The 103,023-nt window shown below is 39.0% G+C and overlaps 3 protein-coding genes across 4 annotated transcripts; 1 reads left to right on the forward strand and 2 right to left on the reverse strand.

The window, feature by feature from the left end:
• Nucleotides 1-3,402: 3,402 nt before the first annotated feature.
• On the reverse strand, nucleotides 3,403-22,996 carry EDARADD (EDAR associated via death domain). 2 transcript variants are annotated; one of them, XM_062573658.1, is made up of 6 exons: nucleotides 22,942-22,996; nucleotides 17,657-17,715; nucleotides 15,799-15,838; nucleotides 12,655-12,743; nucleotides 9,107-9,152; nucleotides 3,403-6,539 (listed from the first exon to the last, which is right to left on the reverse strand). In XM_062573658.1, the coding sequence occupies exons 1-6, from the start codon at nucleotides 22,970-22,972 to the stop codon at nucleotides 6,163-6,165; spliced, it is 642 nt and encodes a 213-aa protein (XP_062429642.1). In that variant the 5' UTR covers nucleotides 22,973-22,996; the 3' UTR covers nucleotides 3,403-6,162. The 2 variants fall into 2 exon arrangements, with proteins under 2 accessions (XP_062429642.1, XP_062429641.1); XM_062573657.1 differs by having other exon boundaries at nucleotides 17,657-17,718; nucleotides 22,942-22,972.
• Nucleotides 22,997-30,514: 7,518 nt separating this feature from the next.
• ERO1B (endoplasmic reticulum oxidoreductase 1 beta) lies at nucleotides 30,515-70,702 on the forward strand. The gene is made up of 16 exons (XM_062572171.1): nucleotides 30,515-30,868; nucleotides 35,247-35,366; nucleotides 44,116-44,199; nucleotides 46,132-46,173; nucleotides 52,914-52,996; nucleotides 54,893-54,966; nucleotides 57,582-57,702; nucleotides 57,794-57,840; nucleotides 59,021-59,032; nucleotides 61,424-61,450; nucleotides 62,701-62,793; nucleotides 62,996-63,242; nucleotides 64,165-64,234; nucleotides 65,317-65,403; nucleotides 66,952-67,085; nucleotides 68,004-70,702. The coding sequence occupies exons 1-16, from the start codon at nucleotides 30,767-30,769 to the stop codon at nucleotides 68,062-68,064; spliced, it is 1,404 nt and encodes a 467-aa protein (XP_062428155.1). The 5' UTR covers nucleotides 30,515-30,766; the 3' UTR covers nucleotides 68,065-70,702.
• Nucleotides 70,703-75,036: 4,334 nt separating this feature from the next.
• On the reverse strand, nucleotides 75,037-100,735 carry GPR137B (G protein-coupled receptor 137B). The gene is made up of 7 exons (XM_062573660.1): nucleotides 100,246-100,735; nucleotides 91,518-91,567; nucleotides 86,324-86,546; nucleotides 82,503-82,656; nucleotides 80,239-80,363; nucleotides 77,212-77,336; nucleotides 75,037-75,652 (listed from the first exon to the last, which is right to left on the reverse strand). The coding sequence occupies exons 1-7, from the start codon at nucleotides 100,612-100,614 to the stop codon at nucleotides 75,541-75,543; spliced, it is 1,158 nt and encodes a 385-aa protein (XP_062429644.1). The 5' UTR covers nucleotides 100,615-100,735; the 3' UTR covers nucleotides 75,037-75,540.
• Nucleotides 100,736-103,023: the final 2,288 nt, after the last annotated feature.

A 103,023-nucleotide genomic window follows, 5' to 3' on the forward strand; every position in this document is an offset into this window, starting at 1 on the left:
GTCCTTGGTGAGTTTGGTAACAGATCGAGAATATTGGTTATGACAAATTTATCTGTGTTCACCCAAAGTTGGTGGACATCCACGTTATCTAGTTTCTTAATTAGGTCTTCAAGATCACTAGTCCTTAACACGAAACATGCCCAGTAGACTTTACTCTCACCTGATCTTCTTTATATGTTGAGTGTTGAGTGGTACCTGAGTAACTGTAACTTCTTCTCTAGTGAATACTGTACAACAGGCCAGAGGGATGAAGCCTCTGTGCTCTCAAAAGCCTAGTACTGCTGTGTATTCAATTGCTTTTTTGGAACTGTCTGTGCATCACAGCAGTTTCAGATGGAAGTTATTCTCCCAGCTTATTTGAAAGGCTTTAACTAGATACTAAGTGCACACGAGCCATCAGTTTTTGGTACAGCAACATTAAAATATGTCAGTTGATAGCCCAGCTGGTTCAGGTGTTATTTAGTTGCAAATTGATCAGTGGCCTTTCATAATTCTTCTTTGGTATGTTAATGCTTAGCTTCAGTGATCATTCAGGTCTTCCAATTTTTAGTTTAAAACCTAGAAGAACAAATCTTAAAAAAATACAGTGAACAAAATTAAGTTTATTTTTAAATAGATTTGCACTTCAGCCCATTGCTGAAGCAGCCAGTGCTCCTCTCACTTCAGAGATTAGCAAGTAATCTACTTTTTGTTGCAGTGCCTGCCTTTTAAAGCAAAAGGTTTAAGACAAGTACATGAGCAAACAAGATACAAGTCAGCAACAAGGGCCAAAGAACATGCAAGAGTTACAGGGAAGTCACTACTCCTTTTGAAAACCGATCTCCAGATTATGGGCCACATAGAGCATACTCACCCCCTCTTTTTGAAACCGGTGACATAACGCTTTAGCCTTTTTTAAGCAGTCAAGATCACATCATCTTCATTTGCACTGCAACAGGTACTAGAGCAAACCTGTGTCTGTCCCATTCCCCCTCACCAAAAGATGGTTGTGCCAAGAGGTACACAAACACAGCACCTCAGTCCCCACCTACAGAGGCAGATTAAAATCATGAAACATCCTGCATCTGTGCAAAACAAAAAACTGTGTGATGGGATCAAAGCAAGAGACCCAGCCCATGAATGCAGTTGAGACCCCCAGGATGGCACCATCATGCCTTAGCTACATGGTCTTGCTGCAGGCTCCTGGATCTCCCTGTTGGGTCTCTACAGTTACAGATGTGCTCACCCTTCTGAAAAGTGTTGCTGCATTTTCAAGGGGGAAACAAGAAGGCTGTAATATCACCTGTCACCACAAGATGGTAGGTGTTTTCTGATGGTTAGAGGGGAACAGGCTTTCAGTAGGCTAAATTTCTCCACTTGTACAGAAATTAAATTAGAGACAAAAATCAATTAGGACAAAAAAATCTAATAAGCTATTCATGGGCTCATAAATGAGTTGAATTTTGAGATAAGTGGTTGAAGCTCACATATACCAGGCATAAACGTGAAAAAAGCCTCAGGCATCATTGCTAGTGTAAGGACTTGGGTATCCCTTTCTCACTATAATCCTGCCTCTTCTGGTTATGAATCTTTTTAGCTGTGTTAGTGTGCTTCATGTTGTCAGCAACACAGAACTTTGCTCATTTTTGGAGACAAAAAGTATTCTCAAACTACATACTGGGTAATTTTGAAGCAAACGCCAATGGGGAGGAGAGGTGGGGGAGAGGAAAGGTGTGGGGGGGGAGAAAAAGTGGGAGAAGGAAAGGCGAGGGGAAAGAAAAATGAAGGAGAGGAAAGGTAAATGGGAGGAAACATGAGGGGGAGGAAACCTGAGGGGGAGGAAAGGACCAAAGAATCTTTCTGTTTAATTACCCCCAAACAAAGCGTGCAGACAAGCCTGGCAACTCCTCTTTACCACCAATTTCTTCCAAGATCAAGTCAGTCCCAATCAATGCCAAGGTGAGCACCTGCTTATACTTACAGAGTCCACATAAATTAACATAAATTCTTCCGAGTACTCCTTATGTTCAGCCACCTTACCCAGCTAAGGCTGATAGCAGACCTTAGCCTGGCAGCCAGGACTATCTGAGGAGGCAGGAGGAGCACTTTGCCCCTAAGTCTGAGGGCACTCTGATCCACTGTCTAAAACTGAGAACTTACAAGACATATTGAAATCAATTATGAGTAACTAATCACCTTTCCTTCATGGATGGAAGAACGTGATATGCTGTAAAAATCACAGGAGCAGGACAATCTTTAAATTATTATAAATGCCATGCACTTTCTTTGAGTTCATTTAAATGACTGTATTGTGTCTGATGAATAATTTGCAATTATGTCTGGCCACAAGTTAACAATGCTACTCTAACTTACACCACTAGACGTCAGAACAAAATTTTTTAACTTGCTAACAACTTGACTTGGAATTGTAGAGGACAGTCAGTTTGAGACAGTAGAAAAAAAATGCAGATTCTTGCACAGACAGTTGTAACCCTCTATTACTGAGTAGTGCTTCAGGAACTAGTGTGTTTTAAAGCTTCTGTACAACTGCCTTTCAGGTAAGCACTTGGAGCCACGCCGACTACCCTATCCTTGTTGGCATCCAAAAGACAGCCCAAAAATCCTCTTCTGCCCTTCTCCACAGACCAGAGTAACATGCATGCAGTGAATAAGGCAACTGGGCACTGTCACCCTGGCTTTTTGGGATTATCTCATAGCTAGCTTCATAGCTAAACTGGAGGCTCCTGGAACACAGGGCAGTACCTTTGGTATTAAAGAACAATTATTAGGCTCATTGCCTCTTGAATAATGCTGCAGGAATGAAGGGATGTAATGGTTTGGCTTCCCCCCACGAAGACAAAGTGGGTGGGAAGGGCTGCTGATTATCCCACAGACACAGACATGGCAGAATGGGTTACTAGCTATTGCCAGCTTCCCAGCGGAAGAGCTGAAAGGGCAGCTGGGTCTGGTGTGAGACCAGGAGAAACATAATGGAACGAAACTGATGGTCTAGTAGAGTCTCTTCAGTGTCCACTTGATTCTCTAACCTTTGTTATCAGATTAGTTATTAATTCAGGAAGAGTTCACCCAGTGGACTCTTACTAAAGAGAGGCTCTGTTTGCACCTCTCTAGTTAGTAGCTTTGCAAACATCTTTGTTCATCATCTTGTAATTAACTCATCTTTCATATGGGAAAGAAAAAGGTGCACCTACCATGATGCTGTAGTGATGTAGTTGCAAACTGTTGCAAACATGGGTGCTTTAAGAAGCGATGCATCTTATAATCTGATATGCAAGAGGCTTTTGCACAGCACTTCTGGTTGATAGTTTGGTGCTAAAAAAAAAAAAAAAAAAAAAAAAAAAGACTGCAGGGAAAAAACACAGCTGTTTTTTTGTGCCATAAGAAATGAAAACAAACACAATAAAAAACAAACATTGACCATCTATATTTCTTCTAAATACAGTATACATAATGACAAGAGATATAAGAACACTTAAACTGGACACTTAGACCCGGTACCTTGTAAAAAGATATAAAACGAAGAAGTGTACATCTCAATTCATGCCATACAAAGGGGAAAAAAAAAAGCTCATTTCAAGTATACTAATGAGCAATCCAGTGTGTAATGAAGTTTAAAGCTAACATTTTCAACATTCAGTGCTGATTTTACACAGAATCCACATATGAACTCTCAGAAGGAGCTTTATTTCCAGCAGAGATGAATCCTTGCAGCTTATATTGATTTTAAGAGCTACAGGGAATTAGAACTCATTTTCACTAGATGATGGGTTTTCTTCAAAATATTACAGGTTTTAGCCAGAAAGAGGGGCATATTTCAGTTAAACAGCTTCTTGATTCAGAAGTGTCCCTGCATCATTTCATGTTCCTGTTGTGAGTCCTCATATGAGGGCTCCAGCCAGACTCCCTGCTGGACAGGATCTACCACAGCAGAGCAAACTGTATAGCACATGCATATAGCTGTGGGAGAGAAAAGCTGTTGGCACATCTGCAAACACTCATCCCTAAACAGAGCAACTTAGCACGGACACATTGCCCTAAATCATGCGTATGGTAGGCCCAAAGTATGGGCATCCAGCTGGACTAGCTGTGTATGAGCTATTTGCACACATGCATTTGGATGCCTCCGTAGGTACTGGAAATATAGCAGGCAGCCCAGCCAAAGCAGTTATCCTCAAAGCTGATTCCAGAGCTCACAACCAAAATGAGATTATTTGCAAAAGTGAGAGTTGATAGGCTTCTATCAGGAGACCCCTGCTGCCAAGAGAGGAACATAAACATCTGAACTGCAGCCTCTGTGAGATACAGCAGTGCAATTTAAATTTAAAAATATGGCTAAAAAAAATCATTCTGTTCTAAAGTGTGGCAGCATTTTTCAGTAATGATTAAAAAAAAGTTAACGAAAATTACAGTCTTCCACAAGCTTTTAAATTGAAAAAAAAAATCAAATCTCAAATTTAGGGCTTTCTTCACCTTGAAGCAAGGTCTTCAACTTCTTGAAGTAATTGCAGTAAAGCTAATTTATGTCAACCCCCAGAACTAGTGCCTGACATTGAAAAATGTTAATCTTTACTTCTAGCTACTCTGTAACTATTCCCCACAATATCTATACTACAGTATTACTAGAGGTCACTTCTTTTTTGCTTACAGTAAGGAACTCAGTATATAACCCTACTTTGACTTCCATTAGCTTTGCTACTAATTCTTAATTAGTCATTTCTACTTCAGGAAACTAAACAGCGCATCAACCTATATCCCATTCTAGTTTGCCCCACATCTTGGCATACGGTCCATTGTTTTGGTATATGCACTTAAGTACATATTAGCTTTGTCCAGCATGCTTTAGTAAGGGTAACGACTAAAAGTATTTTTAGTTCATAACATTTCTTATTCTTATGGCATTACAGCAAAGTACTTTATACAGCCCACTAGATCACTGATTTTTCAAGAGGTCTTTTAAACATTAGAACTCAGTAGAATGGTACAAAAAGACCGATTTCTAAAAATATTTTAAATGTAAACATTATAATTCAGAGTACCAAAGTGACGTAATCCTTGTCAGTCTAAATTACCATTAAATGCTTTAAGAACAGTCTGCCACGACTGTAAGTGAATTCCCATTACAGTAGCTTTAATCAATACATAAACTTATGTTAGTTCTATGCATGTGTGCAACTACTCTGGTGTGAGACAGAAAGTACATCAGCCTGCAGGACTGTGTTGTGCTCTCTTGAAGAAAACCATAGCTTGTAAACAGGAAAGTTGTAGTCAGTAATAAGCATATACTTTGGGCGAGGCATTAGCTATCTACTCCCACTGCAAAGTGAGAGGCATTTGAGATAGAAAAGAATACCCAGGGGAGCATTTTCTTCAACATTTTGGAAGCTAATTTTAAGTCTAAAGAATTTTTGCTTTAGCATTGCTTTTTTATCCCTAATGGTTATGGGCTGGAAAGCTTCTCTGAACTGCATGATTTCTTCTGTAGCAAATCTATGTCCTAATGATGTAAAACTATGCAATTACTTTGCTCGATGTCTCTTCTTGTTTATAAAAGAGAATCAGAACTTAATTTTCTGGAACATGATGTTCAAACTTTAAATTAATTGGAACATGCAAATCCAAACTGCTGCTTGGAACACACAGGTGTTCATATGCCAAAACCGGTGTCATAAAGCTTCCTTAAAAGTAAGAAAGGAAAAAAGAAAGAAAAAAAAAAAGAAAACACTCATCATGTACTAGGTTGAACATGTCAAAAACTGAGGAAGGGCTGCCAGCAAGGGCAAGAGACTCCCCTTCTTATCATAGCTTTCCATTATGAAAAGCACAGCAGTAGCACATAACTGACTTTGTTCGTAACTGCTGCAGTAAAATTAGTAGTCTGGCTTTTTCATTCCTCTTCTGCTTAGGAAGCCTACAAACTGCAGCAAAGAAACTGAAGGTGTTTGTAGACTCCAGAATACAACCTGCCTTATTCAGCTTACTTTGGGGAGGTTAAGTTTGCAACCCTGACGGTGGAGAGCATATATATGTGTATACAGTACATAAAGTTCACACAGTATACAAACGGTCAATACAGGCTCTTTCTCTGGCAGTGGGAAGCTTCCCATTTACTAGCGGCAGCTAGTCCCAGCTTTTAACCAATACAGACTAACAATTTTCTTTGACCTAGAAGTCATTCTGGTAAGTTCTGTTCCCTCTCTTGGGCCATTCTTCCTCCACCCACTTCAGTAGCACTTTCACAACATCAATCCTCTTATAAAATTTACAGAGCTCAATCAACTGCTCCACAGTCCTGTCACTATTGCGTAGCAAGAACTCCAAGGTGGGACTTTGCGGCTTCTGTTCAAGGAAACACAATTCATCGTAAGTCATCCCCCATTTGCTTGCTAAGTTTCTCCAGTTTTTCACTGTTGGGTGACAGGGATCCAGCTTTAGCCTCACAGTGTACAACAAGTCCTCATCATTGAGCATGTCACTGATGGTTGGAGCACGAAATAAGCACAAGGAGCAGGTGCCATTTTCCTTGCAGGCTTTCTTGAGATCTGTAGTTAGAACCATTATATGGGGAGAAGTTAGGATTTATTACTGTGGTTTCACCATGAACAAAAAGGCAAAAATTCAAATGGTTGAAGAATATTACATTTCTGAGAACCATTTCTGAAACAATCAGAATATTGATATTTTAAAAGTCATGTTCCAGTGTGAATTACTCATGAAATTAACTTTTCAAGACTTCTCTTTACTGTATCCAAGGTCTGTAATCAAATGGAAAATAATTTTAAAAATATATTATCTATTCATTTATTAAAAAGGCATGTGACTTGCACCACTGTCTGAGCTAGGATATCCCCCCTCCTTTTTTTTGGGGGGGGAGGGGGGGGAAGGGGACAACACTACCTTTCTTCCTTGGAAACTGCCATAATCACCGCTTCACTGCTTATGCCACTATCAACATTATGTGAAGGGATTTGTATAAAAATCTTGTATAGATATGTGATAGGATAAAGAGGATAAAGGCAAAGGCTTCACATTCCCAAGCTGCTGCCTTTACAAAAAAAAAAAAAAAAAAAAAAAAGTATTTGCACCAGGTGTATCTCTGCTAACAACTGCATCTCTGCTAACAACTGCAAACACAGCTAACAACTAGTACTTTAAATGCTGATGAAGTGAAACTGTTCCTGTGTTTTTAAAGGTTCTTATAATAGAAGTTGTCTCTGTTCTGTCTAAGCAGCCTACTTTAAATGCATGCTATGGAAAGAAACAAAACACTCCTCCATGTCAAAGAAAAATAAGAATACCATGTTGCTGGAAGTAGGTGGTGATATGTTCTAAAATCTGCATCAGATATCAGAACTTGCCGTTTAGAGGTCTCCCACACACAACAATCAATATCTTCCCAGTGCTCCTAACAGTGCAGTGCTATCAGACTGCATTATATATTAATAACCTGTACAAGTATGTAGAAACCAGTTCTAGTTGCGTTTCGCATTAGAAACAAAGGCCTTTAACATTACAATAGCCTAGGGCACCGTTTCAACATTTTGGCTGCAGACATGACCTTAACTAGCCCCTTTATGAAGGGAGGGAGCAAGTGACATGTCCAGTCATCCACTGTCTAGAACAGTAGGTAGTGGAAAGTGCTCCTAGGCTCTGTCTGTAACTTCTGCCCTGCAGCCTCGTTGTACTGCCAAGTAACTGCTCCTGCTTGGGATGAAACTCTTTAAAAAAGGGATATTGCAAGAAGAGAATTGTATTAATCGCAATATTGATTAAAAAAAAGAACAGGATACAATGACACGATTTATGAGTGCTGCATCAGCACTGGTGTAAGAGACTTTTGAACTATAGCTTTGGGAAAGGCCAGATCAGTCAATGCCACCCTTTTCTACAGATAACAGCATCTGTTAAGGTTACTGTGAGACTATGTGAAAATTCCAAAAAGACCTTCAGATACTAACTTTTGTACTGGGAATATTATTCCTTATGAAAGTAACTCAGCTGGATGTAGCTTTTGTGTGCATTTCAGGTTTAATTTCCAAGGGAAGAACAGGCTATTGTTATTTTTGTAATGTTGCTCATCAGGTTGCTTTTTCAGCAAGCTAAAGACAACTCCTGAACTTTCCAACATGTTAGGACATGCAGCTACAACACTGCTGTAGACACGTAACTTTATATGAATGTTTAGATTTCCAGTTAAAGGAGAAACATGTTCTGGTGATATCTTTGCTCTCAGGTATTCCACTGGCCTTGCAGCTGTTCTCTAAAAAAAAAAGGTATATATTAGCTATTCTGCTCTTCTTGTGCAGCCTGAGCTCTTGCTGAAGTGAGGAAAAAAAAAAAAAACTTGCTTGCTTTAGTTATGCTGGTTATGGATTTAGTTATATGAACAAGGTAAAATGAGTCTAATCCAATCAAAGTTCTGGAAGAGCTTAAAGGATGGAAGAGCACCCTGTCTGAATTTCATCTTATTTTGCTTTGCAAAGGTGCCAGAGTAAGTTTTATCCTCCAATAAATGCAGGGAAGAAGGGGTAAAGAAAACACAGGGCACAATTATAGGTACACAAAGCTAAATCAACTTGCTTCTTGTGCTGTACCGTGTGCAGACTATCAAAAGCATTATAAAAGAACCTGCTTTTCTAAGGTGCCCTGAGATACTGATGAGCAAAATGATGACCTACCCGCCTAATTGCATGGTCCTAATGTTACATGATAGGACAACCTTCTTCGTTAAAAGGAAATTCTCAGTTGTTCACTGTTGGATTAACTGGACTGTATATCAGCCACCGCCCTGCTGCATTTGTACCATATGGGATAAGCCCACACTGCCTACTGCCAACCTCTGCTTTCAACCTGTTTACAGATTTTTTTCAACAATGGACGTACTAGATGTATTCTGACAGCCTACACGTGTTTTATACGATCTGCATTATCAATACCACCCCTTTTAGAACAAAGGCCCTGGTGAGCGTATAATAGACCATGTCTTGGTAATGAAATGAGCTTCACAGGCATTGATTATCCAGGCATTTCTAGGTAATGGCAAACAGTAGTTTTTAAATAAAGAAAATCTAGGAATAGAATATGTAGATCAGTAAAGCTGACGTATTACCTGAAAGTGATTCACCAGTATGGTTTTGTGAGTCTTTCTCTTCTGGCTAAAAAGTAGCAAATAAATACAAATCAAAACAAAATATTCAATCATCAGAGTAACTATTTGTCTAATTTACAAGTGACAGAAGACTGCTTAGAAGAACCTTGAGCTATCTGTAAAGTCAGACAGGGGGCGTACCTGCCATGAAAAATTACTAGCAATCCGCAGTCTTTTTAGGCAGCGTTTTTATGTTTTGATACTCCTATGACAGAATAGCATCAGCGCTTCAAGTGGTTAGGACTAACCTATCATTTACACACTCACTAGTTACCATTATATATAAACCTATTTGGAAACAGAAAATAAGAAATCAACAGAAAAAAGTACACATACTCATGCTTCTCCAGTGAATATAGTAGAAGTCTCAGGTCCTTCAACCTTGGGCCTCCTTCCATGACAGCAAAGCATCTAGTGAAAATACCTCTAGACTTTGAGACCTTTCTTGCTCTAAGATAACCCTTGTTTAAGTTACAACAAAACTGTACTTTTGGTTATATCTGCTGAACAATGTTATCCCTGTTAGTGACATGCTATAGAATTACATCTTTGGAGTAATTTGCTCTTACTCCCTCCTTCTGCTTCCCCACATTTTTCATGTTTGTTTAATTTTCCGTATTTGATTGGTGTTAATTCAACACTGACTGCAGTACTCACTGTTTGAAAAATGATAGCCTGGGCATTTATCAATTATTACAAGGTGACCTCCCAGTACACAGTCATGAAAAGTTGCTGCTGAACCACAACCAGGAGTCAACAACTCATACTGTGAGCATGAAAAATAGTTTAAGTTTTTTTTTAAAAAAAATAAAGTATATACAAAGCTTTCAACAACTCACATGATTTGATTTAAAAGATTTTGAAGTGTTTTATAATGAGACCCCGAAGAACTTTGCCTGTAACATGAAAAAGTAAGCGACTGTTTAACTGATCTAGTAAAAGCAGAGGAGCTTTTCACAGACTTCTTTACATACAGGAAACATTTCTAGAGAATGGCTGGACTTTAACATTTCTTTGGCTCATATCTAACACTCCCGTTTGAAGTAACCATTCCCTCAGTGGCTTTTTGCCTGCTAATTAAACCATAATGAAATTACTTAGCAGCTTGAGACTACAGCACACATTGTAACATTTCAATTCTTCTGCTCTTTACAGAGGAACACCTAAAAACCTGAAGGACAGCGCCTTGATCCTAGAACTGCAGGAAACTGCAGCTATCCTTACTTTAACTATGCAGGTGTGGAGCCAGGTGAAATAGCTTTCTTTTATTGAGGATTTAAAGATGAAAGTAGAAGGGGATTTTCCGCTTAGATAACTGCAATAAAACATTGTTGATTTTTGTATTGCATCATTCTGCAAAAACTGTCATAGTAGGCCTCTTAGCATCTTGGAGGCTGTGCACGCAAGCACAAGCCAACGGTGCAACAATACAATGTAAGAAGATACTCTGTTCCTATCTACACTGTCTGTACTAAGAAATCCACTACAAGCAATTTATAGGCAGTTTCAGATAATGTGGTGAACTATCTCCAAAGTTAAAAACTTTGTCAGGAAAGCTAAAATTTGCACACTGTTTCTCTCTTCCCTGAAAACTGCAGGATCAGGGGTGCAACGTCAGCTCTTCTTGCAACGACTGGTCTCTGCTCAACAGAGGCATTCATGCCACCTTTCAACAGGATAACCCTTGGCTTTATCTTCTAGGAGTTTGCTTTTCCACTGGCACCAGATAAAAAGCTCTGTCGAGAGAAAGCTTAACTTAAGAACTTGACAGTCTTGCCATATGAGCATCCTAAGTTTAAGAAAAAGGTAAATCTGGAAATCCTAATTATAGTCATTGTCTCCATTTCCATTAAATTCCTAAAAAGGAGGAGAACAATATTAAGTCCCAAGGAGCAAATCCCCAGAGGGGTAACATATTGGAAGAGCAGCTGCCCATCACAGCTCAACATGTTCTTAGTTAACACTAGGTAATCACTAAGTAGTTAACACTTAGTAATCATTAGGGATAGTGGTTAAAATATGCTACAAACAAACAAACAAATTGGTTCTTTCCCTTGGTCCACAACTACATGGAGCTAAAATACAATAGTTGCACTATTGCTGACCCAGACACTGAAAAAAATGCCATGACATTTTAAATCATCTCTCCAGAGATCTATTTAAAGAGAAACAAAACTAATCAATGGATCAACCAAACTAAAATGGGAGAAAACTGGGTATTTTTCATTTGGTTTGCAATAGTTAAGTAGCTGTACTGCGCTTCAGTAACATCTTTCAGACTTACTAAAGTCATGGAACTTAGAACCTCATTATGAAAGCTAATATGTAAATGCCCTTAAGAGATGTCATCATAAAAAGAGATGCCATATCTTGTGATAAAAATAACAGGAGTGGCTAGTACTGCAAGAAGTAGTACACAGGAAAAAAAAGAGAAAAAAAAAGCATCCTTTATCTGTTGCATACATCTTCTTCCAAAACTAGTATTTTTACCAATCAGTTATAATCCACTTTTATCAACTCAGATGCACTTGAGGGTATTCAAGATCATTTTCTTGCAATAAAATTGCAATAATGCAATGCACTGTTAACTGCCCATAAAATGCAGCTATTAAACAAGAGTATTTTTTTACCTGCAAATAAAATCAGGCCAAGTTCTACAAAATTAATCAAAGCTATAAACCTATGCACAGACTGATGATAAGCAGAATATTTTCCAGGTCCTTAGAGCCATTAACATCTTAATACTCTGAAATATCTGTACAGCAGCTCCTTCATCATAGCAATTTCAGCAAGAGAGGCATAATCTGGCAACAAATGCTTTCTTCTTGATGATGGACTTGATGAGAAGGTTAGCTCCATCACCTACAAAATGCATATTACACAAAATGCACATGATCATTTCTGGTAAAATGCAGATGGGATTCTGCCATGAAGAACTCAATTTCATTCTTTCCACAGGAGAATGCTCATTTTTTCCAAGTTTTCTGCTCAATCAAAAGAGAATAAATTTGGCAAGTTACACTTGCCCGAAAGAGGGCAACCGTGATGCATGGGGATCACTCAGCATTGCCCACCCTACTGCAAAGTGAGACCTAACAACTGGTGGAGAGTGTTTCCACTACAGTAAGAACAGGGTCCCCAAGTCAAAGCAGAACAAAGAGCTCCCTAAAGCAAAACACAAGGAGTCCAAGACCCAGGATTCTTCACTCCATTACTTATTCTCTGTCCCAGCTCTATTTTTAGCCAGAAAGATGGAGAACATGCGTGCCAAAGCCTCACCCCAATGGCAGCTCTTCTTCAGAACGTCTATGCATCAATCAAAGGTTATAAAATCCTAAACATTTGCTTTGTAGTTTAAATAGGTTTTGTTTTGCTTTTTTCCACAGGAGCTTACTTCACGGAACCTTGAAAAACAAGTCTATTTTTGGTCTATTTTACTGAATAATTACTTGCTCTCTTGAATCATTTTGAAGATAGGCTAGTTTAAATTCAGATATAATTTTCCTTACCTGTTGAACTAGGCCTGAATCTGATGTAAGAGTCCTGATGTTCACAGAGGCAATTTCCAAAGTAACTTGATCTGTTAGGTATTCCTCATCTAAGACAAAAATTATGAGACATTGGTCTCCCGTCCAAATACAAATTTAAATAGCAAGGCTCTCAAACAAACCTCACCCATGTCTAACACACAGCATTTAACTCCATATCAGTCACTAGGAAATACTGGATTAAAAAAACCCAAAGCATTAAATTGACAGTGATTATAAAAATCATGCAGAATATGACTATGCAAAGAAAAATAATTCTTGTAGGGATCAAATATTAGTGTAGCCATTGTTTAAAAAAGAACTGCTATACATTTTTTGATGGAAGAGTCATGTTCTTCTTTCATAAAGCTGACCAGGAGTAGAACCAAGAGAATATTAACCAAACCAATACAGTCAAAATTGGCCGGAAAAGAATGTCACAAGTCAACATAACCCTCTTTTTGCTTTGCTTCTTTTTAAATCAGGCTTATAAAAATCATTATTGAAATATGTACTATATGAGTGTATATTTTTACTTCTGCCCCTTTGTGAATTAGGCTCACCATCTTATTTCTCTCTGTTGTGCAGAGGGCTTTCTTAAGCACTGAAATAACCCATTTCAAACAGTGTGTTTACCACCTGCCTTGGGAGTCCCACTGAAAAGGGCAGCACAAACTCTGTTCACCCTTCAAGCCTCACTTTAGCTCTCAGAATGGCATATAAACAATGCGCAAGCCTCCTGTGAACCCTGTGCAAACAAACTTCCATCTGCATGATTAAAAGGTCCCCCTTGGCAAACCCTTTGCTTAAATCCCAAGGGTCAAGGGCTGCTGAAACACGAAGGGGAGCTTAAAAGAGGCGACGCTCCACACATACCAGAATGCTCCCTGATGGCGAGTGCCTTTGTGGTATTAGTTCATTACTACCTCCTGTTCATTTTGCAATAAAATCTCATTAAACAACAGCTATCATCTTTGTGAATCACCAGATAACAGAAAGGAGACATCTTTCCTTATCTCACCCAAGGAATTGATCTGAATCAAATAAGTCATCTTTACACTTGCAGGGAAGAAAAAAAAAACAATGACTTTCCTCTTTTCCTTTTTTTAAATAAGAGTGTTGAAATAAAGTGAAATAGTGTTCCACCATCAGCAGTTATAAATGCTTATTGAAAGTGCGTGGGGGTGGGGGTTTTTTTTGTTTTGTTTTGTTTGGAGGGGGTTTCTGTTTTTGGTTTTTTTTTTCTCTCTCTCTCCACCAGAGACCAAAAGAAATCTGGCTGAAAAGGCAGAATACAGTTATCAAAACTCCACTTAATTCATATGGAAATACCGTGTGTCAACTTTGTTCTATATTTGACTGGAAGTAGAACTATAATCAAAACATGAAGTGAATGTTTAGCCTAATCCTGAAAGATGAAAAGTTCCCTCAACTCAGCTTGAATTCAAAATCAGTAGAGGGTGCTAAGAACTTTATTAAGATAGGTCCTAAAATGATCCATTAGCTAACTGACTTTAGGCCTATGTACTTCTTATTCAAACATTAAATCTGAAGCAAAAAGAAATTGTATTACGTAGAATCAGGTCTGCATATCTTTAACATTTTTTTTTTTTTAACTCCCAGATTCATATTTTGAAGTCTGTATAAGCACACTGGAAGGGCATCCTCTAAGGAACTCTCTAGGACTGATTCAAAGTTTCAAAACCCACAACAAGGAAAGAAATACTTCTAAAAATCACATCCAGAAAGAAAAAGAAAAGAAAAGAAAAAGAAAAAGAAATTCCAGAAATGAACATAACATTAAGAGCTGTTTACATCACTTCCTACTCTAAAGAGGAAATGCCAAGCTATATTAGTACTTGCATCTTTTTACACTTAGCAAGAGGAAACAGAAACTAAAATTAAAAACAAATAAATCTGCTTCCTTTCTGCAGAAAGTGCTGAAATTTTCACTTCCTCTCAGCTTTGCTTTTTCAATTAAATATACTTAACACATGTAATGTCAGATTTCAAGACTCTGAACATGTTAGCTGATTAGGAATTATCTCATCCAATTTAAGGAACTAGTGTCATAGGTGAAAGAAAAAAATAGGGCATAGGAAAAAAAATGTTACAGAGAAATTTCTTTAGCATTAGTAAATAGTTTTGAAGAAACAAATCATCTGCCTGCAAATAAACAGAAGTTAGCTTATGATTTCAAATTAATCTTCAGCCCCTTTCTACTTCCCCACTGAGTGGTGTTTCTGAGAAGATGCTTATTTGCCATGGCTGGCTCCCTCAAGCCCCATAAATTACCTTTCAACCTTTCTTAAGCCCCCAGTGGTATATTGCCCGCTATCCTCAATACAAGTCTCCCTCCTGACTAGCTGCTGCCTGGTTGCCCTCGTCTCTTCCCAGGTGCAGAACATCCTCCCTGCACTGCGTGCCCCACCTGAGACCCTGCCAGCGCATCCCCTGGGCAAAAGCCATCAGTGAAGTCTGCAATGCCACAAAGCTCCTCCTACAGTCAAGGAAATCTTAGAGCGGCTATTTGCACTATCCGACCCAACTTCAGTGCAATGCAGGGCCTGCACTCGCTCCATTGCCAGTGAGGAGAGGCAGGAACTTGTGCAGAAAGTACCTACCTTAAGTGCTTAAGTAAATGGAATAAATGCCTGCCCAAAGTAAAGAGATGGCACGAAGAGTTAACTCGTTACAGGGCTGGGAATGCGATCAGAGGCAAGAGACCTGGAAGGTATTTCTGGATTATATTTCTGATAACCTGAAGGCACTGGTAACCTCTTCAAAGCCACCTTTTAATATTATCATGTCTCTATCGTCTGTTCTCTGAACTCTGTTTTTTGATGGCACCACCATATTTTCCTTCCAAGCTGAGAAGCAAGATCTTCTGATGATAGCTAGTCACGATTTTTGCACTAAAACTAAACTTTGTCAGGAGATTTCAAAAGTTATGTATATCAAACTGACCATAAAATACAGACACACACTACATTTAAAACAAACATCTGGGGGCGAGAGGGATGGGGGAGCAGAGTACTTCAGTCTGCTGGATAACACGGACAGCTTTGCATGTAACAACCCAGATCTACAACACCTGAACTAATGCACAGAATTCACACTACTTACCTTTAGGTACTCCTGTATCTTGGACAGGATATTTTTCACTCTGTCATAAAAAAGCAAGAAACACAAGTGTTTGTTATTTTCAGTGCAATTGTGCTGGAGGAAGAGTGTTCAAAAACTGCAGAATTATAGTTGTATCTTTTAAATTGCTACTAGCAGATCCATCTACAATCATATATATATATAGCAATGAGCTTCTTTCACGGGAAATGAGACACTAACTAACAATGCGGATCAGCAGATCACTTAAAATCCAAAAGTAATATGGGTTGTAGCTTTGCTACAGTATAGCAGTTTGGTGGGGAAGCAGAGAGACTGGGAAAGAAGTTTGCATTTAACAAGCAAGATACCAATCTAGAAAAGGTAATGGATATCAAGAGGAACAAAGATGATTTCAAAAGCTCTTTTAACAAAGATAAACCTTTATTAAAATGTTACTGCACTGAAGAAAAAAACATTCTCCTTTCTGCTTTGAAATTAAAAAGCTGATTAAGATGCATAAGAACATTATTGTGCTTAAGGAGATAGCTGCTAATTTCCAGGCATCTGTGTTATAACTTGCTATTAGACCTAAACATCCACCTTCTTCCCTATTACCTCTACCCCTACATAAAGGTAAGGGAGTCTTTTATGGAAGCTCTTAAACAAACAAACAGATTAAAGATCTCTTAATTTTGGCGGGGGGAGGGTGTGCTGGTGGTGGTGAATGGTGAAATTTCATTTGTCTTAAAGGGGTGCAGAAAATTTTCATCACCTTTTCAAAGCTTCCCTTGGCAAGGGCACAATTTTAAATTTAGTCAAGCCGCAAAAATCATTACAAAATTCTCTTCCTTTTATGACAGCCTGCTAACACAAATGCATATGCATAGGCTGAAATCCTGGATCCTGTGGAAGATCAGTGTTTAAAGGACTTACCATATTTTCTGAGTTTTTTTTTTTTTTTTTGCTGATTCCCTTTTGCAAAACTGGAGAATTGAAAGAAAACATCAAGGGAAAGCAATGGCTTGCTCACTTGCCATCCATAAAATAAACCAATGTATTTTAATCTGTTTACATAACTACATAAGCAACAGTCTTCTCTGGGCTAGGCAGCATTGTTATTTTTCCCCAGAGTAAACAATCTTTAGCAATATTAAAAATAAAAACTCTTAAAAGACTTCACAGAATTTTATATTCCATTTACCTGATATACATCTTGTCTCAGCATAAGACTGGCAGGCTTAGTATCCTAAGACATAAAAACTTGTTGTAAAGAGTGTGCTAGCAGGCCCAGGACTCACTAGGTTCACACTATGCCTTTTTTAAGGCACTTGTTTTTGGACACATCTTCCTATCAGCTTATGTCATCAGAGAAAATAGGTACAGGAAAGAATAATAATTGAATACAATTGACATTTTAAGTTCTGGTTTGGTTTTCTTTTCTCTCCAACCCATTCAGATAGAAGAATCTCAGCACCAATCTTTCCTCCTATTGTTTAAAAGGGTAGTGTACTGTACTGGAGTAAATAAGTAGCTAGATGGGCCTATTCCTATAGTACAAAACAATCTGGCAAGGAAACATTGCGGGTATATAAATCAGAGGCACCGTAAAAAAAATACTGTAACAATGTAAGAACACTTCCTTCCTGTCTAACCCAGGGATAGCTTAGTTGATAACGTCCAATTCCGCTGATGTACTTATCAAGAATTTTATTTCCAAGTTAATTATGGAAGGTTAGTAAATTAAGTTTTAGTTGCACAATGATATATATCTATATGCATGGTTTGGATTAATAACATTATTGAATGTTTTAGCTCAATTCTGCATTACATAACTCTAGAGTTACAAAGATTATAAGTGTGTTAGAACAGATACACATACCATCGTTAAGGAAAGAGTGCTCGGATCTGTATCCTCTACTGGCTCTTTTGCTGCATAATCTGCTGGAAATGAATAAGTTTAATTACTGCATAATCCTCAAAATATTTTCATCCAGTAACTCATATTCTGCTTCTGTACCTGATCAAGATAAAGCACAACTATACAGCCTTTAAGTGCATTAGGTCACATTTCATTTACACAAGGAAACAGGATAAACTAGAAATGTCAGAGATGCTAGCCAATACATGAAAAACTGATGCGCCAAGGAAACCCTACTCTGAACTGATAAAAGGTAGACTTAAATGAAAATTCTAAGTAACTTTAGTAAAAATAATAATAAAAACTCCAAAACAATTCAACAATAAAGAATGAAATCAGCTAAAAATAAGTCTTTTCTCCAGATAGAAGCACTCCATTTTTCCAAAGCAATAATTCAAACAGTAACTATATCCACTGCAACAAAATATAATATTAAAATAAATAGCACATTGCAGTATAAAATCTAATAAAAGCATATCTGAGGTAAACATTATTTACACAATAGAACCATAAACTTATATTAACATCCAAAGGATACGAGAACAAATCTTCCAAGCTCTTTCAGACGAATCATTGAATGTCATCCCCTCTGCACTGATGGCTAAGGAGCAGCTGAATACTGACCAAAATTACAGAGAGTCTGAAACAAAACTCATACAGAAGCCAGGATTCAAAGCACCTCTCCTTCAATTTAATGTCTTCATGCCATTTCCGCAGGGAGGATCTCTTCTGCTGGTAAGTATCATTTTCTTGAAAATTATGAAAAGCGTTTTAAATAATGTAATGGCATTAGCATTTTTGTCACACGCATTCTAAAAGTCCTCAAACTTACTACAGGAATGCATTAAATGCTCTTTTTGCCTCAACCAGAAAGGGGTGGCAGAAACAAATGAGGTGATTATCTTCCAAATACAGAAATCAGTGCATTTTAGAACACACATAGTCCCAAAAATGAATTACAAAACTCGCAGTATAAACACTGATCCCTCAAATAGCAATGAAGTTGCACAGACACTATTATAACCAGCTGAAACTCAGCATGTTTTTTATTTTTGGGCCTACTCCTATCCAATCAACTCAAAACAACAGTGACAAACTAAAGCATCACTGTACTAGAAAACAGGCTAAAAATAAAAAATAATAAATAAACATGGCCATGGAGGGACAGAAAAAGCTCCAGGATTGCCCAATGCAGCCGCAGCAGCAGCGGTTCTTCGCCATCGAGTCTGGTGCCAGGGCTCCTCTTTGCCTGGGGCAGAAGGTTTAGGAAGCACCATTCTGCGCACTAGAGCCCTCAAGAAGACCAGGGCATTGTCCAGGCAGGTGGTGCCTCCCCGGACGGGTCAGTCCTTCAAGGCTCGAGCACATCCCAAGCACACAGACACCACAGAGGTTTTAAGTGGGAGAGGTCTAAGAAATTTCCGATGAGCACGTTCACACTGCAGTAGCGAGTTTAGAAACACATATACAGATGAGCACCTCAAAGCAAAACAGAACTCTGTCTTTTTAACAGATGACCTTTCTGATGAGTTTTAACTCCTTGCTTCAGAAACATAGTATTAACAGCATGTCCCAAAGAAAGCCTGCCTTGACAGTAAGGGGCAGCAAAAACCACCATAAACTCCTCCACTCAAATGCAGAGTGGGCTACAAGAAAAGACTCTAAGCTAGAGTACGTCATTTCCAAAGAGTAGGACCAAAAATGGAGAATACACGTGGGAACTATAACCGGGAGCTGCGAAGGACCCGGAGGGGGAATCGAGGCAGAGCAAGTCACTAGCTAATTGCAGAGCCCACCCTGTGAGGGGTACAAAAGAAGCACATACTGGGAGCCAGGGAAAAGGGGACTGGAAAGATAGCTGAGACCAGGAGCTGAGGATGAAGAAAGGGGAGCTGGCCTGTTTGACAGGAAAAGAAACTTGAAACTAGAACTAGAATTTGATAAAATAGAAACAGCAGTACTGAACAAGGGCTCGAGTGATGCAAAATGGGGCCAGTTGGACCAGTAGTGAGTGAGCAGGAAGGCCAGTGGCAGAGAGCATGAGAGCTGGGAGTCAGAGTGAAATGCCGGAGGAGGAAGCTTGGGATTGTGGTGAGATAGCCCAGGCAAGAAAAGCCAGTGGAGGAGAAATTATGGCTACTGAAAAGGACACTAAGGAGCTCTGGGGTGGAGGGGGATGATAAGAGAAAAGGAAAGGAGGAGGAAGGATGGCCCAGGAGCTGGATCCTCTAAATGCACAGGCTCATTTCCTCATGCTGTCAAAAACTTCCTATGCAGCTGACAGACTAGTCTAATGCTCTGAGCCTCACATGATGGTTTGGAGAAAAAAAAGTAATACTTTCTCTATGAGCATATTAAGAAGATGAGTGTCAGAAATGATGAGCAAAAATATGGACATACCCAGGTTAAAGAATAGGCTGCAAAGAGAAGCCACTGGCAGAGAAGAAACAGGACTGGGACTAGGGGAGGAACAGGCTGGAGGTGACACGCCAAAGGGGAAAACCTTGACAAGAAGAGGCAGAAGGCTGTCTACTCTCAAAGCCACACTTCTCTCCAAGGCTAGCCCGCAGTTTCACCATTTCTCCACTGTCAGCAAAAACCCAACAAACCCAGTGGCAAAACATACAACTCAACTCCCTTCAGTGCTGCTCTCCACTGAGGACTGCAACCTATCACTGCCGTTAGTTACCACTTTTGGAGAAGTTTCAAACCTTATTTTGAACCCCAGAAGTATCAGTATGCAACAACTTGCTGGATTTTCTAGGTAATGTCATTGACTAACTCCACAGCCAGTTAAATGGAAATAGCACAATACCTAACCTTACAAAAATAACTCTAAAGAGCTTGTTTCAATATTTAGTTAGAAATAACTTTTGATTGTTCTTCTGATTAGTTCTTTAGAACTGTTTGACCACCTCCCATGTATTCTTAATTCATCTCTCATCAAGTATTTATAGCAACACATCAACACTGAGCAACATACAGAAATAATAAATAATTGACATCTTATTATCAGTTTATTCCAGAAGCCCTATGACTGGGGAAAAAATAAAAACAAGAAAAAAAAAGAAAAATCTTTCTTTGGCCCTTAAAAGGGGAGCCTGAATGCAGATAAAAGCAGGCCCCTCAAAAGGTCCATGCCCTGGTGATTCTTGATGGCTACTATACCATATGGCAAAGGCTCCATCCTCTATCTACTATTACACCTCCAAGATTCAGCCAAGATACATTGCAATATTGGTACTTCCCACAGTCCGGAGGGAAGCATGGAACAAGTGAGAGCAGCTCAGAGTACACAGCTGTTGGAATGAGGGCCTGGCAGACCCCAGAGTGATCCCACGAGCAGAGATGGGGCACAGGGTGGCAGCTTTAACTGACTCCTACTTTCCAGATCTCCCACAAACAGTAATTGTGAATCAGTGACTTTGCAGTGATTTTTCTTGCTTAGCATTCATCTCAAAATATTACTTAAAGGCTATCTTTCTTTCCCTATACCTCAGTTTCTTTCCTCTTGTTATTCTAGTTCTTTATGAAGAGCAGCAATTTCCTTGTTTTTTTAAACTGCAGAGCGCTACCAGCTCCCAATATTTTCTGCAGGTGGCATGTATGCATATGAACATTTGTACCTGAACATAAAGGTTTCACGTACCGGCTGTGAATGATTCGCCGTGGTCTTGTTGAACACAGATAGTTGGCATAATATTTAACTCTGAATAAGGCAATTAAAATGCCACGTCCCCATCTCTCTTTCCCACACACATTTCCCAAAACATTCTGCAACTCATTTCATATAGCTGGATTCAAGTGCTTTTTCAAACAGCAGGATGGGAAAATTCTCTATGTATCTCAAACTAAAACCATACAGTTTTGCATGTTTAAAGGCTGAAAAAAGAAAAGATAACACCTGACTAACTATTCAGTGCAGACCATATGATTTCACAGTTACTGTGACACGCAGTTTGATAACATCATTTTCTAGGATCCTCCCCTCAAAAACACTCCCACCATCACTCCCCACTGATAGCATGCCACCACTGGCCTGTATTTACTTCCTCACGTTCCTGCCAGGAATCACATGCAAAGTAGCTCAGCTTCAGTAGCTGTTCCCAAGGCTCCTTTTAGCAGCCCAGCTCTTGCACACTGGCTGTCCAGGAGTCCTTGCAGCTCTTCTGTCTGAGCCTGGCCAGTCCAACCAGTCTGTGACTGGAGCATCAGGCTTGCGCTCACCAGCACAGTTTCTCCGCATTGAAGTCTGCTACTCTAACTGGGAAGCAGGGCCGTGCATTTACTAGTGTAAACATGGCTTGAACACTGCCCGTTTATATATGTACACACATGCACATTCAAATTCCCAGTCCCACAACTGTCCTTCACCCTCACAGGGGAAGAAAGTTGGAAGGTGCGTTTCAGGGAACTTGGAATATTTGGCCTTCAAGCAGGAGGAGGTTCACAACACGCTCTGCAGCAGGGTCAATACTCCCTCTCTTGCAGCGTCTTCCCCGAAGCACAGCCCCGAGGCCTCGCGGGAAGCGCCTACGGCCTACCTTCCTTTGGTAATTCCACGATAGGCGTTTAGGACCCGTTCCAAGCCAAGGCAGGGCGCTCACACCAGCGGCACAACTTGGTGCAACTCAAAGGGCTCGCGCCAATACAGATGTTAACACAGACGGCCCCTCTGACTGAAACCAAAACCAATGGTACTTTGACCAAAAGCACGTGAGCTTCGTGTTTGAATACGAGGAGGAAATAGAGTTCAGTTGTATTACAGTTTTTTGATAAGTCAAATTTTCTGATAAATCTAAAGCTAAGTCTTTCAGCACTCAAGTATTTTTCTGTTTACTGTTAAAATATTCAAACCATCCAGTTTTGCAATAGTTTTGCACTGCCTGGACAGTCTGGCAGGGAAAACACAGCCGGGCACACCTGATACTAGGCACTCAAATTTCTGCGTGCCATTAGCTGTGAAAGTTGGGGAGCACTGGCTTCCTAACCACTTAAAGTCTGGGAGTAGGGGGGAAAAGGAGAAGGAGAAAACCTTTTCAAAACGCTGTTAGCAAATACAACCTAACTAATACGCCCAACACCGGCGCGGGCTTGACAAGGCAAGGCAAGCTAAATCACGCCAGCGGAGCGCATGATAAGTTACAGCACTGATTAACGGGGGGTCGGGGGGAGAGGGGAGCAGCTAACACCCCCCTGGGCCGCGGCCCCTCGCCCGCTCCCCGCGCCGGCAGCGGCTTCCTCACCTGGGGGCGGCGGGTCCCGCGGAGCGGCCATGGGGCGGCGGCGGCGGCGCGGATCGCTGGGCGCGGGGCGGCGGCGGCGCCCGCCGACGTGCCCGGAACCGCCGCCGCCGCCGCCCGCCGCGCCGCGCCGCGCCGCGCCGCGCCGCCCCCTTCGTGCAGCAGCCGGCGCGGAAGCTGCGCCTCCGCGCGGCTCGCAGCGCACGGACGGGGCGTGAGCGCGAGTGCTGCGGGGTGGCGGTCAGCAGCTGGGCGCTTTTTAAATTAATTTATTTTTATTTTTATTTTATTTATTTTTATTTTTATTTTTTTATTTTATTTTTATTTTTTTTATTTTATTTTTATTTTATTTTATTTTATTTTATTTTATTTTATTTTTTGAGCTACTCGAAGTTCATCCTCTTACGCTGGGGGCATTCCCGATGCCGTGGTGATGACGAATACTTTCACCAAACTGCTGGCGCTCCCCAGCGCTCCCGCCAGGCCCAGGCCCCACCGGATTCTCTCGCTTAAGGGTTCAATACGCTTAAAGCGACGCAGATTTCGGGTTTTGTTTTGTTGTGTTTTCCAGCAGGGCTCACACAAAGGAATCAATTTCTAAATATGAACTCTCATGTATCATTATTTAGTATTTAGGGTATATTAACCTTTCATTAACCTGGTTATTCTATAGCTGAATTCTGCCCTGTTGCACGGGCACAGTTCTAGTTTAGCAGACTGATTTGCACTAGCGTATCTGAAAGCAGCCTTTGGCCCATGAGGTGTTAAAAACTGCGTGCTTTTGCATAGCTTATTTTCCATATCTCATGCATTTTACATATCTAAAAATCAATGATAAAGATTAAATTGCTCTTATCTTCAAAATTAGATCAAATACAGTGGCTCATTCTGTAATCTGACTTTTTCACTCACATCTAGAAATTTAGTGTTTAGTGTTTTTAGACAGCCTGATTTCTCCTGAGATAAATGGAGGATTTGCCAGAGTTACACACACACACACACACACACGCACACACACACACAGCTTAATCTCCACAGTACAGCTACCAGGTCACTAATATTTCTGTCACTCATAATGGATAAAAAAAAAACAAAGGAGAAGCATTTTTGTCAGGCACATAAATTTGATGCAGGATGTTCACGGTACAGGTCAACTCTAATAGCTTACACATTACCGTTGAAACTCATTCCCAGCAAATGGAGCCATTTCTTAGCTTAAAAGGGTAACCTTGAGTCTAATTAGAAATAAACTCACTAATTCCGTATGCTTCCCTGGAAGCACAGAGGCACTATGTTTTTGATGACGGATAATCAGGCTGAGATTCAGAGGGGGAAAAAAAATGTATTCCTACGAACACAGATCTGCACAAACGCTGGAGTAACAGCTGGAGCCTCTGCTATAAATGGTATGAACCATAAAGCCATGGTAGAGGTAAGAATTGTCTGGATTTCAAACTTGTCAGATTTATGCCTCCATAAAACAAATGCCATGTCTGGCCTGAGGACCTGCATGTAAACCTTGCCTCTGTGTAAACTAAGGTTTTAACCTCAGAGACGGATACAGTTAGTGACTACAAACACGTTGGATAACTATATGTATGATCTCTATAAAATGTATCCATTAAGATCCTTCAAAATATCCCTAGGGTATCGGTGCTGGTGGCTAAGGCAGGTTCGACCATCAATGTGGTGGCATTTACTCTTCCCATAATTTACATCCTAAAAATCTTCCTACATAAGGATTCAAAAATAATTTTGGTAAATAACAACAAAATGATTTTAGTAGAACAACGCTTGTGCCAGCAGCTGAAACTGGTTACTTCTGTTAAAAATCATTATTTTTAAATATGTATCTGTAAATCTCATCATTTTTTAAATTTTAAATAGATTTTAATTTTTTTAACACATTATTCATACAGTATCCTTTAAAATAATGGAATTTAATAACAAAGAGGTCTGTATTTTAGATAACATTACTGGCTCAAAACTTAGATTAGTCATCAAAATTTAACAGTTTATTGCTAGCACTTAATTGGAGGTTTCAGCAATTACATGTGAATCTCTCTAGTGTACTGTCAACAGTACAGATTAATTTGGCTTTTACATGCCTGTTCTTGTATCATACTTTAATGAGAAATACAGAAATCACTATTTGTTTCTTACTTAACTGACCAGTCAAGAAAAACAGCAATTATTCTGGCAAAACTAATTATAATTTTATCATAAAACTTAAACACCAGAATTAGATAAGTTTAAACAACGGAATTCTCTAAAACAGCCTGTTAACTCTCTAATCAAGTTTCTACACTTAAGTGCAATTTATATCTTATATTGCCACAACTCTGCAAGCAGCTAATTCAGTGTTAACTGATGATAACTTGAAGAGTTCAGGATTTTGTAGATTTACGCTTGAATCCAGACCGCATGCTTTCAAATAACGCTTTTAAAAATCAAGGAGGCACTTGCCTCTTCTTGCTCCTTCCCTGGCCCCATCCCGAAAAAACTACCCTTCAGCACAGAGACAGTTCCCAGAGAGTTACAAATTATCCGGTTAATCCATAGCCAGTTACTTCATTGTTTGAACTAGCAGTCGCCCCGCAGTCAGGAAGGGGCTTCCCGGAGTCTGAACAAAAGGCTGCAAATCAGAGCTTTTTTTTCGCCCACGGACAACAAAGTCCTTCCAGCAAAATATTGCTGCTAACTCTCTGCAGAGTGACATTAAATAATATTCTAACTGATCATCTAAGTCTTTTTCCCAGGGAAATAAAGGAGAAAAAACTGTTCCTGATCACAAATGCCACTTTGATTAAAACAACAGTCTTCCCCTTGCAGGCAGGGGTTGCTGATAATCATGGCAAATGAGAGCCTACCAGTGCCGCTAAAAACCTTGTTTTTGCTTCCTCATTCTTTTGGTATACAAATTTTAAACATCTTTATTTAAGCAAGTTCTTTCTTATTTGGGAAAATACTTCTCTGTTTCAACATCAGCTCTTGGTCACTCGTGTATTTCAGCAGAGTTAGAAGATATGTCCCTGTATTTTCTTTCTCAGGTATCCCTCTATAGCTTTCAACTCTTGGCAGCTTCAGTATGTTGCTAGACCAGTTCTTTAATATTCTGAGAATGTTTTGGGGTAGGAATAATTAACTAGCAGTTTAAAAAATAAATTACTTTCTTTGCTGATAATTATATTGGTTTGTTCTTTTACACCTTTACAGGAGTGTCACAGTTTCGACATTCATTTGACAGAAACAAAATTAAAAAAATCGGCAAATATAAGAAATGATACTAGACCATCCCATGGGAGCCTGTGGACAGTCTGTTTGTCTGAGGGGAAGGACTGCACGATCAGGGAACGCTCCCACCATCCCGGTGGCTGTGCTATAAGTGTCTAAATCAAACAAGAAGCTCCATGAGCCACAGAAACAATAACATTTTGCTTCATCCGGACTGGCATATTGAAACTGAGCCTAATACGGTTGGCTTCAGGCTGCAGTTCCTCCTTCTGCAGGAGCATTGGTGGGGTGTCCCTGGCTGGCTGCTTGTTTCCATGAAGTCTGCAAGAGTTTGGTTGAGACCTCTGCCTCACCGCGGAACTTGTTGGCAGATAAGCACAGGCACACAGAGTGCAATGAATAAATCCCGGATCTTCTGGAAACCAAACTATGTTGATCTGTACCTACCATATTCCAAAGTTTAACCGTAGAGTCATTTATTTGTTAATATCTCTTCTTCAAAAATCATAGGTGCTAAAGGGACAACAGTAAGACATCGGAGACTATTCTTCTTCTGTACTCTGGCATCAGAGTAGGAGCCGCAGTCATACACTGCACAGGCCAGTTTGTTAATATTCAACAGTAATTCATATATAAAATGTAGGAATCAGGAATTTAGATGTGTAACTAAAACTTGTAATTTTTCACCACCTACAATTTTTTTTAATGTATTCCCTCTTTGTACTTTGCTATTCTTTATTTTTACTGCATTCTATCTTTTTCTTCCTTGTTTTTATTTGTTGTGAAGATCTTACTGTATGCAATTTTCATATTATTTTTTTCCTTTTTTCATTGTAATGAATTAGACCTGTTGTCTTTCCATTTGCAGGCCACAGTTCTTTTTCACATGTCTGGTTGGCCAGACATCCAAAGTCTCTTTCAAAAGTATTTGTAACAGTTGCCTCAGTTTTGAAAGTATATTGTGGTTTTAAGTAGGTGTCAGTAGGTGAGAACACCACATTATGTGCAGCATGACTTGCAAGGAAACATAGTAACTTTTAATATGACTAATTGCATAGTGGAAAAAATAGACACATTTCTGGGTTTGCAAGCTTTTCAGTTTTAAGAGGCCTGGCAAACCACAGCACTCAGGTGCCCCAGAATTTGTCTAGTGTTTTTTTTTTTCCTTACATCAGGTGGTTTAGTAGAAGTTGTTACCTCAGCCTACAGCTCTGCCTTGCTACATCCTCAGATGCTACCGCAAGTTGTTCCACTGCTCAACAGACACTGCACTCCCACAGCTGCTGTTTGCCAGACTTGCAGAGGAATTTGTGATGTATTGATTCCTATGGTTTACTCTGCTAACTTTAGGAACAAGTCAGTCAAATGTTAATTTGGATAAATAAATAAAGGCAAAAGTTTCAAGGGCAAAAATTTTCCAGAAATCTACGTTCGAGATTACTGAAATCTAGTTCATGAACTTGGCAAAGCAGTTGTGATTTACCAAGCTTCCCCCAAAGTGAAATGTGAAGCCACTCATTTATGTTTTGCTTGACTGGTTGCTTAAATTCATCTGTAGTATTTTCTAAGATATATTTTTACACGTCTGCTGACCACTGATCTTGAATTCTACGTACCGCCAGAGTGCATGAGCTGGATTTTGGCAAATAAAAGCTGACTACGAGGCACTAATGGAGCTACTACAAGTAAAACAGCAAGACTTAGTAGTTTCAATTCCTGCTGTCCCCTCCCTGCAGATCAAGGGCAAGTTTGGCCAGGGGAATCCAAGTAATTGCAAGTCGATTTTCTATGTGGCTATCTGTCACTGTCTGTGCGCCCAGATTTCTGTCCGCTTTAGAGAATAGTGTTAGGATGGAGAAGAGGTGACTTTGACGTGGATTATTTAATGCTTGGTTTATTTACTAGTACAGAAGAATAGTTCCAGTTGCCCTGTCTTCAGGGCTTTCTTTACTTGCAAATGGAAAGAAAATGTCAGAGCCTGCAAATAAAACTGTCAAGATTTTTAATGACAATATATATTATGAAATCATACAAGAAAAGATATTTGTTCTTATGTTAGGCTACATGCATGTACATTGAAAAATTAAATATATAAGCCAGACTGCTTTCATGAATGTAGCATGCTGTAAAGTATTTGGACAGAAGATATGATTATTCCTTTACCGAGTAAAGACTTGTCCTCAGTCCCAGCTAGAATATTATAATATCATGGGAAATTTCCCTTAAAAAATGAGTTTAGTACTCCTAGCTTTCCAAATCTGTTGTTAGCATTTGTTTGCAATTGCAAGACTATTTCTTCTGCAAGGATTTCCTGAAACTGATTTCACAAAAACATTAAGATTTTTTTTTCCATTTTATACCATTGGCAAAATAGCATTCATAGATTAAAATCAACACTAAAATATAAAATAAGATGAAAGATATTGCAGAGTTTAAACACTGCTATGAGCAAAATTCAGGTCTGGTATAATGGATAATGCATATGTATACAGAGAATTAATTTCATTTTTTCCCTTTTAATTCATTATACATTTCTATAGCTACATCCTCACTCTGCTGCCACTATAGTCAAAAACTAAACTGTCATTGATTTTCAGCTCAAGCAGGCTTAGACTCTGTCTGAGGTAAAAAGTAATCTCTATAATTAACACAAAATGTTCTGAATTGACAGCTGTGATAACTTTATGACTTGGGAAATATGATGGTTTACATCTAATTTGCATGAACTAAACGTGGTCTTCTATACAGTACAAATGTGTGGCAGTGCTTGTTATAGTTAAGTTTATATATAAATACGTATGTATGAATGTATGTGTGTATATAATCATTACTGTAATTGTTCCAGAATCAAAGCTATACAATTATATTAAATACAGTGAACTCATCTGACTCTGCCAACAGAAATGGTAATTTTGTGACAAGTACAAGCCACTCACAATAAAGTATGGAGTGATGACAGTGAAAGCCAGCCATGGCAATGTAAATGTTAGTATGGTGTGCCATTTCTTATTTCTTCTCAGTTCTGTAGTGAAGGTATTGGTCTCCTGAAGCTGCAAGTATGAACAGATTCTGATTTAATCCTTGTTTCCAAATTATATGTCTGCTGCTTGTACTCTGGAGAGGAAAGGAAGAAGCATTATATGTTTTTTCTCTCTCTCTATAAAGCTACTTCCTACTCAATTTCATGGACTCTATAACTCACAGCTTTCAAATCTTCATCTTTTCAAGCCAGTTTCAGTAATGCAAAAACTTGTGACATACTGACACATAGGGATGAAGAAAATGTAAAACTAATTTTAATTAGTTTGGAAGAAAACAAAAAGACCAATCTAAAATATTTTAAGCTATCAGAAATAGCTGCCCTGAGTGTAAAGCTTGGATGGGGATGGGGAACCTGCAGAAGGAGGTGGAGGAATGGGACTACCTCTTTCTTTTCTACAGTAACTCAGTATTTCATTAGCCTAGCTAACGTGCAAACACTTTCTTCTTGTCTGTAGGCTTCAATTTGCCTGTATCTATACTGAAAAAAATAAAGGGTTTACAACTGAAAAAGATTAAAAGCCAGTGGATGGAGAGAGTCTATAGTTTTCAGCCTCGATCTCAAAGGGAGCAGATAAAAAGAAAATCAGACAAGGCTGAAACATATTCCCTATCTTCATGTTTGTCCTGCAGTTAAAAAAAATGAGTTGCCATCCCTATAAATGACTTAAAATAAGAACTTTTTATGTTGAAAGAAATGGGCTTTTTAACCAGAAAAAAAAAGAAATAAAGAAAGAAGTAAAGAAAGAAAAAGCCACTTTCAAACACTGGACGCGATCAGTGCCTCTGAGGCGCTTTGCAGATGCGGGACACGACGTCCCCACCTCGGCTCCTCACGCCCGCGCATTTGAACTTCCCGGCGCGGCGGCGGCTCCCTCCCGCCCAGCGGCACCGCCCCTGGGTCGCGCAATCACGTAGCACACGGCTCGGGCGGCGCGGCGCGGCCCTTCACCGACCACACGGGTGACACCCGCTGGCGGTCTGCGCCTCCCGCCGCCGCCGCCGCCGCCGCCGCCGCCGCCGCCGCCGCCGCCGCCCCCCCCGCCTCGCTCGCAGCTCCCCTCAGGGCACGGCGCGCGCGCGCGCGCGCGCGGGCAATGCCCCGGCCCGCCCCGTCGCCGCGCGCGCGGCAGCCGTTCACTCGCTGCTTGTTTTGGAGGCGCGCGTGGTCCTCTCTGATTGGGCGCCGTGCCCGCCCCTCCCCCGCCCCGCCCCGCCCTCCCTGCCGCGGCGGCGGGTTGGGCGCGCGCGGACTACAGTTCCCAGGATGCCGCGCGGCGGGCGGGCCGTTGGGCGGCCGTTGGGGGCGGTGGCGGTTGCTGGGCGAGGGGACGGCGCTGGCTCGTCGGTGCCGCGGCGGCCGCGCGCGCGGGGAGGTTGAGGTGAGCGCGGCGCCCCCGCCCGACGGCTCCCGTCGTGGGCAGGAGCCGCTGCCACCGTCGCCAGCCCTGGCCTCGCCTCGCCTCGCCTCGCCTGTGTGCTTCCTGCGGCGGCGGCTGCGCAGCGGGGCGAGGGCCTCCCCCCCGCGTCCGCCGCCTGCTGCGGCGGGAGCAGTATGAGCGGCAGCGGCGGCGCCGCCCGGAGCGCAGCGGCGAGGGCACGGCTGGCAGCGCGGCTGCTGGCCGCGCTGAGCTGCGTCCTGACGGCGGAGGCCCAGGTGGGAGCCGAGGGCGGGCAGGAGGAGGATGTGCGGGGTCCCCTCGTGGGGGCGCGGGGGGCAGTGTGGCCGTGCAGCAGTGCCCTGCCTCAGCGGCGCGGAGGGTTGCGGGCCCCTGCCTGCGGGGAAGGAGGGCTGAGGTGTGTCGTGCCCCCCCCCCCCCCCCCAGCTCTTGGGCTGGAGAAGGCGGCGAGGGCGCTTGGGAAGCGCATCTCCAGGCGGTGTCTTGTGCCTCCAGCCGGGAGCAGGCGGCCCCGGCTCCTGCCCGCTGCCGCGCGGTTGCTGCTCGCCGAGGCCGGGGCTGAGCTTGCCCTGCGCTGCAGGGTGTCCGAGTGCCTCCGGTCTGCGGGGTGCGAGGCGCCGCGGTGTGGGGAGAGGGAGCGCTGGAGAAGCTGCTCCGTGTGGGAGCGGCTGATGGCACGTTATATAACGGTTCCGTTGGGCGGAGGAGCTGCTAGATGCAGGTAACCGTGCTTGCTGCCTGGGGGGTGCTGTGTTCAGGAGCTCCGGGGCGGATCACGTCGTTGGCCTTTACGCAGAAACTTCGGTGCACGTAGAAAGTAGGTGGCCGTATGTTGTCGTGCTAATACCTGTGCCCGGGCTTGGCCGCTGAGTGCTGTCTATGTTTGGGTCGCGTTTGTGTACCTGTGGGACAGCGAAGGACAGGAAAGGTCTTTCTTTCTATAAGTTGTCCGTATGGCTTCAGAAGGACAAGCCTCTGTAGGAGAGAGCCTGGTATGCATGAGCAGTGCATCCGTGTAATAATAAGAGCTGGTGTCAAGTAGGGAAGGATTTTAGCTGGCCCAAAGACATTAGAGTGAGTCCATATGAAAATATGGAGTAATGCCCACGTGGTGCAAAGGGTGTCTTGTTTCCGATTATTTTTCTATCTTTTTAATATTTCTGTTTTGTATAATAACCTGCCATATTGTAAGTGACCATCCAATGCAATGTGTAGCTTAGCATAGATGGCTCTTATTACAGTATTGTTGGTTTTTTGCCATAACTTGATATTTTCTTTCTTTTCTATTTTTTTTTAAAAAAAAAGCTTGAAAGCCTTTTTTTTTTTAGTAGCTATATTATTATAACACGCAGTTCTTCCTTTGGCTTTCTTTATGGAGTCATCAGCAACCTGTCGGGGTTTTCTTAGGAGTACTGAGAGACAGAGATATGTTGTTGCTCTTTCATAAAACTAATACTGTATTTAGTGTTTAAACCGCAGTTTGGTTTGTACAGAGAGAAAATAAGCTAGCCATTAGTTCTCAGTGTAGCACAGAGAAGTAGTACCTATTTCTTTTCTCTTATTCTGCAGCTATTGCAATTTAAAACATGGAAGAACAAAGCAAGGTGTCCCAGGTGCTCTTCTAATGAGGATGTGTTGAAGCAAAGTGCTTCAACAACCTGACAACACTAATAAGGTTGTTGATATAAATATTTTGCTTGTTAGTGTATACATTTATGTAGGCTTTTGTTAAAGTACTGTGTGCATTTCTCTTTCTAGATTTTGTAAGGAGAAATTGATGCAGGTTGGATATTGATCTTTTATTATAAAAGGTTGATTTAACTTGGAGAAGATAAGTTCTTATTTTGATGTCTATACTTTTCATGGAGGATCGTATAGCTGGTAAAAAGGAAACCGTTTGCTATATCTGTATCTTGCTGTCATTCAGCAAGTCAGAGCGCTGAAGATTACAAAAACAGTAAAATAGCTCTAACTGGGGCACTTGACCCCTGTGCTCCTGTATATAGTGAACTGACTCCTCTGTTGTTTAGAATTGGCGTATTCATGTGTGTTGTCAAAACATTTTATGTATTGTGCTTTGGTACAGAAATGATTTTGTTTTTCTATACCACACTTTCAAAGGAAATATTGTTTCTCCTATTGTGTGTACACAAGGAGCTAACTCCTCCAATTTTGAAATGTTGTGAGAAACTAAGAACTTATTACTCTAAAATAAATTTTCTCATTAGAATTTCTTACACCTTCTCGTTTTGGCAGAGGTTTTATCTCTGGCTCTTTATAATCTTCTGTATAAGCTGTAGTGCATTTTGAAAGATTTTCATAGAATCAAAATTTTATGAGAAACATCTAGATTACTGACACTGTTTATAAACAGTGTCAAATCTTGTAGTAGTTATAACTACTACATGTTTATTTGGAAGGTTTTCCCCTGAAAATCCCATTTCAGTTTCACATGGATAGTGTAAAAATGTTTTTGAAAGCAGTGAATAGCTTCATGAGATGATCATAAAAATAATTTCCTACTTTTTGTATTCTGAGTCCAAATTTTTGCTACTCTCCTTTGAGCGTAATGAATTCTTATCTTCACATACAGTTTATGCAGTTTAATATTTGAGCAATTTGTTCATAGTTATCTTTTTTGTAATTTTTATTAGAATGAAAAGGATTTTTTTGTGTGGTGTTACATGTAAAGATGACAAAATGAATTTTGCCTAATTGTAAAGAAAACTTATTTGATAAGAAAATTTGAGCTTTTTAAATGAAGCCTTCCTAGATTAAAATGCCTGGGGATTTTATTTCTGGAAGTATCAAAAATTTGAATTTTTGTCTTCTGACTTTGAAGTTGGCATTTCTGTAGATTGTGAGCTTTCTTGGCTTTTGTGAAAAGCCTTTAAATGAGCAGTCACCTTCCTAGATGTTTGTCCAGCTTTGAAGTTGAACAGCATTAATGATGGTAAATGTAACAGCATGGAACAGTTTGGGTAAAGTTACTTTTCTTAAATGAGTTTCGCTTCATTGCCATGCCTGATACTTAATCTACAGATCTGTGACATCCTGTTTAGTCTCCAAGGAAAGGCAAGATTTTTATAAAAGCTGATTTATTTATTTATTTATTTATTTATTTATTTTTTACTAAAAATGTTTTATCGCCAAACCCTCACATCTCAATTCTCTCAGGGGAAAACTATTAAAAATAAACAAACAACCCCCCCAAAAAGAAAGAAACAAACAAAAACACTTTTCAGGTTTCGTTTATGCTTCATAACAGAGCAGAAGCCTACAATTCAGTTTCTAGTGATGTTTTTATATCAAGCTCGACAGTTTTGGTTATATAAGGGTATCTGTGCTATAAAGTAATTGAGTGTTTTATCATGCATAAAACAGATGATTTCATAATCTCATCTAGCTTTAAAATCTATGGAAAAACAAACATGAAATATATTATCCTTTCACACAACTTTTTAATAGTTAGAAATCTTCTAACCCATTCAAGATATAAAATTTACAGACCTCTCTTTTTAAATGCTTTCTAGGTCACCATGTATGTTGATGAATTGTTTGTCTTGCTAAAGAATAGCCATAGTTAGCAGCAGCATTGGATTCCATTTCTCTTGGATATGGGCTAAAGTATTAACATGTATTTAAAGTTATAATTTAAAGGGATTTAAAACTTATTTATATTTGTTTAGGAAGCTGTTCTTATGAGATTTAATGAAATTTATCATATGAATGTTTATAGTGTCACACTGTGTTTCAGTTTTTCCAATGGATACTATTAAATTACTGTTCAAGCCGATGTAAGTTGGGCCTGCCCTCTGTACTTACTTGTACAGTCCTCTTTCTTCTCTTGTGCTGGCAGCAGCTCTCCTGCACGTGGTTTGGTAGCCATGGTGTTTTGGTAGCCATGGTCTTACGCTGGTGTAGTGCTTTGAACTAGCATGCTTTGCTGGTACAAGAAAAGGGATGGAGCCTTGGAAGCTTAGATGTAGTTTAGCAGCACTTTAAATAGACCTACAGCCTTACAATATAGGTGCCTGCACCTGATTTTCTAATATTTGTTGATAGAGTTTAACTGTGAAGTTATTAATTTGTTGGGTAGAAAAATATGGATTCCTTTTTTCCCATGCCTCTAAAGAAACTAGTTGGACTTCTCTTAAACTTTGAGAAGGAATAGGAGACTAGGATAACAATACATGATTGTGCTTCTTCAGGGAACTTGGCTATTAAGCCAATGAACATTTGGTAGGAGTGTACTTGGTACACAGCTCTCTGATGTGCTAATTTAATGTATTGATAGTTTGGGGAATCTTGCATTCTGCATTTTTCAGATTCTCTATATTGGATCTGCCAAAGAACAAATTTTAGGGCAGAAATTGTTGATCTGAGTGACACTGATTCAGTATTGCACTGGGAGGTGGGCTTAAGCTCAAGAAGGTGCAAAAATCTTTTATTTTTAAATTCTGAATGTATAAAGTATCGTGTTAGAGTATTTTAATGAGAAATAACTTATTTGCTATGGGATTGCATTTCATTAGTATTTCTTTTGACTATTTTTTTCTTCTTTAGAGGATTTTTGAGGTTAACATTGAATTTCTCAATTAAAAAAAGAATAAATCTGATGTATTTTTCTAATAGCTCACAGGAGTCCTAGATGACTGCTTATGTGACATAGAGAGTATCGATGACTTCAATACTTTCAAGATCTTCCCGAAAATACAGAAACTGCAAGAGCGTGATTACTTCAGATATTACAAGGTACAATTAGAATGGTATTGTCCTGTATAATTTAAATAAAATCCAGAAAATGTAGGGAGGATTACAGATCAAATCAACTTGACTTGCATTAAGTTCTCTTTTAGAAGCTCACAGCTGTCTAGAATCATAGAATCAGTAAGGTTGGAAGGGACCTCTGGAGATCAGCTAGTCCAACCTCCCTGCTCAAGCAGGGTCACCTAGAGTGTGTTAGAAAGTGTTGCATCCAGGCGGGCCTTGAATCTCTGCAGAGAAGGAGACTCCACAACCTCCCTAGGCAACCTGGTCCAGTGCTCCATCACTCTCACAGTGAAGAAATTCCCCCTCACGTTCAGGTGGAACTTCCTGTGCTTCAATTTCTGCCCATTGCCTCTTGTCCTGTCACACAGGGCTACTGAAAAATTTGTCCCCATCCCCTTGACACCCTCCCTTCAGGTACTTGTACACATTGATAAGATCCCTCCTCAGTCTTCTCTTCCCCAGGCTGAAGAGGCCCAGCTCTCGCAACCATTCCTCTTGGGGCAGATGCTCCAGCCCTCTGATCATGTTTATAGCCCTGCGCTGAACTCTCTCCAGTAGCTCCATGTCTCTCTTGTAGTGGGGAGCCCAGAACTGGACACAGTACTTGAGATGAGGCCACCCCAGGGCTGAGGAGAGGGACAGGATCACCTCCCTCAACCTGCTGGGAACACTCTTCCTAATGCACCCCAGGAGACCGTTGGCCTTCCTGGCCACAAGGGCACATAGCTGGCTCATGGTCAACTTGTCATCCACCAGCACTCCCAGGTCCTTCTCTGCAGAGCCTCTCCAGCAGGTCAGCCCCCAGCTTGTACTGGTGCCTAGGGTTATTTCTCCCTGGGTGCAGGACCCTGCACTTGCCCTTGTTGAACCTCATGAGGGTCCTCTCCGCCCAACTCTCCAGCCTGTCCAGGTCTCTCTGAATGGCAGCACAGCCCTCAGCTGTATCAGCCACTCCTCCCAGCTTAATACCATCAGCAAACTTGCTGCGGAGGCACTCCGTCCTCTCATCCAGGTCATTGATGAAGAAGTTGAACAAGATGGGACCCAGTCCTGAGCCCTGGGGGACGCCACTAGTCACAGGCCTCCAACTAGACTCCACACCACTGACAACGACCCTCTGAGCTCTGCCTTTCAGCCAGTTCTCAATCCACCTCACTGTCCACTCGTCTAACCCACACTTGCTGAGCTTCTCTAGGAGGATGTTATGGGAGACAGTGTCCAAAGCCTTGCTGAAGTCAAGGTACACAACGCCACTGCTCTCCCCTCATCTACCCAGCCAGTCATTCCATCCTAGAAGGCCATCAGGTTGGTTAAGCGGGATTTCCCCTTGGTGAATCCATGCTGGCTACTCCTGGTCACCTTCTTTTCCTCCACATGTCTGGAGATGACATCCAGAATGAGCTGTTCCATCACCTTTTTAGGAAAGGTTCTAATTTGGTCATAATTGATTTTTCAGTCCCTGACAGTTATGCTGGTCATAAATCCTGTATTTGTTAATCCTGTGGCCAGTGACAGTAAATCATGACTATTCTAATTCACCTGAGAAGTGGTAATTTTAAAGGTAGTGTCTTTGTACTGTTGCATCTGGGAAAAGGCTGTATTAGACACTTTCATACTATGCAGCATTTGTCTTCTAACTATGTGCATAATTTGATATTTGAAACATTACAATTATTTTCTTACCAGTTGCTGTCTTTGTTCTGGTTTTAGTCTTTGGTCTATAGAGAATCTTTATTCCTTTGGAAAAAATAAGTATAAATATTAATGTTCAAATAGTATATACTATTATTCTCTAATGATTTGAAACATTGTTTCTTCTCTGTATTAGAATTTGATGAGCAAAATAGGACATTGGAGCTTGGCACTTCTATTCTTTTTTTGGATATGCTTGACAGGAAATAGAGGTTGCGTTTTTGACCGAGCTACTATGGGAAAGAGGATGTTCCATTCTTGGGCGGACCATCCTGCCACTTCGCTACTTTTACTTCTTGGACTTGTCTATCTGTGCAGTAGGCCAGTGCTACTTATTAACCTGGTAGAAAACTATTTTTTTTGCAGGATGTAACAAATTATCTTGCTGAATTGGAATTGGGCAAGTATTGGAATTTATGGAAGATGGGGTTACGTATGAGAGGAACGAGAGAAGATGACTGCTAGAATCTTCACTTTCTAATATGAACAAGCAGTAACATGTAACTTCACCCTGCATCTCCTCCTGCTACATGATACAGATCTAACTTCAGTGTTCAGGAGGAACAAGATACATGTAACTTCAGTGAAAACATATGGTAGTGATATGTGATAATTAGTGTTAATTAGATTCTCCAGAGGCACCAAGATGATGCAAAACAAAGTATTTGAGGAAGGGGAGTAACAAGTTTACAAGATTTATACAAAGTATATAACAGAAATTTTATCTTCAAATTTAGGGGAAGATAAAATTTTCTTTTCAAAAGCTTGTATTCCTGCAGTTCTGCAGATCCTACTTTAATAGTGTCTGTAGTATAATTCTACCTCATCTTTCGTAGCTTTTGTCTCACCAACAGTACTATTTGTACACTCAAGTATGTAGGCATTCATACTTTGAATTTGCCTGCATTGCAGAGAGCATAGGTTAACACCTGAGCAATATTTTTATTCAGGTTGGAGTCCGTCCATATTACTGATAGTCCCTCGGTGGGTAGGTGTGTTTTTCCAGTTGGCATAGAACTGAGAAAACAATGTAGTGTTTCAACATACAGAGCTGGGAGGAGAGCCAGGCATTAAGCTTTTTTTTTTTTTGCATTACTGACCTTTATAATTGATGTGCAACTACAAGTGCTGTTGTACAGTCCTCCGTATCCCCACGCAGTAATTGTGTATTTTCAAATGTGGCAGGGAAGAATGTGTTGAACAAGCAAACTGAGAGTTTGATATCTCTGCACAAAATCATGGAAGCACACATAGCTGTGTAAAGATAGGGGAAGTATATTAATTTTGAGGGTGAAAACACTCATACTCTGAAGTAAGTTAACTTGCAGCCTGAATTTGGATCATCAACTCAAGTTGCATCAGTTGCACCACGCCCATTGGTTTACTAGTTCAACAACTATAGAAGAACTCAAACTTTTATCTGTAGAACTTAATGGACTGGCTAGTTTTTGTTTAAAGTGGTGCTTAATTTGTGCTAGATGATTTCTAAATAGGTAGTGGTACAGGTTTCTCAGTGAAATAATGTTTTTGTCTAAGTGTAGTTGTATACTGTGTTTATGCAAAATACAAAATACGGAAGCCTAATGATAAGGGGTCTAACGCTTGTTCTTTGACAATCATGAATAATACTGAGAACAATAAAGTCTGATACTTCGTTCTATGAAGAAAATAAAGGATGTTTTGTGTAATCAGTGCATAGTTGGTATTGATTAAAGCACCTGTACTGTACAGCCTCATTTTGTCTTGCAAACTCATGTGCTGGATTTTAGTGCTGTTGACTAGTTATGGGAATAATAGATTTTCAGATGTTTTCCTGGATTAATTTATAGTTTAAACAGCAATATTCTTTCATATGAAAGTATTCCTCTGTATAAGAAGGAAGATTCCCTGGTTACTTGACCCTTATATTCTAAATTATGTCAGTATATTCTAAAGTGTGTCAGTATTTATATCATTAGGACTTGATTTTTAAAGACGATAATAGTCTTAACTATGGTAGCTGGTCATCTTTTTTGTCTAGAAATTGATGTGGGAGGGCATGTCTTTGTATAGTTCTGAGCTCTTATTGTGGTAGTGGTAGTAATGCATAATGTAGCAGTTTTCTGAGCCTTATTAAAAAAAAAAAAAAAAAAAAGAAAGAAAGAAAGAAAAGAAAAATTCTGAAGCTTTGCATGTTTTTTCCATGGATGGTGTTTCTAGAATTAATAGTGGAAATGAAGGGTAGGGAGGAAAGTAGCGTAAAATCTTGTCTTTTAAAGGATCTGTGCTAGCATGGCTTGTACTGTAACTAGAAGATAGTTGTCATTTCTAAGAAGTTAGTTTCTTTTTTGGTTGGCTTTTTGGTTTTTTTTTTTTCACTGAAGAGTGACTTTAACACTGAAAAGCTGGATTTATGTTTCCTGATCATACTAAGTGCATCAAAATGGAAACCTGTAAGGGGATCTGTTTTTCAAAATGTTAGCTATGGACAGTAGTTCAACTCCATTGCTTTCCTGCTAATGTAACAGTTAACTGTATGTGTGTTTTGAAAGTACAGAATGAAGAATACTTGCTGAAAGGTTTGAGGAATTAATTCAGTGTAATGAGTAGTCAAGCAAGTCAAATTTTAGTTTTAATCCTCTCTCCTGCTTCTTTTGAGTAATCTTGATCCATAAAATTTCACAAAATTAATTTCTAACATCAGGGCAGGAGAATCCTATGTATTTTTTTAACTCTACTGCCTACTGGTATGCTAAATACCTCCTACTCGTTAAAAAAAAACCTAGGACCTCGTTCTGTATTGTAAAGTCATAAGTAGAACGGAGAAATTTAGTTGCCTTAAAACATGGGGTAGGTGATGGCAGCTCTTTAGAGGTATTCATAGAATATCTGAAGAAGTTTGTTTTTTTTTTTTTTTTTTTTTTTTTTAATGTTTGTTTGTTTCGGGTTGGTAAGTAGTGCCACAAAAAAAAAAAAAAAAAAAAGTCCTTCAAGCTGGAAAGATTGTTTCTTTTTCTGGCACATAGTTTTGATTTTCTTTTGCTGCCAAAACAGAAAATGAACTGGAGGGAGAATAAAATGTGACTGTAATGCTTCTCGGGTTCTTCATATTGTGTCTGCTTTGTATGAGATGCATTTTGGTACATTACACAGCATGAACTAAGCATAAGGAGAAATGTTGGAAAAATTCTTTTGATTCTTTTTTTAACTGCTGAGGCTGTGCTTTGAGAATTCAGTGAATTTAGCCATTGGGCTTCTAATAGAGAATGGAAAAAGGGGGGAGGGAGGAAGAGGCCACTTAAAGCAAAACACTGATCCAATATAAATGTACTCTGCCAGTAAAACATGTTCAAAGCACACTGATGGATTAAAGTCTGTTAGATCAGTGTTTGTCTTTCCATTTCTCACAGTCATACAAGCCTAATATTATGTTCTGCAGATTAGACACACAGATGCAGATGTACACCTGCATCTGCTCTAGATCATATGTGGGTAATGTTTGCTTGGCAATCTGTGTCCGAACAAAATGAATAACTACAAAGCACATCTTGAAGTTCTGATGTAGAGGACCTGGCTGCTGTAACTCTACAGGTTTAGCAGGTACTATAACTGCTTCTTGAACTGAAACAGTTCTGACCTGTATTGGTTTATGACTTTTTTTTTTCTTTTTTTTTTTAAGCAGGTGATCTGACTTCATTTTTTTTTCTATTTCATTTTAGGGGGAAAATCAAGTTATACAAAAGGAATATTACAGAAAACTGGAGTTCAAGCTTTGATTCTTAAGCCCTTTCTGTTACTGACAATCTGTATATGAAAGATTGGTACTATGAAGTATAGCCTTTCTATTTTAAGGCCTTTCAAAAGATAATTTGAAGTGCTTTGAGAGTTTTTTGTTTGAATAAAGGAGAATTACTGAATAATAAAGATCATAGAGTCACAGGATAATTGGTGTGTTGGAAGGGACATCTTGAGATCAACTAGTCCAATCCCTCTGCTCGAAACAGAGTCAGCTAGAGCAGGTTGTCCAGGATGTTATCAAGTTGGGTTTTGAATATCTCCAATATCTCCAAGGATGGAGACTGAACAAGATGTTGGACAGTTTCTGTGAATGAAAGGTAGGAAAAACTAACATCTAGAGCCATGCCTCTTTGAAAGAAGAAAAGAGGAAAATTCTTTCTAGTAAGATTTATCTTTTTTTTTTTTTTTTTTTGTAGCTTGGATAGCTTGGAGCAAGAACAAAATAAATGTTGCACTTGATACTTCTGAAATATTTTCTGTTTTAGTGATTTTTCAAAGCAAGTCTAGGATTTCTGTAATATGTTCTGACTCTGAATGAAGCAGTTATGAATTCTTGTTCTACTTACTCGATTATGAGTATAATACTTGGTGGTCTTGCTGCACTCATAAGTTGTCTAGCAGTTGGGTAGTGAGAGAGGGATCTTGGTAATAAACTTTTAAAAGTGAGGTTTCTCAAACTTCCATGTTTTCAGGGTCCATATCTTCTATAGAGGAAAAGTATGTCTGAAAGTATACAGTAAGACTTGCATTGTATTCTTAGGATTGTAATTTTCTGATGAGTACAGTAAAATAGAATTAGGAGTGTATTTGAGAGAGTTGTCACCTGTAAACGATTAGCTCTAAGCTCAGTTTGTCAACAGTTGTCTTTATGTATGACAGAAAGAGCTGTAGCATGTTGATTAGACTTTTTATTTTCAGTAATACTGAAGTATAAAGTATGCCTGTTGAAATAAGTTAGGATTTAACTTCAGTGCAGTATTCTTGAGTCTCAAATGTTCTCTTGCATGGTCACTATTATCTGAGATGGCTTTCCTATATTGATATTTTAAAGAATTTTTTTTCTTCACGCAGTTGCTGGTGAAGCTGCTCTAAGTAATTCCCCTATGGATTGATTCATTGTCAGTACAATCTACTAACTTACAGTAATTGTGAAATTTTAGATTATCTAGTAGAGAAGAGTTAGCTCTAAAAAGTAATTTCCTTGGGTGTAAACTTCAAGTACTGCTTTTCTTTCAAGTTTCTGTGATATAGTATAGTCTTATGTAATTACAGGAACTCAACTGAACTAGTCTCAATTTTGTTTATTCATTTTTTTCAGCAGTAAAGATTTAAAAAAATAAAATGATTCCATTTGAAAATTATTTGAGGCCTAGCAAACCTTTAATTCCGTTGCCTATTACAAAGCATTTTTATAAATTGCTGCTAAAATGTTAGCTTGTGTTGTAAAAGATTTGTGATTAAAAAAAAAAAAAACTTTTTTTCTTTAATGGAACAGTTATTCAAGCATTCTCAGTGGTTTCAGTTTTTCTCCAAATTAAAAGGCTGAGTAGTATGTTTCTTTTATCATAGCAGGAATCCTGCAGGCACTCCATGCAGAGGATCCAAGCTGATCAGGGCATGGGATTTGGAGTTCAGCTGTCAGTTCTGTGCACAAGGTGCTGCTCTGGCACTAGTGCGCTCAATGTTTAAGCTTTGTTTCCTGTTTGTTTTTTCTCCATATGTAAAACAGATAGTATAGAATCATATGTAAAAGGCACATACTAGAAAAATGTTCCTACGTATGAGAAGAGAAAACACATTTTTCTGAAGACTAAATTGATGGGGGAGTCACTCAGATGCTTTCAACAAATTAGCTTTAGCAAGAATACCATTTGTGTAGTGTGGGGCTCTATGAATATGCTGTACAACTTAAGTGGTTTTTTTTCTCCTAAATTAGTGTACGGATTAGTTTTATGATTTAAGATTTATAGACTTAAATTATTTTTTATGATTGCATTTGTGATTTAAATTCTTGTATTGAAATGACTCTAGAGCCAAGTGCCATCTTTGGTAATAGGCTTAATTTTACAGTGCATTTTGTAGAAATTGTTGACTTTGACTGCAGGATCAAATCCTGTATCTGCAACAGTTTCAAATATGAAGAGATACTTAATCAAAACATTCAGGATGTAAGTTGTTAGATATAAATAGTAACTTCAGTTGAATGTCTTCATGAATAGTATTTATCAACTGAAGGAAACACCTACGAGATGTGCTAAAGGAAAACAAAATCAAAGAGTAGCAATAACTTTACCATTACTCTGGAAGTTGCCAAACTGATGTATGTATAGTTCTAAACCAGAAAATGGTGATAACTACTAGGGATAAATGCTTTGTTTCATTTATAATTTTAAGTTTCAAAGATGGTGTACTTCCAAAGTGTTTCTGTAAGGTTTTGCAGGAAAACCTTTAGTCTTTGTTTTAAGAGTGAAAAGGTCACGGTAATTTTTCATCACTAATCATTGTTAGTATGTATAAGACTAATGCAATGGAAAAGTGTATTTTTATTCTTCACTCACTTAAAAAAAATCAAATGAAATGTAGTGAAACAGTGTTCAACTCTCTTGCCAAGTAGTAGATGCTAATACATGTAGTACTCTCTGCCTGTATTGTGCCATTTGCTGACAAATAGGAGCGTTGACCAGAAAGTATCTGGTTTGCTGTAATATTTCTGAAGTGGTTTCCTCTTCATTATTTGTATTTGTACTATGTCAGCTCTCTAATTTAAGACAGTTTATTTTGATATTCGTTCTTCCTTGAACCACTATAAAGTGTACTAATGATCAGCCTGTTTTTATTGCTTGAAATCTGAAGTTATCCATGCACTTATTTAAATCAGTGAACTTCTGCACTAGTGTCTTCCGTCTAATGTATTTCCTTGACAAATGCAACTGATTTTAAGTAAGACCATTTTATAGCTGCATATATCTGATTCAGTGTTCGTCCTTACAGTTTAGTTACTGCTTTGAACAGTTATATTAATGGTGAGAGATTTAATTTGTGCCTTAAGAGACCATGTATTTGTTTCCTATAGAGACCATTATCACAATTACACTGCGATAAGCATCAGCTGACACGATCTATGGGAGAATGCTTTAAAAAAACTTTAAAAGTATTAGATTTAACTTTTTCATCATATTTTCTCCTTTAATTTGAAAGGATTTCTTGGTATTGAGAATTCTGTTTTAAAGTTAGTATTAATTGTAAGTTTTTGTATCTCTAGGTCAATCTAAAGAGACCGTGCCCATTCTGGGCTGATGATGGCCACTGCTCTATCAAAGATTGTCATGTAGAGCCTTGTCCAGAGGTATGGATCAAATAATATAAACTATAAAAAAGTTGTTAGGCCAAACAGTTTGCTAATTTACAGTGCATGATACTATATACTATACTACTCCATAGTAGTAAACTTCAAAAGCTTTGGAATATGAGACTTCATGAATGTGGTTCCATTATTTCCTCTCCTTTAGAAGAAGTCTGCTCCTTTGCAGTCATGCTGTGTAATTTCCTTAAGGAAATGGTTATGCTGAGCGCAAGTCAAATGCTGTAACAGTTGTTAGTGCATCAGCAAATGTATTGCCATCTATGGTTAGCTTTAATCAGCTCTTTCATAATCGAGAACACTCTACACAAAATGTCTGCTGCTGCTATTTTCGTTCTTTCCAAATAAACATAGCTATAAAATACATAACTTTCTTCTGGAAAAGAACAAGTGACTTCTAGAAGTAGTCATTCTCATCTCAGTTTCTAAGATCTAGAGACTGAGATAGGTCCTTGCCTGTCCAAAGTCAGAGCAAGGTATTTGTAGCCAAGCGCTTCTTGATTTCTGGGATAGTCTTCTATCCAGTGACCTATAGCATGTACTTAACAGGCATTAATGCAAAGTGATAGATGGTGGAATTGTCTGATTTTATGAGCTGCAAAGCACTGTTGAGTCTATAAGAGAAATTTTAATCGCTTAACAGCAGAATGTTTTAACTACAGATTTGACCAGAAAGGAGGGTAAATAATTCAGTACATAACTGATGGGAAAAAGTTGTATGGTACTTGGGAAGTACTAACTTCCATTCACTTAAAGTTTTTCTGTATTTGTAAAGAATCAATTTTATCAGTGGGAAAAAGTTCCTACTCTTTGTTATGTAGAGCTAAGCACGTTTCACCAGAAATAGTGTGTATAAATTTTGGGGTTTGGGACATGATTATGTTAACAGTGCAGTTACACTGTATTAACAGGTAGCAGTACACTAGTTCACACAGCTGTATGATTTAACAATGAGAGAGAAAAATTTCAAGGTAAAGTTTAGAATTTTTTTATTCGAAAAGTTGAATAGTGGAAAGTAAACCTAACTGTTTACAACTTTCGTGTCTAGTATTAAAAAGATGTCCTGTCCATTGCCAGGCTTAGCAAAAGTCAATCTAAGAGTAAACCCAAGGGTTTTAAAGAAATTTCAGAGGGAGTGGGAGGTGGGAAGGAAGGCAACTTAGCTGTCCGTTTGGAAAATCTGGTAGATTCTTAATTATACAATGAGCTATCCTGATAATACTAATGATCCATCTATATAGGTCTCTTCCTTTATGGATGACAAAGCATTTGGAAATGTGATTTAATGAAACCTCATGATTGAGACTAGAACTTACAGTAATTGATACCTTGCTGTCACCCAAGTGACTGGTCAGGACATGTATACAATGTACAGCTTGACTTTCAGAAGATATACTGAAGACAATCATTTCTTAGCCTATTTGGAAATTATATGTCTTCAATTAAAAAAAGGTTATCTTCCCTTGACATGTGGTAAATGTCACATTTAAATTTTTGAGGTATTATCTACATCAGTTTTTAAACATTTTCTGCAGACTGATTTAACAGTGTTTAAATTATGACTCATCTGTATTTTTACTCAATCATCAGGTAACAGAGTTCAGAGTAATTATAGCAATATTTACTAATAAAATCTTAAATTTAAATTTAAGGATAGTAATAGCTATTTTTCCCTTCAAAAACAGAAATATATTTGAAATACCCTAAGGTCTTAATTATTTTTACCAATAGAATAATTAACTTTAAATTTATTATAAGCTGTAGTACTGTTTTGGATATAATATGTTCCGAAAATAAAGGTGCAAGCTAATTACATACTACAAGTTGGCTTCCATAGAAATGATATCTAATTCCTGGACTTTAATCCAGACATAACCATTTCTGTGAACAGTGTAAGAATGATTTTTTTTGTTTCAGAGCAAAGTACCTGTTGGGATTAAAGCTGGGAGCTCTAATAAAGTAAGTAGTCATTTATTTTTGGACTTTCTTCTGATTCACTGTAATCTTAATACTTTAGTAGTGTTTAGTTTTCTATCACAAGCTTTCCATCTTGGCATAGTGATGAAATTTTTAACATAACTGATCAGTTTCTGTACATGGCTTATATTTTTACTTTTATTAAAAGTTACATTATATTAACTAATATCACACATCAGTTATATGTGTGTGTGTAATGTAACATAGTGTTTCTGACCTATTTAGTGCTGTCATGTTGTTCTGAGTCTTTCCTAGCTTGAGAATTGATACTCACTGAACCAATGAATGAACAAAGATAGCGGTGCATGGTCACTGAATGCCTGATGTGAAATTCTCATTAATTTCTGAGCTAGTCTGTAATGTTGTAGACAGATGCACAGTTGCAGTAGCAGTGCAATCTTCTAAGAATCATGTATAAATATGACCTGTAGTATTGGGGAAAAAAAGAATGATTCTATGTAGTTATGCCACATTGAGTCTTGAGGAGGTAGTTAGCCTAAAGATAATTTAGGCTCAGCCATTTTAAAGTGATTTAGCTGAAAGCTTAAGCTGTCAGTGTGTGTTGTTGGCTTTTGCTTGCTTTTGAGCCATCCTGTTTAGATCATCAAGTGATCTTAGTAAAGCCACAGGAGTAAAGAAGGCATGAAGACCTATAAAAGAGATCAGAAAGAGAGAGAGAGAGAAACAAACAAACAAAATAAACAGAATACTCCCAAAATACTAGCCAAAGTGCCCAAGATAAGGGTCGTGGCAATTGAAGGAAGGTTTTTCTATTGAGTGCCTTCACTCTGTTGTAGACTCATGCTTACTGTTGCTTAACTCTGCATCTTCATCCTACACAGCTGTCTGTCATAGACAGTGCAGTACTTCAGGTGGACTTTACACCTCACTGGGCAGCTATAGTCACTGCTTATCTAACCTGAATATAGTCTACTGTCTCAAATAACCTTGGCATTAGATTTAAACCATATGCCAAGAAAGATCACCAAAGACAGCTGAGGGAAATACTTTAAGTGGATGACTTCTGTATATTCTACTAACGTGTACAGTGCAGACAAGTCTGTCTAAGCTCCGGCTGAAGAGCAAGTCTTGTCTTCTATTTGCACACATATTGGTAAGTTCGATCTGAAATCAAGTGTGGCTAAATGTGTTTTGGCATAAGCAGTGGTTGCTCTGGGAAAACTTTGGTGCTATCTCTGGACAGAAGATCTTGAGTTTTAGCTCGAAGATCAGTTGCTACTTCTCTTTTTCATTGACTGTGTTCTCTTCTAAGCTTTATTGGAGAGAACTGACTCCTGAAATATCATAATGCCTTTTTGAAGATAAGCTTTTAGAAGTGATAACAATTCTTCACAAATTCTTCACACAAATTGCGGCATTTGAGCCTCCTGATTTTTCCTGTGAGCCCTAATGAAAGTGTTAATTAGTACCAGAGAAGTATGCTGGTTTTTAGATAGTTTGCAAGAGCAGATTGAATTGTACTTCCAAGGTGAGACATTGACCACCTTTTTATTTCCCAACATTTTAGGGAGGAGGATTTGGGAAGCTCTAATTTGCAAGTATATTTGTTACAGTTTCCTTCTTTGAATTGCCTTGCAGGCTGTTGCAGTCAGCTGTAGTGCTGGAAGTTGAACAATTCCAACACCTTAATTTTAGTGGAACTAAGACTCTTCTTATCTGCTTTTCTCTCAGAATTATTAATCCTTCTGTAAGAAAATTATCATCAGGACTGACATCAATCTTACCTGCACCATTCTGATACTTACTGAGTTAAAGATCTTCCCTGGAACCGATTAAAAATTGGCAATCTCTTTGAATATCGCTTTTAAGGAAACTTCAGATTTACCTTAATATGGACGTTTTGATTCAAGGAGTGCGTAGACCTTTAAGTACTGTTACTAGACTGTTCTTGGACTGTTTGGTAATATCTTGCATCTTGTGGGTTTTCCTTAAAGTACTGGTGTAAGAGGGGGAAATGGGAGCAGTAGGGGAACATACTAGTTTTATGCTTGTCTGGTTCGTCTCTTTCCTCCTGATAGGGTCTGTCTTGCAAAGGGGAGAAGCAGCCAAGACATCTTTCAGTAATCACAGAATCGCAGAATAATTGAGTTTGGAAAGGGGCCTCTGAAGATCATCTGGTCCAACACCCACCTTGCTCAAGCAGGATCAGCTAGAGCTGGTTGCCCAGGATCATGTCCAGCTGGGTTTTGGATATCTCCAAGGATGGAGACTGTACAGCCTTTCTGAGCAACCTATTCCAGTGCTCAGTCACCCTCATAGTGAAGAACTATTTTTATCATGTTCAGATGGAATTTTCTGTTTCATTTTGTGCACATTGCCTCTTACACTGTCACTGGGCACAACTGGGAAGAGTCTGACCCTGTCATCTTTACACCTTCTCGTCAGACTTTTAGAACCATTGATAAGATTTCCCCCTTTTCATTGATAAGAACCTTCCCTCCCTTGACCTTCCCTTCTGCAGGCTGAACAGTCTTAGCTCTCTCAGCCACTCCTCATATGAGAGTTGTTCCAATCCCTTAATCATCTTTGTGGCCTTGTGCTAGGACATGCTCCAGTAAATCTACCTGTTTTGTACTGGGAGGCCAGAACTGGAAAGATGTGACCTCACCAGTGTTGAGTAGAGAAATGGATCACTTCCCTCAGCCTGCTGGCAATGTTCTTCCTAATGCAGCCCAGGATGCTGTTGGTCATCTTTGCCACAAAGTTGCATTGCTGACCCATGTTCGCCCTGTTGTCTGCCAGGACTCCCAGGTGCTTCTCTGAAAATCTGCTCTGTAGCTGCTTGGCCCCGAGCCTGTACTGGTGTGTGGGGTTATTCTTCCCCAAGTGCAAGACTTAGCACTTCTCATTGTTGAGTGTCATGAGGTTTCTCTCTGCTCATTTCTGCAGCCTCTTAAGGTCCCCCTGAAAGGCAGTGCAACCCTCTCTATTGATTACTCATCCTAGTTTTATACTGTCTGCAATATATTTTGTATTATGTGAGGTATGCTCTCTGAAGTAGATGCCCTCAAGGTAGAATCCCGTGGAGAAGTCTTCTGTGGTCCAAGTCCTTGGCTTCTGTGCAGTTTCCTATTATCCTTCTCTCCTAAAGTAGAAGGACTTGTAAACTTAAAGCTTTTTTCAGATTTTCATGTTTTTGTTTGCTATAGAACTTAGCAGAGACAACTGTTCAGCTTTTGGAAGATCAGCTAGCCACAAGGATCAGAATTACATTTCTACAGCTTCTTCACAGATGTGTGGTTAGGAATAGAGAATCTCCTTTTAACTCATTGCACCAAGATAGTCTGGAGAGGCCTGAAGTAGTTTCCCTTTCTATGGTCTTGTTTTATATGAGTGGTGAAAGCATTTTTTGGGAAGACTCTCAAGAACTGTCATAATTGGTATATTAACTTTCGAAGCAAGGTACAGGATGCAGTAACTCGAGGTTACAAGATTTAACTTCATGTATTACTTCCTACTCAATTCTCTTTATTTTTTTTTTTTTTTTAGAGGCTACTCTTGGGAGGCCTTTCTTTGGCAAGAACAGATACTTTGTCCTGATCTACATCACAGAGCAATAGAGGTCCCATAGCTGTTTCTGTTAAACGCTGGAAAATAGTGGAGTCTGGAAACATGCTTGAGACTTGAATGTTCATTCTGCTTGGAAACTTAGATTTAGGATGGTATTGTTGGCAATAATTTTTTCATTTCAAAGTAGAGATTGATACGCAAATCTAGACATGCGGAATGTTTACTTCAGCATCTTAGAATGTTATTTCTTCAGCAGAATCTGTTTCATTTTAGGTCAAATCCATTTTTCATTTTTTTTCCATTTAACAGCCACATGATGCTAAAGAATGAGCCCCCCACCTAGGAAATCCAAGAAAATTGAATGGAAAGTTCTTTCTAGAGTAATTATTTATTAGAGGCAAGTCTTAAATGATTTCTATAATCTCTTTCACTTTTTTGGTCTTTGGTAGGATCTACTCTTTCTCTTCTAACAATTACATATTATTCCATTCTAGTATTTCAAAGTGTGCATTAGGCTTATCTTTCACAGTACCATTTCCAGGTGAGAGGAAAGCCTGTTAATTATTCATCTGTCTTACAGCAAAAGTGCAGGTTTGTTTTGCTGTGGTGAACCATGTAATTACTTCTATTTGCGTGGTGCATGAAATGATATGAACCCTTCAAAAATGCTCTTTAGAAATGAATGGTATTGTCCATAGCCTGCCATCATCCTCCCCAATGTAAGTCTTCTGTCCTTGGTGAATAATATAGGGCATCATGTGCAAAGGTTTGTTGTGTAACCCTCCTTTTCTGGGTCATTTTAGGCAACTTTGACTGTGCAAAGAGACTCTAAGCTGGGTAGACAACAAGAAAGTACAGAGCAGTTGACTAATGTGTATTGTGGCTGGCTAGGAATAACAAACTCTTAGCCTAAACATTAATCTTAGTTATGATAAAGTACTTAAGTCTTTGCTTGCTGGACTATTATCAGTCAAATGGGAAAGGGTTAGTCTCCCTTGCTTCTTGGTATAGGGTGGTCCTCAGTGTTGCTGAACTGCCATTGCCTGACACCTTCCAAACTGATTTTACACGTTTTTGAGTGTTTCTTTGCTCTCAAATCCTTGAACTGCTGCATATCAACATCTCAACAATCTTACCTCTGTCTGTAGTTTTACCTATATCTTTCTTAGACCCAGTCTACATATTTCTATATTTTCCTTAAAGCTTTCTCACAAACTTAGCATTTTTCTCAGAAGCTTGAATTGTACAGTTGTGCACAAGTTAAGCAGTTGTGCCATGTCAAAACTAGACTAGTTGTGCCATGTCAAAACTGGAATCACAGCTCAACCTTTAGGTTTACTCACAATATGGTCAGTGTATTTTTAAGGAGTAGTAAAAGTACAAATGCAAATGTGTATTTGAAACAAATAAATGTTCATGCTTGCATATATGAACAATTTTAAGTAAATCCTTGCTTTTTCTAAAAGGCATTATGATATGTACATTGTGAATAAAAAACCCTGCGGCTTTTCTAAATACACGTAAGAAATAAGAACCAAAGTTTGATGACAGTTTGGTCCTCAGAAATGAATTATTTTTAAAAAATGAATTTTTAAAATTTATCTAATTATTCTTTGCTTCTGAAGTGTTGATCAAAACCTTTAGTTTCCATTTTTATTTTGAGCTGTCTCTGGATAGTAATGCTTCATGTCAATAATAGTACAATGTTGTGAATGCAATAACAGGCTTTGATACTATCAAATGTAATAGACACTAAAATAAATCATACAATTTGAAAACATGAATTTCACAGTTACAATCTGAGTAATGGTTCAGTTTGGGCTTGCGAATTGATGCAAGTATGTGCTCTGGAATGCAGGGAGGCCAGTGGTTTAGCTTTGTGGTAAGATATTGGTTGCTAACATTAAGTCATTTTCCGTATTTCTTAGAGGCTGATAAGATTTTAAAAAAACAACTCTGTAATCCTTAAGCTCAGTCTGAAAAAAAAAACTTCTCCTTTTTTGTTTTTAAGTGAGTGCTGATACTATCTATTATATTCCCAGATTGTTAGAACATCTTTTTGAGCTTTTAGCTGACAGACTAGCAACTTCTGATGACATACACATAGTATAGTGAAACGGGAGGATTTTATCTTTAGTCCTTTAAATGTTTTACTTAACCTCTTAGTAGTAGAATAATTCTGTTTTGCTGGATTACTACATAAAAATATTGTAGAATCAGAGTTCAGCTTAAATTCTTCCATTTGAGTTTTACTGTAGAACAATTAAAAATCTGAATTCAGATTAAGAATCCTCTCTTCCAGGTCTGTACATACTTAAATTGTGTTTATGGACAGGCTTAATCATAGCTACATAGAATCAGTAAGGTTGGAAGGGACCTCTGGAGATCAGCTAGTCCAACCTCCCTGCTCAAGCAGGGTCACCTAGAGCATGTTAGACAGGGTTGAATCCAGGCGGGCCTTGAAGATCTCCAGAGAAGGAGACTCCACAACCTCCCTGGACAACCTGGTCCAGTGCTCCGTCACTCTCACAGGGCAGAAATTCCCCCTCACGGTCAGGCGGAACTTCCTGTGCTTCAATTTCTGCCCATTGCCCTTTGTCCTGTCACACGGGGCAACTGAAAAGAGTTTGGCCCCATCCCCTTGACACCCTCCCTTCAGGTACTTGTACACATTGATGAGATTCCCCCACAGTCTTCTCTTCCCCAGGCTAAACAGGCTCAGCTCTTGCAGCCGTTCCTCATGTGAAACATAAGGGGGGAATGACCAAAGCCAATGAGCTTTCTTACAAAACTGACCAAAAAACCTTGCAGTGTGATGAGGCTTGCAAAATGCAAGATATGTGTATGGGTATAACGATGATTATTTTTCAAGGTCAGTTTTTAAGAATGTAAAAAAAAAGGATCTAAGCCACTTCAGAACTCTATTGAATAAAAAACCCTTTTTTGACATATTTAGCTGAATTGTGTGTGGTATTTAAATCAACAGGATGAGACTGGCCTGATGAAAGTTAGTGAAGAAAGACAGAAATAATAAATATTTCAAAATTACTTACTACTTCCAAAATTGATTCCTTTTCCGCAGCACTGGCAGATTTACTTCTAAATTTAGAAATACCTTTCACATCACCCTTTTTTCCCCTCAGAGAATTTTAGGTAATTTATTTGTATACTAAATATAAACTTTCTTACAGTATTCAAAAGCAGCAAATAATTCCAAAGAATTGGAAGACTGTGAGCAAGCTAACAAACTAGGAGCAGTTAACAGTACCTTAAGGTATGCTGTGATTTATACCAATAATACAAAAATAGTAACAAAGCAGCATTTCATTTTTGTCTGTCCTGTTTTTGCAATGTGCTGGTTTTTGTTCTTCATTGTTTCCATAGTCCATTAAAAAGTAAATGTGAAATGGTGCAAGAACATCTGACAGTAAAGGTTAAAGTGATAAATACCTTTTCCAAAAAAAAAAAAAAAAAAATCAGTATTAGTAGAAGAAGATACAGCATTGGGAGGGAGGAACCTTTCAAATAAAACCAGATTTTTTTTCCTACTTTTTACTGGTATTAACATTTTTTGTTCTTGATGACTGTGCTGAATTAGGGGATTATGTCCTGCTCTGTCCTCTGTTACAGTGATGTGCCTGTTTGCGATCATTCAGTGAACCGGATCAGGGAGCCCATTTTATTGTTGGCAAAGCTACTTTTTACCTTGGATCAATTCCCTGATCTTGCTTATTGCATGGCACAGTCAGGGTTGGGTGGGAGGAATTCTACAGGATGGTATTGCAATGGAGGAAGCAAGTATGTTAACAGCATTCACAAAAACTTGCATTCTTTTAGATTCTGCACCTTTAAAAAAGAGAAAAGTCAGTTCTAGTGAAAGAGAGATCTGCTGCTTTTGGCCACAGAAACACCTTTACCTGATACTGATGTTGGGATGTTCCTCTAACAAAATGAGACTGCCATGAAAAAGCAACTGCTTCCACCTGGTGTGCAGTATTTTAAACCTGAGTGGAGCCTCTGTCTAGTTTTTTAGGGATAGTAATTCCTACTCCTGTAGGACCAAGAATACAAAATCGAGCATATGTTCAGAGAACTAAAGAGAAGATTGCCTTTTGTGAGATTGGGGTAGTCAAAGTTGGGATAGGGCAGCATGTAATGGATCTTGAAAGAGCAAGACAAGTTTGTGATTTGTAGGCCAACCTCTACATGCTCTACTGAGCAGTGCATAATCCTCATGGGTTTGGATTATTCTCCTTTATCAACTATTTCTTATGAATAGCAAGTGTTCTCTGGTAGTAATTACTGGAGAAGTTCATCAGGGAAGCTTTTAAGGCTACTCAGCTAATAGCAAGTATAAAGTCTCCTGTTGTGATTTGGCAGAAGATAAGAACAGTATCTTGTTTCAGAACTGTCTCTGTACAAGTGAGCTCGTTCTAATTTGATTTAATTGAATGGATTGTTCATATTATTTCAAGGGTCTTCACTCTATCCTAGAGCAGGAGTTCCCAAACTTAACTTTGCTTACATTTTGGTGTTAGCATCATCAGTAGTTTTGTACTGCGTATACATGTAGAAGGAAGCATTCAATTTTTGGTGCTGTTTGTATTTCATAGTATGGGAACTTCTAGGTGCCTGTCTCTCTGCCTTGAAAATGCCAAGATGAGTGGAATACTGTTGTTGTTTAAAAGGCTTAAGGCAAACCATACTACTAGAATACTTCAGATTGGAAGGGGGCTTTAGAGGTCCAACCTCCCATTCAAAGCAAGGCTAACTATTGTAGGTCCCTTTGAAAGTAAGGGTTAAAAAAATATTATGATCAATTAAAAATTATAGATGCTAAAGAAATACTTTGAAAAGTGTTTAAAAACTTGTGCTATGGAAATATTTTACCAAGCTTTTACTGAAGGGAATGAAGTCATTGCCAGTTTGTTCAGATAAGGACAGTGAAATCTTTCCTGCTGTCTTATGTTAAACTTACTTTTAGAAGTATTGCAGTTGATGCCTGCTTGACTTTGTGTAGCTAATGAGCAGTAACTCCATATATTCAGTGTCAGATACAGTAATTCAGAATTTAGTTTCAGGTTACTTTGTGGTTCGTGTTTCTTTCAGTAGTTCTTAATGAAATTGTTTATTTAAAAGTTTAAAACCGAATGTATTTTCTTCCCCTCAGTAACCAAAGTAAGGAGGCTTTCATTGACTGGGCAAGATACGATGATTCACAGGATCATTTTTGTGAACTTGATGGTAAAATGTTTAAGCTTTTTCAGAGTGTTTGTTTTATTTGCTGTCTCTTTAGAAACATAACACATGTGCACACATATACACACACAGAAAAGATTGTAGTTGCTCTGCAAATAACTATTTTAAAGTTTTAATTTTGTACTAAATGGACATGTGGTAGTTAATATAATCTTACATGCAGAGAATGCAGTTTTTACATGGAATAGTTGGTAGTCTGTGTAGTGTATTACCTCCTGTTGCTGTAGTGAGTGGAAGACATCAGTGTAAATAAAAAAGAAGAAAATAAGTGGGAGGATTTTAGCGTGTTCTTAAAAAATCTACCTCTGACAAGAGTTGCATACGGTACAAATATAAGACAACTTACTTGTACCTGATTTAGTTTCTTACTGCCATATTATTTTTGCTGCTATTCTGTTGTCTATGCTTGGGCTGATTCTATTCCTTTCCAGCCTTCTTATGTTTCAAATGATCTCTGTACTAAACTCACCCTTATTTGTAAAAACTTTCTCATTGTTAAAACAGTAGGATACTGGGTTGTGTCTTCCCTCTGCTCCACATGTGTAAGTCCTTTTATTTGCTTCTAACATTCAAAGCATAGAGGAATGTTTTTCAGATAAACATGGAAATTGTCATATTCAGGAATCTAGCAATGGCTGTCCAAATCCTTTTTATTAAATACTTTAGCCTCCCATGCTAGAAAGAATCAGAATGTAATGCAAGATATTGTAATCTGTCTTTAGGCTGATGTTTGGTGTCACCTGAGAAAGTAGCAGCTGTAATAGACTTAACAACTGTAGTTCTTTCAGCACTTCTACTGTGTATTATCCGTGAAAATTTTCTGTATAAACTCCTCAGTAATGTTCACTGAGTGTTTACTACTGCAGATCTGAAATTGTATATGCAATAAGCTGCTGTTGTCTCTGCTATCTTCAAGTTGCACATGTAGCTTTTTAAGAGGAGTCCTTTGGGAAAGGTGTTTAGTTTAAGGAGCATTTCTTTTAGAAACAGTATTAACTTAGTAGTTCCTGATTCCACTGCACCTCTTCTCATCATATCCCGCTGAATGGGGAAGCGCTACCCCCCACTGTGTTCTTCCAGTGCCTTTTTGCACTGCCACTGGCATGTATCTCACTGCATGGTGGGAAGCTGGTTCAGCTGATTAGAATAGCAGAGAAGTAGGTTGGTATCTTCTTTTCCCAGCCCCAGGTTATTGGGATGAACTGGCTTAGCGCAGTGCGAGAGGTGAGGGGGAAGAAAGTGTTGCTCTCTTCCTCTCCTCTCTTCCCATTGGTGACAGAGCTCATAATTGACTCAGCTGTAGTGCAAAAACCGTTCCCTCAGTATTGCTCTTACAGCTTTTTGTCAGGCTTATGATAAAGCAGATCAGGGAATTGATCTAGCTGGAAAAAGCTTTCCTAACTTGGATCCGATTTCCAAGTGTTCTGCTGCACTGCCCCACAAATTCCAGGTGTGGGTGGACAATAAACGAACAAGTAGGGACCTGAAGTTACCGATAAGGCTAGGAACTGCTTAGGTTAGCCATGCTGACAAATAAACAAGCTATAGTTTGACTTTGTTCCATCTGCACTCAATGTGTGTTCTTGTGTATCTTGTGTCTGTCCTTTTCTTTTTTTCTAATACTGCTGAAGCGATGCTTAAATGCTCATGCAGGATCATCTCTTCCTTCTAGAGCAGTTCTCACTGTCTGTTCCTGTGGATTTTTTTTTTTTCCCCCAACATCTGAGGAAATACTCAGTAGTACTGCTTGGCCTATTCTGTTTGATTATGGTTAAGTCTGTGAACTACTGGCTTTTTTTTTAAGCATGAATTGCTCTTAACATAGAGAAGGGGAGGGAATTCTTCCTGCTTTTTACTAGTTGTAACTCAAAACTTAAAGTTTTTATTCCTACAGAGTTTTCAAGCAGAGAGAGCAGTTTAACTGTTTTCTTTGGGTATGTTGCCCGAAATCTGAAGTGAACCTTAGAGGCACAAGTTTAATTTGTTGAAATTCTACTTAAATTGTGTGTTTTGTGCTGTAACCAACAAATGATCTGGTATATGCTGAAAGTTCATTCAATTAAGTGGTGTGAGCCTAGCTTTCTGCCAGTATATATGAGTATCTGGTAGGGGAAGAAAAGTTTTAGCTAATAAATGCACAGTATGTTCCAACTACAAGATGCACTTTGACCTTGTTTTTCCTAAGAAAACCATTTAGTAGTATTTCCATTTAGCCCTCCCCCAACACTTCCAGACAAATCAACCCTTAATTCAAAGCCCACCTAAAACAAAACACTATTTGTATCTTATTATAAGGTGAGAGAACATCTACATTGTGGCAAGTGTTGATAGTGTTGTTGAATGACTCCATAGAAAGTGTTCAGACAAAGCAGAAATTATGGCAGCACAAAAGACTGGAAGAAATCATATCCTTTAGGGGTTTCTATTTGGTATGTATATTGCTGTATTGTTATGCACAAGGCATTTATAATCCAAGAAGAAAGCAGAATAGTATTATATTGGAACTCATATATAATTCTGTACAACTTCCTTTGTAAGTTTAAGTCTTTTTTTTTAATAAATGATCAGCTAGAATATGTAACAAAAAATTTCCTATTTAGATGAGAGATCCCCAGATGCACAGTATGTGGATTTGCTATTGAATCCGGAACGTTATACTGGATACAAAGGGCCCTCTGCATGGAGAGTGTGGAACAGCATCTATGAAGAAAACTGCTTCAAGTAATCGGGATGGAGAGGGAGTCTGTTTTTATATCTGCACTTCAGTTTTACCTTAGAACTGATTTTTGTATTTTGTATCTTCCTTTTCTAGGCCTCGATCTGTCTATCGTCCTTTAAATCCACTGGCGCCTAGTAGGGGTGGGTCTTGCCTATTTTATTTTTAATGAAGTTTTTTTAACAGAATGACTGTTGCAGTGCAAGTGATGCAAATAACGTTCTTCAGTTAGTAGGTGTGCTTTTTTTTCCCCTCTCTCTCTTATGTAGAAATAGCTATCTATTTTCAAAATACAGATCTAGATTCATGATCATGCTTAGTTACATATTTGCTTAATTTAGTTCATGTGAATAGGCTCAGCAATGTCAGTGGCGCTGACGTGAGAATTAAAGTATATCTAGAATGGTTTAGTGGCTCAGAGTTACAGTAATTTTCTGGAGTGGATGAGAAGTTGAAGGATTAAAGTTTAACAAGACTCTTCAGCCTCTTATATTCTTCCATTGTCTTTTTTCCCTTAAAGCATTTAAATTAGTCACTTCAGCTGACAGATAATGTAATATAGTTATAAGTTTTCCATAATTAATGTTTAGTATATTACAGATGTAGAAATAATTGCACTATTGTAAGAAAGTATGGATACATAGGAAATGCTCATATGTCCAGAAATGTATTAAAATTAATATTGTAATGTATGCCAATGGATTGGGTTTAAAATTTTTCATTTTAAATTGAAAATTATAAGTTTGTTTCTAATTGTTCTGTATATGGCTTCCCCCAATAGTGTTTCTCACTTTTCAAAAAAAATGAACTAATAACCAATGATAGTTAGACATACCATCAGAGATTACAAACACAAGATAACTTTTAGCAATAAAAAGAGACACAAGATTATAATTATTGTGTCATTCTTAATGTATTGCCAGTGTATACTCACAAAAAGAACTGTAAAAGTAGTTTAATTCACAGATCAGAATTTCGGAAAGGAGCACTGATCAGATTGTTGAATTATGTGAGGTGAAGAACATGACTCCTACTTGGCTTTCTGAAGTTAGAACATATCTTTCATAAAAATATATAAATCAGATGCCATTAACATTTCAAATTCCAAGTGACTTTATTATGGTAATGTATTTAGTCTCAGCTTGTCTTGAGAAGGAAGAAGGTGGAAAGCTGCCTACATTTTCTGATAGATTCAGTAATGTTTCGTGGGCTTTTTTCAGTGTTTATAGTAAGGCTTGTTTCATTACTGCCTTGCTGTGAAAATGGTCTGTTTAATGCTCATGGATTCCTGTTTTTTGTTTTCTTTTTTCCCTCTCTTCCTAGGAGGCGATGATGGTAAGTCATCTTATTATGCTTAACCTCTAGAAGTGCAGTAAGCATTACAGTCTTGGGCTTCTGATACAGTTGCTTTACTGCTATTGCATTAGAGGGTAGGAAAGTTAGGGTTTTTTTTGTAAGTAATTTATTATGACAGTTCTTTCAATTGGAGTAAGGGAACAGAATGAGAACGGGCACAATACAATTCTGTTGTTGATTCTTATCCTTGTTACAGAGTTTGTGCTTTTTGTGAAAAACCTTACTAGCAAGAAGAATGGAATACAAAAAGGATTTTTGAATCTGGAGTCTCCTCCAGCTATGTGTGTGTCTGATCCCTTAAAAGAATATGGACAGTTTTTTTATGTACTTCCTTGAATGTTCTTTTGATTTGGGGAGAGCAAAGGCAGGATGGGGAGGAAAAAGCATTATTGAGTCTGTCCACAATAGGATAGACTTAAGATTTTTCTGTTAACTAAAACCTCTCAGGCAAAAGATCTACGTGTCAGTGTGGAGAGCCTACAGGAAGCTTTCTGCACAGTAACAGATGAAGTAAAAGCACTCACTTAGGATGCAGATGAAATAAGTGCTAGTTTGTATCATTAAATAGATAGTTACGTGCTTGGTAGGATTATCATGGCATCTTGTCATCATTCCATATCCAAAATGAGATTGCAGAAGCAGGAAGAAATGGAGAAAATCAGTCAAAGTTGCTTGAGGGCTCGGGAAAAACTGTTAGGGCTAAAATGATTAATCTACAATTCTTTTGGTCAGAGAGATTGAGTTCTTGTCCATTTGTAGATGACTGTGACTTGCCCAGAGTGGCAGCTGTGCTCCTTTTTTGAAGTCTCTTTAACAATTCAAAGATCACTATAATTTTTATCAAAATTGCAAATTTGTTCTGAAAATTGATTTTGGGTAAGCACACAGCTTTCCCCTTTTCAGTGAAAGGGGATGAGAGAATGAATGGTGGAAGCCTATTTAAGATAGAAAAATAGAGAAGTTATTTAGTTCAGTCAGCAAAAGGGTGTTTTCAAAACTATATACAGCTTTACCAGTTCTGTGAAGAATCAGTGCTATGCATCTTATTCTCAGAAAAGAATGGGTTGAAAAGTAATCAGTGTAGGTAATGCTATTAAAGCATTTTTTTAATGTGTTAAAGTGTTTTTAATACTTACTAATGATCTTCTGTGACCTGCTGAGCCAAAGAAAGCTATCTTTTGAATCCAAATACATAATATTTATAGAAAAAATATTTTACTGGATAGGATTAAAAGAAAATAAGTAGGATTTTTTTCCCACCTAATGTTTCAAAGGCAGCAATTAATTGTGTATTGCATGTAACAGAAGGAACTTAGAGAGATCACCGTGAAACCTCTAAACGTAGAGTTTTCCTCTTTGCTTTTAATTTAGTTAATGTTGACTATTGTAGAATCCTTGTTTAAAGGTAGTAATGAAATAATGCTTGCTCTTTTTTCTGGTGGAATGAATAATGTTTCCTTTTTTGATACTAGCTACAATAGAAAGCTAATATTGCTTTAAAGCACTGCCTTGATGCTAAGACTGATTTAGTGTACACTAGTTTTGTGTGCTGAATGCTTATTCAGCTTTTTTCTCAGCAGACTTCCTAAAATTATGACAGGGATTTTTTTAGTTAATGTAAAACTTAAGGACATGTTGCTATTTGTACATAGCTGGCAAGAGATTAGCTAGATGTCTTCTGATATAATAACAATCTGTTCCTTTATCTTTTATGCTTTTTATGTTTGAATTGGAGCACAGAGATGCAATTTTTCATTATTGTTAACAATGTCCAGCAGGATGCAGTACAGAAAGGGTGCTGCTACCTATGTGTAGCTGAATCTATTGAAACTTAGTATACATACGATTTTGTGGGCTTAGAGCCTAAGAACAGATCCAGTAAAGAACTAATATATCTCCAAGTTTGGGTAATGCAATATTTAACTGAGGATTCTGGCGCATGGTGTCAAACTTGGAGAATCTAAATTGATGTCCATTGAAAACCCAAGTTTTAGTAGCTCTTCTACTCATGGAAATAATTGTTCTTTAAATGACTGTTGTGATAATATATAATCAGAGATGGATGCAGGGATGTAAATGAGATATCTTTTCCATACACATTTCCATTTGCACATTTACGCTTCAGTTATGTCCTTCACCACTAGTACATAGAATCAGGCTTCTGCTTTCTGAATGCCCTCACCAGTACCTCAGTCATACTCGTTTTTGTATTTTTTTCCTTGACTTTAATATTTAATCTAACCTCTAAATTTGATCATCTCAGTGACTGAATAGCTAAATTATTCAGCCTTGTGACCAGCTGGCAGCTAATAGGCATACTGTAATATTGAAACTGAATACTTTTCATTTAACTGTGTTTTATATTTACAGGAGAATCTTTCTACACATGGCTAGAAGGTAAAGCCTGTTGGATGATTAACATAGTGAATTCATTAGAAGAAATACATAGCAGTACTTTTTTTTCCCTCTCCCCAAATATTTTTCGTAGTGTAGGCTTTTGGTAAATTGTGTTGAACTTCTGAATGTCACTCAAAGAATATTTTTGCTTGAGGGCCTTTAGAAAACTTTACTCATTTAGGTGGTACACTGCTTAAATATTTCAATGTTTAATCTTCTAAAAGGAGTAACTTCAATACCAGTTACTTTGAATTTTCTGCCCATTTTAAATGTATAAGCTAAGACATGATAATTAGTATCATTGCTTAGGGGAGTTTAATTGAAAACAGCTTTAAAAAGTATTAAAGCTTTTGATGATTCTGTCCCCAGTATACAAACTAACTAATAAAGAACAATTTGTGTTCAAAGGCAAAACAGATTGCTTCTTGTTCATATCTAAATGCAAATTATTGTTACAATGGTAGCAATGGTGTACTGGAGATGTGAAAAAAATTAAATTGAGGAAGAAAAGGTATTTTGGTTTTAAACTTAATTGTGCATTTCCTTTAATTCTCTGTTGAAAAAATTTAATCAGTTCTGTTGTAGGAAAGCATGCAAATTCACATGCTCTTTAATATAGTGATGTCTCTAAATGAGGCCATATCTCAGCATTACTTACAGATAAAGCTTCACCATCAGCTTTACCTTCTTTTGTTTGTGGAGACTGGAGTGGCAGGGGAGTTGCACAAATCTATCTTCAAAAACTTTAACTCCTGTGTAGTCTCTGTCTCTTGTTGTAAGCTTTATCTTCACTAACTTTTACATTAAATTATATTTTGGCCATCCTATGCCATTACACTACTGTTTCGATGTAAAATTCCTCCAGTCAAAGTCATGTTTTCAAAGTTTTGTTGAGTGCATTTATGTCTTCAGTGAACTTACAGTAGAATTGTGAAGAAGTACTTTGGCTGTTTTGCAATGCTGTAAGTTTTTTTTCTGTATAAAATAGCTACTGTAGTCCAGTAGTAGCTTACATGAGAATGAGGATGATCATAGTATAATTCTGGTTTCCAGACTGTAAAAATTCAAAACTGTTTTAAACTCATGAGATTTTTATGTTTGAGCAATTTTTGCATGGCAGTTTATTAGTACTAATTGACTGTAACTCTTGAAAGTTAAATGATGAAGACTTTATGTGAAAGGCTATCGTGTTAATTTTAATACTTTTTTTTTTTTTTTTTTTTTTTTTTTTGTCATCTTTCCCTGGATAGGTCTTTGCCTTGAGAAAAGAGTGTTCTATAAACTCATTTCTGGACTTCATGCTAGCATCAACTTGCATCTATGTGCAAATTATCTTCTTGAAGGTAATCTAAATCTAGATAAAACTGCTAAATGGACTTTTATATTGTCCTTAATGTGCATTTGTTTTCTCTGAATATTTCTGGTGTGTACCAAAAGCTCTTATCTTAGTTCTTATCCAAATATTTGTGTCTCTCTCTCTCTCTCTCTCTTTCTCTCTTTTCTTTTTCTTTTTTTTTTTTTTTCCCCTCCTCCTCCCTGGCTTAGAAACCTGGGGGAAACCTCGCTGGGGACCAAATGTGAAAGAGTTCACTCGCCGCTTTGACCCTATTGAAACAAAAGGAGAAGGACCAAGGAGGCTCAAAAACTTATATTTTCTATATTTGATAGAGCTGCGTGCTTTGTCAAAGGTTGCACCATACTTTGAGCGTTCAGTTGTTGACCTTTACACTGGAAATGGCCATGAGGATGCTGAATCTAAAGCTCTCTTGCTAGATATCTTCAGAGATACAAAGTAAGGCATACACTTTCTTCTGTCAGTAGTTTGAAGTTATCAGTTATGTTCTCAAGTGAAAATAGGTGACTTCCTGACTGTATGGGATGGGAGGGAGAATAGGATGAGGAGGTAAAATTAAGTCATGGGGGGAACAAGAGGAATTTATACTTTTGACAGGAAGAAGTAAATATTTTTCATACATTCTAATGCGCCAATCAAAAAAAAAAAAAAAAAAGCCACTCCTATTTGTTTTTTGACTCTTTAGTATAAGAGGCACCTAATTTATTTTGAAAAGGAAAATGTTACATGTAGTCTTCTAATGATCCAGTGACTGATCCAGTTTTTAGCATAGATTTTAGCTCTGGGGTTTTAGCCATCTCTTTTTTCTTCTTAATGATCTGTAAGGTTCTTTAGTGAAGTTTTCTTGCTCACCTTTGCATTAATTTTGTGATAGGTAACATGCTCTGTGGCTTCATTGTCTTCTCTAGCTGTAATCTTGCTAGATATTTGAGATTTGGGCAGACACTGATCAAGCCAAGAAGCAAATGTTAAAATGATTGTATTGTGTATTAGAAGGAAGTATTGATCAGTGGAAATGGAGAGAAAAAAATTTTCAACAAAACTGTAAAAAACATGTTTCAAATTCTGAAGATTAAATAGTGAAACTGCTACTATTCAGTAAAATTTTGAAGAGCTATTTTGTGAAGACTACGAACTGAAAAAGTATCTCTTTCCTGAGATCTAACATCCTGAGATGTTTCCTGAGTTTCCTGAGATCCTAACTTCCTGAATGTTAGTATATTGGATTTTTTGCTGTATATTTTGCTGTCTTTGTATATGGAATTGTATGTGTCAGCTTACACTGATCAGAAACACTGCTCAGTGATCTTGATGGTATGTTGTAGTTTATGCCATTTTTTTTGTTGTTTGTCCTTATTAGATCCTTTCACATGCACTTCGATGAAAAGTCCATGTTTGCTGGAGATAAAAAGGGAGCCAAGTCATTAAAGGTAAAGCATTATTAATTGTTGGTTTCTGACTGACACACAAAATACTATTTTTATTTTAGAAAATCTCTCTCAGCAGCATGTGTCTGGTAGATGGGGAAAATAAAACAAAAGACAGATTAAGAACTTGAAGAATTATATCTGAGGCTTCTTAATCTACTTTATAGTAAATGAATGAAAGGTGTTTTCCATACCCAAACAGAGAAAAATCTGTTGTAGTACATTGGGCCTACTATTAGGCCTATGGGGAGGCAAATAAGTCCATTAGAAGCAATATTGTATTTAAATGGAATAGATTTCCCAAAGGAAAAATCTAGTGTTCTCTTTTTACTTAAACAGATGTCCAGTGTGTGTGTGTATGTATAAATATATATGTATATGTCTGTACATGTGAGTGAACGAGAATAAACTTAACATTAGAAGGGCATAGTTCCCAGAGGCAAGAACCTAATGGAAATGCTGTTACCTAGTGACTTTCAGTGTTAACAGGCTCTTGTTCAAACTGGTATGCATTACAATTCCACAGCTGCAGTGTGGCTCATAGTAATAAAGGTGCAAGTCTGTTTTTATTAGTTATTTTTGTAGTAGCTGGAATTTATCATCATAAAAGGATGATAATAGTTTATAGTCCAGCTGGGTTTTTTCTGACCTTAAATATTTATTTATATCATCTTAATTGGTTCTGTGCTGCTTTTGTTTCCTTGACAGTTCCCATAGCTTTCACTCTAACTGAAGCTGCAAAGCAACAATCTGCCCGTGGCTTTGAACAGAAAATGTTTCTTGTGAATTGTAACTTTGTTCACCTGTGCGTCAAAAATGTGTGTAGATTCAAAAAGGAATTGGACAATTTAATGGAGGAAAGATCTGGGAGGGACAGAAAGATACAGTACTTACAGCTCAGGAAATGCTGAGCTTTGAAAGAAGATACTAGGCTTACACAGACCCTTGTTTTGACCTGACCTCTGTGGTAGACGTTTTGTTCGGTCTTAGCAGTAGAGGACTGATACTCTAGTAGGACTAAATTAGCTCACCTGTTTTATAAAACTGTAAGTACTTTAAGCTAACTTTTTTGTTTTGACAACTAGGAAGAGTTTAGACTGCATTTCAAGAACATATCCCGCATAATGGATTGTGTTGGATGTGATAAATGCAGATTGTGGGGCAAACTGCAGGTATGGCTTATGTGTGTATTGGGTTTATTGGGAGATTAGCATCTGTTCTAATTTGGCACAATGACTCTTACCTAAATATCTAGACTTTTTGCATGTTTGGTTGTTTGATATCCTTACATATATTCAAAATAAAAGATATTTTTAGCTTACCTTTAAATAAAATGTATTTAATTTCTTAGAAACATGAAGTTATGAAACTTTCCACAGCTGTTCTATTGACTAAAAGGTAGAGCTTGTATTCTCTGAAATTTGATTTAGAGCAGATGCTTCAAGGCAAAGTTTTTCTGGTAATTAACATCTGTATTCAGTGATTAGATAAGCCTCGCAGTGTCAGCTCTGGGAAGCCTTCCTAGAAATACTGCACTTTCTTGGTCAATTGTTAAAGTTGAACATGAGATTTAATTCCACAAATTGAAGCAGTAAAAAAAGTCATTCAGATTTTCATTATTTATGCAGAAGCCAGCAAACAAAAAAGATGTTTTCCCTAGATTTAGAAACTTCTCTAGAACCTGAAGGATTTAGTAAAAAAATGAAAGTAGAGAGAGCTTGCCACTTGAAGGGTGGTCTTAAGACAACTATAGAATACTGCAAGATGCACAGTAAAGATGAGTTTTTAAAGTGTGTTTCTGGAGACTTCATATTTTTATTTTACTGAGAACAAGATTTTAACTCTCAAGGCTAATGTTAAGTCCAGACTGAGGATAGCTGGTACCTTGGGGTGCCTGTTGTGGCATAACATTGTTTGTCAGAGTACAGTTCTCAAATTTGTAACAAAAGAAGAATCAGTGGCCTCTGCAGAATTCCCAGGGTTCTGCTTTACCATGTCTTAGTTGAAGTTTCTGATCTACTAATCATTTTTTTTTCTCTCATGCAAAATGAAGAAGAGTCAGATGAATATCTTGATCTCTAGAATTCTCTTGCAGGCAGCCTCAAACACTTTGTGTCAAACGCCAGTGGTCCTTTCCCACCCTGATTAAAAGGGGAAGTAAGAATAGCTTCTTCTGTTCTACTCCTGTGCAGAAAACAGAGGTTAAAACTGAAGCTGCAATGCCCACCTTTGAGACTGGAGATGGAAAAAGCAGGAGATGTGTTTTGACACATCATAATATTAAAAACCTAGTTCAACTTGAAAAAAAGTGAGGGAGGAAAGAAAAGGGAGATTTGGTCCAACCACAGCAGTGAGGCATCTCTACTATTAGAGGGGAAGGGAGCTGGAAGTGTTGTTAACAGATCTGCTTTCAGGTGCATCTGGTATGGCTGGCAAGAAACCAGATAGCAAAGGAAGAGATTAAAAACAAGAGGAAGAGCAAGTATATTTGAAGGAAAAAATGTTCTTAGTAAATGAATGAACCTAGTGCACAACTGTTGGCATGCATTTGCAGTAGTGTTTTGCCTTGTGTGCAAAGTATTCTTAGGTTGAGGGAGCATCAATATATAAGAACTGGTAATATATGTTTGATGGATTAGTAATTTTGTAATTTCCTTACAATTTTCCGAGAGTAAGAGGGAAGTACTCTTTGTAATATTAAAACATAAATTTTCTTGTAGACTCAAGGCTTAGGAACTGCTCTGAAGATTTTATTTTCTGAAAAAGAAATACAGAGCCTTCCTGAGAATAGTCCATCAAAAGGTTTTCAACTCACACGTCAAGAAATAGTTGCTCTTGTAAATGCCTTTGGAAGGTAGGTTTATTTTGTCATTTATTTTGTCATTTGTATAGTTAAAAAAAAAAAGAAAGAAAGAGAAAGAAACACCTTCAGTGTTGATGCACAGTATCTGTGGAAAGATGGTACTGATCATGTAGCTGTAATTCTTAAAGGCTGAGTAATTACTAGTGACTAGTAAACTTAATGCTATCAAACTGAGTATGTAAAGTATTGAATATTAGTCCTTGTTTTATGTTGGGATCTAATTCTTTTTTTTATCTAAGATCTCAAATTCAGTCTTATGAAAGCTGAATTTGTCTCTTGAACAGTTTTATTTATTGAAGTTTGGGTATATTTCCTCCTTTTGGAACCTGGAACACTGACCACAGCTGTTCTACAAATACATTTTGAACTTCTGTTTTAAATGGGTGTACATAAAAAGTAGTGAAAAGGAACAAAATTACTTTGAGTTTTTTATAATGCCCCCCAGGCATTCAGATTTTTCTATGTGATGTGATTATTTTTCTTAGATCTTTAGTTTTGACTAACTTTTCTGAAACAGCAATAACTTTGTCTGTTCAAAAGATGAAATAACTTTCCAAAAGGTTTAAAAGACATGTAGAATTTGCTTTGTTCGTCATGCTAGTTCTTCAGATCTTGAGCATAAAGATTTCTAGTCCTTTTTCTGTTTAAGAGAGTGTGGATATTAAAAATTGTCACCTCTGAGAAGTTTTAGATGCATTGAATGAGGAAAATTTTTAGATATATCTGAACTTTAATCCATGTAATATTTTATTTAAATATAATGGAATGCCAGATAGTAGATCATCTGAGGAAAAATGGTATCTGAGTGTGTTAATTTTATGGATAGAATTGTCCCACCCACCACCCCTAAAATTTTGCATTTTTCTACAACTGATTTACTAATGCTTAGGGGTGTTGTTTCTTTTACAGACTTTCCACAAGTATAAAAGAACTGCAGAATTTTAAAGTTTTATTACAACAAACTAGGTAATGAAGGCCTTTGCACAACCCATTAATGAAGATCTTTTACATGATTGCGTTGAGCAGAAGGAACTGATCCTTACAGGACTCTTATGAACTGATCAAAAGTAAAATCAAATACCAACTTGAATATTTATGTTTAAACTAGGAGTGGCTGTTAGAAGATATTTATGAATGAAGTATATAGTTTTTAAGCACATAAATTATGTTGATCTGTTTGTTTTTAAAGTTCTCTGCTCACAAATCTGTTGTATTATTGATGCTTTCTAAATTTTCTTTATTTTCCTGTCTTTCTTTCAAAGATAGTTGTTTTATATGAAATTACTGTACCTCCATCCGGACTTGGCCTTTCCTGTGAGAGATGGTTCTTTCCTGCCTCCCCGTTGTGCCCAGTACTGAGCTTCAGTATATTGAGGCCTGGGTACTCTGATTCTGGCTGTGTAAAAGAAAAACTGAAAGAGGAAATAAGGGTCTTGTTGAGTTCTGACTACTTGTAATTATGAAGTTTACTTAAAAATAGGAAATTTATTGAGCAGAAAATATTATTTCACACTGAGTTCCTTTGCATTGTGCTGATACCAAGATTTTTTTCCTTATCTGGTGTTTTTAAAAGGTTCCTTTTCACTTTAAAACAACCACCTTATCTCTGATGCAGTGTAGTTGGGGGTAGCTTTTCTGCAGCCCCTTAACTTGGCTTGTGGAGGGGAGGGGGATGGTTAGTAGCATGCTGCTAGCAGAAAAGCTTTGCTCAATCAAGTTTGCATCTAGTCCCTTTTATCTTCTTCCAATTTGTAATTACAAGTTCAGTTTCCAGAAATTGTCCTTTTAATTTTTAACATGTTAAAATAGCACATTTTTTTCTCTTTGAGCAATGGAAAGAGATTTTTTTCTTAATGGTTATGTTTTATTGCTATGTTGAATGGTTAGTGCAAAAATGTAAGAACTTGTTTTTATAGTCACTTTAAAAGATGCTTTTAAATATTCATAATCATACTGACATTTAATACTGCATATTCTATCTATGCAATCCCTAATTGTATCTTCTTTAAAAGCATATTCAGCATAATAAAGCGGGTATATTAATGATATAACTTGCATAAAATAAGAAATTACTTATTTATCATTGTCCACGAATGTCAGTGATATTTTATCATTGTCCAAAATTCAGAAACAGTACTACTGATTAGAAGCAACTATATATTGGTTTAAATTTAAAGTGAAGTAATATTTTTTTTGAAACATGTTTAAAAGTGAAGGTAGGAGTTATGAATGTAGGAAATGCTGGTACAGTATAGATATATTTATCTTTTGTTTATAAAAGTAATAGTCTTCACAGAATAAAGTGCTCTTAAACTCTTAAATGTTTTTCACCCAGGCAGATTTTTATGACTGTTTATATAACTTACTGTAACTGTATTGGCTTCCATATTGTGGTCCTTTACAGTTGAGATTTTCTGAAAGCTGGAGTGTACTCTGCGTCCTCTGTTCCCAGACTATCTAGAAACTGCTCGCATTTCTACCTGACTGGAAGAGACAGACTCTCCTGCTGACACGATATGGTATTGCAGAAGTATTGTTTCTTGAGAAAGTAAGACCTTGAGCTGAACTGGGGAAAACTAAATGGGGGAGAAAAAAAATAATTAACAAAGTTTTGGTGGTAGTTGCATAAATTGGCAGTGAACTGGTATCCAGTCTTTTGCTCCTGTTTAAACCAGTAGATATTTTAACACAGTGTTAGAGAAAGCTAATGCCAGTGTGGGGATGATGTCATGTTCTTGTGCAGCAGCCTCACTTACCTTTGGGCACCCACATTTGAGCAGGTCAGCACAGGCCCCCTTCCAAGTTAATAGAAGAGAGCAGGTGATTTTTAGGCGGATTTGTCTGACCTATTTTGAGGTCTGTGCAAGATTAGACTTTGAGGTAATGCTTTTCACCCTGGAGTTTTTCTTCTCAATTTAAATTGAAAAGGGAACCTAGATAACTAGTTCAAATGTGAGCCACTGGTTTTGGTCAAATGAACATCTAACTATTCTGGGTTAGTGTATATATTGGAAAAGTGTTTTTTATATTACTGTAGTGGCTAAAACTTTGGGCAGGATTTTCTAGTGGGGAGAAAAAAAATGATATATATATTGTCTATACTGCTCCAGGAAGGACTTGAGTTTTAGAATTGTTTCTTCCCTTTTTCCTCCATGCTTTGTGGGGAAAGTGAATTGCTTCCAACCTTCTTCTGGTGGTGCAGCTTGTTATTTTTCTTCCACCAGTGCCTGGCTAAAATTTATGGACACTGAAGCAGCATCATATACTAGTGTCATGCACTTGCTCATGGGACAGGTGAGAAATTCAGGCATGCAGATCCTGGACACCTGCTCCTGTAACCCTTATTGGCACAAACCTGGCAAGGTTAATACAGTTGGATAAGAGCATAAAGGGATGAGAAGTTCTTCTTTTCTGTTGTGTTGTGAAAACACAAGAATGCAATTCAACAGAAAATTCTGTGTACAGAGAAGTTCTGTTGCATTTGAATGTACATTTCACTTAGTATGGAAAGCACTTCATTGTTATTGTAAAAATATAAAGTAAGATTTTTTTTATTGTAAAAATAAAAAGATTTTTTCATGTTAGAAATACAGTTTAAGCAATTTTCCTGTCACCTTTTTTTACTGTATTTGATTCACATTATTTGACTGTGCGGCCTATGAAGTTTTGTCATGTGAATCAGATGACTTAGTTCTTTATGTTAAAATAACTTTTAGCAAGCTACAGATGTTTTTATGTTAAAGAATCAGATTAGTTATGCTGTTCATAAGCTGTAAACTATTTTAAATTCCAGCTTCCTGTTGATGGAGATCAGCTTGTCAGCATTGTCTGCCATTCATTTCAGAGCACAATTACATTTCCTTGTACAAATGACACAATGATTGTAATCACAGAAGTAGTGAGAAGACAAAGCTTCCTCCCCCTTCCCCCACCAAGTCATGAAGACTTAACCAAAATGGTAAAAAGATTTGGTGCAAACTGCTTATGTAAAATGGAAGGCACCGTTGAAAAGCTTGATCTTCAGTGTCTGAAGGGGAAGACAAAAATATAAATTGAGAAAAGCAAGATGCAGACCTCTGTAAGGTGGAATAATAAAAGTACTTTCCTACTTCAGCTGGTGATTTATGCTATATGTCACTGTATATGCATGAAATACTGTGCCACACTTTCCTGAGTTGTGTTTTTGAATATTGGGTCACCTTTATCTGACCTTGCTCTGCTTTTCTGGGAAATGACCTATAATGTTGTAAATAAGCTAGATGCTTATGTTTATAAACTAGCAATCAGCAACTCATCACTTTACAATTCCTCGTATCTAGCCTATTCAAATGATATTTATTAAAATTAATGTTTGGACTACTTACCGAGATCTAAATGCAGTTCTGAATCTTTGCTATCTGTTTAAATCTACAAAATGTAAATTAAAGTATTTTCTGCTACATCTTTTTGTGAATGTAATGTATAGCTCTTTCAGTTGAAATCTTTTTACCTTTAATTTCATCTACCTTTCAACTACACTTTGTAGGAATTATGCAACTTAAATTATTTGCATATCACTGTCATTTAAGCTTAAGATAATGAGCAGGCTCTCATTCTCTCTTTAATTCAGTTCTAAAGATGACTAAAATAGATAAAAAAAAAAAAAAAAAAAAAAAAAGCCACTGTATATCTGTTGCTATTTATAGTGTGTTGTAGTATAACAATGCATCAGAAATGAATGTGGCAAATTTAAAGTATGTTTCTGTATGAATATAGCCAAATTTAGTCACTGGTTCAATTATATTCAGAGCCAGAAAGTTCATTTTTGAAATTTAGTTTGGTTGTTCTGTCCCTGACTTTCTCAAAAGCAGCTTAAGAAATTTCGAAATTGTTTTACATCTGTTTTGTTCATCCAGGTGGGTTCCTTAATGGGGCTTCAGCTTTGTTTCATTCCATGTACATATTTAACAAATTGTTAGTAAGATAATCTGGGTATCAGTGTACCATGTTCTGCCCTCAGTGTAAGTGGGTAAGTATCTACTATACAGATGATAATTATAATGATGTGTTTCTTAAGTTAGTTATCTTACCTTTAATGTTGTCCTTTAAGTCTCTTGGATTTGAGAATATTTATTATTGTGATTGATTATAATCACTTTAAGTCCACTTTTTGTAAACATACTGTGGCAAAGGGATTAAGCTTTTTTTTTTTTTTTTTAAGTGTAGAATTCTTTTAATTAAATGTTTGCTGCGCAACTATATCTAGTGTGAAGAAAAATGCAATTCCTGCCAATCTTTTTTGCCCTAGGTATTCACAGGGTGTTTTGTACAAACACCACAGTAGATCTCCAGGGGGCTCTCATTCCAACCTGGAGGAGCAACCAGCTTCAGGGAGATTTAGCTTTTTAACATGTTCTAAGTAACTAGGAGAGATTATGATTCACAGAGGAAAGCATTAAGAACCTGCCCACACTAAATCAGGAGAGATAGTGCTCTGGTAAACAGTACTGTCATGTCAATTTACTGTTTGCCTCAGAAGCTTGTCAACTTTCTGTAGGCAAAATACGCCCTGAAGAACACTTATTTTGTTTTTAATATAGCAAAGCATTACATAAATCATTGTTAATGGCAGTTGAGGGATAGTGGTTGTTTTGCGGGTTCAAGACCCTACTTCACAGAGGTACAACACGACCTTACAAGATCCGGAGTATGGGGGAGGCAGAGAGATGGGGCAGAATCCGTTCACAGGAGATACGGAAGGGGCTTTCAGGGCTGTGGGTTGGTGTTGAAGTGGGAGGGTGTAGATTAGAAACTTCCTCAGTTCTTAGTCATTTACGGAAAAAATGAAGATTACTTTTGACTCAAACTTCAAATGAAGCCTAGATTTTTTTTTTTTTTTTTTTTTTTTTTTTTTTTTTGAGGAGTATTACACACTTCCTCCCCCCCATAATAATTCTTTTAGGGTAGAATTTGGCCCTCTTATGCTTTTTATGTGAAACTTTGTTCAGAGCGTCAATATAGAATGTCTTCATAGATTAAATACTAGTAAGTAACATTCCAGTGTCCTAAAAAGTGTTAGAAGTAACTAGGAAAACTATTATATAGAATATTATATAAATAATCTATACAATTTATATATGTTTTAACTTATGAAATAGCTACACAACTTTGGTACTACAGTTGGTTGTATTATGTCTTCTTGATCCCCCATAAATTCAGTTATCTCCCCTTTGCTGGTAGTAAGATTTGTGCTGTAGACTTGCTATGTTTCAGGTATGTTTAGTTTCATACTAATTCTTCCTTACTCTAGCTGCTGCTGCTGCTGCTTTGTTTTGATTTTTCAGGCTGTCTCAGGCTGCTCTCTAGCAGAGAATAAGAGCTTCAGGAATCAATGTGTTTTGTAGTGCTTCTTTCTCCGAAGGTGTAAGAATCTTGTCCAACCACTTCTTCTATGGAGTCAGATTGATATCTTATTAATAGGATTTCTGTTGTTCTCCCAACCCTGTGGCGTATTTTTTCATCTCTGACTGATAGTTTAATTGGATGATTTTTTCCTCTTCAAAGAGTATTTGGGGAAGAAGCAAAGGAACTCATGGAAGCCTTGGAGAAGGGGAGGCAGGGACACAAAGGTATACTGTGCTTCTGCCAGGGACAGGGCTCATGTTCTGATCCTTCTACAAATGCCCCCAAAATCAAAGCCCCTGTGGAAGCCTTGGCACTCTAGTGTTGCCACTGGATTGCTGGGGTGCTGTCAGCTCCCTGGTGGACCTTGGCTGCTTGCTTGCCACCCTGCTCTGACTGGAATTGTGAGCAACGCAGTCTGTAAACAGCATCTGACTGGAGTGTGTCCTGGTGCACCACAGGATGAATCTTAATGACTACCTGCCTGAAGCTCTTTAGATTAAGTATATAGTTTGGGGTGGTTTTTCTGATACAAAGGAAAACACCACTTAAGTGGATAGATGGTCTCCACTAATATTTCTCATATCAGAGCTTTTCTTTCTTTACATTATCTATGGAAATGTGTGCAAGAATTCTCTACTGTTTTTTAAAGACTTACTGAAATCGTATGTGAAAGGAAGATGTCAAGTCTGTCTAGCATTTGGAGATGCTGTAATATGCATAAAAATGAACTTCTTCAATAGAAGCAGATATTATGAGGAATAAGGATTTTTTTCCTATAGAGTGAATTATAGTATTTGTTTGAAGTAGGGAAGGACAATGAATGTTCTGGCTGTGCAGGGTGGTTCTCTTCACAGTAGAGTGCACCAGTCAGTATCAGGCACAATAAAAAGAACCTAAAGCATAGTTAGGGATCCTGCTTGACTTAGATCAGGCCTTTTTTTGATGCTTGCTGTGTGCTAGTGTTTCATGTATTAGAATAGCATTTAAATCACATTCATTCCTGAAGTGCACAAGGCTGAAGCAGGGCTTTCCTGACCTTCTGCCAGTTACACTGATTTTACTGGTCCACTTGAGGTTTTTCTGCCTAACGTATTTCTCGTTCCTCTGTGTTCCTTTTTCTACTTACAGTTATAGACTAGATTTCCTAGTCTTATTAAAAAATATATACAATATCACAAAGTATTATACATGTATATATCCATCTCACTGGTCGTGTGTACTTATAAATATGCAAGTATGTGAATTATTCTGAGATAAAATACTAAAAAATGTATTCAGTAATTGTTTGACAGACATGATCATAGAACTTTAATCTTTCAAACTTACAAGTTTTTAGCCTGTTTTATATTTCAAAATGCTTAAGTTGAAGGAGTTGACTATTTTTTCCTTTCTGAGATAGTCCCTACAGCTGCTAAGAAGACACAATTCTTATTTTCTTAGAGGAATGCAGTGTTTCTTCAGATCTTCTATAGTGTATAGATGGTGGTAAGCCTCCAAACATTTTGCATCAGACAGCATGAAGATCCAAAGAGTAAACCGTGCTCCAAGAACGCAGCAGTAACTTAAAAAGATTATATTTAATAGAGCTGGCATTTTTCCCTTACAGGCTTCTAAGAGCATGTAAGAATCCCAACTGTCATGCATTTGAGCAACCCCTTCATATGTTGTTTACAGTATACTTTATACAATCATGTATTTCTAACCAAATACAGTGTAAAAAATAAAAATCCTTAGAAAATAATTATGCCATTTAGTTCCATGAAATTTGCTCTTTTAAAATGAGCATAAAATGATTAAATTATACCCTCTAACAACTCTATTCAAAGCCAAAAAATACCATGGCTTAGAACAGGGAATTAAGTAGAATGGGCTTCAAAGTTTAAATCATTAGCTTATACTTCTCCTTGAACTACAAAAAGCTCGTGGCAAAGACAAGTTCTTCATTTACTTGTGCATAGGAACACTTCTAAAAACCAAAAGGTGAACAAAAATTGCTAAGCTTTGTTTTTCAGAATAATTGTTTTAATATTGGACTGTCCCAGAATGCTGTAGTTGACTGAAGTTATATAGGGCTTGGCCGGTCTGTGTCCAGTGTTGGATCTTGTTGGAGTGATCCTATATAAGCCATGAAGCTGTTGTTTTGATGTCCCCAATCGTAGTAGTCTGGAGAGAAACTTAAAAAGAAAATGGAAGAATTGGTGACTGGCACATTGGTTCTCGAGATACTTGGTTTCTTCTGGAGGTACTTGATTGGTGAATGGGGACAAATGTAATTCCATAGATGCAGTTCTCACACTGAAGTGCAGAAACAACCCTTTCTCTTCTCTTCTTCCTGCTTTGCCCCCCCCCCCCCCCAAGCCCATCTTTGGGCTGTTGGTTACATTTATGATCTGTCAATTATTTCAGTTAAAGCATTTCCAGCTTACTGTCTGTTTCTTGGTTCTGCTAGTTCATTAAAGAGTGCCTGTTTTCTGCTTCACTAAACCAGAAGGTGGTTGAAAGTCCCAGTGCTGGACTGTAATGCTTCTAAGCTACATAAACTTCTGTCACTACAACAGAGTATCAGTGACAGACCTAAACCTGTGTTCATGTACAAGAGACTCGTACTAGATCAGCAACTCTGGCAAAGCGCCTCTTCTCGCACAGGCAGAGTGAGACAGCTCCTGTGGCTGGTTTGGTCGCCACTGCAGCTGTGCCCCTGTTGCCTGGGTGGCTCATTCCTTCACGTCTTTGTGTGGAAGGCTGTCCTTAGCTGTACGCTGGATACTAGCCTGGAGTGCACCACCTCCAGCATCCTTCACAGGACTAGTCACTAGCTGGAAAACTAGTGCACAGGTAGGATGAGATCTGTAAATAGTGAATACCTAACTTTACTCAAGCATGGTTTGGACTCAGAGTAAGTGACTGCATAACCTTAGGTAAATGAGTGATAGGAACTGGATTGATTACACTGATCTACTACAACCATATTGCAGATACAGGAAGAGTGCTTGAATTACAGCTGCTGGAGTCTCCTTTTAGGACAGGACGGGGTTCTTACAGTTCCTTCCCTTTTCTGAATTACATGCTATCATTCTTGCTGTGAATTGCTGTTCTCTGGAAGTGCGGGCTAATCATTTTTTACAGGTCTGCAGGGAAAACAGGCTTTCTGTGCCATCCCCAAGTTGTGTTGTAGCAGTTAAGAGGGTTTGCTAAGCTTTTGTCAACTGGGAAAGCAAATGTCCCTTTCACTTCAGGTAAACCCCAAGTCATTTAGCCATGCTACACAGCAACCAAAGTCTGAGCAGCTTCTTCTTACTGCCATTGTCACAAACTGCTGCCTGTGCTTTCGAGCTTTTCTTTCCCCGAAGCTGGTTAGCTGTTTTTCTAGGCCACCTTGCTCTCACACATATACCAGTAAATGGCACTTCGGCTACTATTGAAAGAAATAGAGGGCCAAACTTGCACCCCAAAGGTCTGACCTTACTTTTTCTTTCTCTCTTTTTAAGGGAAGCACACTGTTGTAGTTCTTAAATTACGTAACTGTTCTCATGAGCTCTCTGAGTGGCCCTTGGATCCTTACAGTCACTCACTGCTGCTTTTTCACTTCAGCTCCCCCATCTGCTTGCCTGCCTCTGGCCAACTCACATGAAAATTTGAGCAGAACAAATTGCAGTAGTATTCTGCAGTGTGACATCTCCCTCCTCTAGCCATTCCTGTCATGAGAAGCAAGCTGTTCCCTCTTGTATCTCACCTGCCTTGTGCCCCCTGTGGTGCAATATTCCATGCTAGATCATCATCGCTGTCGTATCTGCGAGGGTTGTCAAAGAAATAAGATCTGGGACTGAAGCCATGGCTTGGGACCATTCCTGCATTGGCCTGAGGGAAGGAAAATGTCAGTCATCAACTGTAACAGATAAACTACTTGGTGCCTCACTTCTAAAATAAGTCACTGCAGACTTGCCTCCTGGCTTCTGACATAAAATAGACCGTCTTAAATTCGCTGTATACAATACGAATCCCTTTGCATTCTCTTTCTCCACCAGTATAGTGATAGCCTACTGACCTTAAGAGCTTTTCCCTTCCTTGCAGCTAGCAGGTATGACCCACTTCCTAAATCACTCTCCAGTAAAACTCTAGTTTGCTGAATTCTTGTCTGTCCTGGACATTTGCTGCTTCTAGCCAGTTGTCCTGAACTAAGCAGCAGATGAGCTGTATGTAAAGAGATTTGATTTTACCTCCCATGTTTTGGAGCACTTCTGGCTGGCATGTTACCTTCCTCATCTTGGGAACAATCATGTAGAAACTTGGCACCCAGTTAAGAAATTATGACTAAAAAGCTGCCAGGACCTTGCTCAGCATTTTCAATGTCTACCCAGTGATTCAAGGGTCAAACCCAAGGAAACATCCCTTGGTAAAACAGAGAAAGGGGTATATGTGTAACTCCTTCATTTACAAAGCAGTTTGCTTTTTATTTCCCTGTGAGTGAGAGTGGAAAACATACAGGATTCAAAGGGTCATTTTGATTCTTGAAACAGTGCATAGAGACTATGCACTAGCACTCAGCTGAGCCTTTTCCACTGATCCACTGTTAGTACCCCCAGGAAAAAGTGTTCCCTGTGCCTGGGAAGCTTGAATGACATTGTCTCCTGGGCCTTAAGCCCAGGAGAAGCCTTAAGAGTTTAACCTCTTATTATTTTTTATATGTAATTATCTTTGATACAGATGAACTAAAAACATGTCCCTCTCTGTCTCTTCCCCATTTCCCATGTTTGTCTGTCTGAAGGTCTGGCAAGGCAAAGGACCAAGCTGACCAGTTACCCTGTGTCAGCACCAAAGCACAGAGATAGCAAGTCCCCAGACTATAATCTTATTTGAAGAGTAGAGATTTACATCTAAACAGTGCTAAATGTTACCTCTACTCATACTTTTCATTCCTGAAGTCCTGAGTCAAATATATAAGCAAATCACAACTATTTCTTGGGGCTTTTCCCTTTCTACAAATAAAGAACACTCTAGATTTTTACTAAATTAGAGGGGGGGGTTGTTTCTTAACTGAAAGAGGGTTTGTTTTAATTCTATCCTCGTGCTTTTTGGGCAAATGTTTTCTATCGCTGGACCATTTGGTACTTAACAGCTGTAACAGTTTACTGAACACATTGGACTATAGTGCTGTGGCCCTTCGTCTCCCTCTTGTGGTAAATTTTCATTGAAGTTCAGTTTTGCCTTGCTACAGAATCTTTTGTTTTTTTTGTTTCTTTTCAACATTGTTCTTTTCAGTTTTCTTCTTACGATGATGTTTTCTAGCAAAATTTTTTTCTGCGTAGAAAAATTTCATCGCTGACTGATCTGCTACGACAGATAATGTTCACCCTAAAAGGTACCCGTAAAAGAAGTGGTATCTCTGATTGACACTCCTGAACTGTATCTTTAAGTTTGAGAATTAATGCTGTCTGAAAATCAAAATACAAAATATAATACTGTCTGTGCTAACTGCAGTTCTTTTTGACTTGTGAGAGAAAACTGCTTGTTTGACTTCATTGGAACTCTCATCTGAGTAGGATTATGTCCTTATGTGGTCTTTTTTTTTTTTTTTTTTTTGGAAAGTAAGATCAGACATAGCCCTTATTTTTATTCTCTTGTGAATCTCTTTCACAGTGTCCTAAATTGACCACCACATCTAGCCTTGCCAAACTGATAAATAAATGAGATCTCTTTGTGCTCACATTTTAGAAGAACAGCGTCACTGGCCTGTCTTTTTTAAAAATATTGATTCTTTTCTTTACTATTGTCCAGGGCTAATGTGTTGGCAGGAGCAGCCCTGAGGTTTTTGGAAGGATGCTGGAGTAAAGGGCAGCTTCCTTAGTGTGAGGTCATGGATCGCAGGAGAACAGTAAGAAGGGCTCACTGATGCTGTCAACTTACTGTTACCCTTTCAGGTGCGGAATTTTTATTTCCTTGTTAGGTTTGCCTTTATTATTGTGTCTGAAATTTGCATGTGAGAATAAAGACATGGCCTTATCTAACAAGTTATTCTATGAATTGCTTCACTTGCTGCTGAATTTTCCATTTGCATCCTTCTTGGGGAATATTAGCTTTGGTTTGGTTTGTCCTACAGAAACAGACACACTAGGTAATCCTAGAACAGTGCTGATACTCTTCATGTGCCTGCCAACATATCCCAGGCTAATCTGGAGAGGTTGCCTGCCGCTGTAACAAGATGCTTGTCCATCTATTGATTGTTAGGTATAGTGAGCACATTTAAAGGTATCCTTACAACTTTCACCTTAATTTCTGTTTTACTGAAACAGCAACAAAAATTGCTATCAGTCTTTGACATAGAAATAATTCAATATGTGCACAATGCTGAAAGAATCCAATCTCTACAATCCATATGCCATTAAACAGTTAGCAAGCAATTGTTTTCACTGCTTTCTATCTATGTGATAAAAGATTCTAAGTTTGGATAGCACACTTATTTTCCATGAACTCAAGTAAGGACTATATTAACCCAAAAGGAAAATGACCCTCAGTTTAAACCAATTCCTGACTTTTAAGATAAACTACTTGTCTGTCTTCTGGGTAAATATTTCTTGAGTTCCTCCCATGAGGACTTAGTACAAAGAAGCGGGAAGTGTGGTTTGTTTTTATTCTGCGAAAGACATTTTGAAAAAGAGAAGTTAAAATGTATAAAATGTAAAGCAAAAACTCCCTCAGAAGCTGCACTTCCCAGACCTGCCTGGACATTACACTACCAAAATACATAAGAAGTTCCACTCACTAGATCTTTTGCAGGGTTTCGGACACGGAAGAAATACACAACCAAGGAAGTTGGCAACAGCTCCCAGATGAAGAGGATCACTCCAAACACAATGTAACCTGCGTCTCCCAGCTGACATTTCAGATCTGCCTGTTGAAATGCCAAAGAGAAAAATGTTTACAAATGAGAATGGTAGCTTGTTTAAAAGGTGCAGAAGGCAGCATGTCTTATTATAAAGACCTATATTTAAGCAGCTGAAACGCTTAACAGCATGGCCAGAAACTCCATCTGGTAAGGCTGGATTAACCCAGCTAATGATTAAAGGCCTATGAAAAAGAATCAATATTCCATGTTGCTGGGTCCATGGCTTCCCTTTCCTTCTAACTTCCTTCCTTCCCATTTCTCTTTTTTCCACTTCTTTTTTGATGAAATCTAAGTTCAATAGTTGCTTGCTAGGTTTTCAGACTGGGAAGAAAGTGATAAAATCAAAGTAATGAGAAACTAGTCTTCTAGCCTCTTTCCAGGTGGGAATAATATGTGATGGAACAAACAGTGCCTAAGCCTTCAAGGGCACTGCTGGAAATCTGACTTATAAAAATTAAGGGTTGGATCCCTTCAAGATGGTGCACATTGTTAGCTTGAACAACTGTGCTGTTAGTCTAGCGTTATGTTTGAACTCCTAGCTACCTTCCTCTCTATCATTCACTGTAGTTGCAGAGGGCGTATTCTGTCCTTTTGTGTGTTCTGTACAGGGGAAAGCAGGGTAATGTTTCTGGCAGGTGATCTGAGGAAGTACCACAGTACAAAAATGGGATTATACTATTAAAAATGACTCTTTATTCTGGTACCAACATGAGCACCTGCCCCTTCAGTTCTAGGCCCTTTTCATACAGCTCAGATTGATTGCCCCAAATCAAGGCAGCCCTAATGTCACATATCAGACTGGATGTTCAAAAATCAGCAGCTGTGTTCTAGGTCCTGAAGCACTCCATTAAGTTCCCTACAGTCATGGCCTCGGTGTGGGAAACTGGACCAAATATTCTGGCCATAAAGACCCAGCATGTGTATTCCAGGTTGGCAGCAGTTAGCCCAAGAGGTGCCTGCACTGCAAGTCCCGAAGAGTGTTGCAGCCACTGCAACACTCCAAGCCTCCAACAGGAGGTAAATTCAGGAGAGGAATCACAGCCTAGTACCCTTCTGCCTCAAATTAGTGCCTTCTAATCACATGGAGTGGCACAGCCTAGCTGCACTCCTCTCAGCTACGCTGCAGCAGGAGAGATCAGCCATCCCTCGACATACTCAAGTAGCTCTTAACGAGGTCCTCCAGGCAGTCTTACCCTACTGCTTACCTACTTATTTGCAATTGTATCTGCTGCTCAGCAGAAAACTGTACTGGTTCCAGCTTTGCTCCATGTGGCACTGTGAGGCACTTGGATGGCTGGGAACATGGCTTGTGCTCTGCAGATGCTTGCTGAGAGGGTGAGGAAACATCAGGTGTCTGGGGCTTTGAGGCCAAACAAAATTTACTCGTGGTCCAGACCCAGACCAGAGCCTGCCATTCTGGCTAGCCTTGAAAGAGTTGGAAAACTGCTGAGACCTCAACATTATTCTCTCAACTTGTAAGGTGATTAAAAAAAAAAAAAAAAAAAAAAAAGAAAAAAAGGTCTAAATCTACATGTTTCAATACAAGAAAGGAGTCAAATGCCCAAACTGCATAAAATTCAACAAAGAATCACCCACTCGTATCCTTAGGCACTTTTATCACTGTTAGTTTTCAATCATCTGACTTGTCATTTGCAATTAAAAGCTGACAAAAATCATAGTCTGAGATTGTATGACTGATAGAATTAAATAACTCCATTGCACTGGATGGCAATGGAAGGTTTTACAACAGCTTCAGAATTTAACATTTTAGTGGAATCAAGTATTGTTTTTCTTCCCTCTCCAAATACAGTGCATTCTGGCTAATGGACAAAACACTCTTCTTAATAAAAGGATTTATTTTTTTTTGAACATTATAATCATGGTAAATAAAATACCTCATTAACTAAAAGACTGATTTTTTAAACTGATTAGCTAGTGCTCTATTTTAGCACTGTTTCCCCTTCCCTGCCTTATCCTGCTATTACCAGAAGCTCATATTTCTGGAACAAAGCCATCTTAGTGCATTCAATAAAAAAAAAAATCAATAGGATTTTATTATGTAAGTGCCTCTTGTCACAGTATTTTGGAAATTAGCCACCACATATAGAATGAGTTTTTCTTATCAGCACTTATTTTCATACTTGCCTGATCAGATACGTTGTACCAATCATAATCAAAAGAATTGACTTTCTTGGTTTGAGAAAATGATAAGATGAACAAGTTGTAACAGGCTCGTGAGGTATAAAGTAGTATAACAGTCACTCCTATACTTGTCACCTGACAGACAGATGAGCCCTAGAAGAGATTTAACAACATAGGTTATTACTCAAAAGGGAACTTGATAAGAACATTGTTTTGTATGGACTTTGGGGATTGTCATGCTACTCTGCCTAATGTGACTGATTTTTTTTTCTCTTTCTTTTTACAGTATTTGACCACCACTTTCCAGCTGATGGTAGCAGCTCCAGCCCCACCCAAAATGGCCTGTATCTCATTCCTGCTAATGTTATAGGAGTGCTATTTTCAGAGCAATGGAAGTATGTAAGAATTACACATGGTATCAGATGGAGCAAGAGAATTCAGCCTCCAGCTCTGCATTAGCTGTAGAGCATCCTGTATCAGATGCTGACTAAAACTAGTATGATGCAATCTTGCATCTTTTACAGCTGCTTGCTGTGCACCTATTTTCCCCTCTAAGTAAAGAGCAGACTAATAGTCTGCAGTTAAACATAGTGCAGACAGGAACAGAACATCCTGCCTAACTAATGTCAGCGTGGAGGTGACAAAGTGGGAGCATAGCCTACAAGTGCAGTGACCACGGCTCTGGTGTGGGAAGAGGAAGGAGACTGCAAGAATGTGAAATCAGAACAGTTTCTTAGTCCTAGGGAAGAAATGGACAGAGCAAGAGAAACAGCCTAGTCCTGTGGCAGGAATGAGAGAGGCACCCAAATGCTGTGCACAGGACTCAGGGTGTAGAGAGACCAGCACAGGGGGCCCACAGCTGTTGCAACAGCAAGAAAGGAAGGATCCAGGAGCCAACGCTACAAGGGTCAGTGTGTGTGATCATGGAGGCAGACACATGCACAAAAACCAGACTGGCTTTAGAAGAAGAAGCTCAAAGGAAATTTTGCGCAGCTAGTCCTGCAGTAGTGCACAGCCAGAGCAGGAAAGACAGGTTAGTGCTTTGTGCCCTTTCAGAGGAACAAAATGCCTTGAGTCGGTTTGCTTCACTAGCCCTCCCCTCTCCCTCTTCCAGCAGAGACACACCATGCAGATGAGCTCCTCTCATCTATGTGAGAAAGAGGAGCATCAAGGGCAGTTGTTCCTCCCCTCACAGGACCCTTTAGGACCCTTTACAGCAGTGCAGGAAGCACGAAGGTCTAACATCCCATTCCCTCCATTCTGCTTCCTGATTTGCAGGCTGTAGAGGTCCAAAGAGCTGTGGCAGGTAGATCACACATGTACCAGAGTGATTACTGAAGTATGGGGAGTTATCAAATCACCATGCCTGAAGCCCTGGCTTTCAGGAGAGTACTGAGCCACCTCTGCTGCTCATCCCTGCTTGTGGCTGTTGTCCTGTGGCTCTGCTAGCCAACCTCCTCGGGCTGGGTGTTCCCTGATCTCATTAAAGAGGAGTTCAGGGACTGGTCAAAAAAAGCTAGCAGAAAATTAGTTTGCCTTCTTTCCCACCAAAATAATAAAACACATGAATTCAGAGAACAGTCAGGCTCAGGAATATTACGAAATCCACAGTGCAGTCAATCTCTCTGTTTGACTCTCTGCTTAAAACAGTACCGCAACTGCCCCATCAAAGGGGCTATAACCTGCAGTGAGGTCAGGAGTGAGCCAGGAGCCTGCTGTTATATGTGAACTGTAAATATAGTTTCTGTATTTATTCTGTACTGTATTTCTGTAAATACAGAAACACAGTATGCAGCAGTGAGAGCAGTGGCAAGACCAGCAAGCAGGAAATGCCACAAAGAGGAAATGTTTGCTAGGCACTTCTCTATTCTCCTTCTGCATTAGCATGTCAGCAATGCTGTCATGGAAACCAAGGGTGAAAGAGCGGCGAGAAGCTGCTGACTGGCACATACTGTATCCCCCTGTTCAGTGGCATTTACGGACTGGAGATAGCAGAACTACAGAGCAGAAAGGGGCTGGTAATTCCCTGTATGTCTTTCCCCATCTAGCTGTCATTCTTGGGAGGAAGCTTGTGGTACAGGGACTTTAACATTTAAGTATGCCACAGGCTTAACAAACTTTAATAAAAAGATACATATCCTATTTTCACCGTCAGTCAAATGTACGTCGTGGGTTGTTGAAGGGAGAGTGCCAGGGTAATGTAAAGGCAGAGGAATCCTTTCGCAGTCACAGGAGAGGGGAGCCCTGCGCTGGTAGCGCAGCCTGCATGGAGCCAGCCCCAGGCAGCACCTAAGGGAGGGCTGTGCACCTCCTCTGTGCTGCCTTAACCTTGGTGTGCAGGGCCAGATCTGTCCCCTAGGCCAGAGCATGGAGGGGAACGCAGTACGTCTGCATGAGTTTTCACCTTCTGACAAATCCCTATCTCCATGCACTCAGCGTGTATGGATATCATCTCCAGCTCTACTAGAGAATGGATTTTTCTTTTTACCTAGTGTTTCAGCACAACAGTAGCAGATTAAACCAGGATGTTTTTTTCATTGCTGGCTCCAGCCTTCAGTGTCCATAAATATGTGCAGTCAAATCGTACTGGAAGTCCCCAGAGGAACTTCAATTTCAGGTCAGCAGAAAGAAGTAAAGCTCTCATTAATTCTCATTTTCCACAGTCAAACTTTCAAGCAAGTGTTCTGACTTTTCCTTTCTGTAATGTTAGAGTTTGTTCGTTTTCTGTGAAATAGCTTGAAATAGGGAAGATCAGATTTCCAACAGGAGAAGGAAACGGAACCAAGTAATCTACCAAAGCCTCCCTTAGGTTAACACTGATTAGTTACAGAGATTTATGTTTGTGAGATTTGCAGCAATAGAAAAACTTTTCTAACTAGTAAAAATAATCCATTGCTCATGCCCTTTGGTCAGCAAATGACAGATTTGAAAGAAACAAAACAAACAAACAAAGCTGTGTTTTTAAATCTTCCGTTCAGCCGCAAACTTTCAGTTGTGCTCTATGGCCAGATTTGATTAAACAGGAAAAATATTCCTTTCACCTGATTAAGCAAATGGAGAGAAGAATTCTACTGTAAGATTTTCTAAATAGTAGCTGAAAAGTATTTTTTTGGAAAGGGTTGCTATGGTAATCAGTATTAGTTAAACTCTATTTATTTTAAGAATTAACCATTTACTGCCAATTGTGTGATGCCACCAGTAAACCCAGCCATTTGACCACAGAAGATGTCCGAAGCTGTTAACCTAAAAATATTTATTTAAAGAACATTTTGTAATAAAAGAGACTTTCCCCTACTTCTACCCCCTGGTCTGAATTTATAATGCTTTATAAGTCTTTTAAAATGCACTCTCGCTATCTATAGGACAGTATACAGATTAATAAAGGGAGTTCATATTCCTCTTTCTGGCTCTTCCTCAGCACACTGCTACCTTAAATATTTAAAATAATCAGTCAATAATTAGACAAGGTGAAGGATCCTAAAGTATAGACCATCTTTATATAGTAGTACTGAAATGAAGAGGTCTTCAAATGGGAGTCTGGAGAAAGCCGTATCCAACTGGAAAACAGCTGTGAGAAAGTCCAGCTACCATGTTCTGTAAATTGTCTCACACTTTGTTTTGAGGTTTCTGGTACTAGCCAAAAGCACCTGTGCTACAACCTACTATTTAGTATTTCTGTGGGCAGGATGGACAGCCAGGTGCAAGCTGTGAAGTTTAAGGCCTCCAGCTCTCAGGGGATCTAAAGAATTGTAGGCCTTTGCCTTGCACTGCCACTGTCTCCAAGAAGGTACTGTAAAAGAAAACTGAAAATGTACCTTACCTTGGACTCCAAGTAAATGTTGGCTAAAGACATCTTGGAAATCTTATACAGGCAGATGGAGAGTGAGACAGCGCACAGCACAAACAACGTGTCATTAATTGCCACTCGGACAGACACAATGACTTTTCTCTCTGAATTCTCTGTTCTCACCAATACCGCACATGTTAAATTCACCAAGAGGAAGAGGAGACTTATGAAAAGAGAAGCCAGGTAGAGAGGCAACCTGGGAGGGTGAGGAGAAAACAGAGTTTTAGCAACATTGTTCAGCAAGTGTCAGTCATGAGATTGGTGCTGTGCTCTGAGCAATGGAGGCACATGTCCTGGGGCTGCAAGAGCTCGCAGAGAAACCAGCTGCCCAAGCCTAAATCAAAGTGCTCCAGCTTGCTGGAGAGATGAACATTGCTCATTTCAAACCTGCTTTTAAAGTTCTACAATATGCCAGAACAAACTAATAGCAAGCAACAAAACATGAAAGTCTCTGTAGCAGAAATACAATGGCACAGTTCTTATAAATGATTTTAAAAAATGCATGTGCTTTCTTAGAGTATGCACTTCATACAGCACAGACCTATTCTTATGTGACTACTCACTTGCATAAGAAACCTTGTAAAAGACTGAGCTGCTCGGAAAGGACTGGTTTTGATCTTGGTTTTTGTACATGATTATTCCCATGAACAGCATCACTGACTGCCAATGTCTGCAGTCAGATTGCATAATAAATTAACAAAGTGTCTAACAAAAATCTCTCAGGTACTATCTCCTCAGCTCCTTTCTCTGTCCCTTTTCCTAAATATTGTGATCATGAGCAACTTTTTGAAAGGAGAATCAAGAATTCTCCTTTCAAATATGAAATAATCACACTGATTCTGATTTTGCATTTGTCATCCATGCTAGGCAAAGGGTTCATTTGCACAACCACGGGAGCAGAGCTGGAACAGAAATATGAGAGAGAGAGAGAAGCTCAGAAGCTGGGCCATTTTCTCCCATCTCTTTTATCAATCTCCCCAGCACTGATACCTGCAATACAAGTATGCCATATACTGAAGGAAGGCTGCTTTTAATTTCTCTTTACTCCTACGCACAGCTGTAGAGCTTTTTGTTTAAAAAAATGAAGTGTGTTTCCATTTCTAGGGTTGCTTATTTCATTATCACTGCTGACCAAGGCAATTTCAGATAAGGTTCATGAACTGAACAAGAGCTTTTGGTCCACAGCCGTTCGTGTTTGCTGGGAATTTTGAATTTGGCTGATAGGAAATGCGCAGACTGTCTCCGAGGAATTGAAATCTGATTGTTTAAAAATACTTTCACCCAGTGGTGATCTTTTATCTCCACATGCTCATATCGTTTGATGGTATCAACCCAGCTACAAACCTGAAGACTAGCTGGCTTTTTTTTTGAGGACAGGAAAGGAAAGGGCCTTCAGATGTGTAAGTGGGAGAACTGGAGGCCTGAAAGTCTCTGTTTATGTTTATGAATCAATGCCCTTGTTCTCAGTTATATCTGGCAGTGACCAGGGCTGCTGTCATTTCTTTGTCAGCCATGGAAATTCCCTCTTCTGGGGGGTAGGGGGAAGATTGTGCTCATTCTTCACTTTCTGGAGGAGGGCTCTGGTTTTAGGATAAGTGGCTATAGATCCTTATAGATCCTTATAAACCTCACAGTCTAATGTTGGAATCACTGCAGTTCTGAACTCCTCTCTCACATGGCTTCCTCTGGAGAACTCAGTTCCCAGCTGCAGTGGTAGTATCTTTACAGCTTGTATTTATTAATACTTCAAAAGACTTTAAGTGATGGTCATGTGTCCTCCTTTCCCTGCTCCCCCAAAGCCCATTTAATGGACTCATCTCTGCTCCTTAGCCGCAATGCAGGTAAAATATTCTCATGGGCGCCAGGTTGAGGAGGAAAGGTTGGCTCTTACATCCTGCCAGCTTGCGGGAAGAACATGTTCTCTGGCTGCTCAACTTAGGCAGGGGGACCTTCTGCTTCACTGCAGCCTGCATGTCCTTAACGGTAGCTTGCCACTAGCGAGGCTTAGAGGCTTCCAGGCCAGGCTCCTCCTTGCCTCAGTTTAGCCAAAAAAAAAAAAAAAAAAAAAAAAAAAAAAAAAAAAGCATTGTAAGGCTGTCATACCCACACACTCCTGTGTGTGCCAGGGTGAGCTGTCATGGCCAGTCAGTTGTGCAGTTCTTCACATAATGATCTTCCACCCCCCTTATTAACATGATGCGGCTGGGGAAACGGCTGCCTGTTTTGACAACGGCGGCATTGTTGCTGAGCCTCTGAATAAGCACCCATGGCGATGAAGGCTACATCTCCCAGGGCAGTTTTAGGATCTCTGCAGCTGCAGAAGTGCAGAAAGCATTACTGCCTCACTTAAAAGCAAAATGTGTCACTAAATCTCAGTTACCAGGGCACCTACAAGGAATGAATAAACATTTTTTTAGAAAACAGAAAGGAAGGGCAGGGAGATGCTCCCACATTACACCAGTGACTATTTGTCCAGCCTATTGTGCATAATCCTCAATTTGGGGCTAGTCCCTGAAAAGGAGCTCTGTATAATAAAAAGGAGCTCTGGGGAAGGCATGTGCTAGGTTGTTCTGCTCTTGCTGTGCTAGGCTAGATGCACCCTCTAAGTTTTCCTTGAACCTAAAATCAAACTTCAGCTGAATGCAGTGAATTTTGGCTGGCTTAATGGGAAAAGCTGTGTGAAACTACTGCATTTTGTACATGGTTTCCTCAGAAACCATACAGGGTCTAAGGCTTGTGTGTAACCAGGCATACACACACAGAACAGTAAGCCTATCCAAACCCAAATTGTTTAAGAAATCCCCAGGCCCAAGGAGATGCGCAGCAGGGCTGTTTAAATATGAAGATGGTTTGGAACAGGCCTGGCCATGAGCTCTTTTGCTATAGTGAACAACAACATGAAGGTTGTGCTGAGTAAAGTTCGCTTTAGATTCTGGATCTCTGATAGCATTTTATCATTTTTTCCTTATCATCTGGAAAGATTCTGATTTCTGAGACCTGTGTCAATACATAGATGCAGTCCTACTTCACTGCTGCCTGGTTCCTGTAGTCGTTACCTATTGCAGGAATGACAACACCAGGCAACAAGGCCTGACATTTATTAAAGAAAATGAAAAAAAAAAATCAAAAAGTGAACATTCAGCAATGAAGAAAAATCAAATTCAGTAAGTGCAGTAAGTCCAGCCCCCATCTGTAGGCTGAAATAATTCATCTCTCACTGGCCTATTATAGTAAATACACACTGCTGTATAAACTATCTGAGTGTATATGTATTTACACCACTTCAGTTACCCTGTATGAGAAAGGAAACCAGGTCAGCTTTATATGGCCCTTACAGGCAAGCTAACCACACCATCTAACAGCTGCAGACATTAAAAAAATGCTAATCAGGTCTTTCACCAGTAGAGCTGAACAAGAGGAAGAAGACTAGGCCAGACCCAAGAGTGCTCTGATAGAAACGCAGGAGACAAGAGGCAGGGTAGACATGAAGCTGTTGTGGGGTGGGTAGTCTGTACAGGAGTAACTCAGGTCACACTACATAGGCATTTAGGAATGGACACGCTCCAAGAGCTATGTGCAGGGTGCTGACATACTCATTTCATACCCATTGACTGAAAGTCACAAGCTCCCTTTGCTTTAGGAAAGATACTTTCAAGCATTTTTCAAGAACAAAGCCTTGCCACAAATACCAGTAGCAGGCGAGGTTCAAAGCTTCTGCCTCACCTTTAAAGCCCGTCAGGAACATGCTCACAGACCTGCCTCGCACCACCCTATCCTACAGCCCAGGCTTTCTGCAAAGCCTCTTTGTTCCTCCTGGCTACGGGTACTGTCAGAGGCAGGCACACTCTGCTGCTCACTCTAGGGGCTGGCTGGGGACCTGTCTGGTGCGTGTCCTGGTTTTTGGCCAGCCCACACTCCAGGGTTTCCTTCCCACAGAAACTAAAGCAGAATGCCTATTTGTGTACCATGGTGCTGACCAGAGAGCATCTGACTCTTGCCCCTTGTGGTTTGGGATGTGGCCAAGGTGTGCGCACAGACCCACTAACTTGGAAACACTCCTGGGTCCACCAAACATGCAGTCTTTCTGTTCTCGCCCTTACATTTGCTGCATCAGTTGTTCTTCAGCAAGGAGCCCCTCATCCCTCACTCAGCCGGCAAACCCTGCCTGGCCCATACTTTACTGGTCACCAGCTCCAGCACAGCCTGTCCCAGTCCTGCTCTCATTGTACAGGTTTCTGAAACACTTGCTTCAGACCTCTGCCTCTCCAGCTGTATCAAAGCCAAACCTGATAACAAGTTTTCCAGGGCAAATTTGACCTGTTGATACAGTACCATATTCTGCTGAACAGTCAGCAAGTAATGGGTCAGGTTATAGTTGCAAATTACTCTGCTTTCCTATCCCAACTTTAGATTGTAAATTCTTTAGAGAAGAGACAGTCTCTCTCTTATCCTAACTAAACAACTTTGCCCTTGACTGAGGCTTCCAGGTATTGCAACAACAAACATTTATTAATGAGCTCTTCTTCAGCTTCATGGACATCTACCACCTTTGGGGCACCTTTTAAGTATTCTTGACAATTCCTCCAGCTCAAACAAGATCTCAAACAAATCCCTTACACAAATGCAAAGTTGCCGTAACCTCAACTCTCTGGAGTTATGGGAAGTTATCTGTTAGCTCCCAGACACATCACCAAGTTGAATCCATTTTCTCTACCTCCTTCCCTTCACAACTCTTCTCCCACCTTCTCAAAGCTTTTCAGTTTCTCTTTTATTACCTCTGGCCTCAATTCTGAATTAAGACATATCCAGTCTCATTCATTCCTGTCACAATGAATACATCACTCTGCTACCTTTACCAAAGCACTGGATCTGAATTCATCAAAGTACATAGCTTCTTTAAGAAACTGTAAACAGATCACCAAGGTCAGTGTTTCCTGCCTGCAACTGAAACACTTGCCTTTGAAATACCTGAATGTCTAAACATGGTGCTTGTGTTAGGATATGACACAGACTTCTAAATGCTACAGCAGAGAAGTTGGTGTCAGAACCATCATTCATCATTATAAAACTTTTGTATATAAATATGAGTAATTATGACCATTGCATATTATCAAAGATGTAGTGTTTCTCCAAGTGCATTGCTACTTTTCTTTATCACAGTTCTTACCTGTATTTGAGTAGTTCTGGGGAATATTTTGACTTAGCCTTGAAAATCACCTGCAAAAAAGAAAAATATTGCAACAGACATAGTATACATGCAAGTAAGGAAAGACACTGTGATCCACAGGAATCCTGTCTCACATCACATCACAAATGTAACGACGCTTTTCATTACACAATAAATTTGCATTAACGGTTTATCCATGGCAGGCAACCTATAAAAAAACTATTTATACTACTCAGCAGCAGATTAAGATATACCAGTATACAAATTGTCTGCATCATTATTTTTGCTTATTTTGGCTTGGAATAAGGTCCTTTATACCAACATTCATAAGAGGACCAATGCCAGTACAATCAAAAAGGTAAATAATTATGCCCGTATGTGACCTATCAGTACATGTCTCTCATGCAGATCAGCTCATACTGGCATATTGGGTCAGATGCTCTACTCATATAAAGAGCCCTTAGTAACCTGCCCATAGTACACTGGCCTTAAATTGGATATATGTGTTTAAACATGTTATATTACCAGAAGGATATTGGTGAGAACCAGACTCTTTGTTTTACTCTGAGGTGTGTTTGGCTTCCACTGACTATACATTCACTAAGAGAACAGTACATATTTTTACAGTGAGATAGCTCAGGCACAATAGTTATCTTGCTGTAGCAGAAAAGACAAAATATTGACACTGTTGTTGCTGCACAGTAGCTATGTAATATCAGTCCCAGGTGTTTAACCACCATCAGAAATTATAGAAAATATATTAACAAATTTTTGCATCTTAATTAAAAAAAAAAAAAGCTTAAAGGGAGCATCATTGCTTTTTCACAAGCTAACACAGCTCCAAGCAAACCCAACTTATAAAGGTCATTTTAAAAAATTCAGCAGCGTATATTGAAACACATCAATAACTAGTATTACAAAAAAATCATGCCACATGATTTATTGTGAGCTATTTCCTAATCATTTTCTTCTCAACTTATCCTGCCTTACCCATTTCATTTGGTTTTGCGTGCACTTTAATGTATATTGCGTAATATTTGTTAAGATTACCATACTTTCCCAAGGAAACAGGACCTACATGATCATTACGTATGTGTAGGCATGCATCTGCCTGTGAACTTGTCTACCTGTACCCTACTACATTTTAAATGGTCTGGTCAGAGAACTGAAGACAGAATTCTTGACATGTCAAAGATATGACCTTTCTATCACCCTCTTCAAAACAGTTAGTCGATAGAAGTGAAGGACCCTGTAAATGCATCTCATATATGCCCTCTGTATGCAGAATATTGCATAATGATCCTACACATCACCCAAAATGAGAAACTCTGCATAGGAAAGTACCGTAAGCAATGCCCCAGTTACAGAAACAGCTTCAATCACAGCTCAAAGTCAAGCATGAGACATAGATCTGGAGAAATCAGGCTTCACTTGTTCCAGTGCTCCCGGAACAACTTGTCATTTAACTCCTATTCACCATAAATAGCTGCCTTAACATGGAAATTATTTCTGTGGCACATCAGTATGCTTAGCACTAGATGAAGCAGTAGAGAGAATGGAGCTTTTTAGCAGGCCCTGAAAAAATAAAAAAATTGAGAAATTAAAAAAAAATCCCTAAAAATATTCTGCAACCATTGATACTGTTTTTAAACAGCTAACACTTCTGGCACTATCCCTAGAGAAGATTTTTGTGATTCATTATCTAAATATCATCATGAATTCTCACGGGAATTCAGGAACAAATTTTGTGTGACTTACTTGCTACTGGAAGGAAAGTTTAAGAAACTGGTGAATGTTTCATGTTTCCGTGGTGCAGCTGGGCGCTGGCATTTTTTAGAGGTGGGATAGGGCTCCAACTATTTCCTGTACCCTTTTTGTATGAGACATTTTGCCTACCCTGTTTATTCTGGATGACATTGTGGTCAACTGGGGAGTAAGCAGATTCCTGACCTCATTTAAACTGAACAAGTAAAACTTGTCTCTTGGGCCATTCCACGATCCTCACCTGCTCTAAGTAGCACTTACTCACACATATTGTACCGTTAATTTTGGTAACTTTCACAAGCAGGGCTGAACGGAAGTGTTCAGAGCTAATGTATGGAACCACACAAGACAAGCAATCTGCAGGGGGCCATGAGTTACACCGGGTCCACAAAACCTAGGAGATTCACAAGTTCTGGAATGCCATCTCCTGTGGTCCCCCAACAAGGACCCACTCACCGCTCTAATGTCACTCCTGTCACAAGACACAGTGCAAGTCTGCCCTACTCAGCAAAAGCTCCATTGCTAACTTACCTAAAACCAGACGTGACATGTGCATGTTGCGTATAATTTGCAGGACAACACCTCTAGAGGGGAGATTGCCTAAATGGCTGCGTTATCGTACCCCTTCATTTGGTGGAACTGTCCCAGCAGGCAACACGCTTCTGAATTTTATCAGAGTAAATGACCATTAAGAAAGAAAATGGACACAACACACAGTAAAGGCTGCAGTGTAAGGCATGGGCACTCTTACAAATTCATCACCAGATAGAAAAACAGGTGGCCAGGTTCTGCTACCTTTGCTTACACTGATAATGCCTTATTCCATGAGCACCCTTGCTGGAAGCAGTGTGACTGTCACAAAAAAAAGGCTGTTCAGTGGGACTAAGGAGGTCAAAAGCTGATCTCAATACACTTTACATGTGTAGGTGCAGCTTTTTGCTTTTAACAGTCATTTAACTCAAAGCACCCTGCAAGAAAAGGCTGGTTGCTCAATGTCCCCTCCCCACAAGTGTTGAGAAAGCTTCCAGTCAATATCTGAGTCATCTAAGCAAGTCTTCCAGCAAACCAGAACAAACCAGGCTACTCCTAAGAATAGACTAAAGAGCAAGCAGAAGGCAGACTTTTTAAAAAAGATCTTTCAGAGAGCCCCAAGATGAATACCAACAAGGAAAATATCAGCTAGTGAAATTCCTTGCTAATTTTCTGATGTCTAAAAGATTACTTTTTCTTCTTAAAAACATCCCTCCTTTTGCTTGTTCTTTAAAGTAGAAATACACTGTTCTGATTCCTTGTTTTTGCTGAAGAACTGGAAACCTCAAACGAGATTCTCACACTCCCTCCTCCACTCCCCTGAGGTATACGTCTGGCATACAGAACTCCAGAAGTACTAAAGGGCTCCAAAAAGCCCTTGAGCCAAGGAAAATTCCTCTCTTGCAGGACTGATGCAAACAGCTGCAAGCTAACCTTGCAGGATGTCCTACCAGGGCCTCAGCAGAAGAGCAGTGGGGTTGGCAGGAGGGCCCGTGTTCAGTGCAGCTGGAAGTTAAGGGGGCTCCTGCTATGGCTATGCAAGTTACATTAGGAGCCACTCAGGTCCTTTAAGTAGGTGTCCATGTGTCAAAACCAAGTCACATATGCTCAGAGCAAAAGAAAAAAAAAATCCTCACTGGAGCAATTTTCAATCCATGCTTTGATTTAGCTCAACTGATATGAATGCTGGCATAGACCTCCAGTGTACCCCTAAGTCTAGCTAATCAATTCACTTTTACAGGAACCACAGCTCTCCATAAAGCCTCAGGTATGCGTTAAGTGCTTGCAAATGTTCTCAAGCTGGCTCTCTGTGCAGGAATGAAGTTTACCTTTATTTACTAGTTCTCATTTCAGAAAATTGTAGAGTTCAGAGTGTAATTTTTCCCTCTCAGATTTTTTCACCACTGCCCCTCCCCCTTCCGCTCTCACATTCCATGCAGGCCCAGACCCACCTCCATCAGCTTGTACACCTTTCCTCCACTGTGTATTTCCCAGTCCAAGGCCCACTTTCCCCTCCTCTCCATTTCCCATATTCATTCTTTCATGTTAAATATTCTTACATTTGGATCAGATTCCCCCAGATATGCACAGTCTTCTTTCTACTCTATAAACTCCACATGACTTGCAAAGTTGTCTACTGACATGGACAACATGACTCACTACCATATGCAGCCTTGCGTAACTTCATAAATCTAGTACAGGTAGGAGAGGGACCATCATGGGTGTGGTAGTCACTGTAAACTTGCATGTTTAGCTCTCCCATCAGATCATTTGCTAATTCAAATCACCTTATTCCTTCTGCCAGATGTTGTCAAACAGCATCTCTCTGTGCAGTTCTGACTTCTCTCCTATAGACCCAACACATTTGTTGATGCTTTACCACCTGTATTTTGAGTTTTGTGTAGCCTATGTACATCTACAGCATGCTTTAAATTAATATAAAGCACTGTAGAAATGGTGTATTGTTTTTCATTAAATATAAATACTAAATAAAAAGCTCTTTTTGTTCTCTCACTGCTGGTATTACTTCTAAAATTCTATCCAGAGTCATTAGAAGATAAGTTCTCTTAACTTTCCTCATAGAGATAACATGTACCTCAGTTACAATTCCACTGAGATATGTAACCTCTATGAAAGTGTTGCACTGGTAATACCTCACCCTTCAAAGTACTTCTAGCATGGCCAGCTCCTCTCCAAAGGACTCCAAACTGTCTTACCCTGCACAATTTCTCTTCATTTGAAAGTCTCTGATTTTTATCAGCCCTACCTGGGAGGCAGAGTAAACTTCCCAGTCCGGATGCCAGAGAAAGGGAGGATGGTTAGGGAAGAGGAAGGAGAGGTAAATCCACCTACCAGACCCTCTCCACCTGTACAGCCTCTCAGTTCTTTAGCATAGTACCATTTTCCCCAGGTGCTTGAGAATGCAATGGTTAAACCTACAGCCCACAAAATAGCTCACGGTGCCTGGTCACAGGTGGGGGATGGGATTTCCAGCATCACAGTCTGTGGCCTTGACCCTGTTTTTTGAGTCTGTAACCCTTCATCCTAGCCTTCCTCCTCCTTCATTTGTATCCTGTTCCCCAGGGAAATGTAAAGTCTAAGAGAAACAGAACAAGTCGAAGCAAGCCCTCCTCTGCCTCCCCCCACCCTACCACCATAAAAGGCAATTTTTTATTTTCTTTTTTTTTCCCCAGATCCTCTTTAAACTTATACCCATGGCACTGACTGTAAAGTTTGAGGACTCATCTCAGTCTCCCCTTGCCATTGGCAGGGAAGAATGGAAGATCTGGCGAGGAAGGACACCAACAAAAGAGTGTTTGAGTGCTGGGATCCTTGCTGTCTGGATTTGGTTAAAGTGGAAAATGTTATTTGCCAATTTACAGTCTTTATTTTATCAAACAGCCAAAATAAACCCGTGGGAGGTGCAGGTGTGAGGCAAACAGATCTATAGGCTTTTCAGTCTCTGTAAGTAGAAATGTACGTTTTTGTTCACCATCTAATAGACCAGGAAGTTTTTCTGGCTTTGTACTATGTGGTTATTTGCAAGTGTTGGGCTATTGTTTTATAAAACTGCCACTGGATCTTATTTTTATTTAAGACTTATTTTAATGATTTCTAAGTAAACAGAGGCTTATCCTGAGAGGTAGGTCAATATTTCTTTCCTTTTTAAGAAATGATAATGAATACAGACAAAGGATTAATAAATTCTCTTTGGCTGTCTTACTAGAGACCACATATATTTTCTTCAGTAGATGATTTCTGAGAGGAGGCAACATTATATAGGCCTTACCTTCAGCACCCCTTTTATTCTGCCAGAAATAGGGTATCAAAACAGTAGGAAAGGACTCTGAATTTGGCACTCAACTTAAAGACCCCTAAGGAACTGTACTGAGTCAAAACTATTTTGACTGTAACTTCTCTCCTCTCTACTGGTCCCCTGGTTTAGCATCCTGCCCCAATGCATTAGAATTCCTTCTGTCTTTCTGTTGAAGTTGATGTGCAAATCTGGGAATAACTCCTGCCCTGCTGACACTATCATGGCTTATTTGTCCTTCTACACAAAAGATACAGTCCAAACTTGTGACCCCATTGCTTAGGATTACCTATTATAAAGAGAACAGTTGTGGATAACTTCCTGTCAGATTCAAAGCTGCTTATTATTAAAAAAAAAAAAAAAAAAAGCCCTCAAGCACTTGTCAGATGAGTTTTTTTCTTTGGCTAGGAGGATCTACAATTTTTTGGAACTAATATTTCATCTTGTATCCATGTCTAAAAGTGTTCTTAGCAGTGCCCCATGCAGAAATGCTGTGTGCCATACAGCAGATAAAAAACACTCCCAAGTTCCTGACTCATGAGGTCTCTTCTAGTCCTCTGTCCCTAGGCCATACCTAGATAACTTCTTTTCCTCTAGCTTAGCACCAGTTAACTAGCATGGTTTCCATGCAATGAGACATAGCTGTAGTCCCTTGCCTTCTTTCTGGAGAAAAAAGAAAAAAGGATAAAAGTTGCTTCTAAACAGGTCTGTGAAGTTATAAGCCATTATTGAAAACAAAATTCTTTCTCCCCACCCCTTTCACACTAGTTCTTTCTTGTCTGCTGTGGAAAGCTGGATGCACATTAAAAATACAGTCTCAAGAAGATGCTGAATTTCAAGCCAAACCACCTTTTAATGGTTAGAAGTAAAGAATTAATAACAGCGAATTAAAAGAGTGCGCATTGATTCCCTGTCTTCCATTACATTCTTACATCGGCTGTGCTTGTATTTCTTATGGCTTTGTTTTGGCTGGGTCGATATTTGAGATGAGATTTCACAGGAGCAACCAGCTCCAAAGCAAACAGTAATACTAATAATATGCTTGTCTACAGTGGCTCACAATCTTTAAAGACTGTGAGACATATCACAAAGTCTTAAAGTCCTTTTAAATACTGTTTCGAAAGCCTCACAACAGCTATGTAAGACAGGTAACCATTACACTCTTTTACAGAAGGGCTCAGAGGAAGATTGTGAGGGCTCATAGTGACAAAGCAGAAACTGCGTTAAAGGCAGAACCAATAGCCTTAGCATTTTTCATGTTTCCAACCACTGACTCGTATTTCCGTAATGATATCAGACAGCAATGCCAAAAATAGGCTAAAAGGATGTATGAGAGCATTCTGTATGCTCTCTTCTTGGATTTTTCCTCAGACAAAAGGAATTGGTTACTATTAACACTAAGCCCCCGACTGCTGGCACTCCAATGCACAGAGTGCAGACTGCACTGCATTCTCTGTGCTCACTTCATTCTCAGCTTCTCTCGCCTAAGAACCAAGACTCTGCCTTCACACTTCAATGGGAGCTCTACATGTGTGTCTGAGGAAAGAATCTGTCCCAGGGCTATGATTTAGTCTCAACTGTTGCGATAGTGGTGGACTCTGCCTGATGATGGACACTTGCCCCTTGGGAACTGCACCATCATTAAATGTTCTCGCAACAGCCACAGGATAAAGCATAGGTCACTACATGCCTGAGTTGGATTTGAGTAGCATATAAATGAAAGGTTCCTGTAACCCTGTAATATATCTCAAATCCAGGGGAGCGGAATAGAGTGTGTTAGTAGGTGTTTCAGAAACTGAATCCAGAAAAGTAAATAAACGTGCAAAAACGTGTAGGTGGTTCTGAGCATTTAATATCCTCTACTAAAGCCCTCTTCTAGCTTTCATGCTTACCACCTCTGCTTTTACACCTCTGGGTTGGCAGCTCTCACAAGCAGCCTGATCTCTCCAGCCAGGCTGTTCGGAGTTTACAGGCCTGTGGTAGCTGTAACCACTACAGAGACACTCAGATTCAGGCTCTGAGCTGGTCCCTAGCAGGGCTCATGGCAAAGTCCAAAGTGTCCTGAGCACTGCTGCAGGTGCTGGAGAGCTGGCTGGTGCTCCTATGGACGGCTACACCTGTGCTGGGAAAGCAGCCTTTGCCATAGGTCATCGGAGGGCAGGCTTGGCTTCCTCCTCAAGGTACCAGAGTGAGATTCAAGAGTTACTGAATCAAATCTCTGCCCTCCTGGAAGCTTCCTGCAAGTTCTCAGGCAACTCAGGCAGCCTCTCTTTGCCATCCCAGCCTGTAGCCCAGTGCTGAGACACTCACTCCCACTGTAAGTGCTTCTAGGCAAGTCTAACTGCAGCAACACGGAGCACTGTGCAGCCTAATCCTTCTGGCTTCTCAGCTGTCCACAGCATAGATACTCTCTCAAGGCCTCTTTGTAAAGCACAGATACTACTCTCTTCCCCCTCTATACAGCTAATTTACCTTTACATCACAGTGCCCTTGATGCAGAAGGTATATCTCTGTACAGCACCTAGCACTTCAGGGGCCTGGACACAAAGAGCATTCAGTGCTATTTTTAATACAGATTATGATAGAAATTTGGGGCTGAAGTAGGACTCTGTCAACAATTTGGCTATTGATACACAGAAATCTACTCACTCAGAAACATGTTAGCCAACCGATATAAAATCTGGAGGGGTGGGGGTAGCTGTCAGCAAAATTAGAAATTACAATTCTGACTGCACACAGGGATCAGGCTTGCTAAGCCAGGAAGCTTATGGGGTCTACTAACAACAATAATAACAATAAAGAATAAAAAGGCACTTTGGAGGTCTAAACTTTGAGCTCTCCTATAAATTTTTTTCCCAACCTTTAAATTAAATAACATCATTTTAACAGACAGTAGATATATTCTTTTGCTAATCCTGAAACAATCACTTCAGGCTCCAGGTTTCACTGTAACACTGATCGGTTGCATATAGATCAAAAGTTAAATTACCAGCCAAATACCTGATATGTGCTTCTTGCCCTGCCCAAATACATTAGGAAATTACATCTTTCTCATGAACCTTAAAAAAATAATGCTTTAACATTATGTTAGATTTAATCAACCAAATGTCTGTTGCTTACCTGTGTGAAGTACAGATTCATCAGAGTCAGGGTAAAAAACTGGAGGCAGACTGGGAAGCAATAGAGAAGCCAGAAGATGAAGGGGCTGAGAGAATTTGCTGTGACAAAGTCTTTGAAGTAAAATGAAAAGAGCACAGTCCTAAGAGAGGCCCAAAACAAGCACAGGAACAGAAAGACAGTTTGGTAACTGAACCTCTTGTGCCTGTAGTGAAGGACCAGCCAGAGCTGGACATAGATGAACACAAAAAGGAGTGAATAAAAAACCGTATATACAATGGTCAGGCCCAGCTTCACATACGGAGGGACAGCTGGCGTCAGGGTCGGCGGAAGGGTGTCATTTTTCAGTGGGTCCCACTCAGGGGCCTCCATTTGATATCAGGAATCGTCAGAATTATTTATTAAGTTTGGCTGTTGCTGTTGCCTCCTCCTCCTTCTCCTTTCATCTTCCTACAGCATAGGAATCAAGAAAATGAAAGAAAACAAGCTGCACTTCCTCTTTGGCAGCTCACTGTGGGCTGGTAGCACATGATCACAATTCAGAATGATTCATTAGGACTGCCTTTGTCAGCAATTGGCAGGGAACAGCTCAGAAAGCTGCCCTTTGCTGATGCTTGTGTACGAATCTCTACCATCCTTAAGAAACAAAGAAATCCACCAGCCCCTGAACAACTTACGGTTGAATTTTCTCCTAAGGAAAATTATCTGGATTTTAAATTAGTTTAGTAACATTGTATTTTCTGTAATAGGCAGCTACCTGACATTTTTCCTAGTGATAATCACATCATATCTTCTCAGGATTTTTTGTTTTGTTTTGCTTTAATAAGTATTTTATTTAGCTGCATTTCATTATAAATAATTTTAAACATCTTAATGTACTCATGAAATTCAAAACACTGCAATAAACTGTAACAGTTCAGCTCTGAATTGCAGAAACCTTTGTGTCTATAAGGGAGTCTATACCTCTTATGTCTATAAGGAATACAAAATTTGCACAGCAAATCTAATACATTCATCATTCTCTTTTTCTTCTAACATCCTACCTTCCACTAGAATGGTAGAAAAGGTATATAAACATCTTCAAATGGCCTGCATAGAGGAACATACAAAACCCCCTAAATGCCCAAATCCACCAAAGCATACATACAGCCACAGGTTCTTTCCTTCTTGGTTGTTCTCTATTTGTGCCATCACCGTGGCAACAGCGGACCAAACTTGCCTTTTTGTAAATGTGCAGATATGCCCTTGGGATTAAGTCTATAAATTAATAGGTGCTCTTGCAGGCTGCTGGATTTGACTTACAGGGATGGGAAGTGAGAACTGAAACTCAGTGGTTTAGATGCTTGTAGCATGGTGGAAATGCTTAATGTATCTCTAGGTCATGTATAGCATCCAGTACAATCAAATAAGCTTGTTAAAAGGCACCTTGGTTGTGGCTACAGCAGTGCTGTGTTTTGTTCTATCATTCATATCAAGCTAATTACAAGAAATGTTTCTTACCTGGAATGATTCCCAGGGAGGATCCTCACATTTCTGGTGAGCAGGGAGAGAAAATTTCTTTAGAAGAAGAATCCACGGAGGAAAGGCTAACACAGTGTAGAGTACAGGGTACGGAGATGTTAATATTAACCCTGAGTACTAAATGAGATAAAGATTTATATTAGTAATGTCTCATCCTGAAAGGAGTTGATGATAACTATTATTTTTGCTGAAAAGGACAATTATTTTGATAATTGTGCTGATTAAGAATATGTATAGTATATATAAGTTTGTATAGTACTTTAAAAAGATTTTTAGATATGCCTGTCATGACCTAATAATACCTGCACTGAATACTTTAAGCTATGTTCCAAAATCCATGTTTATGTACTAAAATATAAGTGGTTTGATTTTAAAGGTGACATACAAACCTAGCTTCTGTTAACTGAATCAGATCTGTGTGTTCTCTGTACTTCTGTAAATGAGAACACTTCTACTAAGGAGCCTAGATATGAATTGAAGACCCTCACCATGAACAATGAGGTTTGGGAATTTTGGATAAAAAGTAGATGGAAGCAGAGTGGTACACAGCATTGAGTGGCCTACACATTGACTGGGCTAAGTTCAGAAATCCATACACTGTGAATAATGGGAAAGAGGAAGAAGGATAAGAAACATCGGAACAGTAGTAATTATGTACTTGTCCAGAGATATGTTATAGTAGGCACAGAAGGAGAGTTTTATGGTTTCAATACAAATAATCTTGGACTGAGTTTTATATGAGCACCCGTTACTAGCTCTTGCATATCTCCTGGAAAAAAAAGTAACTGACTCACTACTAGGGCAGAACACCAAGAACTGAGCAGTTAGTGAAGCAAGTTTGTCAGAGCAGCATTCAGGCTAGTGTTTCCATTAGGCAAAGACAGGGAAAGTAAAGGGCCTGGATAGATTTAGACACTATATACAACAAATAAAATAGATAAAATAAAAATAATTTCAATACATACTACAGAAGGCTTTGTCCCCCAGGCCAGGAAAGCGTCTCCCCTAGATTGATACATACTTCCTTCTAGCAGACAAGGAAAACCTCTTCCTAGTCTTTCCCAGTTCTACTAATAGGCCTCTCCTGTACATCTCTTAGAGTCTCTACAACCCCAGTGTATGCATATGCTATCTAGAGGCCAGAGTACAGTGATAATAAGATTCAACGGGTTACACACTGCCTCTCTGCTCTCAGCATAAACCTTCTCATTCTGCTTGTGGCTGACATAACCTAGGGTGGCCCATGAAACTTCTATCGCT

This window comes from Rhea pennata, chromosome 3 (assembly GCF_028389875.1).
Source record: "Rhea pennata isolate bPtePen1 chromosome 3, bPtePen1.pri, whole genome shotgun sequence".
Lineage (NCBI taxonomy): Eukaryota > Metazoa > Chordata > Aves > Rheiformes > Rheidae > Rhea > Rhea pennata.

Excerpts from the sequence above, each read along its gene's own strand:
- EDARADD (XM_062573657.1), bottom strand. The coding sequence starts at position 22,972 with ATGGCCGCTCCGCGGGACCCGCCGCCCCCAG. Across the intron at positions 17,719-22,941 it reads GCGGGACCCGCCGCCCCCAG|CAGATTATGCAGCAAAAGAG; the intron begins GTGAGGAAGCCG and ends ATTCATTTCCAG. Across the intron at positions 6,540-9,106 it reads TACTGGTGAATCACTTTCAG|ATCTCAAGAAAGCCTGCAAG; the intron begins GTAATACGTCAG and ends TTCTAACTACAG.
- ERO1B (XM_062572171.1), top strand. The coding sequence starts at position 30,767 with ATGAGCGGCAGCGGCGGCGCCGCCCGGAGCGCAGCGGCGAGGGCACGG. Across the intron at positions 52,997-54,892 it reads GCAGTTAACAGTACCTTAAG|TAACCAAAGTAAGGAGGCTT; the intron begins GTATGCTGTGAT and ends TCTTCCCCTCAG. Across the intron at positions 57,703-57,793 it reads TATGAAGAAAACTGCTTCAA|GCCTCGATCTGTCTATCGTC; the intron begins GTAATCGGGATG and ends TTCCTTTTCTAG.
- GPR137B (XM_062573660.1), bottom strand. The coding sequence starts at position 100,614 with ATGGAGGCCCCTGAGTGGGACCCACTGAAAAATGACACCCTTCCGCCG. Across the intron at positions 86,547-91,517 it reads CCAGAACTACTCAAATACAG|GTTGCCTCTCTACCTGGCTT; the intron begins GTAAGAACTGTG and ends TCACCCTCCCAG. Across the intron at positions 77,337-80,238 it reads GAAACCCTGCAAAAGATCTA|GCCAATGCAGGAATGGTCCC; the intron begins GTGAGTGGAACT and ends TCCTTCCCTCAG.